Source organism: Lathamus discolor, chromosome 3 (genome assembly GCF_037157495.1).
Source record: "Lathamus discolor isolate bLatDis1 chromosome 3, bLatDis1.hap1, whole genome shotgun sequence".
In the NCBI taxonomy this organism is placed as follows: Eukaryota; Metazoa; Chordata; class Aves; order Psittaciformes; family Psittacidae; genus Lathamus; species Lathamus discolor.
Genome location: NC_088886.1, coordinates 10,512,745 through 10,637,466, shown reverse-complemented (window position 1 = coordinate 10,637,466; position 124,722 = coordinate 10,512,745). Strand labels below are relative to the sequence as shown.

The 124,722-nt window shown below is 45.6% G+C and overlaps 5 protein-coding genes across 15 annotated transcripts; 1 reads left to right on the top strand and 4 right to left on the bottom strand.

Moving 5' to 3' along the window:
- Positions 1 to 15,274: 15,274 nt before the first annotated feature.
- Positions 15,275 to 40,718, bottom strand: MKNK1 (MAPK interacting serine/threonine kinase 1). Of its 6 annotated transcripts, none has more exons than XM_065673418.1 (14): positions 40,631 to 40,718; positions 39,668 to 39,754; positions 32,527 to 32,625; positions 31,754 to 31,851; positions 30,251 to 30,330; positions 28,261 to 28,347; positions 28,013 to 28,086; positions 24,554 to 24,658; positions 21,239 to 21,294; positions 20,568 to 20,663; positions 19,433 to 19,627; positions 18,680 to 18,844; positions 18,003 to 18,046; positions 15,275 to 17,096 (listed from the first exon to the last, which is right to left on the bottom strand). In XM_065673418.1, exons 2-14 carry the CDS (start codon positions 39,723 to 39,725, stop codon positions 16,868 to 16,870), a joined length of 1,386 nt encoding a protein of 461 aa, XP_065529490.1. In that variant the 5' UTR covers positions 39,726 to 39,754; positions 40,631 to 40,718; the 3' UTR covers positions 15,275 to 16,867. The 6 variants fall into 6 exon arrangements, with proteins under 6 accessions (XP_065529490.1, XP_065529494.1, XP_065529493.1 ...); XM_065673422.1 differs by having other exon boundaries at positions 18,003 to 18,043; XM_065673421.1 differs by having other exon boundaries at positions 39,668 to 39,732; positions 40,631 to 40,649.
- Positions 40,719 to 50,058: 9,340 nt separating this feature from the next.
- MOB3C (MOB kinase activator 3C) lies at positions 50,059 to 73,018 on the bottom strand. Its single transcript, XM_065673417.1, has 4 exons — positions 72,756 to 73,018; positions 65,110 to 65,609; positions 55,579 to 55,781; positions 50,059 to 51,634 (listed from the first exon to the last, which is right to left on the bottom strand). Exons 2-4 carry the CDS (start codon positions 65,528 to 65,530, stop codon positions 51,605 to 51,607), a joined length of 654 nt encoding a protein of 217 aa, XP_065529489.1. The 5' UTR covers positions 65,531 to 65,609; positions 72,756 to 73,018; the 3' UTR covers positions 50,059 to 51,604.
- A 4,407-nt stretch (positions 73,019 to 77,425) lies between these two features.
- On the bottom strand, positions 77,426 to 90,366 carry ATPAF1 (ATP synthase mitochondrial F1 complex assembly factor 1). 3 transcript variants are annotated; one of them, XR_010611411.1, is made up of 10 exons: positions 90,152 to 90,366; positions 89,053 to 89,161; positions 88,454 to 88,504; positions 87,674 to 87,736; positions 86,393 to 86,443; positions 84,539 to 84,586; positions 82,461 to 82,556; positions 81,772 to 81,879; positions 80,520 to 80,862; positions 77,426 to 79,576 (listed from the first exon to the last, which is right to left on the bottom strand). XR_010611411.1 is itself a non-coding variant. In XM_065673416.1 (9 exons), exons 1-9 carry the CDS (start codon positions 90,340 to 90,342, stop codon positions 80,662 to 80,664), a joined length of 918 nt encoding a protein of 305 aa, XP_065529488.1. In that variant the 5' UTR covers positions 90,343 to 90,366; the 3' UTR covers positions 79,964 to 80,661. The 3 variants fall into 3 exon arrangements, 1 of the variants encoding a protein (XP_065529488.1); XR_010611412.1 differs by having other exon boundaries at positions 77,426 to 79,573; XM_065673416.1 differs by lacking the exon at positions 77,426 to 79,576 and having other exon boundaries at positions 79,964 to 80,862.
- A 117-nt stretch (positions 90,367 to 90,483) lies between these two features.
- EFCAB14 (EF-hand calcium binding domain 14) lies at positions 90,484 to 110,188 on the bottom strand. 4 transcript variants are annotated; one of them, XM_065673412.1, is made up of 11 exons: positions 109,873 to 110,188; positions 108,881 to 109,029; positions 105,487 to 105,632; positions 103,591 to 103,689; positions 99,400 to 99,510; positions 98,389 to 98,469; positions 97,333 to 97,524; positions 96,591 to 96,677; positions 95,343 to 95,457; positions 94,397 to 94,528; positions 90,484 to 93,501 (listed from the first exon to the last, which is right to left on the bottom strand). In XM_065673412.1, exons 1-11 carry the CDS (start codon positions 110,046 to 110,048, stop codon positions 93,326 to 93,328), a joined length of 1,464 nt encoding a protein of 487 aa, XP_065529484.1. In that variant the 5' UTR covers positions 110,049 to 110,188; the 3' UTR covers positions 90,484 to 93,325. The 4 variants fall into 4 exon arrangements, with proteins under 4 accessions (XP_065529484.1, XP_065529485.1, XP_065529486.1 ...); XM_065673413.1 differs by having other exon boundaries at positions 98,389 to 98,466; XM_065673414.1 differs by having other exon boundaries at positions 96,597 to 96,677; positions 109,873 to 110,187.
- Positions 110,189 to 111,065: 877 nt separating this feature from the next.
- Positions 111,066 to 123,149, top strand: LOC136011519 (cytochrome P450 4B1-like). Its single transcript, XM_065673410.1, has 12 exons — positions 111,066 to 111,510; positions 115,367 to 115,511; positions 116,154 to 116,198; positions 116,714 to 116,841; positions 118,351 to 118,475; positions 118,594 to 118,745; positions 119,259 to 119,365; positions 119,746 to 119,936; positions 120,483 to 120,616; positions 121,246 to 121,310; positions 121,843 to 121,925; positions 122,455 to 123,149. Exons 1-12 carry the CDS (start codon positions 111,331 to 111,333, stop codon positions 122,621 to 122,623), a joined length of 1,524 nt encoding a protein of 507 aa, XP_065529482.1. The 5' UTR covers positions 111,066 to 111,330; the 3' UTR covers positions 122,624 to 123,149.
- The last annotated feature ends 1,573 nt before the right edge of the window (positions 123,150 to 124,722 follow it).

The window sequence follows — 124,722 nt, the reverse complement described above, 5'->3', positions numbered from 1 at the left end:
ACTAGACACAGGAGAGAAATTTTTCACAATGAGAACAATCGGATATTGGAATAATCTCCCCAGGGAAGTGGTGGATTCCCCACCACTGGGCACTTTAGAGATTTGGCTGGACAGCTGGTTGTGACATCTAGTGTAGGTCATCCCAGGCACAGCTACAGGTTGGGCAGAGAAGAGATTCAGAGCGGCCCTGTGGAGAAGGACTTGGGGGTGCTGGTCGATGAGAAAATGAACATGAGCCGGCTTCAGTGTGCGCTCGCAGCCCAGAAAGCCAACCGTATCCTGGGCTGCATCAAAAGGAGCGTGACCAGCAGGTCGAAGGAGGTGATCCTGCCCCTCTACTCTGCTCTTGTGAGACCTCACCTGGAGCATTGTGTGCAGTTCTGGTGTCCTCAACATAAAAAGGACATGGAACTGCTGGAACAGGTCCAGAGAAGGGCCACGAGGATGATCAGGGGACTGGAGCACCTCCCGTATGAAGACAGGCTGAGGAAGTTGGGGCTGTTCAGCCTGGAGAAGAGAAGGCTGCGTGGGGACCTCATAGCAGCCTTCCAGTACCTGAAGGGGGCCTATAGGGATGCTGGGGAGGGACTCTTCATTAGGGACTGTAGTGATAGGACAAGGGGTAACGGGTTAAAACTTAAACAGGGGAAGTTTAGATTGGATATAAGGAAGAAATTCTTTCCTGTTAGGGTGGTGAGACACTGGAATGGGTTGCCCAGGGAGGCTGTGAACACTTCATCCCTGGCAGTGTTCAAGGCCAGGTTGGACAGAGCCTTGGGTGACATGGTTTAGTGTGAGGTGTCCCTGCCCATGGCAGGGGGGTTGGAACAAGATGATCTGAAGTTCCTTTTCAACCCTAATTATTCTATGATTGTATGCTTGCCTAGAAAGGTTGGATCAGATGATCCTTGAGGTCCCTTCTCAACCTGGTACTCTATGATATGATTCTATGCGCAGCCACCTTGTTGAGTGTAACTGAGCTTATTGCCATCCCAGAGGAAAGGACACTGCACAACTTCTATACCTTGCCTTTGAATCATAGAATTAACTAGGTTGGAAAAGATCTTTAAGATCACCAGGTCCAAACTTTACCCCAGGACTGCCAAGGCCACCACTAAACCATATCACTGAGGGCCTCATCTACATGGGTTTTGAACACTTCCAGGATGATGATTCCAACACTGCCCTGGGCAGCCTGTTCCAATGCCTGATCAAATACTTTGGAAAAGTACCTTATCTCATCCTAAACTCCCTGTCAGCTCATTCTCTCTCCCATGAAGGCTTCTTCGGAAGAAGAAACACAGGGACTTCTCAGACATGTCCTAACACAAAAACCCTGATATAATCCCTCACACAGGGAGCTAGTGTGCCAGATATTCCTTAAAGCCAGATGGCAGACATGGGCAGAATTAAAACATTAAACACATCCTCAGGCATTCAGGTACCTGGGTGATGTCCTGATTTTGGCAGGGAGAGAGTTAATTTCCTTCCTAGTAGCTGGTACAGTGCTGGGGTTTGCATTTACCATGAGAACAATGTTGGTAACAGACTGGTGTTTTAGTTGTTGCTAAGCAGTGCTTACACTAACTCAAGGACTTCTCTGCTCTTCACCCCACCAGCGAGCAGACTGTCTTTATCTCAATCCATAGAATCATAGAATCATAGAATAGTCAGGGTTGGACAGGACCTTAAGACCATCCAGTTCCAACCCCCCTGCCATGGGCAGGGACACCTCACACTAAACCATCCCACCCAAGGCTCTGTCCAGTCTGGCCTTGAACACTGCCAGGGATGGAGCACTCACAACCTCCCTGGGCAACCCATTCCAGTGCCTCACCACCCTAACAGTAAAGAATTTCCTCCTTATATCCAATCTAAACTTCCCCTGTTTAAGTTTGAACCCGTTACCCCTTGTCCTGTCACTACAGTCCCTGACGAAGAGTCCCTCCCCAGCATCCCTATAGGCCCCCTTCAGGTACTGGAAGGCTGCTTTGAGGTCTCCACGCAGCCTTCTCTTCTCCAGGCTGAACAGCCCCAACTTTCTCAGCCTGTCTTCATATGGGAGTTTATCACTTTCGCTCTTCTGACCCTCTCCCCATCCCATTGTAGGGAGTGAGTGCGCAGCTGCCTGGGGTTTGGTTGCTGGCTGGGGTTAAACCACAACAGTGGTCACCAGGCAGACACCACCTCAGGTGACTGCCATCACCACAGGCTTCCAAATATGACAAGGCAGATCCTCCCCTACTCTGAACTGGGATAGTTCTCCTGACACGATCTACAGAGCTAGACTGTTTCATGTCAGCTTTGCTTGGTCAAAGGGTTCTTTCACAGGGACTCTTTTTGGGTTGTTTTGTTGTTGTTTCCTTTTACCTGGAGAGCAGGATTTTCCATGAAGGGGTCACAGCCAGAACACCAAACTCTGACACTGCTGCTATCAATGCAAATCCAGAGGAGAGTTTGCAGACTTACAGCTTAAGAAGACAACACACAGCAAAACTCACCACCAACAGGACCCATCCTGAAGTATACTGAACCAAGAACAATTCCAGCTAAAGTTCAGCCTGTCTTCTGAGCCATGAGGCTGTAGGAATGTGGTGTCATGGGTGAATTGGAGAGAAAGGAAACATGGAATAGCACTTGTTCTTTAAGCCTGATAAAGACAATAAACACCTCTGCCATTTGCAGGCTGCACAGCACACCTCCAGTTCATGAAGTCCTTAAGCTGCTGATTGCCAAAGGCTGGGGGTTACAGGCAGGGAAAATATACTAACCCCGTGTCTTCCTTCAGCACTTTCTCCTGGCCACTGATAGAAACAGGATGTAGAGTTAGACAGGATTTAGCCTGACCCATAGCAACCCTTCTAATTCTCAGCAAGAAGGCAAGATGCTCCAATCTCAAATTTAGAGGATGCTGGGGTTATCAACCCTTCCCTTCAGATGTTATCAAACTAGACCCCTACCTTGAGTGCTGGATCTCTCATTAGTGCAGCAGGAGCCAAACCAGGGTTACAGAATAACAAGGTCCCTACAGGTGAAGCTCTGTTTTGAAGCAGTGACTTAATTTGGGCAGATGAGATAGCTGTTTAGTGCGAGATGGATGTTTGTGCCTGGAACAAGAACAAGCAGAGGAAGCAGCTCAGTAAATGATATGGGTTTAGGTATTTTTAGTAATGTAATGCAGCTCTAAAAGGAAAACAAGGAAGAGCAAGCAACAATGAAAATCAGTTCAGCTTCAGTGAAACACAATGGGATCACACTGGTGCATCTAAGTGAGATCCTTGCCATCACCTTTATGGGCAGGCAAGAAAAAATCCATTCCTATGATCCCCTTGTCTGACCCAAACCCAGACCGGGGCTGAGCACACTCCATCCCAATGGATTTTAATTCTTTTATCCCATGACATATCCCTTTTCATCCATCTGCTCCTGGCTGCTGCTGGGACCCCCATCACCTCTAACTGCAAAAACAGCAGCTGCAATTAATAACACACACTCTCAATTGCTCATCTTGGCAGCCATCTGGCTTCATACCACACATAACCCTGCTCTGCAAAGCAAAAGGGTATTTTATCTCCTGCCACCAATAGCTGAAGGATGGGCTAAGAAACGAGCCAGGCTGATGCGAAACAGAAGATAGATTATAAACAAGCAAGAGGCAGAGAGAAGGATGCTCAGTGATACATCCATGCAAACAAAAGGGGAACCACCTTCCAGAAGCAACAATTGCCATTTTGCATTCCCTGAGGACCATCTTGAGCAGTGCTCCATGTGTGATCAGTCATTCATTTTGTCTGTTTTCCGTTGTTTTTCCACTGTCACTTTTGTTCATCTCAATTTCCCTTCTCCAAGGTTTGAGTGCAAACAAACGTTAACAATTCACATCCTTAACTGCTCTGATTTGGAGCAGTTCCCTGGATGTCCATATAGCAAGACTGATTTAATCCAGCCTTGTGTCTTCACAGGACGCTTTCATAACAATTACAGGCCAGATAAATGGGATTTTAACTTCCAGTTAAGGTAGCTTACCTCAGTTCAGAAGCACCAAATTTTACCATTCAGCTCAGTGCTCTGCATTTTGTGTACGTGCTGGCAATATAACAGGGAAGAAATTAGGAAAGACACATCCTGAGATCAGGACAATCTCTGGGAGCCAGGTTCATACAGTACCTAGCACAATAGGGACCATTGCCAGGTTTTTAGAGACACATTTTTAAAGTCAACATTTGAGGTAAGAGTCTCTGCCACATTAAGCATCCCATCCTACATGCACTGCTGAGAACTTGGCCCCAAGACCCGAGATGAGCGTCTTCCCTGTGTTGCAGAAAACATCACACAGTTAAGATAACACTGAACTCAGGTGCAGCATTTGGTGCAATTTTAGTTCAGCTGCATAATTTCACTGGGCAAGGATTCAAGAGGAGAGTTCTGGTGTCGGGCAAGCTGCTGGCTTGTGGGAGGCATCATCTGAGCCACATCAGCTTATGCTCCTGCCTGATGCCGAAGCTATGGTAGTTATTATCCTGCAGAGGAGATGAAGGACCTTGCAATTTCCTTCCAAGCGGAACTCATCAGGCACCCAGCGCTGCTGAACCCTGTTCTGGTAAGCAGAGCCAGGCATCCAGGAAAGAACAAATGCAGGGAGGGCTAAAGGTCTGTCTGAAACATGCCAGTGTGAATCTTGATCTGAACAAACCCAAGCCAATAGGATCTTAATGCTATTTTAGAAGGGATTAAGCAATGTGCAAGAAGATATCACATATATTTATGTTTTTAAATCCCATCTGTGTCACATGGACCATAAAATATTCAGCTTTGGGGAATAAAAACCAACAAGTTGGCAAAGAAAAGAAAATGCTGTCTATATAAACCTTTATTCACATAAACATGGGAAGAAGCAGAGCTGGCAACAGATACACCTACACCCATCCTCTGAATTAGTGCAACTATATCCCTTCCATAAATTAAAGCCCTTTCTCCCATACAGCTTTCCTGCTTGCAGCTACTGAGACAAAATGAGGTTGCAAAGAGATCTCTAATACAATTTCCTTCCATGCACACTTCACTTTCATACTTTGTTTTCCCATGCAGCGCTTGGGTTTCTTTCATTCTCTTTATTTTCCCTTCCCTGCCCACTTAAGTTAAGACAACAACATTTTGTTCTGTATTTCCACGGCTATTCCATGGTGATTTGTTAACGGCGCTGGGTTTGCAGTCAAACGGCTGGAAACATAAAAAGTTGGCAAGCTGCTTCCCTCATTAGGGAACACAGCTCTCGAGCGTTCAAGTGCAAGCCTATTAGCTGAATTATTCAACAGAAGGAAAAAAACCCAACATGACAAATACAATAAAAAGCAGCTACAACAACAGTGGGGAGGGAAGGGAAGCTTATTGACTTCGGTGCCGTTGGAAAAGTTTGCAGCATTCCTCGAAACTCAGTTTGGGATTAAACCCATCTACGGAACTCAGGCAAAGCTGAATGGCTGCAGAGAAGCAGACAGAAGCTGGCATTCCTAATTCAAATACTGGACTGTATTGTTGCTGTCTTGAACTGGTAATGAAGAAGCCCAAGGGAGGCATACTTCCAAACCATAATGCAAGGGATAGGCTTATGTGCAGTTTGTGAGTAACTGGTGGTGTTGGAAATCTTCCATATCCAGCCTCAGGCTTTAAGCACTGAAAGAACTCACCATGAGGATCGAAGTAATAGTTTGTGTATGTGTTCTTATTATGTAATAAATACCATGTAATTCAGAAGAGCTTAACCACCCACAAGAGAGGAGTGTGTTGTCTCGCATGTGCCAATGGCAAGAGGAGCTGACACGTGGCAGCTTGTGCCCTTAAAGCTGAGAACTGGACCAAAAACCCTGATGAGAAAGCCAGCATTGTCTGCCTTCTATCTTCATGTAACCTGGAAAGAGAAAGTGCTTGGTTCAGGCACAAAATTAAGCAGGGTGGTCAAGACCTTGAGGATGCTCATATTGCTGGAGAAGTGCATGCAAGGGGACAAAACCGGGACCTCAGTCTTAAGTCCTGATGAAGGTGAGTGAGAGCTCAGCCTCTTGGAAGAGATTTTATTTACCTAAGAGGTAAAACAGACTTGGTATCTTGGAGACAATGCAAGGTTATGGAACAAAGTCCTCCACTGGACATGCCAGTATGCAGGCTGGACTTCAGAGGAGAGCATGGACAACTGTCCATACTCCAGAAGCATCATGGAGAGGGGAGGAGAAGGGTGTTATTTGAAGGGCTCAGAAACAGGGACTGTGTGATTTAGATATCAACTGGAAATCAAAAGTAGAAGAAATCTGGGCTTGTCAAAGCATTTTGGCTGTACCAAAAATACTCAGAAATAGGGAAGAAAACAGAAGAACACGTACATGAGATCTCCAGTTTTCCTTACAGCTGTATACTTCCTGTGCTAAAGCAAAAGGCAATGAGCTTTATGAAACTTCATAAGCTATAAGGATCTGCTTATTTTAATTGGCATGCGATGTTAAGAAGATAAAACCTGGAGATCTAGGAAGCATGTCCTTTAGCTACTGCAGGGCCTGAAAGATCAGTGCTGCATATGCAGCAGGCAACTACTCATTCTTTCACCCAGAAACACTGGACACATAGACTTTTGTGAAGAGACTGGTTATACATACATCTCATGGAAAAGTCATTTCAGTGATGTTGGCTCTTGACAGGAATTTGCTCAGAAGACAATTTTTGCATCATAGTTGTGCTGACAGGACAATATCTAACAAGTGAGGAGAAAGCAGCAACAATAGAATTCTACTAAATTATCTTTAAGGTCACTTCCAACCCAAACCATTCTGTGATTTTACAAATTCATCAAGCAATTAAACTGTTTTAGTTGATGACCCAGACAGAAAGAGACGTCAGGCAGTGAGATGTGATGATGACACTGAGCCATCACTTGTAAGAGGACCAGAACATCAGATTCACGATGCTGAGGGCCTCAGTAATGTAACAGAGCTGAAATTCAATAGCTGACAGCAATTCCATTAGGGAGCAATTAGAATTTCTGCTGTAAAAGCAAAGACTCAGCCCCATGTCTGTTGTTCCCAGAGGAGAGGAGAGGACTGGGTGTACAGAAGCAAGTTAGTGGCTGCAAATACCAAGACACCAAAGAAATCTTAACATGGCTGATGAGAGATTTCTGGGGAGCAGTGAAGCATCAGTGCTAATGTGTAAGACAGTGACATGCCTTAGTGCACACAGCTGGAACCAGAATGGGTGGCTTTTCCAACCCAAAGGGTTGGACACACATATTTACCTGGACACACAAAGGCTGAGAAGGAATGGGATTAGAAGGAATAATGTTTAGAAAAGTAGAGATTGGAAAATGAGGTCATTGGTAGAGAGATACTGGTAGCTACAGGTGTGTTCAGATGTTTCCTTCAGGTCCTTCTTCAGCCTCCACAATGACCCAAACCTTTCATGGCATCTCTATGTGGCTTTGGAGGTGGGAAAGGCAAGGTGCCCTGACTTCCAGCACAGAAACTGAGCTAGAGGGTTTACATCAATTCCAGCCCAGCAGAGAGCTCCTCGGAAGCAATGAGACACAGGCTGAACAGATGGAGCAATGCTATTTGGAGGAGCTCCAGTGCCAGCTTAGTGTCTTCCCCAGAGACCCCTTAGATTCATCATTCTTTTGGATAACGTGTGGAGGGAAAGCACAGAACCAAAACACTAATAGGATCGCTTTCAGATGATAGCGTTTGGTGTGTGTTTGCAGTGCTACCCTGGTGATAGCTGACAAACCCATAGTGAGAGGGCATGTCCAAGTTGACATCCAATTTCCTAAAAATCTCCCCCCGTTACTCCAGATTTTTTGAATCAAAAGAAAATCAGCCAAAATACAAAACTCTGCCAAATTTCTCCATGAAATCAAGAAGGCAGGGGAGAAACTCTAAGTCTTGAGGCACGTTTGGCTTTGGCATTAGTTAAAGCAGAGGCCTTGCTGCTCCACAGGCAACACTTTTGGCATTAGGAAGTGTGCCGACATGATCTGACAAAAGGTAATTGATGAGAAGCCAGTGTAATTGAACATTCCTGCTCCTGCTTAATTAATCAGACCCGTTCCCCTGTAAATTCATAATCACAGCCTCTGACCGCAGCAGACCTTATTTATATGCCTGAGAGGTTTCCAGTTAGGATGAGACAGGCTCTTCCATGTTTCAAACCTAAGACCTAGGGCTGTACTCAAGCCTTTAGTACAGATACCACTGCTGGCTTTCTGCAATGTAACTCCAAGGGGAAATCAGATGCTCTGCTAGCCTATTTGATGTAAATAGCAGGATGAAGGTTTGCAGAGATGCCCAAGTGGTCCAGACCTACAATGAAAAGAAGTGGGATGGCGAGACCTGAGAGGGCCCCCATGGTGTTTCCTGCAGGAGATGCAGCTTGTTCCAGTTTCAACTAAAACTTGAAGCAAATTGCTGAGAACATGGGGCAGTTTTAGAGACATCCCTTCCTGCATGGTAATGAAGCTGAGAGCAGGTGTAGAGATGAGAAGGTGCTCTGCTTTGATGAAATGCCAAGAAAACGGCTTTGCGGAGCATCACAGCACTATGAGACAGTTTAAGGCAGGACACAAGGTAAGCTGCATCCAGCTGCTGCTGGAAGGACACATGGGGGATAAAGGGGATATTCCCTAGCCAGGAGCGACATGATCCTTTCACAAAACACAGCAAACAGTATGTTCTGGATGGCATCCTCCACTTAGGTTGGAGACCATTGGCAGCCTGCTGCTAACACAGCCTGGAAGTACCCAAATCAGGTTAAGATTACTTCGCAGAGCAGCAAGGACACAACACAGCTTCATGTAAGAGGAAACCAGTCAGTGTGGGACCAGTACTTGCTGGAGTCAGCTGGAAGCTTCATACAAGAGTTCAGTGTTTAGGATGAGTATGGAAGGCATTTGCTCCACACAGATTTTTCATGGCAGGGAAGAGTACAGGGATGTTGTCCAGGAAGCTAGGGACCAGGTTAGGAAAGCTAAGGCCCAGTTAGAATTAAACTTTGCAAGGGATGTTAAGTATAACAGGAAGGGATTCTACAGGTACATAGCGAGTAAAAAACAGACTAGGGACAACACAGGCCCCCTGAGGAAGCTCTCGGGGAACTGGCTACACAGGATTTGGAGAAGGCTGAGGTTCTGAATGACTTCTTTGCCTCGGTCTTCACTGGCAAAGGCTCCGACTGAACCACCCAAGTCTTGGAAGGCAGATGCAGGGACTGTGAGAATGAAGACCTTGGGCCCACTGTAGGAGAGGATCTGGTTTGAGACCATCTTAAAAACCTGACTGTGCACAAGCCCATGGGACCTGATGGAATCCATCCATGGGTCCTGAAGGAGCTGGTGAATGAAGTTCCTAAGCCACTGGCCATCATATTTGAAAAATCGTGGCAGTCAGGTGAAGTTCCCGACGACTGGAAAAAGGGAAATATAACCCCCATTTTCAAGAAGGGGAAAATGGAAGACCCGGGGAATTACTAAGGGGAAATCCTGCCTGACCAATTTGGTGGCCTTCTATGATGGGGCTATAGAACTGATGGACAAGGGTAAAGCAGTTGATGTCATCTACCTGGACTTGTGCAGAGCGTTTGACACTGTCCCACACGACATCCTTCTCTCTAAATTGGAGAGACATCAATTTGATGGATGGACCACTTGGGGGATAAAGAACTGGCTGGATAGGCGCACACAAAGAGTTGTGGTCAATGGCTCAATGTCCGGCTGGAGACCAGTAACGAGTGGTGTCCCTCAGGGATCGGTGTTGGGACCGGTCTTGTTTAACATCTTTGTCACTGACATGGACAGTGGGATTGAGCGCGCCCTCAGCAAGTTTGCCGATGACACCAAGCTGTGTGGTTCGGTTGATGCGCTGGAGGGAAGGGATGACATCCAGAGGGACCTTGACACGCTTGTGAGGTGGGCTGATGCCAACTTTATGAAGTTCAACCATGACAAGTGCAAGGTCCTACACCTGGGTTGGAGCAATCCCAGGCACAGCTACAGACTGGGCAAAGAAGAGATTCAGAGCGGCCCTGCAGAGAAGGACTTGGGGGTGCTGGTCGATGAGAAAATGAACATGAGCCGGCTGCAGTGTGCGCTCGCAGCCCAGAAAGCCAACCGTATCCTGGGCTGCATCAAAAGGAGCGTGACCAGCAGGTCAAAGGAGGTGATCCTGCCCTTCTACTCTGCTCTTGTGAGACCTCACCTGGAGTATTGTGTGCAGTTCTGGTGTCCTCAACATAAAAAGGACATGGAACTGCTGGAACAAGTCCAGAGGAGGCCACGAGGATGATCAGGGGACTGGAGCACCTCCCGTATGAAGACAGGCTGAGGAAGTTGGGGCTGTTCAGCCTGGAGAAGAGAAGGCTGCGTGGAGACCTCATAGCAGCCTTCCAGTACCTGAAGGGGGCCTATAGGGATGCTGGGGAGGGACTCTTCATCAGGGACTGTAGTGATAGGACAAGGGGTAACAGGTTCAAACTTAAACAGGGGAAGTTTAGATTGGATATAAGGAGGAAATTCTTTCCTGTTAGGGTGGTGAGGCACTGGAATGGGTTGCCCAGGGAGGTTGTGAATGCTCCATCCCTGGCAGTGTTCATGGTCGGGTTGGACAGAGCCTTGGGTGACATGGTTTAGTGTGAGGTGTCCCTGCCCATGGCAGGGGGGTTGGAACTGGATGATCTTAAGGCCCTTTCCAGCCCTAACTATTCTCTGATTCTATATATCTGAAAACAGCAGGTCCCCATGGGTCTCACAGACACAAAAGAATACTCATTTGCAACTCAGCAAACAGAATCACTCCTAGATCATCCCAACGGCACTGAGTGCAGCCGTTCCTGCACATCCCTCTCCAGCATCACTTGTCTCAGCCCAATGCAACTTTTCACTTTGATCAGTTCCATCTCTGCTAGAGAAGGCCAACCTGCTTCACCCACCATCACCAGAAGCAACCAGGCTGTTGGTGCCACCAACACAATCCCTAGCAAAGCTTAGTGACAAGCAGGACCATACACACAGGTCTCCAGCAAACAGCTATTCCTTTTCATAACAAAAGGATGTTGCAACTCTTGCATGCCCAAAGCTATCAGGTAGCACCCCCAAAAGCAATTCTGATTTCTAATACAAAACAGCAGGCACAGCAACCACCAAACAATATAGTGTTCTGGTCACACGAGGTGCAATTAAGCCATGTAAAACTTAAGTACAGAGAGACAGGTATGACTTTTATTGCCCCCAGTAACTTCTAAAGCTGGAACAGTTTGTATTGGGATTATTGCTGTAACTCAGCTCTCTAACTGAACAGGACAGAACTTGACCCTTACCCCATTTCCAGCTCACCAAGCTGTGTCTCAGTCTGTGTCTGTTTTCCTCCCACATGTAGCTCCACGAGCTGTTCCTCCATGTGGTTCCACAGAGGCCAGAGCAGTCTGCAGGAGCAGACTAAGCTAAGCAAGTGGATCTAGAGGTGCTGCAAGTGGAACATCTGGATAAAGAGTAGGGTGCAACTGGGAAGTTAAAAGAGGAGCAGGAAATAAATGAAGCAGTTCTGCCTTACCTGTAGGTAGCCTGGAACTGGGTGCAGGCATTACAATGCTCAGGGCAGCTGACCAGAAAAGTCTCTGAAGTCTGGAGAGCAATAATTAAAGGTGATGGAAGACTGGAGGAGATACGATTCACACGCATACACATACATAGTGTTGCCTAATAACTGGTCTTAGGATTTGAATCGGACGTGGTGCCAGCTCAGGTCATGAGCTTTGCTCTGGATCAAACAGAAAGCATCAGACTCCAAGCTCCTCTGCCACACAGAGTTCTTGCTCTTGCCCTGCTTCTCACTTAGCAAAACACTCCAGGAGGTCCCATTCACTTCTCTCTCACTCCAGACTGAATCAGAGCAGAGTTGCTGAATAGGGGCTGCTTGTCACCTTGCCAAACTTTGCTAACCAATCTCAGTGTGAAAGCAGCCGTGACAGGCAGCAACAGACAATCCAGCATCAAATTAACCACCTGGAAGGGACCCAGCAGAACACTGGCACTCTGTCTCATAACCACTGATGAGTCAATTCTCACCACGCTCAGTGTTACAGGTGTTGGACTGGGTGCAGGGTCTAATTCCCTGAACCAGCCCATGCCAGCCAGTCCTCACAAAATCATTTCAGGATGAAGCATTTTAAGGGGTTTTTCCCTTTGGAAGGGGATTTGTGTCTCTGCTGTCTCCCTCCAGACTCAAAACAGGCTCCTTTGCAAACAATGCCAGTGAAATGCCACCATCACTTTTACAACTTCTGTTTGTTTGGTTTGTTTCCAGAGAAGAGCATCTCTGTGCTGGGAGCATTGCAAACGCGCTCATTGAATCTGGCAGGGGTAACCAAACACACGCACCGCATGGGAAACAGAACGAAGGAGGGAAAGAAGGGTACAAGCAAATATTTCTTCCGGATTGTCAGGCCGTTCAGTTACCATGGCAGTCTGTTTCCATGGAAGCCAAATTTGAAGCCTGTTGCTGCCACTGGAGTGGCCCAAAGAAAATGATTAGTTTTGAAAATGAACCAAGCTGCTCTCTGCCTTGAAAGCCAGCCCACCCACAGCCCTCAGAAACACACAACCCAGCAGCATCTTTCCATCCCTGATAAAGGATTCAATAAACACGTGGGGAAGGGAGAGACAGAAAATAGCACACAGTGAAAACGAGGAGCTTTCTTTTAAGCAAATAATGCAGAAACTGCACTGGTAAGCACAAGGCTGAAGGCACTTTGTGAAATACTGCACATAAAGGTCAAAATCCTCAGAGCATCCTGTGCCACCGGCTCCCAAGGGGACAGAAGGGGGGTACTTTGAGATTAGTGCTGTTTGGTTGCCATCTGTTTTAAACTATCCCCCTTTAATCCTTTGGTTTCCTTACCCACCTCCTAAGGAAAGCCTGGGGAGGGGAAGGAGAATTCTAGTCAACATTAAAAGATCAGCTTCAGCTGCTTTGATGCTCAGAGCATATTTTTGAGTTCTTGGAAGTCACTTTTTGCCTTATGCACCTCATTTCCCCACCAGAAAGAGATTTTCTGCATCCCCTTTCATTTTTCAGAAGCCAGGGAACCCACATAAGCTGTCTGGTGTATTTTATCACCAGTAACTGCAAAAGTGTGGCACATACTCAGCCATTTCCAAAGAGGAGATTGTGGGATTCAGTGATGGAGTCACGTTCTACAAACTGCCTGAACTAGAGACCTTGAAGCAACAAGAGCAAACATAGCACTACTTTAAAAGGACAGATCAGAGTCTCTGGATTTAGTGACTTTTCACCTAGAAACAAGTGCCTCTTCCGCACTGACATGAAAAAGCATCAGGAAGGCTACCGAATTAGGCCTTCTGGGGATAAAACACCTGAAGAAAGCTGAACTCTCATTGAAAGATAAAGATCAGAGGGAAAGAGGCATCTGTGATGAGACTGCGAGACTGTCAGCTGTATCTGACTTCACATTTTAAGGCAGAAAAATATCTAAGACCTGTATCACTTAAACACAGCTCTTGTGCCACCATTCCAAGATCTCCTGTGCTCTCTGCTACCTCTCTTGTCCAGAAAGAGAGAAGCAGATGGCTTTAAAGCACAGTTTGAGCAAAAGCATTTGACGCGAGTATGGCAGATTTCCTCCGAATGGTGAGTACAAATAAAGGGTCTGCCACCCAATTTGGGATCCCTGCTCCATTCAGGCTCCAGTGGAAAAGGAACTAAAACCCCACCTTGTTTGTCATGGGTGGGCTGAACTGATTATATCAGGCACAAGCCTCACAGGGCAGTGGAGAATTGCTGCATCCTGCCACAACAAACCCAACCTGTTAGCAAAACAACCTTCCACATCCAAACCCCATTATAAACTCTTAGCCACAAACCCCCAAAGAAACTAAAACATAACTCTCAAGAAGCAGTCACAATTACACTAGACCCGAGAGCAGGACAATTGGCTTAAATCAACACCTTGTCCCTGTTTGGGGAGGTTTTCTCAGTTCCCAGCATTACACAGCTCCAGCATCTACCACTACCTGCTTGCTTGCCTTCCTCTCTGCCAGAGCTTACTGCCTTGCAGAAGGAAAAACATGCCCACATTTTAGCTCTTCATTGAAAAGGCTGAGATCGTGGCTTCAGGTCCTGAACAGATGAGTTTGCAAGTATGCACCAGTGGGGAGCAAGGATGCTCTAACACAGGTCAGATGTGGAGGAAGCTGCTGGCAGCACCCACCAGGCAGCCGAGGTTATTGCCAGAGCCAGACTGGGCCCTGAGCCACAGGGGAAAGCTCATCATAGCCAAACCCAGCTGGGCACTTTCAGTGTTTCACACACCAGTGCTTAACATCCTTTGCACTGCACATCCATCAGCTGAAGCTTTCTCCTCATGCAGAAGGAGGCTGCAAATCAAGGGGTACTTGCACAGCTAGCCTGCAGTTCACCTAGCCAAATGTAACGGCGTGAGTATCCCCAAACTAAGGTTTTCTTTGGACATTTCATGCTCCCTCCAAGCTCCCTTTTGTAAATGGAAGCAAATCATGCACTGGATTCACTTTCCATGCTGTATTTTGGAGAGAGAAAAGGAAGGACTAACTGTGCAGACCAACAGTTCACCCAGGAACACAGGAACAGCAGCAGCTTTGGTCTTTGTTCCACCAACTCACTCTCTGGGGCTACATCTACCACCAGTGAAAGGCAGCAGGGGCAGAGCAAAAGGCAAAGAACTACTTACCAGTGCTGGAATAAACCTACCAGACCCAGCCATTCCTGGGCAAGCAGCACCATTAATATCCCCTTCTCACACCTCCACGCTAATGCTGCTGCTTAGACTTCCGGACTCTGAAAGGCTCCCGGGCTCCATCCAAGAGGTCTGTTTTGCATTGCACCACCACTCCTGGCCAAGCTTCAGGAGTTTTGCTTCTTGCACAAATCAAAGGGGAGAACATGAAATGCAACAGTGCGGGTAAGTTCCTGAACTCACCAGTGCTCAGTTCTCTCTTACAACTGTCAAAAGGATCACAGGATCCCTTCCAGCCCTCTCCATGCAGCCGTATCTTTATTTTACTTCAAGAAAGCTGAGATCACAGGAACCTCCAGAGATTGATAAAGCAATAGAAGAGGGAGGTATGCTTAGCCTTCAGAGACTTAAATTGTACTAAATCCAAATGTCACACAGAGAAGGAAGCAATTCTCTTATTTTACTATGTCACCAAAAATTAAGACCAAAAAAAACCACACAGAACTGCCAATTGTGTTAAATCCATAATTTAAAGCATTTTAATAAAAACAAAGCAAAATGCATTTCATAATCCATCCACTAGCACAATGTATAAAATCTCTGAAATAACAACCTTAATATTAGTCACAAAAACCAACATGTCGTATAAAAATAGCTGTATGCACACTGCTAAAAGATAATGTAAAACTGCTCCGAACAGGCCATGCGAAGACATTCGGCCTTGACCTTTCAATTTCCAAGCACTCATTGGATCTGCTACTTTATTCCTTCTCCTTCTGCTTGGGAGGGTTTTGTGCTGGCATTCAGGGGTCTCCTTCTCTCCCTTTCCCCCTGTACACAATGCCCTTGCAAAGGGTTTCAGAAATGGCTGGCAAGTAAAGGTGCATCATGTTGGGCATCTTAGTGGCCCAATTTTCACAGCTTACGTTTCAGAAAGTGCTCAACACCCATGTCCTTCCCCATGGACACCTCACCTTGGTCACTCAAAGTCTTCAGCTTTTCGGCCAGTACCCTTCCAAATTACTCCTGAGCCCTTGTGCACCATAGCAGTAAAACTGGAAGGAAGACTCTATACACCCAGCCTGAGATCACTGCAGGAGCAGAATGTAACGGCTGCAGCACCATTTTCGTATAGATGTACCCCCGCGTTTGATAATCCTGAATCATTCACACATCAAAACTCACTGAAGCCTTTCCATTCACATTAAGAATTCCAGGTAACACACCCAAAAGGAGCTGGAGAAACATGAGTTTACAGAAAAGAAGATGTAACTGAGGGTAGCACTGATACAGAAAAAAACCAGATACTAAATATAACCCATTATATAAACAATCTGTTATGCTGTGGTTATCTGACTTAACAGTGTAACTGACAGAGAAGGGGACATACTGGACACCAAACCCAATTGCAAAAAGAGATGATACATTTTAGTTAAGAACAAAAAGATGGCAGATAAATAACATTTCCAGCTTTCATCCCACATGCTGACACACAAACTGACAACGGGGTAAAAAAGCAACCCAGTCCTTCCCATCTCTACAAGCCTGAGCGATCCCTGTGCCTTTACCTCATACAGTTTAAGCCCAATGAAGGTAACGGGGACAGAGATCCACCCAGTCATCATCTTCGCTTCCTGAGTCTACAGAAAGAGAGAAGGGCACTGTTGGTTGAGAACAGTCCCTGCTGCTGACAGGAGCAGCAGCACCTTGCAAGACGTGCTGCCAAGGAGAGCAGCCACAGGCAGGGAGAGCCTTGATGCTCTGCTAGGCAAAGCAAGAAAGTAGGTTTCCTTGTTTTCAAGCTCACATTTTAAAGCATGCTCTTCTAAGAGGAAAATAAGGAAAGCTTAGTGATTTATCACCTCAGATAATTCAGCAGCAAACCCATCTTCCCCAGTTTGAAAACATCAGTTAAATTATCTTAATGCACCAAAATCTGACAGGCAAAAAACATTCCCATAAAAAGCTGTCCCCTTAAAGTTACAAGTAACATCACAAGAGCAAGCTTCTAATCAAAGTGTCAGAAGCAGAGAAGCTTTTATCAGCGCTGAAAATCCAAATAAGAACATAGGCTGATCTTGCCAATCCATAGCAAGGAAGAAGTTTAAAAGGCTTTATGGGGAACTGGCTGGAAGTCAGTGTTTTTGGTAGCATGCGTCATTGCTCTGCGCTTGGCCAGGCGGGACTTGGACGGAGGTGAAAGCTTCATGGAGCACACAGCATGGGCAACGCTCTCCTGCTCTGCGCTGAGTTCATTCTCATGCTGAGACAACTGCCGGTTGAGGGCTATGGCCTCAGCAGCAAAAAGTGTCAGGTCTTTTGTGCTACTGTTCCTTTTAAGGGAAAAGGAGAAAGTGGTTAAAGCACACACAGGGTCACTTCAGCTGGTTACCCTCACAGCAGAGCATTTCCATCCAGACAGTTTTATCTCTGCTATCAAAACATCAACACAGCAGCCAAAATGACCAGTTAATATCTGCATCTCTGCACTGTGAGAACAGCAATACATAACAAAAACACACTGGGAATTTGGAAACAGCCACAGTTCTAGTCCTCGTTCTGCCAAGGACTTCCCATGTCTACCCAAGAAGCCACCTGAGATACCACGCTCAATTTCTGCATGTTAAAAAAGGACAGGCATACAGGTCAATACTGTTGCCCATCTTCAGAGACCTGCAATCCCACTGTAATTGCACATCTGGCTTAAGGAAATGCATTTCTGATGGGAAGAACCACCTGGAATCACCAGTGGCAGACATGGAAACAGAAACAGAGATGTGTGACTCAGGCTCTCTGGCATACAGAATCTGCCATCAAATCACTTTAAATGAGGCTTGCCCTGCTCACAGTTACATTGATACAGTGATTACCACCAACTACACAGAAGTCAGATCCAAGTCCTTGCTCACCCATCAGAAAGTAGTCTCTTTGGAAAATGTGTGCCTTCATTGTCCCCCTCCTGGGCAGAAAACTGCCGAAACCATCATTATTTCCTGTCTAAGATTAGCACAGCACCACAGGAATCCTCTGCATTGCCTCTCCCACAAACAAGCAAGATTAGATCATAAAGAAAAATCAGAGGTTTAATATTTCTGATATTCTTAAAATTAGTGTTGCACATTTATGAAGTTCCTTTCTCAAGCAGGGATCTTACCCTCTCATTTGTCACCTCCTATCTCTCCCTATTCTTTCAGTAATGATTCTTGGCCAAGTTTACAGACATATAAAAGAAATATTACCTTTGAAGAACTTGAGGGGTAGGTAATCCCCTTTCAGGAGCCTGCTAGAAGAAGCAGTTAAGAAGAATTAGTTATGGACGAGCAGCTGGAAACCAGCTTTTCCAAGAGAGTGATAAAAACTAGGGGACTCCCCCAAATCTTTACAACTAATGGATATTGCATATAAACTAATTCACTGTGGCTTTACAATTCACATTTCATAATCAGTCTCCCCTCCCAAGAAGATACCACAGTTTGAAGGTATCAGACTAAAGCTTTGGAAGCTCTCTAGAGGTTCTATCCCTTCTTTCCTGAACCAGGAACTAAAGCAAAAGAGAACACTGCTGTTCTTTTAAAAACCATATCTACCAGCAGCCTGCTTTACTGTTTTGAAGAGTGACATCATAATTCGTGTACTGCAGTGCTTGGTATTCACAAAAAAGCCATTTAAAATGCATAAGGCAATAATTAAAAAACAAAACAAAACAGAAACACATTTAAAGGTTGACAGATTCATCTAAATATTTATCACACAGAGCTCCAGAAAGAATAAAGCCACTGTGTATTGTTTAATTAATTAAGAGCACCAAAACACATAATGACTCTATTAAAAGTTCAGAGATGGTGAACAACTTCTTTGTCATTCTGAAAGACAAGCCTTAAAATAAAAAACTACTATATATAAGGGGGATACATACTCCTTGAACCCATGAATGTTGCAAAACTTGAGCAGCACTAAGTCGTTCTTTGGCATCACGAACCAGCAACTTTGAGATGAGATCTTTGGCCTCAGAGGATATATGCGACCAGTCCTTGTCAGGAAATTCATACTTGCCCTCCTGAATGCTCTCAAAAAGCTTGTTCTAGTAAAAGAAAATAGAGTGCAACCAGAAGACTTTTCAGGTGGAATCTTCTAAGTTTTATCCACCTAATGTGGTGAACTGAACCAGCCAGTCTCTTATGGAGTCAATTGAAAGGCAGCTCCAGAGTGTTGGGGCGCATCCTTTGATGGACATGACACACAGTCCGCTGAAAACACCTCCCAACCCCCTTGTAACAGTGCATACAGTGTATTCAGGTTTCAGAAATAATCAGTTCAGGCCCTGCATGGAGACTCTCCTGGGGCTCAATCTTTATATGAGGAATTACTGCAACTGCCATAAACCAGATTGAGAATTACAGAATACAGGAGGATAGCGGGGTGCGGGTGAGGACATGAAGTTCCGAGATCTCACATCAGGAGGAGAAAAAGGCAGCTGCCAAACCTTACTTTAGAAAGGGATATCATCACTCAACTTCTATATTACCACTCTCACTTCTTAGTGGCAGCTTATCTTCCCAAATAACAGGTTGGGTTACAGTCACAACTCTTCCCTGCTGGCATTATGGCAAGTCTTACACCCTAAGTTTATGGGGCACTCCTCACATATACCTAGGGCATGTGCAATCACCTGGCAAACTCTGCAGACTTCTCCTCTGTCCCAGCCACAGTCTGTGCCACAGTTGCCCACAAAAGGGGGGTAACCACTGAGCATGATGTACAGAATCACTCCCAGGCTCCAAAGATCACATCGCTTATCATAGAACGTGGCCTCTTCCATGAAGACTTCAACCACCTCAGGTGCCATGTACTCTGCAGACCCACACTAGGAAACCGAATTCAAGCAAGTTTTCAAAGGGTGGGTCAAATCAAAACAAAACTCATGTTCGTCATTCTCCTCTCTTTATAGCAGGCAGCTTGGTCTAAAAGCAGAATAAGGCATCAGGGACTACTGAAGTTTACTGCTGGCTTTCACTGCAAGTCCCATTTTGTTAAACCAAATTACAACTGCTCCCCGCATCCCTCAAAGGTTAAATGGAATTGCCAAGAGCTTTGAAACATTTTGTGAGCATACAGCACAGGAAAAAATTAACACGTTTCAGGAGTAAGGACTACAGAGACCTTATAGAGACGTAATAGTTCCTACTGTTCTTCAGCAGAATCATAAGCTGATCATTTAATATGAATATAGGGTCATTTATACAGAGTCCAAATACTAATTTATGTATTTCAAGTTTTTAATTCTTACCCAATAGTTATCAGGCTTTTCACAAAGTAAACAAGGGAGGCGGTTTCTGTAACATATTCTCACAAACCTGACAGATTTTTCTTTCACAGTAATAAGAAAAGCATAGCACTGTAGTTTTTCAAACTAATGTTTATTATAAAGCCTGATTACAGAGCTTGCATTCCCCTTAGCTCATAGGTGTCAGCTACAAAACCCAAACATGGAGAAACAAACACAAAACTAAGGTTCAAACTCAGTTAGTAAGCACACAAAAAACCTCCATTAAAGCTTTGATGGACTAAGATGAACAGGATCAAAGTGTTACTTTCTAGCCAAAAGGAAACAACAGGGTGAGCTCCTGTGCTTTTGTATATTTGTTCTATGACTGGGAAACCAAGACAGTATTTTTCACTTTAAAACAAACTATCCACCACTGGATGTAGGTGGCAGTAACCCCTTTGGAAGCTCTCCTCTGGAGACAAGAAAATTTGTTCTATGGTAGAAGAGAAAAAGCATGAAGCCACACTAGGTCTCTTACCGGCGTTGTCAATTCAGGAGTAGTTATTGGAGTACATGCACTGTTCAGCTTCACTCCACTACCAAGATCAAAGTCACATATTTTTACTGGTGATACCTAAAAATCAGGACAAAACAGTAAGAGGTCCAGAAGGCTGGGATTAATGCAGTATACACGAACACAGCACCATGTGGAAAACCCCAGGACAGAGCACAAGTTGTTCTAGCAGCAGGATCAGTGAAACCCAGTCTCTCACAGCTACATTCCACCACCCCTTCGCATTTGCCCCCTCTGCCCCAGTTGCTCCCACACTGCCAGCATCTGACCCTATTCCATGATTCTTTTACTTGGCCAGGCAAGTGCCAGTACGCATCAGGGCAGTTTGGGCACATATAACATGACCAGCTGCCTTGTAAACATTGCTTGTCCCTCTGGGTATTACTGTCTCAGAAGAAATGAGGTGCTAAGTTGTAATTGCCATGCCCCCTCTAAGAACAGTTGGCTTCTTATCGCCTAGCCAGATGCTCACATTTTTGCAGCTCAAATTTAGTCTCAGGCTTCAGTCCTGTTACATTTACTTGAAGTTCACTAATGGGTTCGAAAGTTCTCAAGAGGAGGAGAAGAAACAGAGACTGTTTCTGGAAACCAAGCTAAAAAATACACTTCGGAAGGTTAAGAGAGCAGAGCAGCACCTTTTCTGGAGATTCACACAGGATGTTTTCAGGCTTCAGGTCCCTGTGAGCAATACCTAGATAAGAGTACAAATGTTCATTAAAGAAGATACTCTCTTGTTTCTCATCATTTCTCTTTATCAGAAGAATATTCTAATAGAGAATTCTCTAATAGAGAAACATTCTAGGCCTGAGTTTGCTACGTACACCCCCCATTAATGATACTGCAAATAATTTAATTGCAAAGTGTATTTGTTAAAAGTCACCATGCATCCTGCGGTACTTTTATCATCCTTAAATGTACATGACAGTCAGCCAAGCAAGTAACTGAAATTGCTAACACTGGAACATTCTGGCTTAGCCTAACTTAATTATGTTAATTAAAAGCAGCTTATTAAGATGATTGACCTGTAGGAAAGTTTACTTGTGTACACAGTTAACTCAAAACATTTTTGTGCCTTCTACAATAAGGTCCTTCTTTCCAAATGGATCAGCTGGTGGTTTGCTAAAGTCCTACCAGCACAGACTGTATTTCAGACACTCTCTCCAGTAAAACCCCTGAATTCCCAAGTGAAAATATCACCCTTCAGCAGGGAGGTACGTACTCACTGCTGAAGCAAAGGAAAATTTAAACAGTTTAGTCAGAGATGCAGGAAAAAAGCTAAAGGAGAACAACCAAAGGACTTTTTCATTCATTCAACTGCTATTAGAACAGGCAAATCCATCGGGGAAGCACAAATCTGTGCAATTCACATGCAAAGATGGTTCTGTATTGTCAAAGCAGTTCTTCAAATGCCTAAACACACAATTTCCAGAAGTTCTCCAGCTCTGATCAAACTTGGGAAGGCAGAAAATTGGAAGCAAAGAAATCAAATCAAATGAGCATCTTGGCTGTAATTTAACTGCACTCTAGCCTTGCTTTAAAAAAATTACACTCCAAGCACACTTGATACTACTTCCGAGTATGAAAAAGAAAATACCCCACCAAATCCTAGGTATGAAAGTTCCCAATGTCTTTTCTTCAGCACGCTCCACAAGACATGATTTAAAATACAACATTAAAAGCACAGCATAGCACCAATCTGAAGGAATCAGAGCTTTCATAAAGATGCAGTTCACACTGCTTATGCGTGGAAGATGGCATAATGAATCCATCAAAATGACCTGTGCTGACATTTACAGGAAGGCTGACAAAACTCCCAACAGTTGGCTTGGCTTTCAGTGTGAAACCCAACAGCACTTTTTCGTATTATTGTTTGAATTCAAACGTCCGATTGTGTAACATTTTATTTTGCAGTTGAACACAGCATTAAGAAGACAACTGCCTTTAAACACTCCTCCAGTGGATTATCAGCAAAAAAGCACAGATATCCCAAGTGGGTGTAAGGCAGTAATATCATCCAGCTGAGTTTTAAATTACTCCTGGCAAAAGAATTAGTTGTCCTTATTCAATTTTTTCTTTTAAGCATCTAGCTATAGCAGTTCACTATTAAGCTGCGCAATGAAAATGCTTTAATTTCCTGTTTACTTTAGTGTTCTGTATGCTACTTACTAATTATTTTAATGTCACATGGAAGAACCATAAAGAGAACAATAAAATGGAAGGGGATGTTGTAGCTGATTCTGCAAGCCGTGGCCCCACCGTACCAATTCACAGCAAACAACAAGAAAGCGGATTGCTGCTCTAAAGCCATTTTAATGACTCACTCTGCTCTTGTTTGGGAAAAAGGGAATTAAATCTAAAAGCTGAGAGAGAACTACAGGAAGATATTAACCGAGTTGATGTTAAACTCCCTTGAATAGTGTTCCTAGACTTTTGGCTGTTAAGAAACCTACTACAGCATTACCACAAAAAAAAAAGAATTTCTCTACATATTCAGCTTAAGCTTTCTGCTCCTTATTTGCCTCGTATCTCAAAGTCAAAATCTTCTAAATTCAGGTATTCAAAGAATACATTCTCTGCAGGTTTGAGTTACCACATAGACAGGCTATGAAGATTACAACATAAACTTAACGCAAATTAAGTTTGTTTCCACATTCAAATCAACTTCTTCTAACATGGTCACAACATGTGACAAGATCCATACATCACAGGTTTACCACTTTATTCCCTATGCATTACTATACTTTTTAACAGATTCAACCTATTGAGGTACCAATGCTGTGATTCTGACTTAAGCATATAAGCCAGCCATCCTGTGACATATAAGTAAAGCCTACAATTAAACATGTATTGAACTGGGGCCAGTATTAAGCAACTCAGACATCAAATGCAGATCTGCTGTGATCCACCTGGCTAATCAGAATGCCAAAATAAATTAAGTGAAAAATTAATCATAATAAATAACCAATAAAAATAGCCTCCAATTAAATGGCATTCTATTCAGAGGTAGTCACTCCAAAATTGACTGGAGCTGCTTAATCTATGCAAGACCAGACAATTATGACCCAGGAAAGATTTTGAAGGCATCTATCATGTTTAACATGAATATATACCCTGGGGTGACCATAACACACATAGGAATTTGATTCTAAAAGGCTAGTTGGATAATACTTATGTATGTTAACAGCACAGAATAATCCATCTGAAATAAATTTCCTCAATTCATATCAGAGACAATAAAGATTTCATCAGGATTGCAATTAAATGAACTGAGCCTTTTCCATACATCCCTGCTTAGGTAAGGTGTTGTCTATAATAAATGCAATATATTTCATCAGCCCTGAAAGAATTTTTAAACAAAAGTACTCCTAAGTAGATAAAGCAGCAGGAGAACATCTTAACATAAAAGACCTCTCTATAAACAGAACTGCTTTTAAATCCGAGCAAGTCCAAATGAAATGAGGGCACCTTCAAACAAGGACTATGGTTCACTTGTAGGTCTCTCAACCCAACAGTGGGGGTCTAAATGTGAAGACCAAAATCTACTATAGACAAAGACATCTTGTAACCAACAGAAATTCTGGGTAAATACAGAAAAACATCTCTATAGACCTGAAAGAGGGGGACATTAAAAAGAATATTTAGCTCCCTTTCGAATAACCTTTATATGGTAGCTTAGGTAACAAGAGCAAGCAAACAGGTTCAACCCTAATAATCATTTTCCCTGGTTGCCAGTTTAACTTTTCTTCTTCAAAAGGTTATACCACGTTAACACAGCTGATGACTTAAACTAACACATTATTAAAACAGTACTATAGAGGAAAACAGCATAAGTCATCTGGCATTGCTGTAAATAGAAATGCTAGCCAAGGCTGACTACTTACAAACAAAATGTGCTCCATCACCTAAATGTACAATATCAATTAGTAAAGATAGATACAGCTTTCTCTTACCTTTTGTATGAAGAAAATCCAGAGCAGAGGCAATATCTGTCACCACTTTGCTAGCTTCTCGTTCATTGAAGTGCTTCCGCTTTTGTATATGGGCCAGAATTGAACCTGCCAGAGTAAGAGGTGAAAGGGAAAACCATAGCATAAATGCTGCCTGGGCTGAGAAAAGGCTTTGTCAAGTAGAAGGATAAAAACCACAACAACCACTACTAGTCTGACATAAAGGGAGAACAGATCTCGGCATGAGCTGGACCAGAAGTAATTTAGAGAAGTTATTTGTAACAATCACTCTGTCCTAGTATGTTTATGCGGCAGAAACTGAAATGTCACAATTCCATGTTTTTATATGAAAAGAGCCTCAGAAAATAATGACAAACTAGTACCAAATATCATGAATTCATAACCTCATTTCTCGTTTTTTATAACAGCCTTTCACAGCTGATAACATCTGTAGACCAAACAGGAAAATGACTAAGAGAAAGGTACAGCTTCAGTACTTCAGCATGCTAGGACATCATTTTCAAACACTGTAGCCCTCTAGTTTAAGCACAGCATGAGAGGCAATCACTTTTTACTGTCCCAGCAAGACTGGTCTGTTTTCCACACACTGTAGGCAGTAGAGACTTGCTAATAGTAACAAACATCAGCTAAGGATGTACACAGCACTTCAGCCAAACCCCATGCCACAGGTGACCATGCTCAAACTAGCTCTCCTCATTTTGTGTGATGTGACAATTTAAGCCTTGTCTACATGGATTTTCTCTCAACACCATCAAAATTAAAAGACATCCTACCTTTAAATACACATTAAAATTCCCACTGGCATCAAGGTCAGGTTTGGACACTGACTTAATGCAAAATTTGCTTGGGACATGAAATCTGACAAAAGACCTCTCAAATATAAAGACTAGTAGGTTGCAAGCAGAGCTCCACTGGTATCCCCTTTAACAAAGGATAAAGGGAGGTTCAATTCCTTAAATTTCAACCAAATTCCATCAATCTTCTTAAAATCTTTAACCATTTTTTTTAAAGACATTTTTAATGTAGTCCACAGAGATCCAGGCCCACTAAACGGCTTTACTACAGCCTTCCATTTTCTTACTCAGAGAGGTATATTTATAAAAGCAATCAAGCTGAGAAATTCATGAAGTAGCTGCCATCTGTTATTAGCCTCCAACACAGTAAACATTTATATCTTGGGTGATTTAATTTTTATTCTTCAGCTCTAGATGTGTAAGGAAACCTCTCATTCTCTACTGCGGTAATAACTTCTATTAAACCATCAATGCTGCTGCCACTCCTCCACAGCAAGGATTCAGAAAGGAAACAGTTAAGAGTCAAAAAGAAGAAAGATGGACAAAAGACTCTTCAGATGTGCTTTGGTATGATAAAAGCTTCTTCAGATACACAGAGATATGCTGTGTCAGGCAGATGGAGGATGGCCACTTTGAACCAGGTTATCAGATTCAAATACAGGTTTCCCTTGACAAATAACACTGCCTGGTTTGCTACAAATTTCTTAAGGGCACAGAGTTCAAAGGGTTTTCCTGGTATAGTTGTTCTTTACACCTTTAGAAAATAATAACAGTTCTTGAATGTTACTATATCGCTGTGCAAAAGGCCCCAGGCTTTGCAGGAAACAATACTGAGCCACCTTAAGTACTTATTTCACTCAGCAGGTTTATTTCAGATTGCCCTTCTGAATAAAGCTAAAGTTCCAAACTCAGATAAAAACTATCAGTAACAATGAAAACATATTCTGCAGACTTTATATTCAACCCACAGAGGAATCCCACAAAGAAAAAGAAGAGCAGGGCACTCCTGCAGTTGTTACCATCACTTCAGTATTCATCAGAGAGAAAGCTCATGTAGCACCTCCCAAAATGCATTTCAGAGGGAAAAAAAAGAGAAAAGGATTCTTTTATCATGCAAGTTCAGTATAATAAGCTGGATTTTAATGCTTTCAATTATAAAATGCTGTCAGGCAAGAATATTAAAGGGCTTCTGTATATCACGGTGAACTGAACACAGCTGAAACAGGAGCACAGCTCCTTTAGTTACCCAGCTACAGAAAAGCAAAGCTGAAAATGTAAAGCCCAAGTTATGTCTCAGCATTGTAGGTAACATCGGTCTCTGAGACTGGAGTTATTAAAGTAAGGCTTCCACTGAAGGTTAATGCTCTCATTCTTGCCTGCCAGGCTGCTTACATCTGAATCTGTAGGGCACCAAAAGCTGGTCTGACCCCTAATTCCCATTATCTTTTTCTTCAAACCCACATACCTCACATTTCAAATACTGAAACGTTTCAAAGAAAAAACTAGCCTCAGACCTAGCTGACCACTGTAAAAACGGTAGCTATGAGAGAGAAGAAGGTGTAACATTATTATCCGTCCAGCAGCAGCGCAGGTACCCTGACAACGACAGTCTCACAGTCAAAGAGGAGGGTTAACTAATAGAAGAATGTGGAGATGGGAAAACAGACAAATGTAGATTCATCCTAGTCGAGCCCTGCTATACCTAATTTGTCAGAGAAGTCTGTGCATTAAGAGGAACAGTGTTAGAGGAAACCACAATGAAATGATGCAGTAAATTTAAGGGAAAGTAAACAAAAGCTTTTACTCAACAAAACCATATCCTTCTCTTTTTAAAGAGTTCTGCATCTATACTGAAAGAATTTACATTCCCTGTTCATACTGTTTGCCACTGAAAACCTTCTTGAGCAGTGACAACAGATGATGTTCCATGGAAAAAATATATTCCTTCAGAAACTTGGGGTTTTTCTGAAATGTGTCCACACTTCTAACTCACAGTTTTGCATAGCCATGCAATTAATGGATACTGTAATCCTACTCAATGCAGACAAATGTGGGAAAGTCCACAAAGGGCTTCTGGAATGAGAAGTAGCCTTCTTATTGCTCAGGTGACTGTTAAATGCTGAAGACCAGTGACCACACATGCTGACTTGACTGGCCCTCCAACAGCAAAAAGAAGACGGCTTTACAATTACAGCAACACAAGGCAGATGCAAGATGTTGCTCAAAACAACTCTCCTTGAATTTCAGGAAACAAAGCCAATCGTATACCAAGGGAAAATACTACGAAGTATATAGATGCTGGACTAAGATCATACATAATAACTGACATATTGCATGTCTCCCCTTGTCTGAAGTTACACTGACTAGTAATACTCCAAGGCTTCAAGTTTAGTAGAGCTGACATTTCCATTGCTTAGCTGCAGAAATGGATTGCAAATGCATGACCAGACCCATCAATATTCAAGAATAATCCCATTTCAAGCTTTGTATATTAATTCCTCTACTTCCTTTTTGTCTTAATTGTCAGGTACGTATAACAAGTTCTTCATTTTCTGCTTTAAAACACTGAGACAAACAGGACCAAGATGATTGACCAAGATGATGACAAGATGATTCCATGAACGAAAGCACAGTTACTGCACAGTACCTCCTCGCAGCTTCTCGAAGACAAGGTAGTATCTTGTGTCATCTTCAAAAAACTCTATTAATTCCAAAATGTTCCTTTAAAAGACAAAAGAAACCAAAGGGGAAATGGGAGAAACAGGCACAGACTGTAAACAGAGCAGTAGTTTCAGCATGGGTAATTAGGAAGTGCAAGAAGTAACCAAACTGAAAGTTCAAATTAAACAAGTCGCTTTGGTTGCCTATGGCATTAAAACCACATTTCCAACTCACAATGAAACTGAAGCATGGGAAGCAGGCCAAACACCAAAATCAGGGTTGTGAGAGACTTCTGCTACTTCTCCGTTGACAGGAAAATAACTGGTAATAGGTTGTATTTAATAATTTAGAACATTGCATTTGTGCTGAAGGCAAGAACATAAAAATAATTAAACTGGCACTCTTTTTCTCTCTGGAAATCACAAGGCAAAACACACAAGGCTCAAAAGGAGACAGGCATCTGTCAGCATTATATTAAACCCAGCACTGTAGTTACGATTTGCAGGCTAACTCACTCCTATTTAGCTAGTGTACAGCCTTTGCAGCACAACACAAACACCCCATGCAGCTTTGAGAATGACAAAAGTGTACAACAGATTCTTCTATACTTATGGCACACATAAAATCCAAATTCTGTGTGTAGTCGTAAGAGCTTGAGCTTTTCCATCAGTTACGTAACTGGATGACCATATGCTCTTAACCACAAACAGAACAAAGATATAATAAGCTTCTCTATAGCACAACTCAAGCCCATGAGTATGGTAAACAAGTTTGTTTTTAAATTATCTTTAGGTATTGTACTAAAATTTGTTTAAGGAAGGCTCGATATAAACTGCACAACTGAGTATAGATAACAGCTGCTGTATACATCCCAGATTAACAGAGACATCTAAAGGAGCAGTTTCAGAATTGGCTGAAACTCATCACAGAGGCATCACTGCCACTGGCTGTGCAGCCTTTCCCTCCTCTTCAGGCACAAGTGGCAGATTGAAAGTTGCTTCATCCTGTGGCTATGTGAAGCCAGCACACATCCAAACGAAAGCTAAATTAGCTTTTGGCTGACCTAAGAGTTCCAGTGCAAAAGCAGGAAGGCTGACACAAAGAGGACAAACCACACATTAGGGAAATGAATGGCAAGACTGTTCCTTTCAACAGCAGCTGGTATCAGGTCAGCTTTTACTGATGGTGAAATCACTGGGGAGGGTGTCCAAATGTTAATTCCTCATTTGGCCAAGAGCCATGCATTGCTCAAGTACATTCAGGCTACACTGACCTGGTTGCTACCTGAGTTATGTGACTTTTAATTTATAAATATCTCCCTAAATTTCACAGGTAAGAGAAGTGGAAATTCTTATTTTGAATAGGTCAAGCCTAAATTCCAATTGGTTTTGAGGAGACTACTGCAAAGCAACTAACTAAGGATCACCTGCTACAAGCTCAGGAGTGCTGCATCCCAACTAGAAGGAAGTGCAGCAGGAGGGCCAGACCTCTTTGGGTGGATAAGGAGCTGCTGAAGAAACTTCAAATGAAAAAAGAGGCTTATAAAAAGTGGAAGCAAGGATAGGCGGCCTGGGAAGAGTACAGGGATGTTGTCCAGGAAGCTAGGGACCAGGTTAGGAAAGCTAAGGCCCAGTTAGAATTAAACTTGGCAAGGGATGTTAAGTATAACAGGAAGGGATTCTATAAGTATGTAGCAAATAAAAAACAGACTAGGGACAACACAGGCCCCCTGAGGAAGCTCTCGGGAGAACTGGCTAAGCAGGATTTGGAGAAGGTTGAGGTTCTGAATGACTTCTTTGCCTCGGTCTTCACTGACAAAGGTTCCGACTGCACCACCCAAGTCTTGAAAGGCAGAAGCAGGGACTGTGAGAATGAAGACCTTGGGCCCACTGTAGGAGAGGATCTGGTTTGAGACCATCTTAAAAACCTGACTGTGCACAAGCCCGTGGGACCTGATGAAATCCATCCACGGGTCCTGAAGGAGCTGGCGAATGAAGTTGCTAAGCCACTGGCCATCATATTTGAAAAATCGTGGCAGTCAGGTGAAGTTCCCGACGACTGGAAAAAGGGAAATATAACCCCCAATTTCAAGAAGGGGAAAATGGAAGACCCGGGGAATTACAGACCAGTCAGTCTCACCTAGTCACACATAAGAGGCTTGAAAGCTTGCAAAAATATTCAAGAAACTTCAAACAGAAAAACCTACACAAGACTCTGTACTTACTTGTTCCCCTGACACTGGTACAGCGTTTCTATTTCACGGAAAACCCGACTCCGACTATGCCCCGCATCTTTTTCAATGATCTGTGGAAAGAGTTACAGCTCAGGTTTGAAAATTCACTGCGGAAACTGTGACTGGCTGCGGAAGACGGTAACTGATGTAAGGCCTGAATCTCAGGTATACCCACCAGAGAAAAACACCTTTGTTTAATTTCTTATCTGTCATTTATTTACAGAGTCAGCATAGCTCTGGAGGGCATTTGAAGGACAAGAGAAATGAGGACAGGAAGAGAAGTAAGGAACTAAATCCACATGTTACACAGTCACTGACCAGTTACCAGAAGTTTTTTCTTGCATCACTTTAAATCTGCAGTGTGCAGAAAAGAATATCCGTTTGAGTCCTAACAAAACCAGATTTAAGTTGCATCAGACATTGAACAGCCAAAAATAACATATTTGTCCTGACAGGCATTTAAGTAAGAAGTACCAAATTCACCACAAAATGAGTTTGTTTCATAGTGCAAACTTCATGGAGACCCAATAGGAAGATTTAACATGTTAAAGAAAACATACATTCAATCTCTGTACTGCCATCAGAAGTCACCTTTGTTCACATACTCCTCAGGCTGAAAGAATACAAGGGCTTTCTACAGAGGATGAGACTGAACAATAGCTACGTGACATGAAAGCCCATGATACTACCACAAATGCTACCACCATCTGTGCCCAGTATTGGTTTCTCATCTTTAGAGCCAGAGTTCTGTGGTATAGAAGAGGCAATCATTCACCAATACTACACAAGACTTGGTATCTAATCCTGTCTAATTTATAATATAGTGGCTTATTTGTTCCAACTTCAACAATTCTACAAAGTATATACAAAACTATAGCATCTGCAGGGCTAGGTTCTTAATGGGGCTTAAAATTTGCAGCATGGTTCTGGAAAAGAATCAAGCATAAAGCTTTTCTATTGGTGTTTGTAATTAAATGGGGGACACAAAATAACCACCAATCTGCTGATAGGCCCTAACACTTAATATAGTGGCATTAGTGAAGATTCACCTTTACCAAAAAACAAGAGACAGCTTTACATTAACTAACAGCAATAACTGATGCTCTCTGAATTCAGAGAAGCATTCTCAAATGCTTGCATTATTTGGTAGGCCATGCTAGACAATGTCTCTCTCCCTTCTTTCATAGGGAGAGATAAAACTGGTTGGACTACAGTCAAATCAAGACATGAGAGGAAAACTTGCCCTGAGATCCAGCCATCACATAGTCATTTGCTGTTCGTGAATTCAATCCGTGCTTGATATTACCCGTACACTCTGGAGGCACCATACTTAAGACGACAAAATCTTAATTGTTATAAAGCAGGCTCATTTAAATCATCGAAATGTTCTAAAATGTTTCGCTATTACCCACTCTATTATACGTTTTTCACTGAGATACTAGGAGGAAGAAGATACATTGCCATGAAGTGATGCTGCTTTTATTCTATACTTACTTTTACTGCATATTCTTTCCCAGTTTGGAGGCTGACAGCACCCTGAACTTTGGCATATGCTCCCTCACCAAGCAGCTCTGCAGTCAGCTTGTACAAGTCTGGCAAAGAAATCCAACAGAAAGGACACATTAGCCACAGCATTTCAGTGAGTAACACCAAGACAAGCTATTTATCTGATGAGCATCGCTCATATGACAGCAACTGAAAAAATTGCCTTGGTAATGAAGACAGAAAATAGATTTATGAAGTATTAAAGTAGATGTGCCAGCCTTAATTATGCCTCATTTTTCACTTCCCCCCTTCAAATTCCTGAAAGATTTAAAGGAGACTTCCTTCCAGCATCAAAATTACAAATCCATTCATACAAGAAACATTTTATATCTCAGCAATTGCTAGGACCTCATCCACTTTTCCTGTCTTCATGTAAAACTCAGAACCATTTTTTTCAGGTTGAAAACATATCACTCCTTGATCAGAAAATGCCTACTAAGTATTCAGGTTTGAGGGCTTAAATCTAAAAGACTGCTACCACCTTGATTTGCAATTTACCTTATAATGTTTCTTGCCCACTAAGAAGTTTTATGCTCATCAGCTTTATCACACTGAACTCTTTTATCTACAATGCTTCACAGAATGAAGACCAAAATATAGGGGATAAGAAAAACACAAACATCAACTTATATTTGCCAAAAAGCAATGTTTAGTTAAGAAAACTGAGAACACCAGAGGGAAAGCAGACCATTAAAATTAAAAGCTTAGAAGTTGCCACCAACCTTCAAACTTCCCAGGGACGTGATCTGTGGCTCTGGTTCTTTTTTTCTTTTTCCTTTTCCCATTGTCTGCTATGGGGAGAGGCTGACTGCTGACCATTTCTGTGTGGCAGAACATAAAGGTGCCCTTAACACACAATCAATTATTTACTTTAGGAGAAAACGAACATGCTCTTCTGTGCCTATGTTTTTAAGCTATCCAAAAGATTCTCTGCTTATCTTCATCACAGGCTGCCATATCAGAGGAAACCTAAAAAGACAATTTGGGCTCTAGTTAACAGCTCTGGAAAGGTTTGATAAACAAATGTAAAAATAGCAGGAATAACTACACTGAATCCTCCTCTCATAGCACAGTAAGGCAAAGCATGGGAATAACTTTGTCAACAAGCACCATCAGCTACCCACAACATAACACGTGCTCTGCTGTAAGACAGGATTTACAGCCCTCACAAGGGTGTTATTCTTTGGTTTATTCTAATGGTTTACAAGTAGATGTTTTTTTTCCAAGATAGCTTTAGAAAATTAATTTCCAAGACAGGAGGAAGGTGTGGGGAAGTTTCACATAACTTGAAGAAACAAAGCAACCACAGGAGTGAACAGGTCAAAGGAGCAATCTAGGTCAGTTTATGCTGCCAAAAGGCCAGAAAAAAGTTTCTCACATACACATGATGTGCCTTTCTAAACCACAGATCAGTGGATCACTTATGCTCCAAAACAAGCAGTGGTTACAGCATTTAGATATTTTTTTCCTGCACCACTACCTGCAGATATTACAAGAGCTAAGGCAGAGATAACAATTCACCGATGCAAGATAATAGGGCAGGAAAAGAAAGAACACCCACATATTCTTATGGAAAGCCTGAATAACCTTGCCATACACTTTCTCTGCTAGAGGTTGCTTCATACAGCTAACATAAATCCAAAAAGGCTAAACAATTCCCCCCTATAGTCACATGAGCCCTTCACACCACCAGTCACAGCCTAACAAATTGGCCTTAACAGTTAAAAATCATGGCTCACAGTCTTTTAAGGCAGTAGCAAAGCACTGCTAAGACATTTTACAACCAGGATTTCTAAGAAAATTTGCAATTAAAGGCCCTGTACTACAGATAAAAACCCTAGAAATAGCATCATTATGAACACTGGCCATGAAAGAAGAGCGAGCCCTAAAAACAACGACCAAAAGTATTCTTGCAATCCTCCTCTAACAGAGCGCCCTTGTAAACAGCGGGTTTTCTGCCTTCTGCTCTTTCTGAAGTACTCTTAACACATAGGAAAAGTTCAGAGGCAGAAAATATTACCCAACAGCCTACCAATATATGATATATTTTTCTTTGTTTCATTCTATTTTCCTTGCCAGTGTTTTTCAGTAAAGGCTATTATGACTGTCACTTAGAACTTGTACCTTGTCTAAAAATTTAAGACAAGTGCTATTTTGAAGCCTTCTTTCTTTAACTGAAACACTTAAACATGTTCATTTTAAGCCTCAAGACAATAGTAAATCCTCATTTCCAAGTCTTAAGCAGAATGTGTTAAGAAAGCATCAGGATGGATGACATATGCGAGTTCTTAAATACAGTACGAGATATGAAAGCATACATTTTAACCAACTTTTGAATAGCTTCCTTTAAACTCAAACTGACATACATACAGTTTTGAATTTTAATATAAAGGCTTGCCTTTGACAGCAAGTTCCAGCTCTCCCTGATTTCAATTCAGCCTACATTAGAAGTTATTCAGAACTGGGATCTAAATGAGGCATATGAAGCTGCTCAGAGGTAGAGCTTCTCTGCTTGAAAGTGGTGCTTGATTTCCAGAAAGTGTCAAACAAGTCATTTTAATGACCTGACCTTCTGCAAGTCAACAAGTCATATGTAGACAAGTTCTATTCCATTTCAACCATTACACAGTTTCAGAGCTTGTAATAGACTAAAACTTAGCAAAAAGACAGGAGATGAATCCTGCTTCTTAGTACAGCTGACATATTTCTTCACAACCCTCCCCTGCACTCTGCCACTTGGCTATGATATTTACCATCTGGTGTTTAGTAACTCACTGCATTACTTCAATTCCCTTTAGTCTGACTCAATTCCTAAATTGCAGAGAACTGCTTCCCTGAAACCAGGAAGTTCATTGGTCATGTATACAAAAACCAAGTTACTGAAAAGCTGATGTCTTCAAACTATAGTCTTGACCAAATTTGTTATCAGACAGGCATGAAATGTTTGCTATGTTAGATTCTTATTACCCTTCTGGTCTGCTATTTCACATCATGGTGTAGTTCACTTTTGTCAACATCGCTTTTCCTTTAAAGGTATTACAGCTTCATTCTCGTTATTTGTTTTGTTATACTGAACTTAAGTAACAGCTGGTTTGACAAGAGAATGCCTTTAACCTAGCCAAATGCTTTAGAGGTTTTTCAAGGTTTCAAACAAATGCTTGTTTCTGTGAGCATATACGAAAAAGTTTCTGATGGCACTGAAAGACAGTGTGCCTCAACCATCCCAGCAGTGCTGAGGTGTTTTTACACACTGCAGGACTACCCTTGGTGACAAGTACACTGTGGGCCCGGAGGAAGCTCATCCTGCCAGATAGAAAGCTCAGAGACTGGATGAGCTGCTTTGGAGGGAAATGGCCCACAGACACATCAGGCCCAAGATGAATGTCAAGCTGTTGTCGTGTTAAGGTCATTTTACAACATGACCCAAAGCACTGAACCCCTGCTTCCATGAAACCAACTTTTCCACCCACTTTATAATCTGTCTGGGTGCAGGGAGAGGGGAGTAGAATATTGCTTGGTGTTCAGAGCAGACTAGCCAAAACTTTGATAAAAAGCACTTCTTACATCCCACTTGTCCATAACACTCAGACTGTTCTCCAAGAACTCTTGTCTGACCACAGTCTGATAAAAGCTGAAGAAACAGGGAGCAGTTCAAATTCTGATCTGTCCTCCTCCTTCAGTCAGATTAGGATTATTGCTCACAGGATAATGTAACCCAGCCAAACCCATACTGCAACAAAAAAGAGAGCAAGTTTCTGTCTTTGCTGCAGTTTTGTTGAAGTCCTGTGTTTTATCATCATCATAATTCAGTGTTAAGGCAGTATTTAACATAGGTATTATTCAGAGCCTATCTGGGAAGGTATAGTTACAGCCCTTCCCTTTTGTTATTGTGGCCTCTACAGCTACCTTCAAAAGGATGACAAAAACACTTATCATAAAGAAGACTTGCAAACAATGCCAAGTAAAGAAGAAAAGGAACAATTACCACAAGCTTAACTTCATCCAGATCTTAAAATGACCTTTCATCTTGCTTCCTAACACTTCATAAACAAACACGCCAAAATCCAAACTCACCTCTCATTCTAATCCACTCCCCAGAGGAAGGAAGGGTATATTTAGAAAAGAAGCACATATATATACAAGCACACGTATATTTAGAAAACAAGCACAAGTACAGGAAGCACTTGGAGAACACAGATGCTTTTTCTATTAAGAAGATACCTTGTTTGTGCGTTTGAATTCAATGGAAGAAGGCAGTTTAAGAAGAAAGTATGGACACTCCCACCTCCTTCAAAACTGGGTTCTTGCTTAAGCCACAGCTGAAAAGAAAGCACATTTACATTCAGAAATCACATAAATATTATCACAGACATTTGGGTAGTGCTCAGAGTCTCAAGAGATTGTAAGAACCAGTTACGCAGGGCTTCATGTGAGCACACAGCAAGAGTGCGCCCCTGCATTAAAGACTTAGTAACTCTCAAGTACAAAATGAACACCAGTGTTATTTCCAGCCCTCGCGTCATTTCAATTGAAGAGAAAACCCCCTCCATACAGTCCTGCAAAAACAATGGAGGGATTTACAGTGTTCATTAGCTCTTTATTAGCATGCCACTGGAGAACCATAACTAGTTTAGATACAAAATACAGAATTACTGTTAACAAACAAGACTTATCATACTCCTAACCTATACCAACCCTCTGCCAAGACAGAGCACCACAACTACAGCCATAACAGCATCAAGTTACAGCATATCTTGAAATTGGTCTCAAGGCAGCCAAACAGGCTCCAACACGAGGAGCATAAGAAAGCATTTTTCACAGCTGAAAATATTCTCCTGAGAACAGGTACCACAAGTCCTGAATTCACTCCTAGCAATCAGCAAATGAGGCAGCGATGTTCAGGTAATACCATGTGAAAAAAAGCAAAATCAGGAGCCTCAAAGAGAGCCTTTTGCGGATTCACAGAGGACAGCCACAACCCAGAATTCAATAGACTAAGCAAATCAAAGTTGATGCGCTATCACAGGATGTTTTCAGACCACTGAGGTGGTACCCAAACAGCTGCAATAACAAAACTATTACTGTTCCACAAACGCTGCAAAAGCAAAGGCTTTTTATTCTGAATAAAAGACCACTGAGATCCCTGATAAGGCTTCTGTAATTGAGATTTAAAAACACTGTTTTGACTATCTAAACAACAGGCACACCAGTCAGCACCTTCTGAATAGCATCCAACTTCCCTGCTGATTTATGCTTCTTTTCAAAGCCATTGTTTACTTCTTCAGCTACAGATTCAACAGAATAGTTAGGCATGAGTAAGCCCCTTGATTCCACAAGCATGACATACCTGTGACTCTCTGACTTCAAACATAAAAGTATGTGCTCAAAGCTCAGAAAAAATAAGTTAAGCCACTTTAAAGTTTCAGACATCCAGAGTTTTAGACATAGAAATGAAATGGAAACAGATTTCAGGCTGAGGGTCCTCCCAGCTCAGTTGCTCACATGGTTCTTGGACCCTCCCTTCTCCAGCAACACTTTGATACCTTTACATGTGGCTCATAATGACATAGGACTCACTCAGCAGGTGCCAATTCTGCCAAAATCTACCAGTTACAGGAAGCTCAGAAAAATCAAAGTTATCTTTATGAAGAAACTACATAATGATTAATTGTGCTGGTAGCACTACACATGAAGAAAAACACAACTTGGAGAAGACAGATACCCAGTCCTCTAGAACAGCCCTGTGTCAAATGCAGAGGCAGATTATTTTAATACTTACTCTATATTGCATTAACTAAAAACCTGAATTTCAGACTGTAAGAAGTGAGTATTCTTACAGGTCATTAATCTTTACAGTAGTTTGCCATAATTCACTCTTAGCTGCCAGAGCTACTTTCTTATCCCACCTACATGAAAACTTCTAGTATAATTTAATTAATTAATCTGAATTATCCATGCAGGAAGAGTAACTTAAAAGCCTTCCAACATTTTCCCAATAAGATACAGGAGCATTAATAAAGTGAACACCTCGAGAGTCCACAGGAAGCCCAAACAATCTGATTTCATGAAAGAGCAAGTCTGAGGAAAAATTACCAATTCTGTCTTATCGCTCTAACACCCACAGAGTTTAACAGCTGACACCATCCTTCTCAAATCCTTCAGTCTGCAGAAAAGGTTACATCAACCTTTTTCTTTACCTCTACACTTGTCTTTCTGAGTCTCTCCTGTCATACTTTTAGAAGACCAGAGTCACCTTATAGTCTGTGTACACAAGTCGCACAGTCTTAACTTCTCATGCTCTCAGCTATCCACTTCCTTTGCAAACTAAGCACGGGGGTTCTGAGTCAAACCCTCCAGCAATGGGTGGATCTCACCTTGCAGGACAGCACATAAAGTTATTTCAAACAGATTCCTCCCACCGCAATTTATTTCTTCACCATGATTACTACTGGGGAAGCAGAGAGAAGCTTAATGGAGAGGAGAGCACACAGCATTCCGTTCCCTCTCCTGTTGGGAGAAAATAGTGTATTTTAGCACACACGCTGTAGACATGAGATCTTCTGCTGAGGTCTGCCTGTGTCTGCATAGACACACATGAATTTCTCAAAAAGCATCAGCTATCATGACAGGAAAAGAACTGCTACCATCCTCACTGGAAAGTCGACGGAAAATAAGGCAAGTGTGCTGACCCTCCTATGAGTTAAAAAGCAAGGATAACAAATGAGACTGAAAGTGGCTTAAAAACAGTGTAATCTGTTTAATTTCTTGTTCTAGGACAACATGCCTCTGAGCTACACAGATTAGCGGTCATAATAGGGTGTATTGCATGGGGCTGACAAATAAATGCCAATGGTAAGCCTTGTCAGGAACAGCATGGCATACACACTGGATATAACAGTGAAGACCATCTTCCCTCCTTCCACATACAACAGTACAGCCAAACAAGATAGTGCTCCTGACCACTGACAGACTATTCATATTTAAGAATTTCCAAAGTGCAGTAGGAACTTAGCTGCAAAATTACTTTAAACTCCAGATCACACATATTCTAAAGGAAAAAAGTCTTTACAATAGTACTTTGACTCAACCACTCAAAGCCTCTCTAACCCCTGGAGCTCTTTTAAATTAAGGAGATATAGAAGGCAAGCAAGTTTCGAAGGCCACTTACTAAACAGTAAGTGGCTTACTCTCGCCTATGTTTTATGGCATCAACAACTCTCAGAAGACTGCCTCTGAGTCACCAGTTAGTTCCCTTAACCCCACTCAGCTCCCTTGCTAGTTTTCAAGGCTAAACCAAACACTTCTTAGAAGACAACTTTTAATTTTATACAGATACAAGATAAGCATTTCCTGTTCTTACTCCACACCCCACAAATGATCAGATAATGACACTTGTCACTGGAAAAGAAAAAAGCTACACAGCATACTTCCATATTAGCAAGCAGCCTTGTTTGGAGAGGTTCATCTACCTAAATGTGGTTTTAAGTCTGAAGAAAGATTTTTCTTACTTTTCCCTCCTCTGTGCTTTCAACTCTAGCTGAAATTGAAATTTCAACTCTAGTTTTAATGAACAGTCATTAAAACCCACTGCAGTTTCACAACTGATGTCACATAAAACCTGTATCAGTGTCGTAACATTTGTTACCACAAAGATACTGGAAGGTGAGAGGAAATTCCTCATAGCAGCAAATATCTTCTTTGAAAGCATTAGGGTGAACTGATACCACAACCATACCACGAAATAATAGGACAGAACGGGTTAGGTTGCAAAAGACCACCAATATTATACTCGAGAAACCTTCAAGTGTTCAAGGCACCCAAACCCACCTTCCCTGGAGGGCTGCCAATACCAAAACCAATTACCTTCAGAACTGCAGTGGAAGAAGTTCAGCTCCACAAGCGTATTTTGCCTTGTTTCCATCTAGCACCTGGAAAGCACGAAGACGAGCTCTGTTTTGATAAAAAAAAGCCAAACTGTAGTTCTTCAAGGTTCTCCGAATATATGCCAACCTTTCCAAGCTAATTGTGAGGCGTTAATTTGTATGATAAGGAGGCTTTTATAAGCAGTAAGCTTATAAAATTTCTTTACTTCTAAACAAAGCTGACACTTCACAAACAAGTGCCAGTGGCATCAGTGGAATGGGCTGATTTTTGGCTATCACACATACTACTGAAGCCAGCAGCCGAGCTGTCACCTGCTCTGTACCGCTGCCCTGCGCTTCTCTTCCCTCCAAATGCTCTCCGAAGGTCACCCCGGTCAGGCTGACAGATCCTGCAGAGGTAGCAGGTTAAATCTAGATCGATTTGCAGTGCTCCCAGGGGCTCGCCGGTCTCACTGCTTTATGACAGATGAAATACACAAGAAGAACTAAAAGCCCGCTTGTCATCAGAGCTAGGAACTGGTTCATTCACCTTTGCCCACTCTTCTCCCACCCCAGCAACACTCTCCATAGAAAGCAGCCACCGTAGGAGTTCACAGCCTTGCCACTCTTTATTAAAAGCATAAAGTATGTAATACGGCAGTTTAACCCCTCGGGGAACAAGCAGCTCCAAGCAATAACTCCCACATCCCTCAGAGAGGACCCCGAGCTGCTGGCCGGCGGGCTGAGGCCATTTCACCCCCTTCCCGATGCCCCTGGTCCCCGGCACCGGCAACCCGGGCTGCCACCGCTCCCGGTCAGCGCCTATCCCTCCACATGCCCTGTGGCTCGGACAAGGACACCCAGGGCTCCCCGTCGCACACCTCCCCTCAGCTGGCCCAGGCGGGAGAACAGCGAACTGCCTCTCCCCTCATCACTGCCACACAACCCCTCGCCCCCCCCTCACCTCCATGACGGCCGCCAGCGTCCCCCGACTCCGGGGCGTGAGTCGAGGGCAGCGCGCATGCGCGCAGCACCGCCCCGAGTGAGCCCGCCCTGTGCGCCGCCATCTTGTATTGCTGCCCGTCGTCCGTTTGTAGGGCTGCTGAAGAGCGCCCGAGGAAGACCCGGGGTAACTAATAACATCCAGTCCATGGGGCTCAGGTAACATCTTCACAGAAAAGGCCGTAATGAGTTAAAAAAGCCACTAAGACTTTCACATCTGAAACCTAAAACCCCTTAAAACTAAAAACCTGGAGCATAGGAGGGGTGATAAGGATAACTTTCAAGAGGCCTCTTTACACAGGAAGTTGTGTCTCGCTTTCATAGAATCATAGAATAGTTAGGGTTGGAAAGGACCTCAAGATCATCTAGTTCCAACCCCCCTGCCATGGGCAGGGACACCTCACATTAAACCATCCAACACAAGGCTTCATCCAACCTGGCCTTGGACACTGCCAGGGATGGAGCACTCACAACCTCCCTGGGAACTGATTCCAGTGCCTCACCACCCTCACAGGAAAGAATTTCCTCCTTATATCCAATCTAAACTTCCCCTGTTTAAGTTTTAACCCGTTACCCCTTGTCTGTCACTACAGTCCCTGACTAAGAGTCCCTCCCCAGCATCCCTATAGGCCCCCTTCAGGTACTGGTAGGCTGCTACAAGTTACTGTACTGTAATGCCAGCAGCATAATAAATACTTTGGAAGCTGATATCCTTGCTTGCTTTTTCTACTACCTGTGCTCCCCGCAAGCATTTTGCATGCACCCATGGTTTTTCAGTGTTTTCCCATTAGTCCTCAGCATCAACTCGGTGCTTATGGACCTCAGCAGTTCTCAGGTATCAAGGGGAGATTGGCCTTCAACTTTGGCTTCTGAGCCGTGTGGCTACAGCACAGGGGTTTATGGAATCCTAAATGAATGGTTTGGGTTGAAAAGGACCTTAAGATCACCTAGTTCCAACCCCCTGCCATGGGCAGGGGCACTTCGCACTAGACCATGTCACCCAAGGCCCTGTGCACCTTCAGTCAGGACAGACTAAGTCTAATCTTTTTAATTATTTTTTTTTTAATTAATTACGATTGAATGAGGATTTTGCCAGCTTTATCCCTTTTTAGCCTTTTTAGATTGGTTATATTGCCTGCAAATATATTTGATAGAAAAAACAATCAGGTTTTCTTCTCAGCAGAGACACAAGACGCCTAGTCTGCATGAGAGCTCCAAGAGAAAAAAGGCTGACTAATAGCAGAAATCATGCTTTGGAGTTTGCAGATGAGTCCCTTCTTTCAGTTTTACAACGAGAAGTTCTGATCTATGTCTCAGGTGTTAAAAAGGCTCAGGAATAGACTGTTACCAGTGCTATTTCCCACTGTAAGGCTGAGCAGGGAGGTGGATTCATCTGCAGAGAAGTATCCCCAGCAAGAAATAGGGGGTTATCTGTATCAACTCAGATTGACATTTTATAAAGTTGTTCTCAGTTTGGATGACATTTCAGTTCTCCACTCACTGTAATAGACTGAATGAAAAGATGTAAACTTGGTAAGTTTAGAATTCATATTAGAAAATGAAAAATAAAAGAGTAGATTGAAATTAAGTCCAGCAAGAGCTCCCGTGAGATATACTCCCTACCTCATTTGCGATATAGTATCTTCTCCATAAGGATTTCAAATGTCAATGGAGATACTTTGTTGGGGAGTGAGGGATGTTCATGCCTAGAGACTGCAAGCTTTGCTGCACTGTGTGCCCACAGATACCATGCAGACAATGGGAAACTTTGAAGGAGAACCTGAATATGCCTGGGAAAATCAAAGCAAAATGCAAGTTGTCAAATTAGCAGGACTTTAACAGTCACCATATAGATGTTCTAACTCATTTTATTTTGCATTTGTGAAGATCTGGGAATTGGCACACAGCGTTACCACATTTCAGCTGGGAGATGGTAACTGCCAAATGGCAAAGAGACTGTAGGACTGTGAATGGCAAAGAGATACAGCCGTTCCCACTGTGAAGCACCAGAAACCATCTCCAGGTTGCCATAAAGGAAGAGCAACTTCTTTTAGTTATACTGGCCCACACCTTTCAACTCTGCTGCTGCCACATATATGTCAATAACTTGTTTTATTTTGCCCTCAAAGCTGTTCAATTCCACTAGTGTTGGCTATTGTTAAAATGGCCCAAGAGAAACACCAAATTCAGCTTTAACCCATAAGCATCCCAGCGCTGTATGGTTTCAGTCTGGACATGCAGCTTGGTACCCACAACTCTCAAAGCAGCAAGCTTGACAAACCTAAAGTAAGTTAAGACACAGTGCTACCTGCTCTTGTTGCCTTCTCTGCCAAGGGGCCAGGAAAGTAAACCACAGTTTGAGAGATCTGCCAATTCCTCATGAGGATTAAAGGAAACAGGTCAGAAGCAGATCAGTGCCTGAGGTAGCTGAAGTCTGCAGGTCGCAGGATAGGATGGGGCTGCTGAACATCAATGATATCTTTGTGGTATTTTCTGTCAGGATGAAAGCATGTTTTGTTCTTTCCACCAAGCTGGCGTGGGAGAGCATGTCCTATAAACAGCAGAAGCGCTGAAGCCTGGTTTCCTGGGGGTGCACTCGTGTGTGCATGGTGGTGCAGTGCTCTGAAGATTTCTCCACTCCCAGTAGGCTCTTTCCCACACGCATCTCTGGTGGCCCATCCAAGTTGAGGATGCTCCCATTTCCCTCTCCCCTCAAGGAGAGCATTACTAGTCTTTGCTTTCCATTAGCTGCCTGCCTATTTCCACAGTACATCAAAACCTTTTATCCTTGAAGGGTTCAGGACTTAAGTCTGAACATCTTCCAATGTAGACCTCTGCTTGAACAGGAGTAAAGGATAGTTTGCAAGAGTAGCTCAAATCCATGCAAGCACATTTGGACATCTAGGACTGGATCAGTTCAGGGAAGATTATCTCAAACTTCTGTAGCATGTTTTCAAGTTGAATTCATCATAGTTTTTCATTCCCATCCTTTGCTTATTATTACACCTTTCTCCAGTGGGTTAAAGGGCTCTTACACCACTCAGCATCCTCTGCCTGTGAAAGCAGGCATCCATTTTTAAAGTAAATGCTATATATCTGGATCCTTGTTTTTCTGTCCTTCTGTTACTTGCAAGATAATCCAGCTGGACAAGACATTTAACCAGAGGGCAAATCTTAAGTTTCAGTCTAGCCTGTTATAAAGCAGGAGTGAAAAAAAAAAAAAAAATACCATTTTGATTTTCATTTTGTTGTTTTTCCATAGAATATGCATGGTATTTCTAGGAAATGGTTATGCTAATATTTCAGGGCTAAGTCCCATGAAAAATGAAGAAGAAAGCACCTCCTCAAACACTATAATTGGGTTATTAAACACAGTAAAATGTGCAGTTCTTCCACATGACTTTTCCTTTCAGTTTTTAATAGCTTTTTAGGTACATGTCTGCATTTCATCCATGCAGCACACAACAGAGAAGATAAGGAGCCATCTATGCTGGCTGTTAGGCAAATAAGAAGTAATTACCAAAGCTAGTTTTGATTTAGCAGTGTTACAATTGGATCACGGTATTTTTGCCCATCATTTAACTACTAAAATGATCGCAAGACTTGACTAGAATTATTTCTCATCTGCCCACAGCCAGGCACCTAAATCTATATTTAAGCACCTGCAATCTAGCCTAGGCTGATTTTCAGGACATAAAGCATGTACTGTTCCCTCTGCTGTTCAAGGAATTTGTTTCAGGCTCAGTTTCTCCGAAAATTATACTTATTTAGGTCATTAAACCCAGAGGGAGGTTTATGCGATCACATTTGCCAAGACCATGCTCCTGGTCATTCTTTTGTTGTGAATGTCTCTTCTCTACCCCCACCTCTTCCCCCAAAAAACAAGCAAAAAAAAGGAAAGAGAAAATACTGATTCTTACAGGAAGCCTTATGATTCATGTGGGTAGCGTTGTCTCTCTCTACCCCTAGAGACCATGTTTCAGTGTTCCATCTGGCAAAGCTGTTCACAGCAGGGGACATGGAAAACTTCTCAAAATGGACATTAAAAGTGCCTGTATGGATGTGAATGTCAGGCTGAAACCTGCTTTTCCTGTAGCCAGACCCACGAGGAGTACTCACACCTTCATGGAGTTCCACCCCACTGGGACAGAGATCCTGAACTGAGTGTATGATGGAAAGCCCAGGTAACATGGGACCTGGAAGTTGTGCAGTGTGTTGGAGATCAACAAACCAAACCTGCTGGAACCAAGCAGAAGAATGCTTCTGCCCACTGTACAAGCTGATCATTAGAGGCTGTTACTGCATCCCCCTGAACTATCCCATTTATCTCTAACAGCTATTCAGCAGCAGCAGTGATTTCTGACAGTCCAGATTGCTTTTCATCCTTGGCAGTTCCTCGCTTTTCAGCTGGATTCAGCAGAACCCGTTAGAATACCGTTAGAATCATCATATTTGGGTTGGAAGGGACTTTAAAGCTCATACACTTCCAATCCCCCTGCCATGGGCAGGGACACCTTCCACTAGACAAGGTTGCTCCAAACCCTGTCCAACCTGGCCTTGAACACTGCCAGGGATGGAGCAGCCAAAGCTTCTCTGGGCAGCCTGTGCCAGCACCTCACCACCCTCAGATTACAAATCCTTCTAGTCCATTTTCTATAGTGTCCTGCTTAAGAGAGCAAGTGGAAATGCAGACTGTGTGCTATCCCAAATGCTAGGCCCCGGGCGCTGCAATTAGGCACTGGAGACACATGGGCTGTGTCCAAATAGTCTAACTGCAGTGTTACACCTTCATACTGATTGTTTAGGTGGAGCCTATATCAGCACTGTCAATGCAAAATTAACAAGAAGGATGAGATCTGGTGATGTTACGTGAAGTTACACGTGGTGTTTTAATGATATATTCTTATTAAAATGAACAGGGCTAAGCTGTCTCATGCCCTTGGGTTCCTCGGGATATTACCCAGATGGGTAATATCCTCGCTGGCCAAAGTTCTGGATGCTGCAGTTTTACCCTATGATACTGTCCATGCTACATCTATGAGCACAGTCTAGAGATTTAGAAAGTATTTGCACATGGATTAAACAAAAGCCTTGGTGCCAGGGATATGTGGAACTCTCAGAAAATCCATTTGGAAGCAAGGGTTGATACCCTTATCCCACCCAACTGACTTCCTCAGACATGAGAGGTGCTGCTGTACAAGGGTGTAGCACCAAAGAGGGAGGCTCTTGGAGTTTTCTGTTACATGCTTGTGCAGAAGGGGCTTTTTTTTTAATCCTCCTATTTCTGTGGGCTGCTTACAAGACAGTGTAATATAAGAATGTCTGTGAGTTTTAATGGATTTAGAAGTCATAGCACAAAAGGGTGTCTTGGGGAGGAAATTGCTGTAACAGCTAGGAACAGAAGTGGGAAGATGATTTTCTTCCTGAGTGGTGACATTTTCATTTTGCTGCAGCCCTGTTTTGCTTAGGTATTTATTTTTGCACCAGAGAGCAGTAATATCAAGCAGATTGCAAAGTCAAGCAGGAAGGACTTAGACTGTCCTGTGTTTCCAGCACAGAGAAGACATTAGCCAAGTTCCTAACAAGGCCAGTTGTGGGTCACAGAAGCAATCCAGGAACTGAAAAATCCAAGTCCTCAGAAATGAGCAGTCACCAAAACAGCAGAACATTTTGCCACCACATCAGAAATCAAAGCTTTCCATAGCTTTACCTCCACCTATATGCAGCTCCCAAAACCAGCACATCCACCTTGTGTACTCAGCTCTTATTCCCCCACAGTACACATAAGTGTGGAGAATCCTTGCACTACTGGAGAACTGTGTCCTGGGTTCAGCAGTAGCAGAATTGGACAAGCTTTGTGGTTGGGTTTAAACCACGGCAAACTGCAAGATGAGTAAGACCCAAAGGAGGTAGATCATGAGTGCAGGGCTGGTCATGGCCTCCAGCCCAGGATGCCTACAGCAAGTTGCCCTGAGACTGTCAGCTCTTACCTATGCTCACCTGACAGCCACATGAACGGATGGCAAAATGCTTACCTTACTCCATCATTAGAGCATAGCCCAGAGCAACTTGTAACTCACCCAGTGGATATGAAATATTAAATGACAAAGGAGACATCTGTTCCGGTATGGCAACTCCTAGGTAGTACACCTTCATTAAAGTTAATAAAATAGCTGCTGGAGGATTTACTCAAATGGTGGTGAGGTTTATCCTTCTAACAGAGGCTGAAGTCATACAAGAACCCTGAAAATATGGATCCTCTTTATACTCCTCATGATTACTGTTCCCAGCAGGAGGATGTTAAATGCATAGCACCACTTGCTGAGTACAGAGCAAACCTGTGCCCAAGCAGACAGCACCTGGACCCAACTGTTCTGCAAGAGGAGCCCTACAATCCAGGGTTCCTGCAAAGTCCCAGATTTCCTTCAAGATTTCCACCAAAACACATGATTTGGGAGAACAAGTGCCAGATATTTTTAAGAAGCAGCAGTCATGGAGCTGCTGAACTCATGATGCAGTGGGTGTCATCTGAACACTGCTTTCCCAGTTATCCTCCTTGCTGCTGAGGAACCTGGCCCCAGCAGTGAGCCAGCTTGGAAGGAGGGAAGTTTCGGTGAGCTCAGACACTGGAAGAGACCAGAGACCCTGGGGCAGTCAAAGTGTGGCCAGCACTGAGTGACTACAACAGGTAGTGAGTCCTGCCCAAAAGATTTCAGGAGCAGATGCCATCACCCAGTATCCCAAACCATCAAAGTAAGGTACCTCACTGGAGCTGAATGGATGGTGTTTCACTGATGCTGTAAAGAAATTTGCAGGCAGATCATGCTGTTGTTTCTCCCACAGCCACCTCTCCAGAAAAGAGACTCTCATGTGAGACTTCATTTGCCTTTGCTGGGTTCTACATTGATACAGACACGCAGTAGTCCGACACTCACTGCTGGCATTTCAGCTCTGACTCAGGGTCTTTTTTCAGCAGGGAGCTGAATGCCACACTCTTGCTTCATGGTTTTCTTTGACTCTTATGAGTTCTCTGAAGTCCTTGGCTGAACCCAAGCCCTCCCCCATCCCTGTGGCACTGGGATAGGAGCCATTATGCTCCACAAAGCCTTTTTTTAACCCATTCAAGGCTATTCCTAAATTCTCCAACATCTGCAGACAGTGCATAGCGCAGCATTGCTCCTGTGCCAGCCTGTCTCTGACCTGTGACGGGTGCCACAACCTTTTGTTTGGTCCCAAAGGACATGGTGGCTCCAGAGAAGGGAAGTAAAATCCTGCAGTAGCACATCTGCCCTACATCAGGAGAAAACAGGGATTTTGCAAAGAGAAAAATGAGCCCCAGGCACCTCACAGCCAGATGAGCAGATGAGTCATTTGGGGAGCTGGAGCTAACAAGAGCTACTTGCATATTTAATGCATCCCAGATTCCTGCCTGCTTTCAAATTGCTCAGGGATGTTTGCGGAAGCTCTGGGGATGTTGGAGCCTCATAGGCACACTTCAGCATCCTGAAGGGAGGAGATGTTTGACTTAGATACTTATATCAGCACTTTTTGCTTCATAAACTTCTCTGCTGTGCTCAGGCATTAAACTCTCCAGGCTGGGAGGCACTCAGATGGATGAGGACCAGGGGAATAGCTCTGTGTCTTAGAGAAAGACAGAAAGACCTTTCTGGCAGTGAATCTCCATGTCTCCCCTTCCAGTACTGCTTCCAGAGTTATTAAAGATGCAGTTGTCACAGCACAATCATGAGCTGTTTCCTTGGGTAAACCAGATTAAAAAGGGAAAAAGGAAAAAAGACCTTTGAAATTCTGTTTTTAATTGCTGCTTGAGCTGAGCCTGTGGGATGATCTTTCAGAAATACAGCTTTCTGTTCTGCAGGAATCTATAGAATCATCATAGAATCATACATATAGAAGCTTCATGGTGTGGAGGAGGTAAACAGGAAACATTCCCGAAGCAGGAGGGCTGAAATCCTCAGGCATGGGTTTAAAAAATAATCAAAGTACACTTCCCTGTTGTAATGCAGTTACCTGGTGGAACTCCTTGCTGCAGGACAATGTGGTGGACAAAATAAAAGCAGGCTACTATGCATAGGTATTATTTACACCAAGTCTTGTTTATCCGAGGATGGTTACCCCTTCCTCTCTGGGTATCTGTCCCCTGGCTGTACCACACTCTTGGATTTATTTATTTTTTTTTCTATTGCCTGATTTGAACCTTCTAAGCCACAGATTGTGACTGTGTCCTGGGTTCAGCAGCAGCAGTCATTTTTCTCCTTCTTAGTAGCTGGTGCAGCACTGTGTTTTTGACTTACAGCCTGAGAACAGAGCTGAGAACATCGATGTTTTTAGTTGCTGCTCAGTAATATTTACTCTGACCAAGGACTTTCTGAGCCTCATGCTCTGCCAGGGAGGAGGGGAAGCCGTGAGGAAGCAGAGACAGGACACCTGACCCAAACTGACCAAAGAGGTATTCCATACCACAGCACATCATGCCCGGTACATAAACTGAGGGCAGTTACCCAGAAGGGTTAGACCACTGCTCGTGTCGGGCTGGGTATTGGTCGGTGGGTGGTGAGCGGTTGTATTCTCTTCCCTTGTTATTACCCTTACCATTATTGTTACTGGTGGCAGCAGTAGTGATTTGTGTTATACCTTAGTTCCTGGGCTGTTCTTATCTCAACCTGTGGGAGTTATGTTCTTTCGATTCTCCTCCCCACCCCTCCAGGAGCTGGGGAGAGGAAGGGTGGGGAGTGAGCGAGCGGCTGCGTGACTGACTGGGCTTAAACCACAACAGACTGTTAGTCACTGTCTTCCACAGTTGAGAAGAGGTTGGCTCTGTCATCTTTGTACCTCACCCTGAAGTAGCTGTCAGGTGCTGTCAGTTCATCCCTTAGACCCCACTGTCGAGACAGCCTCTCCATAACTCCCAACCTCACCAGCTCCCAGAGGGTTCTGTGCATTGAGTCCAACGATGCCTCACTTCTTGGCATGGCAGAAGGTTCCCGATAGAGCTGTTGTCATCTGCCTCTGCACCACACCACAATTGCGCTTCCACTTCTGAGTTATGTGAAGAGGCTGGAACACGGATCCCAGGATCCAAGAACCACACACCTTTGCAGAAAGTATTGAGTAAAGCTCACCACCATGTATCGCTGGAAAAATACCTTCAAGTTGGGATGCTGGTGAAAAGTCTGCAAGGGGAGGATGCAGAGCAGCAACATCAGCCTATGCCAAGCCACTTCCTGAGATGTAATTTCAGGTCTCAACATAGCACTGAGATCCATCAGTGCTGCAACTGTCTGTGTAAATCCACTCTTCGAGTTATCCTGGGTGCTTTTTCAGGATGTATGTCTTACTACAGATGAATCAGGGAAGAGCGACGCACACCAAGACTATTAACTTTTCTTTAATTAGGAACAGAACAAAAATATCTAGGCTTTTACCAATTATTTTACATAGAAAATACTTGAATGATGTGTGAGGTGTTTTTGTGTCCATTTTGCTCTCTTTTATTTCCATGTAAAAATATATATCTGGTACATAAGCTTAAAAAAAAAAATAGATTTTCACAACAAAGAAGTGCTTTGAGCACTAAAAATTCACTTATGCACCTTAATGTTAGCCTAAATATTTACATTTTCCAGCCACATCCCTCCCCCCATCCCAAAAATGGGCAAACCCCAGATTATAAATATCAGCTGTGTCTGGTATACAAAACTTTCCCAGAAGGGCAGGAAATACAAACATAATGCCGTGGCTCAGACAGTTTGATTTTAACTCCCTAAAACAAAAAAGGCTTCAGCTCTTGTGAAAAGACAAATGGGACAACCTTAGTTATCAGGAGTTGCAAGCAGAAGGGAAGGAAATTTTGAGATGTGATACCATTCAGAGGAGTAATGGCGCAGACCAGGTAGCAACAGTGTGCTTTCAAAAGGTCGGAAAGGTTTAAGAAGGACTCCTTGCTTTTTTGGAAGAACAGGGTAGATTAGATATCTCAAAGTCCTTCTTCACCTGATTTACTATACTGTAGAGTTGGAAAATGGAAAAATATCCATTTCTGCAGCCAGCGTCTGCTGCTCTTGAGTCAAAACAACATGTCAGGAAATGCTGACGTCTTGAAAATCAGGTTTTCTGGCAACAGCTTCTTCCACTTTCTGAGTCTTTCTCAGGTAGACTGTGCTGATCACGCTGGAAAGTTGGCCTAGTTCACCTCCTCTGTCATGGGGCCACCTTGCCACTGGTCCAGGCAGTGTTGGATGCATCTTAGAACATCATGAAGTCCCTCTGCCAAACATGAAAAATCCCTTGCAGGGAAAAATGGTCCTTTTGGTAAAGCATGAATTAGGGCAGAATGAGAGACATTCATAGCTTGTGGTTAAAAATGGTACATCACCAACTAACCACATGAAGGCAGCTTGGATCCAATGTCACCAACTTTGTTATCCAAGATAACATCTTGGATGTTACCACAAACCCACTGCATGTGGAAAGGTAAGAGGCATTACTCAGTAGCCAAGTTCATACCTGCTCACAGGGCAGGAATCACTGATGAAGCATCTGGAGATCAGTGTAGATGAGGACAAAACAAGAGGAAGGGTAGCTGAGGGGATGTTAGCAAACACGGAATTGAGTCGTAGAAACCAGAATGTGCAAACATCAACCAGACTTGCCTTGTTCTCCAGTAAGTCAGTGGCTTTCTCAGGCAGAAGCCATACAACAGAGACTGGGATCTATAACAAAAAATCCCAAAACTACTGTTCAGAGATGCTTGGCAAGCTCAGGCTTTGGCCATCGCCCAAAGAGGCTCTTCTGCAGCGTTCATAGTTCATTGAGTTGAAATGCCCAGAGCAAGTCCTCAGGAAGAGGTCTTCCACCACAGGGTGTCTTGTCCGATCAGACTCCAAATGAGCCAGCTGAGTTCACCTGCCAAAATGCTTCAGTGGCAAATTCGTTCTGTCATTTCTTTCTGCATTGAAGGGGGAGAGAGAAGAAAGACACAGTAAGTGCAAAAGACAGGTTTTGGTAGAGTGACACGTCAGTTTGGTAGGTGTCCAAAAACAACCCAAGGAAGTGACTGTGGGAGTCTCAGAGAGTGTTTCTCTATTTCCCATGCCAGCCCTCATGGGAAATGCTCTGCCTCAGCAGCTCCTTCCTGGCATCCTCCTCTGTTCCTGTGGCACAAGGCTTTTTTGGCAGCCTAGCTTTGAGAACGGTCCAATGAAAGAGCTGAGATGTTGAAAGATGCAGGTCCTGCTCCTGACTCAGCTATGGAGCAGCCAAACAGGGCTGTGCTGCTCTTGGAGCCTCTGTCTGCAGCTGCTGAGGGAGACAAGATGTGGAGCTGCTCCCAGCTGTTGCTCCAGAAGGTAACAAGAGCTCACCCAAAGACCTGTGGTTTTAGTGAGGCATCCCACAGTCACACTGCAACGCAAATGAGTGCTACTAAGAGGGCCAAAGGAAACCTCCTGCAAGACTGAGCTGTGTTTAGGCTGACAGACTGTTTTCTTTAGCCAGGGTGGCATCATGCCAGCTGCATTAGGAAGGTACTCAGCTTTCAGGTGGTGGAAGATGGTATTTGTCCTTGCCTGAAGCTTGCAGATCATCTACTACAGTGAGGGAATTCTGTGATTCTCTCTGGCTCATCAGGTTCATGGCTTGTGAATCTGTGTTTGCACACCAACCCCCTCACATACCCTAAAGGTCTGCACATGAAAATGTACTCCCAAAACAGACCTGAAGTAGGACTGGTCTGCAGAGAGGAAGGTTGCAACTGAAAAAAGGAGAACCAAGAAAGTAGGATGACCCGGGAGTAACTCTGTAAAAGTCCCTTTAGTGATATAACCAAGGGGCACAAAAGCTGCAATTTCAGCTCTTTAGTGGTGAGAGATTTGTTTTTAAAATCCATCAGGGGAGAGTGGCAAAGAGGGGGCTTCTCTGTAGGAGTAACAGTCAAAATCACTCAAGCAGCAGAACCCTACCAGCAAATCAAAAGCCAATGCTCTGCCACAAAACTACGCTGGAAATGTTTGCAGACATCTCAGAAGGAGAAAGAAAAAGGGGTGAGAAGACTGAACATCCTCTTGCAACAGCATCCAGCCTACCCCACTAGCACAGCACCACACACCAAAGCAGCCTTGAACTGGGCGGATTGAAGCAATCGGTGGGCTGACAAACCACCCACGAGCTCCTTAAGCTGTCCCCAAATGTCTAAAACATTCATCAGACTGAAAATCCCCACAGCTCTGCCTTAGGATATAATCAGCTGGACCTCTGCCAGTGCTGCCGCCCAGCACCATGACCTGTTCTTGTCAAGGCAACAAGTGCACGGCTTCTCTCTGCCCCCGTATTTCTTGATCTGCTAAGAGAGTGAATCACTGCCTTGTGCTGGTTCTGCCTGTACAAAGGATCTCTTTCATTCTTGGCTCCCAGGACTTGCTGCTAAGAAATCATGTCTCAGAGAAGCTTGACAAAAGGGAAACTTAGGCAGCAGAGGGTGATTCTGCCAGAGGCAGGTTTAGAAACTGAGAACTCCTTCATCCCACAATCCCTGTAATTTTTCAAAGCTGTTTGAGCCTAACAGGACATCCTTTGGCTGGGGAGGTGCTGTTGTTTTCTTTCTTACTCCTCAATCTGAAAAGCTCCAACCATAACACAGCACTCACACCTGCTGTCCTGCTCCAGATATGCTCTGTGCATGTGCATAGTGGCCTTCCATAATCACGTGCAGGGAACAAGCACGTCTGCAGGCAGGAGTCTCTTCTGTCATGGGATTCATGAGGACTAACTCTGGCCATCTAAATGCAAGGTTAGGACAGTTTTCTGGGCTCACGAGGCAGTCAAGAGAGACAGAACCTCTCAAGGACACTTTATCTCATCCCTACTGAGAGATTATTGCCTTTCCACAGACCTCGAGAACTTGCAAAAAAAAAACCTTGCAGTCTTAACCTAAAATGTAGGCAGATGGAATGCACTGTCTGTCCTTGCTTAAGAATCAGACCAGCTCATGAATCCTTCAGGACTTAAAACCACATTTTTTAGTGTTTTAGCAGGGCAACAGCTATAATGCAGCCACAGGAAAGAGGACTGAGATCAAGTGTAGAGTGTTGAAGAAGCTGGATGTTACTATTTGTGCATCTTCACAACTACTGCTGAAGCCAAGCCAGAGCAGCATGAACCCCCACACCAGGCTCCCAGGGGCTCAAGAAACTTCCCATTATTACTTCTCTACCTGCAGCGGAGAGAAATGCTGTTGGACGCTTTTGGATCAATCTTAACCCTTGCAGACTTCGGGAGTGATACAGTGTCAAGCTGCAGTCTCCCTGGGATTGGCCTGAAGGACCATTTTCAGGTTTTGAAAGTTGTTCATGAGCTGCAGCAACCTGTCCTCTCTCCTCAGCTCAGCATTGCACCCTGGACACAGCCATCGTCTGGTTGCAGGACACTCATACACACCTACAGCAAGTCATTGCCTGAGGGAAGGAGGTCTGCCATGCTGTTGGGTCCGCTTGCAGCTTGGAAGCCAGGCAATGAGACGCAGCTAGACCACAGGTAAATGTGTCTCATTTCCTTATAGTTTAAGCCTGGTTGCATCACACATGAAAATCTGTTCATGTTAGATTCATCCAGACCCATAAATCATCTCATGTTGCATGTGAGTCACTGGCATTGAAAGCCTGTTTAGCTATGTCAGCCTCTGCTTTGGCTATTAGGTGCTAATTATTGGCATTAGCAAGCATCAGTCAAAGGCGATGACACCATTATGGGCTGTATATCAATGCTAAAGAAGTTTGTCGTGAGGAGTGGTGGTGAGAGAGACTAACTGGACAGAGTGAGCCTGAGCTGCCATTTTCTGGAGCTGAGGGCCACTGTGGTAATACAGGTCACAATCAAACTCTAGGAAATCATTCATGTAGGTGCTGTTGTCATTCAAGTCTACCCTGATTAGATCATCATCTATCCATCCCCCTAAATCATGACGGGAGCAGACAGGCAGCAAATTGAAACAAATGAAAGCAGAAGAGTAAAGCTCTGGAGCTCTTCTCAAGTCTTTCTCTCTCTGGGATTATATCCCTTTGGTCTTCCCTGGCTCTCTACTGCTGGATATGACCTTTTCTGCAACCCAGCCCTATCACAGCATGCTAAGTACTGGGTTCCCTATTAATTCTTCTCCTCCCCACTGCAACATGTCCTCCCTAGGTCATGGTGTTTAACTTTGCCTGTGACACACTTGCTTCTCTTACAAAACTATGTTTTGTTTTCTAGTTCCCAAGCTGTCTGGCCTCTGCTTCCCACCAGTCCTGCTGTTTTCAAGGACTCTCACTCTCTGCCTGGCTAATTGCTTCCCAAAGGAGGCTGCAGAGAAACTGGAACTCCAGCGAGGCACCTCCACTGAGGCATCCATAGCAGTTTTCTGGAGGTGTATGTCCTACTGGGGCTTGCCTTCCTGCAGCCTTATTGTAATTCATAATAGGATCTCAAGCAAGGGCCTTAGTCTGCTAACAGGAAAACTCAGCACTCTAGAGAGGAGACCTGAGCTCAAATCTGACCCCTGAAAGCCATGGCTGGGAACACTTCGATGTGCAAACTCCACTAGAGTTACTGAGACAGTATAGAGGGACACTATGTTATGGTTGTCCTGAGGACAATGAAGAGCAATGCATAATGGCAGCAGAAGCAGAGTTTAAGGAGGGTTTTCAAAGTGTAAAAGGTTGCTGAGAAGTTCTGTCTAAGAGCACTAAGTCTGATGGTTACAGGACAGAAAACATGGGTGTGCTTCTGAATCAAGGTGAATGAAAAGAGTCCAGAGAGGGTGACTGCATTGCTCAGAGTGCAGCCCCCAACTAAATACCAGTCCTGCATTCAGGCCATGCCACTCATGCTCTCCACCTCCCCATCCCTGGGCATCCTTACCAAAGGCTCCAGCTCCCGGTGGTCAACAAGGCTAAACTCCCTGATGAAGTAGTAAAAGTGCTTGTAGCAGGTGTTGACATGAGCCTCAGCACCCATGTTGATGATGCTGTCAAAGTGGTGGATGTAGACATGGACAAAGACACGGAAGAGTCGGGTGAGGATCTTAGTGCAGACTTGCTGGAACTGCTTGGGGAAGGGAACACCTGCAAAGCAGAAGCAAGTTGGAAGCCATTTGACCATTAAACTAGAACATAAACCAGCTAGTGTTTAAACGTCACTGTCATGCTTAACAGGCAGTCATGGGTGATGAGGTAGGATCAAGAGCTAAACTGGACAATATGTGATCTAGCTCTCCCCACATACTTCCTTATTGCCCAACCAGCAATTTCACACAGGCATGGTCTGAGGATTTGTGGAGTTTCCCTCGGAGAGAGAATTTCTCATCTAGTGGAGAGAGAAATCTCTTGTCATCCAGAGCAGTCTGGCAGAGGATCGTGCCCTCTCTCCCTGCTTTTCCTTACAAGCCTGTGCAGGCACAGCATAAGGCAAAGTGTATTTATCCAGGTCCATGAACAAAACTAGACCTCCTCCCAGCAAAAAAGGTACCTTCCTGGTCCTCTGAATCAAAAGCATGGTTCATACTGTTTTCCACACACCCTCAAACATCACTTCTGATGCATCGCTAGAAACAGGTGGGGTTTCTACTCTTTTCTTGATCCTTGTTTCAAACACGTCTCATTAAACCAGGAAGAAAACTGCCTTAATGATGCTTAGGTTGTGATTTCATTGCACCTGTATGACGCTCCCCCCGAGAGGTCCTCCCGAGCTGAACAAGAACAGGACCCACTGCAAGTAGCTCTGTGCTTTTAGCCTAGTCCCACACAAAGCCACGATTTACTCTGCATTTCCATCCTTGCTTAAGTGAACTGTTACCACAGTGAAAACCTCAGAGGTGTGATACAGCCAGTGTCAGCAAGCTTGGGGTAAATCTCTACAGGAAACATTGACTTTGAAACACCAAATATCTATTTTGCAGGAGGAGGAAAATGAAACAACTGGAATTTGTTTTCCGGAAGCTTCTTCCTCCCCCCTGAGCAATTCAATGCAAATTTGCAAAGAACAGAATAAACACCTCCCTTCCCACGGCTGTACCAGCCTCCTCCCTTAGCTTCTTATTAATGCAGCACATAACCTCTTAAAAATCTCTCCCAAGTAGTCTGTGCTCAGGCACGGCCAGCTCACCAGCTCACCAGCTCACCCATCTGCACTTTGGAAAGCACCAGCAAGTCTCTTAGTTAAAGAAAGAATTAAAAATGGTAATTTTATCTTTGAATCTTTCTCATCAGCCTCACAAGGCAATTAAACCATTGTTCTCAAAGGCTCCTGGCAGTTTCGTTTCCCATGCCCCTCTCCCCCAGGGGTGGGAATTGCCAAGGAGCTGTTCTTCCAACATCATGCATGGAGCCTGTGTTTCCAATGGCCAGGGTTTGGCAGGTGCTGCGTTCAGTATTGCAGCACTCGTGACAGAAAATCATCTTTCTTTGATCTAAAACAGGCTCATCCTAGCCCAGTCTTGCCTTGCTTTGTGCACAGCATGAATGTAGTCAGCAATGGGGGATGTCCCAGACACCACTTGGAGGAGGACACATAGCTCAGTGTCACACATATGGGGAGGTGGTTTTGAGGCTGATTCATGGCTGCTGCTCTGCACAACCATGAGCACGCTGCAGCCTCAGGGCTGTTACCACAGCAGGGACCTCGGCATGACCCATTTCACTGACAGCTCTAGCACATCCCATTAGGACTTTCTGGGGAAGGTTCTCTTCTGGCAAAGTACAACCAGGCTCTCCCCATGCCAGCACCTTAGGGTTGGTAGTGATCATCTGCTTCTGCCCTGTGCCCTTGGCTGCAGAGCTCTCCTTGTGTGCCAGTCTGATAAGGGCAGGGATCAGAGAGAGGTCTCCGAGTTTCCCTGCAGTCTGGAGGGACACTGTGCTTTATCAACAGCTTCATTTGAGCTTTTTGCACCGAGAATTTGCTGAGCAAAACCGTAATCACCTACCTGGGGGCTCAGAGATGCTGTTAGGGCATCCCCTGCAGACCTGCTTTGAAGAACCAGTCAAGAAACATTGTTTTTAATAAAGACAAATTCATCATGGCAAGTAGTTTCTAATGGATGCATATTGCCAGGCGCCGGCTGGGGAATACACACTGTTCTGAACAGCCTGTCTTGCGGGACCAGAGGTGAGCAGTCACTGCACGGAGCTCAGCAAGGTGCCAGCAGGCAGACAGCAACGCATTTGTTGTCTCCAGTTTGTCACCCATCCTACTTGCCTACTTGTCAAAGCAGGCAGTAAGGGTGAAATCAGACCTGCCCAGCCATTGCGAGTTTATCGCCAGACTGGGAAGAGTGATAGTGAAGGAAAGCAGCAAACCTCAACCCAGTCCTGAGCTGAGAAAGAAATAAGGTCAGACATGAACAACAGACCAAAGGAGCTCAGATTCCCAGGGCTGATAGCATCTATAGTCCAGATACTGCTGTCAGATGAGTGACCTCCAGAGCTGGCAGATGGTGACAAGTGGCTTTTCATCACTTTTGTCCTGAGGATAGCCAGGAAGCATCTTGTCCTATAAATCAGTTACCAGCAAGTCTTCAGGGACATGCTGGTATCCAAGAGGGGGGACACTCCTCCCACATCCTGGGTTCTCCAAAACCAGCTCTTGTATCAGGGAACAGGGGTGTAGCATAAATCATAGCTCATAGAATAGTTTGGGTTGGAAGGGACATTTAAAGGTCATCTTCTAGCCTACCCCACCCCAGTGCTTTCACATGAACCCAGCTCCTGGGAGGTGAAATTGGGCTGCTCTTCTTTGTGTCCATCACAAGGTGTCAGTGTGTGGCCATCCCCTCCAGATGTGGCCAGCCTGTAGTGGTGGCTGACTTTCGCTAATGGGCACTAATGCCTCTAATGGACAAGTCACCTCTCACCCTACCATGTCATGACACCACCACCCACCGTGGTCCCTTGGATCCAGGGATTACAGCTCCAGCTTTGGCTCTTTCTGCCCACATCACCCCTTTCACTCACACGACTGCCTAGAAAGGCATGAGCAGCCCCAGCAGCACAGGGCACAACCCTGGACCATTGAGTCCTGCTGCCTCTCCCCATGCTGGAGCCACATCTGTGCCTCCTTTGCCAGGACCCTCAACATAGGCTACAGATGCTTGCCTGGACCCTGCATCTGGCACAGGGGCCTGCGCCAGTTGATCAAAGCACTTCCCATGGGAAGGAAGCAGGGTGGATATGTGATAAGCAGGTTGCCTCCGCCAGCAGCAGTCATGTCTTGCTGCTGATCTCTAGTGGCTTGGAAAGAAACCCACAGCAGCCGCAGCAGGCACTGGCCACGCTGGCAAGGAGATGGAGACATTCCCCATCCCCTCACCCAGAACCAAAAGGAAAGGGCTCTCCAGCAGAGCCTGCATCTGACCAACCCAGGCAGAGCAGCAGAAAGATGTGGCATAAATAGCCTTGCCCTGGGTCACGGCTGCTGGCTCAGCGGATGTCCAGCAGACAATGCATGTGACATCCTCCTCCAGCACGCGAGGGGACACAGCAAGAGCAGGCTGTGCCTCCTCCCTGCAGCCACATCCCAGCAAAGGGCAAGCCCTGGAAAAGGAATCTCAGCACCATCCTGTTCTTGCAGGTGTTGAGCTTTAAGCCAGTCAGTTCACATCAGAGTCATCCTGGCTGGTAAGAGGGGTCACCATGCATTCCCCAAGCACAGAGGGTGACAGGCTGCTCCCCAAATGACTCCCACCTCCCAGTCGGGCTGGGCTAGGCAGATCAGTGTTACAACTAATGGGGCAGAGAGACCCCAGGAGTGGCCAATATGCTGATAAGCAGCACTTGGGAATGGAGCAGTGTTGGCCCTTGTTTGGGGAACTTCCTCCATCTCGGAGGTGGTGCATGGTGGCACAAACCAGCAGGAGTGGCAACTTGGAGAAACAAAGGAATGAGGCTGATAGGACTGACACTGCGTGGCTGAGATGATCTGTTAACAGGAGTATGGCAGGCCAGGGTAAAGTTAGGATGGAGCCCAGCCGGGTGATGCTGCTTGGGTTTGCTTCACCCTAAACCTAACCCTACACACATAACAGGGACCCAGCAATGCCATCCTGCTGATGCTGGTCCCAGCTGCCCCAAGGGACAGCAGAAAATCACAAAACCAACAAGGACTGATTTAAAGGCACTGAATTTAACTTTACATTTAATTCACTGTGCTCACCATCCAGCAGCCTTGCTGCTTTCGCAGCAGCAGACCCACAATCTGGCAGGCAGTAGCCCCCCTCTGACTCTCCTTGCATGATGAGTGATGAGGAGGGGACTACAGGGTGCAATATGAACTTCATCAGATACAGAGAAAAGATTTATACACAAGGTCAGCTCTTCTCCTCCCACTATTCAGGCATGCACTACCCAGACGCTACACACAGACCAGGCAGCTGGTGGCTTGGAACATCGCTTATCCCAGTGTGGAAACACAGCCCAGTCCCAGGAGGAGTGGAGCAGAGCAGCAATCCCCTGCAGCAGAAAAGGGAGAACCTTACCCCTGCTCTAAGCCAGGGCAAAGCTGTAAGTACAGCAGGTACAATTTCACTGCGGCGCAGCCAAGGCACTGGTGAGCAGTGTGACTCACAGCCCTGAAATGAATTAGCACCTTCAGTTTATCTTGGATGTTTTGCTTGAAAACCCCAATATGTGATTCAATGCTCTGAAAAAAACCTGCTTTCCCCACTCTCTGCTGTTTGCTTCAAAACATAAAGAAACCATGTGGGACCACGTGTAAAAGGAAATGAAAATGAGAGCTAACAAAGTGCCTGCGCTTACGGTACAGGACTGCAAATGGCTCTTGGATCAATCCAGCCCCCTCTCCTGTCCCTAACCCTTATGCTCCAGCCAATGTAATATTTTCAGGATGAATCAGTACTGGGAAGCTGGTTTGCTTCTTGGCAATTGTATTTTTTCCTCTGCAAGAGCAGTACTTCAATGAACTATGTAATCAATTATTGCTGTTGTTATCATTTCTCAATTCCATTTTGGCCACCGTGGTGTTGGTGATTAATTTTTGCCTAAAAATAAGTCTTTAAAGCCCCATTTAAAACTAATGGCACCATGGCAGCTGCAACTGGGTGTGAAAGAAGCTGGAAGAAAATAGGCAGGGAAAATAAGAACACAAAGCATGTAAAAAATAGCCAGCTGAGAGGAGGGCAATAATTAGCTGAATCCTGAACGTTTTCCTCCTGTTGTTATGGGGAGAAAGTATCGGATAATTTCACACCAAGTTCTCTCTGCATTTCATAATTGTTTTGGGACGATGCTTGAATGGCAGAGCTTGAGTTTTGAAAAGCTTTCTAAGAACTGTTCCAAACCCTCCTGTGACTGACGCTCCATAGAGCTGCAGGCACATTTGGCAGAGAGCACGGGGTGTTTCCGGCGCTGGGTCTGGTCCAAGCCCTGCATCTGCACTGATTTAATAACGCCACAATGGTGCTGATGGAAGACGCCTGTGTGCAACCAGCAACCTGGTGCTGGGCTAACAATGCAGACACAGCGGGCTGCCATGGGCCCTGCAAACCCCATCCAGAAAACTCTGTGCAGCTTCCTGAAACCAGGCACCATAGGGCAGAATGATTACTGGAAAGAGTTGATATTTTCCACATGGTGATTTATTCATGTGGCCACTCACTGAAGAAATTTACTGATATAGTTTTACCAGCTGGCAAAAATACACCTGTAGAATCATTTATTCTTCTCCCTGAATGGGAACAATGCTTACTCTCCATTTAAATGTGTTTTTCAGGACAGCTATGTTGGTTGAAAGAGTGGAAACAGAGCACTAGCATATGCAAACTGATACGGGTCGTCTGGGAAAGCTGCTGCTGCTGCAGATTTATAGCAAGCAGGTTGGCATAGCTCACCCCATGCAGGGATTTGTCTCATCTTGACTGGCAGACAAACAGGTTTCTGCTCCAGAGGAAGGATTATGCAGCAAAGCCTTTAAGTGCAACCGAGCCCTGCAGGTGGATGGGGAAGACACAGCATCTCCCCCCAGCTGTTGCTGTGGTACACAACAGTGGCCCCATTAAATCACCATAAGGATTTTCTGCTGATGGAGGCAGCTATCCAAGGGCTGTGGTCCTGATGGTTACCTCTGCCAGGTCACAAGCTGTCTGCTGGCGTCAGGCTCCCTTGCTGGAGCTCCCTTGCTCCCTTGCTGGAGCCGGGACAATGACCAGTGCAGTGGTGCAACTATAGCATCTCACTGGAGATGCTCGCTGGAGTTGTGCCCGGTGATGCCAAAGGACCCTGTGAGCCCACAAGCCACTGAACCATCTCTGCTTATTTCTAGCTAAGCTTCTCACCCCAGGGTGAAGGATTTCCCCTCTCTGATCCATGAGATACCTCTCCTTTAACCATCAGGACAGCCATGAGCAAGCCCCACTGGGTCATGTGCTGCTTCAGGCTTTGTAGCTGTTGGATAGAGAAGGATGCTGTGGTTAGCCTCAGGCAACATTAGCAACTTTGGGGAACACTTACTTAAAGGAAAAATACAAAAGAGATGTCTGTTTTGTCTGCAGTCAGGTGGCCTTAGCCAGGAAAATGGGAAATCTTGGTGCTGGGACAGTTTTATTGCATATGGCAAAGAGGGGCTAGGAGGGATAGCTGAGATGCACACAGCTCATGGAACACCCGCTGAGACAGTGGTCAGCTGTGTCAGTGGACCTCAGTAGTACAAGTAGGAGTGGAACAAACCTTCACGCTAAACCCCATCTCTGCTGCTAATACTGAAAAGCCTCACCCTGCCTCCGAAGCATGACATTTAGAATTTCCCTCCATCACTGCATCAGACTCAGATCCCCTCCTGGGGAGGGCCTCTTCCTCAGGGACTGTAGTGACAGGACAAGGGGTAACGGGTTAAAACTTAAACAGGGGAAGTTTAGATTGGATCTAAGGAGGAAATTCTTTCCTGTTAGAGTGGTGAGGCACTGGAATGGGTTGCCCAAGGAGGTTGTGAGTGCTCCATCCCTGGCAGTGTTCAAGGCCAGGTTGGACAAAGCCTTGGGTGGGATGGTTTAGTGTGAGGTGTCCCTGCCCATGGCAGGGGGGTTGGAACTGGATGATCTTGAGGTCCTTTCCAACCCTGACTATTCTGTGATTCTGTGATTCTATAAACTGCTCACATCCCCCTGTGTCCTCTAGGTGCCTTATTCCTTTGGTCCTGGGTCTCTTCCAGAGGGGCTGGCTCTTTAGGAGGAAGGCTGAGCATCTCTGTTTGCTCGTCCCTGAGCGCATCGTCCCTCCCCTCTGCGTGTAACCCCAGCCTCCCCCGTCATCCGGTGCAGTGACAAGGAGCAGCCCATCAGGAACATCACATCAGGATGTGACATTTCCCTTGGGCCAAACACCTCCATTTTCTGAAATGCCAGAGCTACCAAGCAATTACCCAGCACACAAGGCAGGCCAGTGAAAGACAGTTAATGGGGGACACACTGATGACAAAGTGCCACCAGCTCCTTCCTCCCCCTGCTTCCCACAACAGCCTTTCGTGCATTTTAAAGTGTGATCTCAGCCTAAGTTCCCTTTCACATGTGGGAGGCCACAGCAACCAAGCTGTGCCTGCAAGGGGGCTGAAGTCACTCGGGGACACAAAGGTCCCTGCGACAAAGGGGTTTGGAAGAGGGGCCCTGGGAATGGCTTTGGAAGAGAGGAAAATGGGTTTTCCCCATGACTGCCTGCAGCCAGCCCAGACCTCACCCAGAGTTGCACCCATACCAAAGTGAAAGGAGAAGTGGAAATGAGAGGCACCAGCTGTTCCTCCCCATGCCGGGATGTGGTACACCTCGGAGGCAAAAGTGACAGAAATGGGGTGAAAACCAGCAGGGCCACAACTGTACTTTGCTTTTGCTCCTCAGAGGGAGACATGAGAGAGCGGAGGGTGCTGTAGACTCCCTGTAGCCCTGACTCCCCAGGGCAGCTTTCAAGCAGCATCAAATCCCAAATCCCACATGAAAGGCATGAAATTGGACCAGGACACTTTAATTTCTGTCTGGAGGGAAAACTGGGTAAATCCACATCTGTGCCCCTGCTTTTAATGGTGTGCAGAGCTTCTCCTTGGGAAGAAGCAGACCTAGCTTGTATCCTGTGGCTGCTGTTTTACCCCTTGGTAGCAGCCAGAATCAATGGGGATTTTGTTGAGACTGCCAGCATGGAGTATCCTGCACCAGCGCTATCAGCCAGCCACACTTCCAGCCTCCTCTATACATTGGGGTATGTGGAACTCACTGAGCACATGAGGGAAGGATGCCACCATGGCACAGCAAATGCCCCCAGTGAATCCTAGGGGCTGACTCCCCCGTGTGCCCCAAAGACAGCCTGTCTGTCTGTCCTCCAGCACGAAGATCTGGCAGTGCACTTGCCTTGCCTTCCCCTTTTGCCTGCAGAGAGCCAAGGGCTAGAGATTATCCCACAAAGGATGCACAACTGGCTGCTACAGCATAGACGAATAGGGCTACAACAGCTAGTGGCTGCGAGTAATCCCACACAGACCATTTTCTTCAATGTTTCCCAGCATGTTAATGAATATCCTGAGCCTCAACTGCGCCGATTTCATATGGCTCTGTCAACTGTACTGCTTGAGAAAACAAACAAGCTCAAGCAACTTTGCAAAGCTATATCTTTCCTCCTGAAGCTCCTTAAATATTCCTTTACATTCAAGTACCTTTGCATTTCATCTGAAAAGCAACCACACCAAGGCACACCTGAGGCTCCAGCAGCCCCACCAGCCTACGCATCAGCTCCAGCCCTTGAACTCGTCTCCCCAAAGGACAAGAAAGCAGCTAAGTAGCAGGGCTAACATCAGCTCTGGCAGCTGCCAAGCACTGCAGGTCAGCAGCAGAGAGGTTAGTTTCAAGCTGAGTTGCCTTTGGCAGCTGCTGCAAGCTCCTAAGGACAAACTTTTTGAAGGGGTGCATCGTATACCCTGGGGGTTGGCAGCTGGAAAGGCCAGATTCCAGGGACAGGAATCTCTGCTCAGACAATGCCTCAGCTAAGCAGTAAGAATGTGATGTATAATCGGGGCTGAGATGAATTAGCAGAGATGGAAAGGAGCTGAGAAGTGAAACAACAAGGCGGGATGAGGATTGGGCCTTGGGACCACCTTTAGCCAGCCCTCTGGTTCAGCTCCTTGAGGAAGTGCAAGGAAGCTGATGATCTACCTGCCCTTATTTCTCACAAACACAGAATACTCGGAAAAAAAGCACAGAAAAGGAGAACATTGTTTTCTACATCCTCTATGAGCAAGACAAGGACTCCCAAGCTCAACCTGGGACAGACACTGAGGAACACCTGGAACAGGAAAGGCCATGATCCTTGGGATCACAAAGTCAGCAATACCAACCCTGAGGTGCATCAGCAGAACCTGCCCCAGTCACAACCCCAGCCTTCTCATGAAGAACCAGAGCATGCTCACCTATCCTGGTGGGGAAGATGTCCTCGTTGTTAATGAGCATCTCAATCCAGTCCATCAGCATACACATGTACTGCGGAGCCGACAGCTTGGTTGGCTTCTTATACTTGCTATCGTCCTGCCACCTGTACTCATACTTGAGCCCACCAGACATGATGGGGCAGCTCCTTTCCGTGCAGTACTCCGACATGGTGCCGTAGATGAGATTGATGCGGTTGAAGAAGTCCACCACGTGCACCGCGATCCAGTCATTGATGCTCTCACCAGGAGGCAGCTGCACCACTGATTTCAGGTCCAGCCCAGACTTGAGGGAGGCCTGGGCTTTCTTGTACAGCTCAAAGCGCTGGGTGCCTGGCTCAAACTTCTTTCGGGGTCGAAATGTTTTGTCTTTGTTGAAGACTTGCTTGAGACACAATGCCATCATGGGTAAGGGTGGCCAGGGTGAGGGCAGAGGCTCGGAGCAGCGCCAAACCCAAAGCTGGGGTCTTCAGGGATGGAGGTCTCTGTGGGGAGAAAGAGACAAATTTTAGTCACATATGGAGCCAACATGGGCATGCTCACAGGGATGAGCTTGCACCAGGATGCTGGCTGGCACTGCTGCTCTGGCAGCACATAGGGATGGAGATTTGGGGTAAGCTCCTGGCCCCTCCACATCAGGGTGACTTGAAGCAGCTGATGCCACCTCACACAGCAGCCCCTGGCACTGGTGAGGGTGAGCACTGACACGTGTATCCTGTGCAAGGCTCAATGGCAGGCAGAGCCCTTCCTCACTTCTGCGCTCACTGGGACCTCACCAGGCTCCAGCCAGGCTCTTACCTTTTATCAACAACTGCTGCAATAAAGCAAGAGCCATGACATCAACAGAGTTCACCAGCCTGAGAAGTCCCAACCTGGTGGCCTTTTCCTCTTCCAGCCAAGGGAAGCATCTCTTTCCCTGGGATTTCTCAGGACAAATAACCCCTATCCCACTACTGTGGATGGTGAGCGATGCTCTGGGAACTGCACTGTGAGCGCAGCTGGCTGCTGGTTCACACAGCCCCAGCCCAACATCAATGGGAAGAGGGGGGATTATTTTTGTTGTTCTGCCCCGTGTGTTTGTCCAACAGAACAAAACACGCATCCGAAGAAGGGAAACAGCAGCACAACAACACAACGTGCCAGGATGCGGCCGGCCCTCGGCGTGCACACAATGAACACAACAGTTGGAGTGGCTGATGCTCCTCTGGGTGACTCGGCCTGGAAGTCACAGCTCAGCAAAGTGCTGAGCTCACCCCTTCCTGCCCGAGTTAGGAGTTAGTTCCCTTTATTCCTTTTCCTCACTGAAGCTCCAGTGGAAATCCCATCCGCCGCAGACTGAAAGGTGCGTTTTGTTACCTGCACTCATCACCTGGAGTGGTAACGTGAGATCAGGGCCTCTTTCTGCCAAATGCCTTGGTGAGGCTTAGAGAAGAGAAAGTCCTTCAACAGCATCCCCCCAACAGGAGGAGATGGAGAAAGAGTTAAAAAAAAGGAAGGAAAATTCACGGAAAGGGGAAGTGACTTACCCAAAGTCACAAGCAGGAGGGAATGGTGCCCCAGCAAAACTTGGATGCACATTCCTCATTAAAAAGACAGCTTGTAGGCAAAACCTTGCTGTATAAACCCTGTATTCTAAACTTAGCCCTGAGCCACAGGCAGATTCTGTGTTGCCCATCGAGACCAGCTGAATATTTTGTAAGAGAAACCCTGTGCTCCCCTCAAAACCCGCACATGGGGCATCACTGGAGGCGAAAGGACCCACTGATCGTCCCAAACACTCGCAGGATCTGCCCGATGGGGATTTCTATACCACAGTCAGCACATGGCTGTGAGGGAAAAACCTTTGTGTGGTTGGAAACCCCAGCACGAGTGCCATTGGTGCTCTAACCATGGCCTTTGCTACAGGCTGGAGTGTTGCTTTGCCACCGTTAGGTAGCTCACAGCATTGTGGTACCAAACCCTGCCATGCTCTGCTGTACCCAGGTACAACCCGACCTGAAACCATATGGTTTTAGGTGCTTTATGCCCTATGGAGAGGGTCACAGCCATCATGCAATGTTATGCAGTATGACTTTCATAGTGGGGTATCTGTAAACCTTCCCCAGCTCATGTGGCTGGGTGGGATTTTAATGGGTTCTCACTTTAGTGACAGGACAAGAGGGAATGTCTTTAAGCTGAAAGAGGGGAGATTTAGATTAGACATTAGGAAAGAAACTCTTCCCTGTGAGGGTGCTGAGGCGCTGGCACAGGTCACCCAGAGGAGCTGTGGCTGCCCCATCCCTGGCAGTGCTCAAGGCCAGGTTGGACACAGGGGCTTGGAGCAAGCTGCTCTAGTGGAAGGTGTCCCTGCCCGTGGCAGGGGGTTGGAAATGGGTGAGGTTTAAGGTCCCTTCCAACCCAATCCACTCTATGATTCTGTGATTTATTGCTGAAGGGCAGTGACTGGGGAATGTTTCTTGGATGCTTTTTCCTCCCCTGCCCCAAGCAGGCTCCAACCATATCAAAGGACTTATTCCCCACTTCAGAAAAAGAGCATGAGCTCTTCAAAATGCCAGCCAATGGAGAGAGCAAACAACAGCCTGAGGAAGCACAATGTAGGCCAGGGTACTCTGGGCACAGCGAGGCTGTAAAGAAAAGCCCTTATCTGTGGCTTCCCACCCGGCTGTCACAGGATATTCAAGGCATATCCTGTTGATAGCACCTCTAAAAAAAGCCTCCTGTGGAGTTTGCTAATGCCTAACCCTTTCTGAAGTATGTACACATACATCCATATACATACATCTATAACTGCTGCAGTGGGGCTCCTAATCTAATAGCAAAGGAAGTGCTGGGATACTGTTCAGGATGAGACATCCAGCAGGGTCTGCCCTTATGGAGGAATATGTGATGGGGCTGAGCAGTGCCCAGGCCTGCAGTCAGCATGGGAGGGAGGGAGCCAGCAGCACCTCTGGTGCTTTCGCCCCTCTCAAAGCACTTATCACTAGCTGGCTTTGCAGAAGCCAGAACATGGAGCTGTGCCTGCCCTGCTGTTGTCCATACCCTCACACATGGGCTATTTTTTCTCTCCTGTCACCAGGCAGCAGCAGAGGGCTCTGGTTGAAACATACAAGCCATTAAAATAAGCAAAAAAACCCAACTGGTCCTCTAACAAGAAGTCAGGATTTCCCCATCTGACACTTGGCAGCTTCCCAGGATGGGGATGATGCAGTACCCACTAATCAGTCCTCATCCTGCAGCTCCCTCATCCCAGTCCCCAGCCAGTCCATGACCTCACCAACAAAGCTGAGCATCCCCTTTACCCAACACCCAAGTAAAGCCCAGGGGCTGCCACCCTGCAGGGCTGGACAGGCATCACACAGGACCACACCAAGCCTGTATTCTCAGTCTCTTTGCTGGACAGATATAGGATGAACAACTTAGAATCACAGAATCAATTAGGTTGGAAAAGACCTTTAAGATCATCAAGTCCAACCATTACCCCAGGATCGCCAAGTCATTCACTGCTCTGGGAGCTATTGCTGTTTGCAGGCTTTTCCATGCAGAGACTGGGTTATTGCAGGGTAATGAGAATCCAGCCTGGTAGAGGATATCCCACCACGTGTGTCACTTGCAAGGGGCCATGAGCAGTGAAATCAGTTCTCTATGAATACAGTGTGGGGGTCCCTTGTTCTGTGTCTCACATTACAAGTCCTCTGCAAATATTGAGCCACTCACTGGGAAATAAACTCTACATCTCATCTCCTGAAGCCAGACCCATAACTCACCCCACAACTGCACTTCTGCATCATCCACAACCGGATCTTTGTGTTTCTCTGCAAGCTGCTCTCACTCACCGGGCAGGTGGGAATGTGCTTCGTGCCTCAGTACCATCCCAATGAAACACCAGTTAAAAACATAAATAAAGCAACAAACCTGCTAAACATCTGCCCAGTGTTTTCATCACATACTTCTGATAGAGACTGCCAGGAATGTGGGAGAGAAACCTATCGCTGCCCAAGTGCTCGGAGCAGACCTGTACCTGGGATGCCAGCAGGACACCACAGCCTTTCTGCTCCCCAGGCAGCAGCACACATCAGAGTAGCAAGAGCGGTTTTGCTTTCAGGATCCTCGCCAGCATCGCTGCCAAATCACCAAGTCATCAAAAGGCCGTGGCAGTTTCACTGGAGAAAATGTTCTCCAGAAATTAAATTTAACACAAAGCCAGAAACACATCCTGGGATTTACGACCCGGAGAAGCAGAGAGGCACCGGGCCAAAGAACAGATTTGTTCTCTACCTCGCTCCAAAGCTATCACTGCCCAGAGATGGATGTGTAGGAAGGATGTGAGCAGCACAGGGAGGAGCTGCACAGAGGCCAGGATCAGGGCTTGAAATACCAGCTATGGACTTTGCAGCTGAGGCGCTGGGATGGGACGTACCAGCTTGGTGCAACAGGCACTGCAAAGTGACCGATGCCTCAGTTTCCCCTTGTACAGGGACCCAGCGCCTGCCCCTGCTTTCTGGGAAGAAAAGCAAAGTCCTTTGGGAATGGACCCAAATGCATCTAAAACCTAACTGCAGGAAAAGGGCATCAGCATCGAATGCAAGACCAGATCTTCCTGGTGTCCACCTTCATGCGTCTGACTCAGCCAGTGCTCTTCCATCCCTGGCCAAATATTTGGGGCAGATCCACATAAAAAGCCAGAAATGGGAGCTCTCCCAAGGTTTAGCTGTGGTGTGGAGTTCATCTGAGTCTGATGTCCAGGGCTGTTGTGTTCCCAGAAATCAGACTTTGGTCACTGAAGCTTGGGGTGGGACAGGAGACCCGCCCAAGCCAAATCCAAATTGTCCAAGTCCAAATCACTTCTCGCACTGCCTGTCTTGGGAAATCTGAAGGTGAGCTGCCATTCAACAAGCTTAGGCAGCAGCTTCCTACAACATGACCGTACACATCCCCCTGGCAGGGCCTGGGCCGGCGCCGCTGCGGCCGCCTGCAGGTCTGTGCCTTCGGTTCCCACGTGTGGAATCAAAGCTGCTCCTGGAGGAGCCTTGGCAAAGGCTGCAAACCCCTCCACCGCGCCGCAGTTCCCATCCGGGGTGGTGCCGGCACCCCGGGGGCTCGCACGTCCCTTTCTGAAGCATCTGCAACCCCCCAAACCAAACCTCATCCCGTTCCTGGGAGCGGACGGGGGGAAGCAGGCGGCTGTGGAGCTGGAGACTTTTCCTGCTGTCACCCCATGTCCCTGCTAAGGACAACAGGAGGGTGGAAAGAGGCTGCTGCTTCTCATGGGACAGCCATGCTACAGCCTGTTCAGTGCTCACCCCAATCCATGCTCCCAAAACAGCCTCGGCTTTTCAGAAGGCTGGTTACAAACCCAGCTGAGTGGCCCCAAAACCCTACCCACAGCTCTGAAGGCTGCTGGCTTCAGTCCTGCCCCTGTTTGTACCAGCAGCAGCAGAAGCAAAACTCAGTTGGGTTCAGCAAGAACCAAATGAGAGCAGGGTTAAGGTCTGCAAAGGCACAGCAGAGCTGCTGCCAGGGTTGTAGCAGGCAGAGACATGTGAAACACTGATTTCGGGGTTGCTGGTGGGTCCAGAGACGAAAGGAAATGAACTGGATGGGGGAGAATGTAAGTTCAGGGTCGAACTAAGCTGCTAGTTTCAGATTTGAAACTTGTTTGGGTTTTTTACTTAAGCTTTTTGTTTCTTCTTCTTTTTTTTACCTTTTGGAAACCACAGAGGAACACGGCAAGGCAAAGGCTTTGTTGTAAACTAAAAACAACTCCCAAAGTTCGGTTTGGAAGCTGGCAAAACAAAAGGGGAAAGCAGGCAGAGTGGAAGGAGGGGGGGCTTCCTCCCCCCCACTCCCAACACAAGGTCACCAAAGACAGCCTCTGGTTTTGACCCCAAATAAGCTGTAGTCAGAAAGCCTGCAGGAAGGATCAGACACACCGCTGGTATCCAGGGTGATGGGCACCAGGCGGTCCTGTGCTTCCTGCTTCAGTTTCCCCAGTTTCAAGACCGCTCTCCCTCCCTGGGCTGCCTCTATATTAAGGGCTGCAAAAGGAAAGGCTTTAGGGGTGCAGGTGCCCCTGGGAGCATTAATGGTCATGGAGAGTAAGGACGGAGGAAGGCTTTGACACCAGCAGCTCTTGCAGCTCCAGTGCCAAGTGCATCCTCTCTGGATCCAGACGGAGACAGTTACACACTCACACAAGCATCTGACTGGAAACCACAGGCAGCCTCTTTAGCAGCAACCTCCAGCCCTCACTGCCAGTGCACAACAGCCTGGGAGCACAACAAGGGGTCCAATGCCACAGGCAATCCATAGGGAGACTCCAGCTCCTGCTGCTTTGGGAGGAGGCTGCAGCGGAAGAGTGCAGGTACATGCAGCTCCAGGCACCATAAAGTAAATTGTAGGTTAACTACTACCACCTCTGCGCATCCGCCCCACGTTTCCCCAGGGGGATCTTGCCTTTGGTCACCCAGATGTCTACTTCTGCTTCCCTGCTTTAGGGGATTCCCTTCTCCCCACCACAAGCAGCATGGAAGTCCTGTGCTGCCCCATCTCCAGCAGGGCAGGCATCAGCTCAGCCACCATGTGCCAGAGCCTTGACACAAGCAGCCAGCCTCCAGTTGGACAGTGGGACCAGAAACCCACCGGCTTTTCACTGCTCTAGGAAGAGCTGCTGTCTGCCTGCTGACTCCAAACTCCTGCCTCTGAGCTTCCCTTCAAGCCCTAGAGAAGCCCTGTTGCAGAGTTTGGTGTTCAACCTGTCCTAGAGCATCTTTCCAACTACGGCTGGGTTAGCATCCCAAAGACCAAGGCAGCTTCTCCTAAGCAGCCCTTGAACTGCAGCCATCCCAGCCTCAATCTAGGCAGGGGTTGTGGGTGCATGGTGCTCCCAGGGAAGGGAGCGTATCCCCTCTTTTCCAACCATGTCTGGTTTAAATCATCTAAGGCAGGGGGAGCTGCAGAACGAGGATGCTGGGGAGCACAGTCTTGGGGTGCTGGCCCCCCTCCCTCAGTGCTTCCTGCTGGAGCCAAGCCCCAGCTAGGCTGTCCGTGAGAAACGGGGTTATTGGCTGCTGATCCCAAATATAACCCAAACGATGGAAAATTCCAGGAAACGAGCCAAGACAAGATGCCGGGAGGGGGATCAAGGCCCTGCACGTAGGCTGGGGGAGCTGCAGGGAATCTCTGGCCTGCCAAACCCTCCTTGTGCAAACCCTCCCTGGTACCAGGGAGACCCATGAGAGGTGAGAGCATCCTCAGAGGCAGCCCTGGAGCACCAGTCTTCAGAGCAGCAGGACTCAGTCCCCCATAGCCGCCAGTGGGAAGCTGTGATGGTGCTTGGAAATCCCCAGTTCCTGCAGAACGGACCCAGCATGGCTTCCAGGAGCAGGGCTGCACACACTTGGCTCATCCCCTGCTCTGTCCTGCTCCATACCCTGCCTCCCTGCCACACCAATAGCCCAGCAGCAGCTCCCGGTGGACCACAGCCTGGCCCAAAGGCACTGAAAAAGCCTTTCCTGAGTCACCCAAGATGCCTCCAAGCAGAAAGGCAAAGCCCCATCTCTCCAGGATAGAGGCAGCATGTCCAGGTCGTTCTGGGGGTGATACCCGGTAAGGACAGGGGCTTTGGGGGGTACCTCATTCCTGGGGGTTGCGATCTCGCTGCTGCCACCAGTGACTTGTTGGGAGCCCCGTGAAGAGGTGTCCAATGGGCCCCGCAGAGCCCGACTGCTCCGGTTCAGTCCCAAGGGTGCTTACTCCGCAGTCAGCGCCGCAATCCCCGCCACGGGAAGCCCCAGGCCTGCGAGCTGCGGGAGGGAGGCGAGCGGAGATAAAGCAGCTGCCGAAAACCCATCTCCAGCGCTCGCCCTCACCCAGTTTCCCCACCCACAACTTTCCGCCCTCCCTCTGACACCAGCAAAGCCGCTGCCGGGACCGTCCCAGCCGGGGAGCGTCTGTCTGTGCTGCCTCCCCCTGCCCGAACCCCTTCCCCTGCCCACCACTGGCTACCCCTGCCCTGCTGCCAAGGGCTCCCGGGCCCTCCCGCACCCCCAGAACAGGCTCTCTCGGTATTTACACACTGACACGCCAGAGGAAGGGGAAGAGCCTTCTGCAGGCATCCATGAAGGAGTGCTCCTTCCCAGGCTAACCCCAAGTGGGTTTTGCCCAGCCCATGCTTAAAAGCACCCCAGGAGCGTCCTCAGGGGTGCAGCACTGACTCTTCCCACCCCCAGGACTCACCTCATCCCCGCACGACTGGCTTCCAGCCCCAAATCCTTCCGCTGCGCTTTCTGCTCTGACTGAGGAAAAAAGGAGGAAAAGTAAGAAGAAACAAGTCCTGGGCAGGTTTCCCGATGGGAATGCTGGCGGTTTGGGGATGGCAGCAGCAGCGAGAGCCACAGGCTCTGGTATTCACTGGGGTCTCGTTAACAAAACCCCGGGGCCGAGGGCTTTTCTATGGCCAGTGATGTCACATCCTGACCCCACTGCCGGCAGCTCCGGTTGTCCCTGGAAAACCTGCTGGGAAGCGGCCCCACGATCACCCGCTCCCAAGCACCATTCCTGGGTGCTGAGGTCCTTTTTGGCACACGGTCCCACACCGCTGGCTAACTCTGTGCTTTCACAGGACAGCAGCACAATGGGGGAAAGGAGGGGAAACCCTGCAGTATTCCCCCCCCCCCCCCCCATCTTTTCCCTCTCCCTTCATCCTTCCCCCCCTCCACACTCACACCAGAATCAGGCAGAGGTTTCAGTGCCAGGCCAAGCTGGACACCATCCGACACAGAAAAGCCAGGGAGAAGGGAAAGAACACACCAGGCCAGCTTCCTCTGCTCGGAGCAGCCTTACTTTCAGTCGGTCTTGGAGGTGGGGTAAGTTCTGATGTGTGCTGCGGTATTTAAACACTCCTCAGTGGAAGCAAGCCTGCGCCAGCACGCTCAGTGCTGAGAGCAGCAGCCAGCCCGGGTGGGATGGCTCTGCTCTGGGGTCAGGATGTGCCGCTGATGGTGCACCCCACAGGCAATGCTTTGGGGTGGGAGGCAGCAGCATGGCCCTGGTGCTCCCTCTGCCCTTCCTGGCACAGTGCTGTGTCTTTCCCAGGGGAGCAGCCACGGCAAGATGAGATGTTAGCACTGCTGGAAACGTCTGCAAACTGTTTGGCACCAGGTCAGTTCTAGTGAATGAAGCGTTTCCAGGCTTTGCTTCGACGTGTGTTGAACTCGGGTTGAGCCAAGCATGGCAGGTGATGGGGTGAGCTGGGACCACAGTGCAGGCGAGGGGGGAAGGACCAGTACAGGTTGGGGTTTGACCTGCTGGAAAGTAGTGAAGGGGAAAGGGACCTGGGGGTCCTGGTGGATAGGAGGATGACCATGAGCCAGCAATGTGCTCTTGTGGCCAAGAAGGCAAATGGCATCTTAGGGTGCATTAGAAAGGGAGTGGTTAGTAGGTCAAGAGAGGTTCTCCTCCCCCTCTACTCAGCCTTGGTGAGGCCGCATCTGGAATATTGCGTCCAGTTCTGGGCCCCTCTGTTCAAGAAGGACAGGGAATTGCTTGAAGGAGTCCAGCGCAGAGCCACAAAGATGATTAAGGGAGTGGAACATCTCCCTTATGAGGAGAGGCTGAGGGAGCTGGGTCTCTTTAGCTTGCAAAAGAGGAGACTGAGGGGTGACCTCATCAATGTTTACAAATATGTGAAGGGTAGGTGTCAGGATGATGGAGCTAGGCTTTTTTCAGTGATATCCAGTGATAGGACAAGGGGCAATGGGTGTAAACTGGAGCATAGGAGGTTCCACGTTAACATCAGGAAGAACTTCTTTACTGTAAGAGTGACAGAGCACTGGAACAGGTTGCCCAGGGGGGTTGTGGAGTCTCCTACACTGGAGATATTCAAGGCCCGCCTGGACAAGTTCCTGTGTGATGTACTGTAGGTTACCCTGCTCTTGCAGGGGGGTTGGACTAGATGATCTTTTTAGGTCCCTTCCAACCCTTGGGATTCTGTGATTCTGTGATTCTGTGACCAGCAGGAGTGTGAGAAAGGAAACCACAGACCCAGCAGGCTGAGGCGGAAGGAGGATCCGGCTGCTGGGCACAGTTGTGTGAAGCAGGAAGGTTTAGGATGAGGGGTCCCTTCCCTGATCCCTGCAGGAATCGGGGATCTTGATGCTGCTGCAGCGGTGGATTCACCTTCTGACTCCATCCAGTGGGATGCACCTCTGCAGGACCTGGACTTCTTCCTCCTGTAATGAGGCTTCTCAGCTATAGGTGATGCCAGGGCTTGCCCCTGAGGCACAGCATTCAGAGACAGCCTAAAACTAAAGTTATGGCCCCAGTGATGGCAAACAGCTTCCGTTATCCAGCAGCCTCCCCAGGCAGCCAGCCACGAGGGAGCTCAGCCCAAGCCCTACAAGGCATCTGCTCTCCTTTCCTGCCAGCATTGTGCTGTCCAGGTGCAATAGAATCCCTTTGTCACCCACAGCAGCATCTTACTAGGAGCAAAGACATCAAAGGGCCCATAGCATCAGGCAGCAGCCACTAGCAGATTGCTTTGGGCTGGAGCCAGAGGGAATCAGGTCTCGAACACCCCAGCAGCACCTTGCTGCTCTGCCTGTACCCATTTGGGATGTGGCTGAAGTTGATGGGAGGACACACTGTGAACTGGATTCACCCATGCTTGGCACCCATTGCAACAGGAGGTGGCTGGGATGTCTCACACCTACAGAAAAGGTAGAACCTGGAAGCAAGCTCAGCTCCTGGGGATGGAGGGAAGCACAAGCTGTCAAATTCATCTGTCTGGCTGCTTCCCCTCACAGTCGTCAGCTAACACGACACAACAGGCTCAGCTCTGTGCGTACATCCCCCGCAGGACCCACAGGCTGGTTTAAGGACACAGAGCCTTTTCCCCATCAACCTTGCCCCGCTCCTGAGCGAATCTTGTGGTCATCGTAAGTCTCAGGTTGAAGCAACACCACTGAAATGAGGATCTGGCTCAAGCAGCCCAGCAGACTCCTCCTGGCCTCTGGTAAACCAGCTCTGTGCCTGGCTCCAGCATGTTCAGGTCACAGCAGCAGCTCCACGAAGTCTCTTTCAGCACATGGGGGAGTTTCCCAATGCTGGATGCTCCCCGGTTGCATATCACAGCCGCCCTGCGTCCCGCCAAGGTCCTCCATCCCAAGGACAGTGTCCGTGCTTCTCCACGAGGGATGTGGAGGAAGAGCCGCAGACCTTGTGAGCGGGAGGTGGAGGTCTGCGGAGCAGATGTAACTCCTGACAGCTAACGGCAAGCCAGGAGGAAACTTTCAACTGAAATCCAAGCAAAAAAACAAATGGGCACAAATCCAAAATTTCGAGGGCTTGGCCGGATAGCAAAGATCCCGAAGGGAGCTCATGGCCAGGATTTACATCCAGGCGAGACGGAGCCAAAATACTTAAAGGCGAGATGGGGTCCTCCCATCCTCAGCAGTCTGGAGCCAAAGGAGAGGGGCCAAGAAAACAGCACAAGGGCTGAAGTTGTATGAGCTGCAGCCCTGCAAGTCCACAGGGGTGAGCAGCACCTCCTGTATAGGGAATTAACACCTTGCATGAGGTTTTGGAAACTCCACAGAGCAGAGAACTCACCAGGATGGAGGGTCCCAGCTACAGGGAGGGAGGGCAGGACTCACCTGGGAGAGAGGAAAAGGTCTGAGGGGCAGGAGGGATGTGCTATTGTGAAGAGGGCATTTGCCTACCCTGGAGGAAGGAAGAGGGGGGGGTTGACCCCACTCCTGAAGGCAGGTGCATGGCTGAATTTATCAGCAGGAAGGAAGCAAGGAAGGAAACAAGCCCGGAGCGCTGGATGGCTCCATCGGACTTCACGGGTGGTCATGGAAAGAGGCCCAACACAGTGATACAGCTCCACACAGCTCGGCGCAACACAGCTGCGTGAGGGGAGGGCACAGTGAGCCCCCTGCAAGCCCCCCACCAGCACCAGACCCGGCTCTCCCACACTACATGATGCCCTGCACCCCATCAGCCAGGGAGATGCTTGTTCCCAGGCTGGGTTGAAGGCTCTGCATGCCTGTGCAGACCACAAGACGCAGCAAAGGGAGCAGTGGGTTTGCACTGATTATTCCCAGAGAGACCAAGGACGTGCCCATTAAAGTTTACCTCGGTTATGCAGCATCAGGAACAGTCAGTTCCCACTCCCTGCTCCACCGAGTCCTGCACAAGCTCAGCAACAGGGAGTGAGAACTTCCTCAGCCGCGGATCAGAGGGCACTGGAGTCTTGCCATTTGCTAAGGCACAGGGAAAAATGCAGGCACTGGAGTCAGCATTTTAAGCGAGGGTAGGAACACCATCCTTCAGTCTGCACTTCCTTGATCGCTGTGACAGCTGCCTTTCACAATCCAGGGTGTCTCCCTAGGGAGCAGGATGGGCACTGGGTTTCCTGCTGACAGAGGGGGATATCTCCTGGGGGTGACAGGAGCTTGAGATGCTGGTAACAAGGAGTCTGGCACTAAAGCTTGCTCCACTGCTCCTAGCAGGAGCTGCTGCTACATCCCTGGCCTTGGGGTCTTCCTCCAGCCGGAGGCAGACCACGGACAGCACTGAGGGAAGGTGGTGGCTCCTACAGCACTCGGATTAGCTGCAGAGTCCTTGCTGCAGGGGCCTTGAGCCTACATGGGGCAATGGGGAGACTTGGGCTTCTCCTCCATGAACATGCCCACTTGAGGACTATTTAAGACAGACACAAGTAGCTCAGGAAGAACCAGGTCCAGAAGCGGAAATCAGCAAAGCTACCTGGAAGCCTATAGCAGGATGTTTGCCTTCCCCAAGGCAGCTCATCCAGGATCTAGGACAGCGGGCTGAGGAACTGTTGGTCTAACTTAGTGCATCTCACCACGTTGTCAACCATATAGGTGCAGCCAAGGCATCTAAATGGGGTTTTAGCACAAAACTCACCGGAGCTCACAAAGCTGAGCAGACAGCCTCATGCAAGCTGTTTGGGAGCTCGGAATAAGGAGACAAATCTTCCCTCTAGTGGCTGTTCAGCACAAGTCTCTCAGTTACCTTCTCTCCGCATGCCATGACTAGCAGCATTTTCACCAGCCTTTAGGCTCAACGCAGAGCCCAAAGCACATCACATCTTACAAATCCTGCGTTGAGATTTTAGTGGCTTAAAACTGGTGTAGCTGCAAATTTACACAAAGCAACAGATGGACCCAGGGTTCCGTGTCCACACTGTGGCTTGAAGGTACCCATCCTCATGGGCAGCTCATGCTGAGGCTACATCAGGCAGCCAGGACAAGTGCCTTCTGGGCACTGCAGCAGGCACACAGCCATAGCACACCATGGCCTATTTCTGCAGCACGGATGGTTTGTGGTGCTGGTTCTTCAGCTGACTTACTCCCCCTTACAGCAAGCATTCAGTGGGACACAGGATTATGACTATAGTTTCAGCCCCATCACCACCACAGCAGCAGTCAGCACAGATCCGAGGGTGCTGGTCAAATCCTAACTGTGGCACAAGCATAATACCTGCCAGGAGGACATGTAGCTTTGAGTTTCCTAAGCCCTCAGCTATCTCCCTGCCACTGCACACACATTCAAGTCTGGCAAGCTCTTTGCTCCTCAGTGAGACACAGTACAGCACCAGAGCATTGACACCACGTCAGTCATTTCTGTGCCACACGGTCTCACCTTGGCACAAGGAGGAAACATGTTACAGTGTGCACTTCAAGGCATGTGAATTCACCTGCAGAAGAAAGCCCTTGCTCCCTTCATCAGCCCATTCCACTTCTGCTAGGGACAGAAAATGCAGCCTCTTGCAAAATGGCTGCAGGCAATATGATCAACTTTTGCCTTTCCACTTCGGGACTTACTTAAAAACCATTCCAATGCATGCATTGCAGGAAAACACATATATGAGTCAGTGCTAAAACAGTTCCCAATACTAAAACCTTACTGTCTACCTTTAGTACCTGGCTAAATGATGTTCGTGTCCAATGAATGGGCTGAGACAGCACGGAGCAACAGTATTAACAGTATTAACAGCAACAGGGTCCTACAATTCCACTGCCAACCAGATTGTCAGAGCCCCTTCTAACTAATCAAACCTCCCTATCAGGTCATGGTTAAGGGCAGCACAGAAAATCTGATACCAGTCCTACCCCCAAAACTGTCTTCCCAGACCCAGAGACAAGCTGTGTACCCTTCTTGCCTCCATTTCTCCTGCACAGGAGGGAATGCCTACCAGCTTCAGCAGACTGATGGGAAGGCACAACACGGCCTGGACATAATGGATAATTAACACTAAGGGCAAGTTAATGGCGGGGATTTGATGTGGACATGGGAAATATTTTAGTGTTGCTCCTGTCCGTCCTCTGTTGGCTGCCTGCGCAGTGGTGGTGTGCTGGTAATCCAGGCGCAGGTTGCATGTCACACTGCTCAGTACGCCCTTGCCCAGCTGCACTGGCTGCCCCTGCTGGGAATGAAAACAAGAGAAGCTCAAGCATGAATGTTTTGGGATCCGTTTCTTGAAGGCAGGTTTGAAAAGTCAAACCTGCTGCAGTCTGTAAAGCCAGAACCTTACCAACAACTCTGCCATGTTACAGTAGCTATGCACATTCATTTTATGCACACCAATACATCTTTTCCGTGAGCTGTCACTTAGCATTTGAGAAGCTGGTGAGTGGCTCACTCTCTGCTACTATGCCAGTCCATCTTGCTTTTAATATGGATAGTGCCTTTCCTGAAATGGACACAAGTGCTGGTTTCTGTCCCTTCAAATACCACTGGCTGACTAGATGCCAGTCTGCGAAAAGTTAATTCTATCAAACAGGCCATCATTCCTCCACACTATTAAAAAATATAGGGTTTAATAGTTTTTATTCTTTGAATAGAAGAATAAAACCATGTACATCATATCCTGCACCTCAAGAAAAACATCTCTAAGATAGAAACGCAGCAACAGGATGAAATGAATGTATCAAATAAGCACAAAATTCCTAGAACAAATCTAGTCACTCTATTTTTCAATCCTGAAAAAAACACAGGCCACAGTACACATCTGTGTAAGGAACCTCACAAAGTAACAAAGAGGCATTTGTTTTAGGTCATCAGCCCTACTCTCTTTCCTTGATGGACAAGCCTGTATAAATTCCACACAGATTAAAAAGCACTGGACCATACAATTATAATGGCAGAGGGCATTTAAAATGCATTTACTGAGCAGAAACATTGGTTGTTGGTTCTCTCCTGATGTCAGTGCACTCCATTACAGGGCTTCTGTTCTGTCACTTCAGATTGCAAAAATACAGCACGCAGCAGTAAGTCAGAGGATGGGAAAATGGCTTGTTCCTTGTTATGATGAAGTTATAGGGCTCTATTTTGGCAATTATGGTTGTTCATATGGCCCAAGTCCTCACCTTGCATGAGTGCCAGACAGGCTTGACACTCCCAGGATGTCTCCAAATCCTTTCTGTATCCAAACCAAATCTGTAAACCAAAAGACACAGCACCACCCCATGGAGGAAACCCTCACTGCTGCTGGCTCACTTCACCTGCAGGTCAGCTCTGTGACCTGTCAGAAACCTGACCAGGTCTCAGTTCTCTTCCAAGCCCGCTTTGCTCAAGCTCCGCTATAACTGACATATATTTAAATTCACTAGATCTGTGGTTGAAGGTCTCCACTAGTTCATAGGTCTCGGAACGATCCGTTGCATAGAAAAGCTGCACCTGATTCGCCAAGCACTGTGCTTCATGCACCACCTGCGAGTTAAAACAAAGAGTGTGTGTTACCATCAGGGCTTGTGTTTGAGTATCCTCTTTGAAAAGACTCTTCAGCAGCCGCAGTCCTACTCATTGAGTGACTCAATGCCAAGCCACCTTAATTTAGCAAATCTCTTAAACCACCTCCCTCTTGTTCCTGACCTACTTACACGCTTTAGCACCGTGCATTTAAACTACCTTCCTGCTGAGCACACACCTCAGAGGTCAAATACATCTTTCATGATCCCTGCAAGCTCTAAGACACTGGAGATGCACCAAAGTCTCATCTTTCCCTTCTTATGGTTGACCTATTTGCAAAAATTGATTGTTTACTCAAGAGACACAACAGGGCAAATGCATCACCAATGAGTTCTCTGCACACTCCTCTGCACACTGCTTCAGAACTGGTGTAAGTAGGTCAGTCAGAGACGGGATGCTTTAGTTATCTTGTTCCACCAGTGCAATCCCTGGTACAACTAGTCCTAGTGCTGTACTACTGCAGACATCCAAATAACAGCACACCCACACATAGATAAAAGAGCAAAGGTGCATGGAAACAAGAAGCAGCACTGGAGGTCTCCTGATCTGACAAGCAGTATTCGAAACACATCTTTAAACTGTTGGCAGGTAGCAACACATTTCACTTCAATTTGCTTTTATTAATAAGAAAAAACCAAAAGTAACAAACAAAACAAAAGAATGCATGAGCTGAAATCACCAGAGAGACAAAGACCTATGATTCCCTTCTAGCTTTCCCTAGTACTAAGTAGATTAGGTTAAAGGAATCTTGTAAGACCATTCTTTGGGAAAGGGTCTTTCAAAGACTTCATTTTAATTTGGCTTTAATTCAAACCTGTACGAGGAGTTGCAGCGTAAAATGAAGGAAGCCAATGAGCAGATTTCTCTTACCAAGAACTTGGAGTCCATTTCTGCTGTCATTAGAACTATCCCTTTTTCCTTCTGTAGATCAGGAAAATGGTACAGAACCAACTGGCTAGGGGCAGTTTCACCTTGGGTCTGAAGGAGATAAAGAAACCCATCAGCATCCCATGAAGAACTTCAGCTCTACTGTAGATCTGGAGGCTTTATTACAAAACTTTTGAGTATTAACTGCTATGGAGGCAGTCATTTTTCAGGGCTTAAGCGTCAATTCTAATTAAAACTTCATTATTCCTGGCATTTACAGAAAACAAGGGATTTGCAGAGTTAGGCTGGGTTTTCTTCATGACTAAAGACCATTTTGCATTTAAAAGAACCCACAATTTCCAGGATGACATTTCATCTTATAGCATCGACTGGTAATGTAAATAGCTTGCACAAACAGTTCTGAAGAGTTTGGCTTGTGCTTCTATTTTGAGACTATGTGACTTCTACCTCATCCTCCTTTTAGAGAGACACTTGATACCCATAAACTTACTAATTTACCCTTAATTAAGTTACCCATAATTAATGTCAGTTTTTCCTTGATAATTCTTCTCAAGTTAAGCTAGACAACCTGTTCATTAAACTATTTAGTAAATATTAGATATTGTAATATGCTGATAGTATGTATTGCTGGATCCTAAGCCATTTTTGGACTTTATATTTCAACCACTCACCTGAATGTTTATTAGAGAAGTGAAGTGCAATTCTGTTCCTGACCACTGCCCCACAAAGAACTCGTAGCCTTCTTTTCTTGGCAAAGCATATAGAAACTGTAGAGAAAGGATTAAAAAATTAGTAAAACCAATTCAAACAAAGCCTTTCATAGAACAAAAGGGTGCCCGTGTCATACTGGCCTCCAGCATAAATGCTTTGGAAAGAGAATCATAACAGATAAAAGGGTTTCTTTGCCGCACCAGCAATGATAGGGCAGCAGGAACCAGACAATAAACCAGCATTACCTTATCAGTATTATTTCATTAGCAAATATGTTGGCACATATTCTTATCAGTGTTCTATGAGACAGGGAAAGGAAAGGACAGGATAGTAGAGAACATTCAGACTCTGACCTTTCTGTTCACTTCTAGGAAATCAACAGAGAAATGGTAAAATATGACATAAAGAGCATTCAGAGTATTTAATCCTGTAATTTCACCAACTGTTTCAGAACACCTAGCAAGCATTTTCTCTTTAGAGATTTACAATCTATTAAGCTCCATAGGTTAGAGACTTGATCATTTTCCCACACCAAGGGGAAGGACAACATGGGAGGAGAAAAACATACAGGATACCTGACTAAATGCCAATGTACTGTACATAAATGTACTTAAAGCTATAAATAGCTTCCCAAGCTCCAAGTAGCTCGGGAAGCCAGATATGGCTGATCTTGCTCTTGGCAAGTGGAACATACAGGACCAATCCACCTCTCCAGTAAACTCTCCCATTCAGATCTGCAAAAGCACTCCTCCTAATGCAGTGAAGTCTAGGTACTTTGTTTCCATAAGGGAATGAAGCATTTAATTTCTGTGTCAGCACAGCAAAATTTGCACAAAGGCCATGATTCAGTGCACAAGTTACTGTAAAAACTTACTTTCAACCAAAACCAATGCTAATCCAGCAGCACAAACAAAAGATATCCTTCAGCTTGTTAGTTCTGCTCTTTTGTTGCTTAACTTCTTCAAAGCAACAACATGCTCATTCACACAGGAATCTTCTAATTGAAGCTTACAATATATCCACCAACCCACATGAGAAACAGTGAACCCAAATCTTGGGAATCCACTCATTTCTGAAATAAACCTATTATGCATTCTCAGTATTTTATGCTTTGCCATGCTGGCATACACCTAAGACACAACCCACAGAGTATTTTACGAACCTTAATAAAGGGTTCGGCTACACCTAATTCCCACTTTCCTTCCGTCGCAGCTGTTGAATTACAATGCTGTGCAGCAGAGCTTTTTTGACAACTCACATTCCCTTAGAGACACATCACTGACACAGCAAAGTGCCTGCCCAGGATGGTTTCCATGCAAATGACTCTTACTAGCTTACCAGTATTTACCTACCACAGATCACCAGCATGGTGAAGAAAGCATGGCTACGCACATTTACGATGACAAAAAAGCAAGCTAACAGATGACAAGGTTCAGCTCTTATTTGGACAGAACCCCAACATGTTGATTTCTTGTCTTCTTCTCTTTCAGATACTCCTGCCTATTATCTCCACTGCCAGAAAAGAAACATATAGAGGAGCAGCTCACAGCAGCCATTAAGACAAGAGAACTCCCTTCCCCCCCGACACACACAATGTGATGCCAGGGTGACTCACAGCTACAGCCAACAACAGTTCCTCTGGGTTAAAGCAAGCATGCTTTGAGCAATAAGGAAAGATAAGTGGGAATATCAGTGAAGCTGGCCTAAAAAACCTGGCTCTTCATAGCACTGCATGAAAGAGACTTAACCAGTGGCTTGTAGCTAAATCCATTCCCTGGGAGATTCTGTGCTTGTTTTCTGAACTCTACATCTCTCATATCTAGATATCTGATAGCTAGATCAAACTGTTTAATACACATAAACAGCCATTGCTTTTATCTGAACACTAAGATGAGTGTATGAACACTTGGACTTTACTAACTGAGCTGATACAATGAGTCTGAATAGAGGAGGGTCAAAGGTTTACGAATTAAGCTTTAGAGAGGAGAAATGCATTACAGCTCTACATCCACGCGCTGTGAGTATCTTCCATACGTACCGATGGACATTTCTGGGCTCTCTCCCATATTAAATCAAACTTCTCTGCCTTTGGAGAAGGAGAAAGAGAAAGTCAATTATTCAGAATCATCTCATTAGCCTTTACAGGGTACAACTTCCATCTACAGAAGGTCTCACTGTGGGAGCAGCTAACAATGAGTGCATGGAAAACTGTAGTTAGTTCTTAGTTACCTAAATATCATTGGTATCCCGTTTTAACAATGCTGTCTCCAAGATGCAGCAGCAAATTCCTTTCTGGATCCAAAGCTTTATTCCTTGGAGGTGGGGGGCCCACACTTAAGACTTACATTACATCCTCTTTGAGTAATAGCTCCACCGCATTTTGTGGTGTCAACGGCTGAGCAGGGCGACATATCCCTGGCCTCAAATTGTGCATTTTACATCACAGTCATCTGGTCTTCAGTATTAAAATGCAGCCTAGATATTTACTCAAGTAACATACTTATTACTTAGGTTTATATTAAAGCCACAAATATATTTGGTCATCCCTGATGAAACCTGGTACTCTCATTCACATGTTCTCTACATGTCCCCAAACCTTTTGTCTGCACTTTTCTTCCCAGCACAGCACATTAATAGTCTGAGGTGTTCAGGAAAGAAAACACATGACATCCATCAACATGAAATTCCCCCATGTGTGCTTTTGAGCACTCAAGAACTAGGCAAGGCCTTTCTTCCAGCCAACAAAAAGCTTCTGGCAAAAGACATAGAGGGTTTCCAGCACACACACCCCCCCCCCCCCCAAGATGACACCATGAACGACCTCCTAATGTGCCTAGGACCTGGTCTGCATTAAAGCTTTAAAAAGCTTCCAAAGCTCCTCTAAAGCAGTGCACCAAAGAACAGTGCCAACCCCACTAATGAAAGATCTACGCCATCTTAACTGGAGTCCTTGGCTTTGGCCGTCTGCTACAGTAAATGTGCGATTCAGACTGTTTTCACAAGATCCACATGTTGGGAAAACTGAAACACAAAGCCACTCGACTTCAAATCCCACGTTGCCATATCCAGGGCATACAACACTTCGTACATTTAGGATACAGCCTCCCACCGACTTCAGTTGCAGCTCAAAGGGCCAAATACAATTGCAAATCAGACCCCAGATCTAAATGAGGTTTCAAGAACTCAAGGAACACACAGTTCGTGCCCAGATGTGAAAAGACAGATTTAAGAGATCACAATCACATAGAGACTTTGAAGCAAAGAATGGAAAGAAATCCCCAAAGTGAAAAAACCCTCCTTCAGCCTAATGCAGATTAACAACAATTAACATCTGGGAAAGTTACCAGGAATAAGAAGTAAGATCTTATCACAGGAAGCACCATGCAATCTCAATGAAAGACAGCACTGCCAATAATTTTAAATGTATGAAGGTAAGTCGTAAGTGATTAGCCACATGCAAATCATTAGCCAAGTGCTCTAGTACTGCCCTATTCAACTGGAGTTTGCTGTTCAGGCTGCAGGGAAGAGAGAAAAGAAATAAGCAACACTGAGAAAAAATTATGTGAAAATACAAATACTACCTTAATAGATACCAGGGCCCTGCAAAGAGTATTGGATACTTGTAATAAAATGTGCCTGGAAATTCAAGCCAGATGTGCAGAAAAAGGCACTGGCTTTACTGAGACTGATGTAAGTGAGGAAAAAAAGGGGTACAAAAAAGAGCCTTTAGCCTTTATGTGGGGCAGTAAGACCACTGAATCTGGAAAGAAAGTTTGTTCTTGTAACCTCATTTTTCTTCAATGATTGCTTTTAAAAGAAACAGAATCACAGTTAGAAAAGAAAGCTTTGCATACTGGCCTTTCAAATGCATAGCTACAGGGGAACTACTTACAGGAATAACAGCATAAACTGTGTCTTTTGCAGAAAAATACTGATTCCAAATCTGTAGGAAACAAAGGAGATGGTGTACAGTTATAATAATATTAAATTAAAATATTACAGTTAAAAGCAGTAATACTAAACGCTTTAAAAGAAATTTCATTTGTCAACTAACCTTTGTAAGCACTTCAAGAAGTCATTTTTCAAACCTGACTTTCCCGCTAACATGAGACACTTCTAAGTGTAACATTTAAGAGAAGACAAGTCTTTGCATAACGCTTCCCTGTGTTCACAACCTTTTTCTTCATCACAGCAGGATAGCACTACCTACATAAAAGCTCAGAGTTCTTAACAAACGGACAAGCACAGGTAAAAGCCCAGAGTTCAGGACTTTTTCAGTTGCTCTTCCCCAGTCCTACAGAATTAATGAGAATTGTCAGTAAAATGTTTAATCAACGAAACAGAGGAACTCAAAAGGAACTCATGAGTTATCAAACCGCTCCCTGCTGTAACTGGTTGCACACCATCCCTGCAGAGCACGTAACTACTTCTATAATGTTCTCAAGCTATCAAGAAAGCAGCTAGGTTTCTGCTCTCCAAGTTGTGCCAGAAGGCTCCTTCACATGTGCTGCTTTCCTTCAAATGATCGTGCCTACATAGTTTCTTGGCAGACGGACTAATAAGGAAAAAAAGTACTAGATCCAAGTCAAGCTACACCAGAAATGTGCAACAGATGTGACTTACAACTAGATAAAAGGCAGTACAGTGCAAAGCCAAGCAGATAACAGGAAGAATAACTCAATTCACACTGTTTTTCAAAGAAACAGACCCATCAGCCTCCTTCTTATCCTAACCAACTTCAGTACATAGGCTCCTAAATGATACAATGCAAAGAAAGGTAAAAGGTGGCAAAAGCTTTGATTTTATTTCTGTAGAATAGATGTAGTATAATCCATACAAACTACTGCTAAGTTTTCCCTTTACTGGGCTTCAAACCTGGCCAGAGCTTGCTAACACCAATTAACTGCTACACACTAAATGGCAACAATAAGAATTGCAGTGGAGTCAGTTTCTGGGAAATCAAGTCCAGATGTACCAGGGTACATCCTAGGTGGACTTACCTATATGGAAAAAACTTTATTTTCTACTATTAATATGCATGTCAATGTGCTTTTAATGAATATTCATTTATAGACTGAAAAATAAAACATGGCTAAGTACAATTCCATTCTCGTATGCAGATTACTATTATGCACGTATGTGGTGCGAACTTTAGTCCATTTAAATCCATCACCTGTTTTATCTCCTCCGCTGACTTTTCTTTCACCATTTCAACATTCAGAATTGAATCAAGTGTCTGTAAGAGAAAGCATAAGGAATCCAGCATGACGGCAGTTCTCTGATCCAAGCGAGAATCCAGAATGAATGGATGCAATTAGAGAACATACTCAAGCTAGAATACCTTCATTCAGTTTACAGTGTGATTTAGTCGTCTTAATTGCCAAAGAAACCAGTGAATTATAAACAGCAGCACACTGAGAAGTGGAATCACACACTGAGTCAAAATAGAAGACATTCTTTCAGGACACAGAATACACTTTGCTCCAGCTGTGTAGATCTCTACTGAAGCTACAAGAGGAGCTGCAGCCTTTCACCTTCAGCCATCTCAGACACATTTACACAGTAAGTTTGCCAAAACACAAGAAATGTGAAAGAGAGTAAAACCAGTCTCTTGTCCCTCTGGTGGCTGATCTTTGGAAATCTATTTACACGTTGTACAGGCAGCTTAACCCTTGCTATTTATTGCTGTGAGCATTCAGTACAGATTCTCTCAGGATCAGGAACTTCCAGTGTGTCAGAGAGAAACGACAGGATACTAAAACCACAGAGTGGCAGGAGTTTTAAGATCAAACACAATCCAAACAGCGAATTAAAATTTTATAATCAACTGCAGCATAAGGAAGACCAGTTTTATGTCAAGAAGCTCTTGGCTGAAGCACCGATGGTAGCAATACATCTACATCCTTAATTTCCCAGCATGTCCTCTCCTAACATGAAGGTTTGTTTCCCTTACCTTGTCTTTTGTGAATCCACTCTTAGATGTCTTTGAGCCCAAGCCTTTTGCCTAGAAGAAAACATTCTTTAGTTTTCATAGCTGATGCTTTAAGACCATTTATTTGCCTTCCTGCCATGCATAACATGCCTGATGACAAAAATCTCCTGAGTAGGAGCTCAAGTTTAAAATACTTGGAGATCACTGCAGTGCGTTTTAAATAAAATGATTAATTAGAAGAAAGATGAGTAACCTAATGAATTATTAATTTAAAGGCCAGAAAGGATTAATTTAAAGCAAACTATTACGTACTTTGGATCCAATATTACTGAACAGTTTTCTTACATTCCCTAAAAAATGATATATGTAAGATCATGTCCCTCCATTTGGCTAAACTAATCTGGAACTAATTAAGCAACTTAAACAAGGCTTCAAGCACAGAAATTAGTCTAAATACCAGAAAAATTAAACACTGGAGTAGAAAACAATACTTTTAGCCATCAGAGAGTGACATTCTGGGGCTCCTGACTAATGGGAACACTTTATGTTCACAGCATTATGCTAATCCTATATATATTATAGCTTTAATACATGTGAATTACAAAGAAAGTTGGCCTTACCTTTTCCTCCATGCGTCTGATAAATTCTCCCTGACTGGAGTATCCCAAGGGCTGCTTTTTCACTTCAGTTCTTTTTTCCATACGGGATTCAAACACATCTGGACTGGATCTGAATTGGAAAAGAGACTGTTAAAAGTACTGGGTGATGAACATCATTTGGCTTTCTAAAATGTTTCCTGTGGCAGTGATTTATGTTGTAAATGTTGTAACTTGCATTTTTAATTTCTTGTTACTAAAACTCTCTTAGCAACTGGCCACAGAATCCCAGACTGGTTTGGGTTGGAAGGGACCTCAAAGCACTCAGTTCCAACACCTGCCATGGGCAGGGACACCTTCCACTAGGGTGCTCCAAGCCCCGTCCAACCTGGCCTTGAACACTGCCAGGGATGGGGCAGCCACAGCTTCTCTGGGCACCCTGTGCCAGCGCCTCAGCACTCTCACAGTGTATTTTTTTCCCCAGTATCTCATCTGAATCTCCCTTCTGTCGGGTTAAAGCCATTCCCTTTTGTCCTGTCCCTACAGGCCATTGTAAAAGGCCCCTCTCCAGATTTCTCCTAGAACCTCTTTAGGGACTGGAAGCTGCTCTAAGGTATCCCTGTAGCCTTCTCTTCAGGCTGAACCAGCCCAGCTCTCTCAGCCTGGCTCCATAACAGAGGTGCTCCAGCCCTCACAGCATCTTTGTGGCCTCCTCTGGACTCACTCAAGCAGGTCCACGTCCCTCTTGTGTTGCAGGCCCCAGAGTTGAACACCACGCTGAGAGATAACTCTCACCACGCTGGTGACAACTACATACAATCCCAGACTGGTTTGGCTTGGAAGAGACCCTAAAGCTCATCCAGTTCCAACCCCCTGCCATGGGCAGGAACACCTTCCACTAGGGCAGGTTGCTCAAAGCCTCACCCTATTTCAAAGCAGCATTTGGCCTAACTAGTTAATTTTCTCATTAGGACACAAAACTAAAAATTACTTCCTTCCTTCCCAAAATCCCAGCTCCCCCCGCACCCCCATTCCCAGAAATTAACCCTTCCGCCTCGGCCTCCCTGCTGCCCTTCCTTCCCCTCAGGCCCATCCGCAGCCATGCCCGCAGGCCTCCCCGCACCTCCGCAGCTCCTGGATCTTATGTCGGTACTTCCCGTAGAAAGGGTTCTCCTCCAGCGCCGCCTCCCCGTGCCCCGGCCCCAGGTCGGTTAAGCCCCGGCTTGGTGGGACCAGCAGCCCCAGAGGGCGAAGAGCAGCTCGGCTCCTCAAGGCCGCCGTCAGCCCATAGCCCTGCAGCAGCGGGCCCGCCATGACGGCCGGCCCCCTCAGCGCCCCGCCCCGCCCCCTCAGCGCCCAGCCCCGCCCCCTCAGCGCCCCGCCCCGCCCCCTCAGCGCCCCGCCCCGCCCCCTCAGCGCCCCGCCCCGCCCGCAGGGAAGAGGCCGGAGCCGCGCTCTGAAAAGGAGCCTTTATTTCGGGACACTGAAGCGGCGTTACTCGATACAAAGCCAGCGCAGAAGCGAGATGCACGACCAGCACGGTGCGGCTTCGCTGCATGTAAAGGTCAGTAACTGAACTGAAAGTACACAGTGGGTGCAGTGTAGGGTGGTCCCTACACGGGAGTCATCCAAACAAACACAAATACAGCCTGGAAATGAAGCTAAGAATCACAGCGTAACAGCAAGGTAACAGCAAGTCTCAGCAGCGCATCGCTCCGTCCCGCTACAGCCCGGTCTTGTCTCTCTCATCATTTCGTATCTTTTCATTTCAGGTATCACTTATTTCTCTAGGGCTCACCATCCGAAGTAGCACGCAGCCTCCTCAGGTCAAGCTTCCGACCACCTCATTGGAAAGCCATGCTCCGCAGGCATGAGGTGCAGCAGGGAGCAGATCCGGACAAGTGTATTTACTACACCCATGGCTTTTATGCCCTCTACCATCTGCAGCATGAATAAAACACAGGAGGAAGCCTGCCAACATGCAGCATCGGGGCTCTGGAAAGCATGTAGGATGGAGACCGGTAGCACAGCAGAAAGCTTGCTGGCTGGGGACCAGAGCTCCCAGCCTGCAGCACACCATGACTGGTTGTTACCCTAGGCCAAACAAGCAACCACTATACTTGGGGATGATGTTGAACTGATAGCATAATTCCATCCTACAACAGCAGCAACTATAGCAACTAGCAGTCAACTGTGCTCTTGACATGCAAGTTAAGCAGCACCACTGGACAGCTGTGCCCCACTGCTAATGACTGACCAGCTTCACTCCTTGGCCACAGGCTGAGGACACGTGTGGCTGGAGCACCACACGCTGTCTCTAGCTGACAGTTTCACTGCTGCTGTTGAAGAGCCTTCTAAAAGTAAAGCAGACTGCAACAAAACAAAACACCAGGAGATTCACACAGCGCTACAATAATCCCTTAAATTTTAAGGTAAGTTAAATTCCATACAAATCAAACTTCCAAAAATATTTTGCAAACTCTGGCATATGGCTATGATACAGTATGTACAAATAAAATACCAGAATGGTTACATTTTATTGCTAGGGGTTTTTTTTATTTGGTTAAGGAATTATACAGTAGTGTATAAAAGGGTATGGGAAGCAGCAAGAAGCAAGTATCGGCTTCTTGTCCTCTCAAAAAGCCAAGGTTGGTTGGTTTTGTTTCGTTTTTAAATACTGTGTTTGCAAACATCACATCAAAAGCATTTCTGTATTGGGTCACGTCTGCATTACCCAAACAGGACAGAAGAGCAACAGTGAAAGAAGCCTAGGCAACAGGTAACAGGGTTCTGTTTTATACATTCCTTCACTGATTCATACTTCCAGAATACACTTATTCATTAAACATCCAGTCTAAAGTTTTGTAAAAGTCAACAGTTACAAACTAACTTCCACATAAACTGATGTCTTAGCGAGGTGGGTAACTTCAGGTCACTAATCATGTGAGAAACTCCCAACATCAGTGCTACTTGTGAGCAAAATCATCCAACTTGGCCATGATCTCACCTGCAAGAGAATCCCTTCTGCAGAAGTCATTTTCTATGTTCCAGAAGGTTCACTAGTATAAACAAACCCTGCAGTTCCTCTATTGTAAGGAAACCTCACAAAGATGTGTCGGGAGAAAACACCGATGCCACTGCATACTCCTATCCTGCATTTTACACCCTTTTGTTGGCGAAAGCACAAAAGGTAAAGGTACAAAGTGATCACGTTCGTGTCAGTCAGCAAACAGCCCACAAGTCTACCCTTGGGCCTTCCCCACCTGCTCACACTCCTAGTGACCAGAAGCTTTACTCAGGACACTTCACCATAGTGACCCAAACAACACTGCATGGAAGAAACCAGCAGCATCAGCAACCACGTTCCAAAGATCTCCAGTAACCAGTTAGCAAGACCATCGGCACGCTGCTGGATCACACCTGAGGCATGAACTATCCAGGTGCTACACAGCAGGCTGCACTGCAGACTTTTACTTCTTAAGCATCTGTTAAAGTTATTCGATACTTTTTTAAAAAATAGAACAGATAAGCTCATCTCACAAAATGTAATCTGGATGCAGTACAGCAAAGCGAAAAGAATGCTGAAGTGAAAACCCAAGCACTTGGTAATTTGCTCCTGTAGGCTCATGATACAAAAACACTTTCAACTCTTCCCTCTAAAAATAAACCCTGCTAGAGATGGGCATGATTTACCATTCCTGCTTTCCTCTGACTGAGTTTAAACTCATTCATGGATACACTTGGTCAAAATTAGAAATTCATCTGAAGCTCTTAACCACCACTTTTAGGCTCAGTCTCATTATAAACAGCTTGCTACCAACACAGCCCCTGACACAAACTTCCCCTTAAATATGCATAATTTACTCTATCTCAAATATTTACAAGCAGAAGCAGCCCATCTTTACAAGACAGCTTTCCTTCTGCTCTACATAAAGTGCAGCTCTCTAATTTAAGGCAAATTTCAGTGAACTATAAAACCATAGTTTTATTTTAGTATGTACACATTTTGAATTAAAAACAAGAACTCCCTTGAAAAGGAAAGAATGAGAGGAAAATGTTTCCAAGTTTGGGAATTTTCTGGATTTTAACAGAGTCCCAATATTATGTCCTATTGACATATAAATTTGTATGTTTTTTTCCTCAATAAATGCAAATGAAAAAAGAGGTGCAACGTGTACAGTAACTTAGCTCCAAAGATCAGTAAAACACTGGGAAAGTGCAGATGTAGTTTTTCACGTCCCGTAGTTTCCTTTAGCTACAGTAGCATCCATCAGTATCACATTTCTAAATACGTATCTTAGACACCTAATGCTAATCTCAGTTCTTGTAGTGAGTATTTCTCATCTCCATCTGTGTCAAATTGCTTAAAGCTCTGTGACTCTTGAGCTGTTGAGCCAAGCAGCTTTTGAAGATCTTTATGTGACAGTTTTCCATCAGCATCTTGGGTTGCTTTTTCAAAGAAATTCTGAAGATCTGCAAAGAGAGCAAGGATTGAAAAGTAGCTCCTTTAAGTACAGAGGAATATCCTTTAAGCTGCTCTTCCAGTTTTACTGCACTGTTTCTTTACTACCTAGTAATGAAATAAAGCACCCCCAGGTATGGAGCTTGCCATCTGCGTTGTCACAAGCTGCCAATAACAGTTTAGGAGAAAAAAGCACAAACATTTCTGGATTAAATTATACTAAATCTATAAAAAAGTAATCCCTGTTTCTGGCCATGACTAATAGCCCATTCTACAACCACTAACTGCAGACAGATACAGTTATCCTCCACAAAAGCAAGCTTCAAATGACTGTTGCTATACCAACAGCACAGATGATATAAAGGGAAAACTGTCTACTTATTTTCTGATTCAAAACATTGCCCTTTCAGTAGCTGAAGAACCTGAATAGCAAGATCCAGAAACCATTTATTTGCCCAGGCAGTGTTCTCTTAAAAAAAAAACCCACCAAAACATAACACATATCTACTTAATTTTCCTTCAGCACCCTAATTCTGCCCTTGACTTCATTCCCAGTCTCTGAGGCACTTGGAATAACACTTCGTCACTCAATACAATTATAATCCACTTTTAATGCCCATTCTTGATTAAATCCCAGATCATTCTCTCCTACATACTATTATTTTCCTTTTAGGTTTGGTTTTGTTTGGTTTTCATTACTTTTTAAAGACCCTATTCTCAAGGTTTTAAAATTGACCTCATTTCTCCCCAAATGCCCAGATACACTACCATCATTCCAGTTATAACCTCCTGAACATTAACACTAATACCCAGATACACTACCATCATTCCAGTTACACTTATAACCTCATGAACATTAACATGAAATATACAGAAAAAGGAAAGGTCAGCCTAGAAAGGACATACCTTCAATGCTGGAAATTCCTGGTAAGGACAGATGTCTCAGCTGTCCATTACCCTCTGTGTTGTCATCAGCTGACCTTGAAGCCAGCCTTGAAAGGTCTGTGGGCTTTGCTGTAGTACTCAGACTACTTTCAACTGTTACAAAACAATTCCTGTTAGTCTTAACACAGAACTACAGTTAGCAGAAACAACAAAAAGTACAATAAAGCTATTTTGTCATAGATGCTGTATAGGATAAGGATGCTGCAAAATCATTTCAGAATACAGCAGTGCTGTCCCCTTTTAGTAACTGGAAGAACAGAAGGAAGCAAGTTTTTGACAGTTACACAGCCTTACTCTTATGCTGTACTGATACGTATTTGTAAACCCCATGCAAAGAATGACTTGGAAGTGCTTTCTACTCCCCAGCCTGAAGTGCTGAACAAGCTTTATTAAGCAAATTACATCTGCCCACCTGGGTTGCCTTCCCCTTGTCAGTGCAGGCATCCATCTTCCCCAACAGCAAGGTCTAAACTTCCCAAGTTAGCAAATCAACAAGCACAGTTCTAGTGTAATGAAGTTTTAAAAACTCTTATCTTCAGCACTACCTGAATATATACAGCAAAAGTGCAGAACTGAGACAAGTCAGCAGAGACTCAGACCTTTCCTCTAATGTTACACTTAGATTTTGAAGAAGCAGAAATAGATGTTACTGGGTATAAATTTCTACAGGTTAATCACTACATGCCTTCAAATACAAGCTCCTGATGCTATACACATAGAAGGTTACCTTCAAGCTTTAGCAGTCATAGTTTTCTGGTTTAGAGCCACCATTTTCCTACCACTTTAACTCAAATAATCTACACCAAAGCCTTAAGGAACAGTTTAAATTACCCACCCTCATTAGTTACTCTTTGAATCACACAGGGAATCTTCAGATTTATGGATTACTATTATATGACATTCTTACCATTCTTTGATGTCTCGATGAGTTTGTCATTATTTTCTGACTTGCTTGTGAGAGCACTGATCATCTGAAGCGTCTCTCTTAGTTTTGATACCTGAGAGTCTCTAGTTTCCATTTCCTGTATATATAGAAAAGCACCTCTTCAGTAGATAGAGAAGATCAGGAAAAGAAGTAATTTAAAATACGTTAAGTCTTTTGAGTGATTTGGAGCTCTCCAGACTAAATCAAGCTGAAGATAATCGGCAGTATTTAATAATATGCATGGAAAGATGTAAGGAATAAATTCACACAGTCTGTAAGAAAAACAACAGAATCAGCACCTCAACCTGAAAAGCAAGTAACTCTTTTGCAGACACCAATTTCAAAAGAATCTGACATTTAATTTCCATATTTCTTATTTAAATGAGCAAGAAAAATTATAACAAACCAGTTAAACATACTTGGAGTGAATATTTATACATTAACGGAATTGTTTCTAATGTCTGTCTGCAATACTGACTACCTTAGTGCAGGAATCACTGTATTTGTCACACCAAAACCATCATATTTTTTAACCTAGAGCTCCTTTGCTCTTTTTATGAGTAGGTTCCTGATGACAGGTTGAGTTTACATCAATCCAAGCCTAGAGCTGACAGTGTAACTGGTTCAACTCACCTACCTTCTTCCCAGACAATGGCAACTAAACTCAGCAGCACCACCTCTTTTTCCCCACAGTTTGGCCAGTTAGTCTCAAACTTACTCACAGTCATCAGAGCATTACTGAGAGGTGTCTTTCATCAGTTCCTAGACTCCATTAGTGCAAAGTTCCTCTAAGTCAAGCCAAGAAAGTTTTTAAACCTGGATAGATGCCATAAGCCCATATGTGGCATGAACCCACAGCAGTTGGGCTAGCTTTGATGAAAGCACGGGTACTCAAACAAACTGAATGCCAGAGTCTCCTGTTCCAATGGACCACCATCTGAACCTTCCAAGATTCTTTCAGCTGCACGGAAGGATATTACAGCAGCTCTGCTATGTTATCACATATGTAGTCAGAATGGCAAGACTTTGAACTACTACAACATTTCTTCCATCCTAATTGACATCCTGTCCCCAAAATGGGGTGGATAAGCTCTTCTACTCTGGACTTTTAAAAGAAGCTTGATCAGATTGGCCTGCTTGCAGATCTTTCCACAGTTAAGTTTAATTTAAAACATGATTATAAAGACAATGACATGCTCTACTAGTCCAGTGGAATTTGTGTTTCCTTACTTTTACCTTCAGTTCTTTATTTGAATGAGTTTCATTATCTATTTGATCTTCATTTTCCACATTTGGAGAGGTAGTTGCATCATTCCCCTACAGGAGAAATGGAGGAGAGCCGAGTTAATTCATGTGTTCATTATTTACTACAAATAGTTTCTTTCCTTCAAATTTAGCAGGCAAGAAGCAGGAAGAAACAGAACAAATACACACCAGAATAAACATGAAGGTTATGTAATTTAACACAGCATGTTCCTTATTGCTAAACATACAGAACACATTCTTAGAGACTGGCCCCACTATGGCATACAGAAAGCACTGAATGCCACAAATGAACATATTTAGTATTAATTTTTGGAGGGTTTTAGCATTTAAGCACCACTGGACAACCCAGAGGTCCACCTAGCTCTTCATTGGTCTTAACAGCCCCATGCCAGAATGCCTTCCTAAAACATAGAGGTTTGTGAATCCCATTCATTAAGCAGTCACTCAAGTCTTAAATGTCACAGTGTTTTGGACATTTTTCTATAGATCCTGCAGGGAAGAAATAACTCCTTCAGGGATACTCTTAAAACTAATTATCTGTTCAGAAATAAGGAACAAATTCCAGCCTTTTCAAATAAAGTCATAAGTGCCTCAAACTCCATTCTGATGTTTTCTTTAGCTAGGTTTGAAAAAGCTGTATCTGTAGTGCATAGAAAGTATTGAAACTACCAGCCTGAGTATATATCCTCAGTCATCAAATACTTACCACACTGGTAGACAAGTTTTCTCTTTTGTCCAGATTATTCCCAGAAAGGGTAGAGTTTTCTAACAGCATAACCCTCTGGCTGAGGTTACCAATGGCTGAATCCACATTTAGAAGCTTGATGTCATTCAACTTTTGGTACGCCACTACAGTGTTATTTAGCTCTCCCAAGGCTGCATGCAGTGACTGGCTTTCCTGAAATATAAAACCAGCACACGTCAATTTACTCAACCTCTGTAGCACCTTGCTATTAACAGTATGGTGACTGACCCAGTTTAACTGGGCAGACTTTACACTGGCTCTCCACCGACACCACTGAAAAATTCCAATTGGAAGCTTCCAGAAAGTTATTCCAGCTTTCAAAGTTTGAAAACAGAGATTCTTCCTTAGGGCTAACCTCTTTGTTGCTAATGTAATCGCTTCAGCTGTGCCAGCAAACACAGAAAGCCTATTCATCTTGTTTTCCAGGGCAAGTTTAGTAACCACACCAACTGTTTTTCCCAAGGAAGAATGTACTAGGCATATTTCTACACAAGGTTTGTTTTTGAGGAAGATATCGACTGTTTTAAATGTGAATAAATGCAGTCCTTCCATTCCAACCCCTTCAGCTAAACACCCACACATTACCTTTTCTTTTGATTGTTGCTGAATGTTGCCTTCCGCACCTCATATCACATTGAGGGTGACTCAACACAGGCCACTCCCAAATTTCCTCAGGTTAGCAAATACCTGCTATAAAATCTATTCCATAAAAAAGCCTTTAATTCATTTCCATTTACGTGAGCAAAGTACACCTATAATTTGTTGGATATTCATCGTTTTACTCCTCACCCAGTTACACCACAAAAAAAGTACTCTCAGACTAGGGTACTTTCCTGTTTGCACATACACAGGAACAACTACAGCTAAATGACCTTGTACTTTCTTTTGAAGGATATTATCTGTAGTGTCTTGATAAAACACCACTTTTAATATGCTATAGTACTGCAAAACCCACCCAAAAAGTTACATATCAGTGATACTTGTACCGATATTCCTTATGCAAGGGGGTGAAAATACCTTTCTGCAGTTTTCTGTCTGATTTTTCTCAGTCCTTGGCACAACAGTGGAGGGAAGTGAAGGTATCTGTTTTAATTCCTTCTAAGAAAAGAAGCAGAAAATTATGTTGGAATTATGTGGGGGTTGGAACTGGATGATCTTAAGGTCCTTTTCAACCCTAACTATTCTATGATTCTATGTAACCAAATGCTTGTAAAAAAACATACTAAGCTATTAATAACTGGCTGGGTGTAGCTAAGGATATTTTCTTGCAATTATAGGCACTCATGGCTATTGTGCATGCAGTATTTTAAATAGGCTAATAGAGTTTTCACTTTCAAGTACAGAAGGTCCAAATTTATTTTAATTAAACCCTCCTAATGAGCTCTTCTCCATTTAGTGAAGTTTTATGATACACATTTCACTGCTACCATACACACTGCCACATCTGCAATGTTTCTGTAACACCCATTGACTGCATTAAGTTTTATAATGAGCCTAATTTAGATTTTATCTGCAAGTATTCATAATAAAGTAAAGCTGTATTGCAGTTTAGCTGGAAAACTTTAATTACTGGCTCAGTTTATTAATCCCAAGCGAGACGTTGGTATAAATAGAGTGAGTCGATTCTGGTAAAGACAGGCAGTAATTTCATCCTTATTTCAACCAACAAACTCTATCTCAACACTTCCACTATCCATAATCCTAAAACAGTGAAGACAGTTACTATAAGCAGTATCCTGCCCCACACAGAAGCAGACTCCCAAGGCTCCACATCTATTTAGTACAAAGCAAAAATATGCAGGATAAGAAGTGCTGTAGGGACCAACAATTCTGGCTCCAGAGAAATACAAACTTGGCCCCATATAGGACACACCACACAGGGATTAGATCAGTTTACTATGTACCAACCCACTGAAACTTCAAAAGTATCTTGAAAGGTATCAGGCAGAGCTCCAGACCATTCTTAAACTTGCTTCATATTAAGCAGGTAACTAGTAAAACACATGTTAAATCAACACGTTTTCTTACCACGTCATTCTGAAGGATTTCTATGGATTTCTTGTATTCTTCAATAGCTGTCTGTATATTTTCAACATCATGCGAAACACTGGTAAGTGTGCTGCCTATGTTAGCTACAGTCTGGAATAAAGAAGATGACAAAAACCTCAGCCTTCCTCAAACTGCACTGTCCCAGAGTTTCAACTGCTGAACACAATGTTTTGTTAGTTAAGCTCCAGGCAGACTGCCACAAAAACACACAAGGGCATTTGAAATATCCAGAGCTTTTTCTGCAGCAAACCTGCAAATTCTACCCAGCGCCTCTCCAGGCCAGTAAACAAAGACACACGCTACACCATGAAAGCTTAAGCTACAGCCAAAATTATGGGTTTGCTACTCCCACTCCCCAAACACTATTAATGAGCTGGCATCAATAGGAAAAATAATCTTGATACGTAGACATCTTACCTCCTCTTTACATGGAGTGTCCATATTGAATACTAGGATGTTGATACCATTAATTTATCCTGTCTCAATTATCTTTCAGAGGCACCCATCAGACACATACACCACAAAATTTGTCTGCCAAAGGCTGCAGGTTAAATTGCCTTTTTTAAAATGAAAGAATGGCTCTGAAGCATCAGAAAAGCCCCCATGAATTCTGCAGGTACCATCAGTGTGCTCCCACAGCTACTTTTGCTTCTGACTACTCCCATCTCACCCTGCCCTTGCCTTCACCCATGTGAACTCCTCCAGCCCCCAGCTATCACTTTAGAAAGTAACTACGCTGTAAAGCTGCACCAGTGTTTTAGCAGCTGATAGCACAGCACCTACCAGAGTCAGATCAGCTAGGACATCCACAAACATCAGTGGAAACTACAGTAAGAGGACAGAGCATACCCCTATGTTTCTCATTCCATTCTTAATGCTTTCTTCAATCATTAAAACAACACATCTAAACCCCTTTTTCCTATGACCCTGTAAATGTTCTTAAGGCACTGAAGTGACACTCTAGCTAACCAAACTATATTCAAACAATATCCACACAGATCTTCCAGCTTTTCATTTTGCAAGTCTGAACACAGATTCAGCAAGCAATCTCTGCCCTGGAAGACCTCAGGATGCCTTCAGCACCTTTCATTAGTCTGAACAAAAGCCTTTGCCCAAGAGGAACTCTCTCAGTAAACCTTCAGGACTCTTATCACCAGCAGGCAGCTTCTCATTTTCAGGAACAGCACCTACAGGGAAAAAGGCTTCAGAAAGCCAAAAGCCTATTCTAAGAATAGCAGCCTTTTCAGAGAATCATAGAATCATATAGATTGAAAATGACCTTTAAGATCGAGTCCAACCATTCATTAACTTATAACAGCCAAGTTCAACATTAAACCATGTCCCCAAGCACTACATCTACACGTCCTTTAAACACCTCCAGGGATGCTGCCTCAACCATCTTCCTGTGCAGCCTGTTCCAATGCTTGACAACCCATTGGGTAAAGATATTTTTCCTCATATTCAATGTAAACCTCCCTTGGCACAACTTGAGGCCATTTTTTCCTCATCCTGTCACTTATTACTTGGTAGAAGACACTAACCTGAACCTCAATACAACTTCCTTTCAGGTATTGTAGAGACCAATAAGGTCTCCCCTGAGCTTCATTTGCTCCAGGCTGAATAACTTCAGTTCTTTCAGCTGCTTCTCATAACACTTGTTCTACAGACCCTTCACCAGCTTCATTGCCATTTGCTGGACCCTCTCCAGCACCTCAATGGCTTTCTTGTAGTGAGGGGCCCAGGACTGAACACAGGATTCACAGTGTGACCTCACCAGTGCCCAGTACAGGGGGATGATCACTGCCCTGGCCCTGCTGGCCACACTATGTCTGATACAGGCCAGGATGCTGCTGGCTTTCTTGGCTGCCTGGGCACAAGCTGGCTCATGTTCAGATCTATTCATGAGCACCCCCACGTCCCTTTCCATCAGGCAGCTTTCCAGCCACTCTTCAAGCCTGCAGCATTGTATGGGGTTGTAGTGTCCCAGGTGCTGGTCCTGGCAGTGAGCCATGTAGAATCTCATACCACTGGCCAGAGCCCATCAATCCAGCCTGTCCAGATCCCTCTGCAGAGCCTTCCTACCCTCCACCAGATCCAACACTCCCTCCCAGCTTAGTGTCATCTGGAAACTTACTGAGGGTGCACTCAATCCTCTCATCCAGATCATTGATAAAGATATTAAACAGAGCTGGCCCCAATCCTGAGTTCTGGAGAACATCCCTTGTGACTGTCTTCCAACTGGATCTAACTCCATTCATCACCACCCTTTGGGCTCAGCCATCCAGGCAGTTTTTTACCCAAAGGCTACACCAGTCCAAGCCATAAGCAGACAGTTTCTCCAGGAGAATGCTGTGAGAAGCATTGTTAAAGGCTTTACTGAAGTTTAGGTAGACAACATCCACAGCCTTTCCCTCATCCACCGAGTGGGTCACCTTGCCATAGAAGGAGACCAGGTTAGCCAAGCACGACCTGTCTTTCACAAACCCATGTTGACTGGGCCTGATCACCTGGCTATCCTGTATGTGCTGCACGATGGCACTCAAGGTGATCTGCTTTATAACCTTCCACAGCACTGAGGTCAGACTGACAGGCCTGTAGTTCCTCAGATCCTCCTTTTGTCCCTTCCTGTAGATGGGCATCACATTCGTTAATCTCCAGTCAACTGGCACTTCCCTGGTTAGCCAGGACTGCTGACACACAGTTTCTTCGAAGAAAGGCAGGTAATTCTGAAGACAGCTGGATGCAACAGACAGCTGAACAGGAGTTTTTCACCAGGCTATCAAAAGCCAGGCTACCACCTACACTTATCAAAGTTCTATGTGACAGGAGGTAGTACAGCATGCACACAGATGGCATCAAGAGAGCAGTGGCAACAGATGCCACATCTAACACCTTAGACTCAACAGTGAGACTGGAAAGAGCTCAAAAGTTCTCAGGATATTTGATTTTCACGAAGTGTGACCAAGGATGGACTTACTCCAACATGAAAAAGCCTTGCTGTTCAGCAGATTGATAGAAGCTGAAACCTGCTGGCCCAGACACTTTGTCCTGACAGTACTGAAGGCAGCAAGATGACAAAAAGATCTTTATACACTCTTTGTATATATAAATACATACACACACATAAAGTAGGTGCAGATTTCAGACTAGGTACTGCCTTAAGGCTTACTTCTGATGTGACACTGAAAATACAACATATTCATTACAGCAAATTAGAAGATTAGACAATAGCTTTGTACTTGTCCTGTAAAAAGAGATCCCAGCAGCCTGATCAGCCAAACCACACTAATTGCTTTACATATAACTAGCTTGTTGATTATACATTAATGTTGTAGGAAATGAGAAGTGGAAACCCATAAAAGCCACAAAGACTAGACTGTGATTATCTATTAGCCCAATATAAATGTTTATTGCTAAATGCCCATAACTGCTATGGAAGAGGTGGGGAAGTTTCAACAAACCATTCTTTGTACCAAAATAAAAAGGACAGTTCTTTGGTAAAGAATGCTAAAACACAGGTAAGACACTGTACTAACAGAAGTCACTTCAGAAGTAAGCTTGTGTCACCCAGTAAGGCCCATCTTTCAAGGGGTTGCCAGAAAACCATCCCAGTACAACTCATGTTCTGCTCTTCACATACTGAACACCTAGAAAGCTCCCACGTTACGGTTCCAGGCTCACTGCTCCCAAGTCAGACTCCTACCCACCTCAAGACTGTAAATGCAGAACCAGATACACAATTATGTATTGCTCAAGATGAGAAAGTTCTCCAAAAAGCAATCCATTTTCTTTTCCAATTAAAACCACCTATTTGCAAGCAGAGCTGTACAATTTCAGACAGACTTTTTGCAAGTGTGTTAATGTTAAAACTAGCAACCTGAAGGAAAGCAACAGTAACGATCAGCTCCAAAGTAAAAAAGTGACAACATAATATAAAAAAAATGCATCTCCAGAAAGGGACAAACATGGCCTTCAACTTTTTTACCTGCCCTATGTTACTGTAGGACCATATGCTACAAGTCTAATTCAAAAACAAGAGAAGCAAATATTCCTCTCAGACAATTCAAGTAACTCCTGTTGGCCACTGCTGTCCCCAAGAGCACAGCTGCAGCTCAGCATTCAGCAGCACAGAACACCACATTTAGCAATAGCCGCATTTATAGTACTTGCCTTCTGAAGTTTCTCTACTGTGAGAGGAAGAGAAATCAGATCAGAAGCAGACTTTATGTTGTTTTTGAGATGATTTACTGTTGAGGTCAATAGTGATATCTAAAACCAAAGGGGAATATTTAGAATTAGTCAACATAATCCTGATTCTGACCTTCCCCAATACTAATGACTTAATTTGTAACATTAAAGCATAAAGCAAGACAGAATTATACATGTACACACACAAAAAGCACCCGTCTCTAGGTCAGAAGTCCTGCTTAAACCACGACACTAGGCCATGCCTGAAAGCCATAGAAGCCCCTTCTTTTCAAAAAGGCAGCCTCTGCCCATTTTACGTTCATTCCTTCAGAGAGAGGGTGTTGCCCAAGAAAGGTATAAAGAATTGTGCAAGACGCCCTTACGTGGAGGAAACAGTCATCCACTCATCCTATTCAGCAGCCAAACCTGCCTGGCAAAACCCAGCAAAGCACGCAACTTCTCTAACTGAGTAACAAAGAAGTTGCACATATTACCCACACCTTCTGATACAGAAGTGCAACAGCAACAATCTAGGTACAGTGGGTTAGCGAAATTTCTGTCAACTGTTTGACCCAGACAGCAAGTTATTCAATGAGTCTTCAAGATTACTTATTCACTCCAACTGAGAAGTTGTCAAATCAACTAAAACCAGCTACCTGCTAGTCATTCATGGCTAACACTATCACTTTAAGATCAATCTGTAGCCATCAGTAGTCAAAATCTCAAAATTTCTTCTCACATTTGACAGCACAAAACCAACTTTCTTCTGGTTAAAAGAGAAAAAAAGTTGTTTCACAAGCTGAGGAAATGAGCAAGATCCTAATGTTACATTAGGTCTATGTTGATCAGTTTGAGTGCAGTCTCTCTGGTTCCACAGCTGTGAATATTGGCTGAAATAATTCCCTGCAGCACATCCCAACAATTCATGGGAAAAAATTAAATAGTTTTATTCCCAGAAGAGCTGGCTCAAACTATAAACAGACCCTGTAAGAACTTGAGGGCCTGCAAGAACCATGTGCAAGTATCTTTAACATCCAGATGCAGATGATGGTGTTTTAAAAGTCCAGTGAAGCACCTAAGTATCTGTAGATAATGCATACTGCCAGATGCCAAAGAAAACTTGTCAAATCTATTTACGTGCCTCATTTAGCACTTAACCACTGCATGGGGCTGAAGAAAAACCAACCTGAAGAGGCACCTCAATACTCTTAAAATTAAACGCAAAGCACCACTGGGAGAGGACACTTCTTGATACCGCTGTGAGCAGCTCTGAACTTTTACCCTCTGTGGCAAGCATTTCAATAAGAACCTTGCTGGATGCTTTGTTTGAATCATGAGTTAATAGAGCAGCTGAGGAAACAGCCTTCTGTTAAGTGGCTTAGATTTAGCTGCATAAACAGAGCTAAGATTTACACCAGCTCGGATGCTGAGTGCGTATGAGCAGTTTTTATATTCACAAGGCACCAGTGCTTCATTTGGAGCAACGTGAACTTGCACTGATTTGGGTAACTGTTTTCCACACTTATGAAACATTTGCAGATGCTCTCTGAAATGTCAAATCTCTCATCATAAACACCAGACTTCTTTGGCAGGAAAATGAAGAACTGCCCAGTCTCAGGTTCTTTTAAGTTCTGCCTGAAGTCTATCCACCAGTTGCACAATTTCTCCTCTTTGTGATCAGCCTCCAGTCCAGATGGATGCTCAAACTTTGTTTGTTTGTTTAATAAAGAGGCTTATGCTCCACTTTAGAAGTTCAGCATATGGTCACAGAAGGCCTTAGATAAAAACTCAGCACTGCACTTGCAATGAATTTCTGTGGAACTAAGCTTCAATGGACCATTTTATTATTTTTCAAAACCAAGCACTGATACCTCTCACCTGTTTATTGATCTCTGTGATATTTATCCAAACTTTATTTAGCCCCAGTTCTCCAGTCTCGATTTGTTCGAGTTGCTTTTGCTTCTGCACCAAATCTTCATTCAGTTTAGGAATTTCTTGGAATGATGTCTTTTGATTAGATTCCACTAAAAAATAAAATACAAAAAATCCCCAAAGAATAATGAAATTAAAAAGTCCAGGTAAACAATGTTGAAAGGCAGAAAACAAATGACAAGCAGCAACATCTATAGCAGTAAAAGAAGGCAATAACAGTTCCTACATATGGGTTTATTGCCAATTCAGAATTAAGTGTTAGTTCAGAATTACAGCTGTTTTAAGAGTACTCATGTCTGCTGAGAAAACCCAGAGAGACTGTACTAAATGTAACACTTTGCAATAGTACTGTCATTCTGGCAAGCCTCAGTAGGTCTTTATTTAATGCAGCTATTTTGCATTACTTTCAGAGGAACATGAAAAGGTAATGGGACTGTAAGAACCGCCAACACTACCCGGGCAAAGGAAGCACGCGAAATGAACCTCTGTGCCCTTCTCAAGCCTCCAAAGAGACTGATGATGAAATTAATTCCAAGGAGATTATCGTGATTACAGTTGTTCTGTGTAACAAGAAGACAACTGAACATATAACCTTGCACACTAACATCTGTTGGTAAACAAATCAGCAAACAGGGTCCTTGGAAATAAAGTCAGTTATTACAGCAATTAACACTACACGGAAGGGGGAAACATGCAGCTCAAACCAATTCAAATGAGCCTCAGAAATGCAGCTCTTCCAGGTCGGCAGTGACTAAGCTATTTAGCTGCAAGCACTATTAGGTAACCCTAAATCCCTAGGTTTGGCAAACAAATAAGCAAAGGTTTTGAGATGGAGATGACAGAGTTCGTCAAAATCTCTACCTCCACCCTTTACTGTAGCACAGAATGCTCCACAACAAACCACCACTACTGAGAACATGCTGCCAAGAGCAGTGGGATGTACAGGGTATGTAGCTGGCAGCACCCAGAACAGATTTCCATGCATGACCCATCTGATCAAAAAGAGGAAGCCTTCAGGAGGGCTTCATGCCATGGTGCCCAAATAAACACAACTGGAAAGACATACACCTTCAAAAACCCCCTTCACTTTTCTGGAAGCAAGTCCTCACAGTCATTTCTAGGGACAGAGTAATCTGCTCGGATCATCCAGATCCAAACAACACTTTCAGTTACACACAACCTTGAAAGGTTTACTTTAGTTAAAACAGACTGAGAACTAATTGAGGGTTCAACACAAGCACTTCACACCAAATCTGACCTTTCAGAGGCTCCTGTAGACAAAACTATTTTCTGTTTTGCCCCTCTTACCGTGTACAGTGAGACTCCACTGAAGACTTTTACAGTGATAGAATGCATTACTGTTTGTAGCACAAGTACTAAGAAGAGAAACACCACAATGTCTTCCCTCTATCCCAAACATACTAGATACAAAAATGTCTTATCCTTAAAAAACACCCATAACACACTCGGTCTGTTCAAAGGATGGCAGAACACTAAAATATGACCACAGGAATCTGCTCTTGTGGGGAAAAAGTCTGGATGAAGATTCAGAGGAAAAGGTTCTTTTTCCAAACTTGCTGTACGGACAGACAGATCCCATGCCTTTGTTCCTCCATCCATCCACACATTCTACCAAAGCACAATGTTACCTTTTAGAACCAGGTTATTCTTGCTATCTTTTTTTGTTGTTGTTGTTGTTGTTTTTAATGCTGTGCCATATTCTGAGCCTCCCATCCAGCTTCTAGGTATGCTATTACAGTGGCATGGGCATCTGAAACCGTTCTACCACTAGATGAAATACTAGATGCATGGCTTTTCAATCAGAGCTACTAAGGAGAAAAAAAAGCACATCTGTAATTGCCAGACAGGAAGCTCGGAGAGAACAACTGCTTTAACAAAGGGGTCTATGTAGAACAGGAATGATGAAACTTAACTACACCAAAGCCAACAAATGTTGTCATTGTACAAAACTTCTACTTAAAGCAGACCAGTCCAAGAAGAGCAGCAGTCAGCTTACCCAGGACACAGCAACAGCTACTGCAGGGCTGTTTGGTGCACTCACAGCCACCAAGGAGGGCCTGTATCTAAAGGTGTCCTCCATAACAGGTGGACACCAGCTACAGCTAACTTTCAGAGTTCAGTATCAGTTAATATAAAAGCACATCTATCAGGAGCACTTTATCTCACTGCCAGCCAGCCGGTTCCACCTTGGCAGGCAACTCCCCACCTCACAGCAGTTACACACCTGAACAGGAAGCCCCAGACACCAATAGCAATGAATTTCTATATGCATTTCCTCAATGCCTCTTTCACCACAAGCAAATCAAGTCCTCTGCTTAACTCCCGCCCTTGCAGCCTCCTAATTTAACTGATGTCATCAGCCTTATTTTTAAGGTCATCTTCATGTCATGAACACAAAAATTCAAAGATGAAGACCAAAGCTGTGGGACAAAACCCATGGTCAACAGAGGTGCTCCTCATGCAAAACGTAACTCTTCAGCTTTCCTGAAGCAGCTAGAGACTACCCGAATGCCTAAACTTCACTTTCTTTTGCCCTATTTGCACAGCTCCTTAGCTTCTCTTTGCCTTTTTCAATGCATATGATTTTAAACACTACTAGAACAATGCACCAAAACATACACCGCGTCCAGATATGAGGTATATAGAATGTATGTTACATGCAAGTCTCAGTGCTACAGAAGTTAATATTGAAATCTTACATGGACAGGAAAAACCTGAGAGCTGCAAGCAAAATGCTTCACATTAACTCCATACTTCTAGGTATTAAACATGATGTAAGTCCACACCACATGCAATACATGAAAGCTGAACAAGAACAGGCTTCAAGCAAGATGAACATTCAAAGGAAACAAAGAAAAAACGTAATACCAAAGCAACATGAAAACTGCATAACATCACAGCAAGTATTAGAGATGTTAACAGGAACTCAAGACAAGAACATTGTTTTACACTGTTTTAAGGGATGCATCAAAACCCCTTAGACTGCTGTTCCAGGGCTGATCAGAACTTCTCTTTTTAAAGAGGGGCTTTCTTTGGAAGACAGTACTTCCAAGACCAAAGCCAGGAATTTTAGAAATGCACATACAAACAACTACAGGCCCACAGGCTCCTGCTCCTCAAAAGACACAGAGCAGACAAGAATATATAATATTTGCCTTAGATTCACCCAACCACCAGTATTTTTGGCTCAGAGAACTCCTCAATTCAAGGTCTGTTTACATCCTCAGTACTTTCAGGCTTTGAATAAGCAGGTAAGCAACTAAAGCTCTCCCTCTTGCCCAAAGCAGATGTGAAACAGCGTAGTTACATCTATACTTACTAGTCCGAAACTTCTCTTTTATTGCATCCAGATCCTCCTTGAGGGCCACCTGCATCCAGACTAAGCCAACACACGCTACCACACAAGCGGCGAGAATGACAAACGAACATAATGGGTAACAGAACTTGCAGCATCGTAGATAGTCTCCCCTGGATAAAACACAAATAACAGGCTGTGAATATTCAACAACAACTAGAAAAGCTTGATTTTAAATGCTGCTCTATCGAAGCAAGGTACAGTGCTAGAACAGCAGACGTTTTGGCTGACAAGAACTAAAAGCTTTTCCAAGAATAAGTAAGGCTCTACAGCAGATTGGGGCTATTGCTGTCTGTTCAGTTCATCCTCAGGAGGCACATCTAGCATATTTAAGAGCAGCTGTCAAGTTTCCCACACTAAGATTTCCTGCTCTGCTCACATAAGCTTATGTTAGGAACATCTGCTTGATAGCTTGGAAAGCAGGCTTTGAAAAAGGGTATTACCATAATGTTACAGCAAGTACTTCTAGATTATCCTAAACTGTGAAAGCCAAAGTTTCTCTGCAACATGCCTGCTTTCAGTTATTCTTAAAAGCCCATTAATAACAACTGAGAAGTTTATTTACTGACAAAGCTCATCACGCCCATGAGAAACCAACACGGTGGCAGCTCGAGCATACAGGACTGTGCCATGAACACACAATAGCTGTGCTCAACACTTCAACCAACTGCCCCTGAGCTGCCCTAAGGTCTTCAGCTGCGGCGAGCATTAAACATTAAAGACAAGAACTAGAAAGCCAAAAGGACACTTCAGATCTACTTCGACCCCTCACTAGACGACCTGTTGGGCCACACACACTCAGCGTAGCTCTAAGTCTCTCCCGGCAGCCCCCAGCTCCCCACCACCCTCCCCAGCCACGGAGCGCACCCCAGAGACCGGCGCTGAGGGCCGGAGCCCAAAGCGGGCAGGCGCAGGTCGGGCCGGCCCGGGTCCCGGCGGCAGCCCCGGGGACTCACTTGCCGCAGCGGCCCCGCGCCCCGGCGAACTCGTCCTCCTCGGAGCTGGACTCGGAGTCGGAGGCGGGCGGCTCCGTGCGCAGCAGCCGGTGGCCAGAGCCCTTCTTAGCGGGCTTCTTCCTACGGCCGTCGGCGGCCAGGCCGATGAGGGCGTTCAGCTCCTTCCGCTTCTTCATCCTCTTGTGAGGCGGCGGCACGGTCGGCGGCTGGCTCCCGCCTCCCTCTTCCTCCGCCGCCGTCGCGGCGGCCGCCGCCAGCGCGGCCCGGCTCGCCAGCCTGCGGCCCGGCCGCGGCTACAGGCGCTCCGCGGGGCCGCGGCCGCTGCTCCCCCGCCGGCCCCGCAGCGGCACGCCTGGCCCCACCGCCCGCCCCATGGCTGCTCCCGGCCCGCCGAGCCCGCCCCCTCCACCTGCCAGCAAACCGCGTTCCCATTGGGCAGCGCGGGGCCGCCCCACTCGAGGCTTAAAGGGCCAGGCGTGCCCTTCAGGGGGGTCGGGAGCTGTGAGGAAGGGTTGCAGGTTCGAGTCCCGACTCTGGCAGGTGGGGCGCGCTGGGAACGGGGCGGCGTGAAGCGGCCGAGCGGAGGGGCACTGCCCGGCTTGGTGCCTCCCTCCACGGTTACCTTCTCTCCCCTCGCCCGCGGGCTCAGCGGGGGCCCTTGCTCCCAGAGATAGCGGCGGTAGGGGAGCGGTGTTGCCTGGCAGCTGCCCTCCTTCTGCCTGCCGCAGCGCTTTCGCGTTGCCCAGCCCCTCGGCTTGACACAACACGGCAACCCCAGCCCGGTGCAGCATCCACCGCTGCCGCTGTGGCAGACACGCTGCCCCGACTGTTCTTAAGATGCGACTTAAAACGTTAGCTCGCTCAGGGTGCGGTGGGGGAAGCTGTCAGCCGGGATGGGAATGGGTGGAAATGAGGATGAAACCTTGGGAGGCAGGAGTATGTGATGAAAACCTTGTGGGGGGGGGGAGGAAGTTCACGGTATGGCTGCTTTCTCCTGAGAGCCTAAAGGCTTGTCTGCACTAAAAGCCTAAAGAACCACATGTAAACCAGCAATATTCCCAAGTGATGCTCCCCACGCCCCTCGGGATGGTACTTCCACACCCTCACTCAGCCATATTCTTTAGTTTTCCTTCCCTGAGAGCCCCGGTCGCGCTCCGTCTTTGCGGTCTTCCTCGGTCTGCAGTGCGGGGCTCCAGCTCTTCCGCTGCCTCCCCAACCCGCATCCTTGCGGTCCCCGGCGGCGGGGAAGAAGGGCGGGCGGGAGCTCTGAGCCCGTTCTGCGGGCAAACCGGGATGCTGCCCTTCCTCCCAACAAGCGTTGCCGTGATTTGGCAGCAGCTCGGGCTCTGAACCTGCCTCTCCGCCCTGCATTGGATAAATACGGCCGCCGCGCCCGGGGCGGGGGTGATACCGGTGTCCGCCTGTTTCCGCCGCCCGGGGGCTGCCGTGGCCGAGAGGATGAAGCTGCCGTGGCTGGGGGTGGATGTCTCCCGGGTGGTGCACCTCGCCGCCGTGTTCTGCCTGACCTGCGTGCTGCTGAAAGCCATCCAGCTGTACCGCCGGCGGCGGGAGCTGCTCAGAGCGCTGGCCGACTTCCCCGGACACCCGACACACTGGCTCCTGGGTCACGTCCAGGAGGTAGGGAGAGAGCCGGGTCTGCGCTGCCGGGAGGGGTAATGCCGGTGGGGATGATGCTGCTGGGACTTGTCCCTGCCGTCCAGGAGAATTGCTTCTCTTAGCCTCCGGGTAAGGGAAAGACGGGCGTCCTCCCTCTCAACCATACACACTGCTCTCCCTGCTCGTAATGCCTGGAGAGCGGCACATGCAGGCTGCTGCAAAATGCACGGTGGAAAGAGGTGGTAGCTGGCTTGCAAGTAAAGAAAGATCATGTAATGTGGAGTGCGCAAGGTCATCGCAGGGTGTAACCCCGGCATTAGTGCCAAAGCTGCTCTGTCCTGGCTCTGCCATCACCTCTTTGCTCCTGTGACAGCCAGGACATGGCTGCTACAATGGGACACTGGTCCCAGCGTCCAGAGGCACCTTCTCTCCCTTGCCAGCTTGCAACGTCTTATGGCCAGGTGAGCCAGGTGCCCATGACTGAGCATTGATCATTTTCAGTCATGTTTATGCCATAAAACACATCCCAAGTATAGCATCTGGCACAGGGTCCACAGATCTTTGTAAGGTTGCATCAAAGCCGTGACTAGCTAAGCCCATGTACATAAGCAAGCCTTGTTCTGGGCATTCGTGGTGTGGGTGACTATTCTCTGAGGTATGTGGTTGCCCACACAAATCAGCGTGTCTGCCTTGGCAAACTGATTTCCACAACTCATCAGCTACTTCACAAGGAGTAACTGAGCTGCCTGATGCAAAAGGCCTTTTCATACATGCTAAAGGCTCCTTAAAATCACCCTGGGCTCTGATACTGCCCTGCCCTGGCCAAATCTGTGGCACCTTAAATCACTGGCACCCTGAGAAGTAGCTGGGAAACCTGGAGGAGAACTCTTAGGGCTCGCCCCAGTTTTGCTGCGCTGGACGGGACAGGCAGTCTTTTGGCAAAGTAAGCACAAAGATGAGCCAGTTCAGGGCTTTGTTGAGCTGCCAGTTAGACTTTAAAACTGCAATTAAATAAACTATGTTCTACCGTATGTCAGTTGTGACTGTTTATCCTGGAATGGGGTTTAACCACTTGTGCTAACCCCTCGCTCCCATCATGGCTGGGTTGTTCACGGCTTCACTTTTACCTCAGATGGTATTTTTTGAAGAACTCCTGTTTTGCAAGTTTAATTAATTGCTGATTAACTGCTGCTGAATTCCTCAGAGGCAAACAGTTCATCGAGCCAGTGAGGAAACTGGCAGTGCGCTGGGTACATGCTGAATACAAGGTTTACACACACCTCAGAGGGAGGACCTGAAAGCTGTATTGAGAGCACTGACATTTCCTATTCTGTTGATGTAAAGTGACCCATTGCCAGTTTCATTCAGGTCTGTTTAATACCTCAGATATTATTTGTCATGCTTTGAATGGGTCTCCCAGGAATACGTCACTGTTTTAAAGCATTCTTGGGTACTAGTCTCTGCATATCCAAATCACTTGATAGAAATGACATTAAAATATCAGGAGGGGTTGTGTAGGTTGTGTCTCACTGTAGCAGCATGACTTAGTTAAAACCCAGAGTGCCAGCCCTGAGTTAGCCAAACAGACTTCCCATGGCCACAGCTGCTGAGAAGCAAAGGAGAGCAGGATGCAGGGGGACTGTCAGTCCCTCAGCAGTCCTTTTCCTGCATCTGCCCTATGAAGGCAGCAGGAGGAGGGGAGCCAGCCTGGTTCTGACAGAGCACAGCACAGCTTCATGCTCAGGTTTCTGCTCATGTGCTTTCTGTTTCATTTGCTATCAGTGTGTAGCCATTAAAAGCATCTTTAAGTGCCTCTTCCCAGACGCTTTTAGTGTTGGATCCATTTCAAAAGCTGCATTTCAGTGTGAGATGAGGCTATTACCTTTCTTCCTTAGACACAAGTGGTGGTTATACTTTTCTTCGCAAGACTCCAAGGGAGGAAGAAGTAGAAGTGATGGTCTTTCATGCACAACCTGGTAACTGGAGCCGTGGTTAAGCAGGAGCTTTCCACTCCTGTTCCTCTACAGCCCATAGGACTTTACACCCTCTGCACCGGGTGTGCTTGGCAAAACAGGTAGAGGTTATTCCCCTTGGGGGGTAACCTCTGCTCTCAGACAAACTTGTATGACCCTCTTCCAGTGCAAGGGTGGTTCGTGGTAGCACAAACCAAAGCCAGCACTCCAAAGCCAAGGTTGCATGCAAAGGCTTCCAGCATTAGGACTTCTGTCAGCAAGGCTTGCTCAGCATCTCCTAATTACTTCCATTTATGCCTTCTGTGATTTCTTGACAGGAGGAAGCACAAGCAGCCTTACCAAAGGGATTTTTACACATTCAAGTATTACTGAGCTAAAGGCACTGTGCCAAGACCCATTTCTGCTGGCATTGCTGAAGGGGTGGGTGGTGAGGAAGGCTGCCACCGTTTACCCCAATACCTGATCCCTGCAACCAGAACAATTGATAGTTCTCTTTAATAAGTCCAAAATCTTGAACTTGGGCAAGAGAATTTGAACAACTTTCTATCGTAAGTGATAGCTGGATGTAATTTGTCATTCTGCTGAATGTGGGAGAAACACAGGACATGCTGCAGGATATGACCCTCTGGCTCACAGGGAAGGAGGCTCAGCTTGAGCAAGGAGCCTGGATGTACCCCCACACAGCCCATGCAGATGCCTTGTGGCTCCTAAGCATCCTCTCTGATACAAGCCTAGCATAGGTGATTATTTGAATACAAACCATCTCCCAGGTTGAGAAACACTCATCAAACTAAAAGCTGAGCTGATATAACTCAGCACCAAAGCAACTGAGCAAATATTCACTTGACTCAGTCAATACAGTGACTGTGGCTGATTTCTGCACCAGTATGCAGATGTAATAAAGCTTCAAGCTTCATGTCAGAGCAGCAGCACCTATGTCAGCCCTAGCTCACCAAAATCCTTCCCCCTGTGTATTGTGACAGAATAGTTTCTGTTGAGAGAAAAGAGAATTCTTACATGGTTTTGTCTCCGTGATCTCTTTTTTCTGCCTCTGACTATGTATGTTTCCACTGATCTTTCCACTTGTTCTTTGGCTGTTTCCTGTTTAATATGTAACACCACTGTCTATAAAAGCAATAAAATGGTGATGACTTTTGAAGAGTCAACATGTGAGTGCTGCTGATATGAACACTGGTGCCCATGTTACTCTTCAGATTGCAGCTTCCAGGGACTGGAGATGAACCTTTTTGAGAGCACCAGCTCTTCATTCTCTATTAAATTCTATTCATGGAAATCAATGAAATCTTAATTTAACATTATCCTCCTACACTCCATTGGCGACTTTGGACTTACTCTGTTGATTTTTACCTGGACACTGGCCTTCTCCACCTAAATGGCTGGAGGAAGCTGTGGCCCAGGTTTCCTTGTCAGGAGGCATCATTGCACCGGGGCAAACACGGCAGCAATGCTGTTGGCTGCTGTGGAAGTGCTGCTGTATTTTCTCATGACTGCAGGGTGCTAATTGCTCAGCCATGTGCAAGTGAGAACATATCCACATGCTGCAAACCGCAGATGCTGTCTTGGGCAAACCTGAGTCTTCTTTGGGGTGGCCATGTCAAAAAGAGCTGATAAAGTATATGCACTGATAGGCACCACCACTGTCCCTAAGCATGCTCTCCATGGTTAGGGTCAAGTAATAAGGATAAGGAAGAATTATTTTATATGAGGGTTAAAAGTAACACGCATCTCTACTTCTTATCCTCTGCAAACCCAGAGGGACAACCTCTTGCTCGCCATTACCTGGTTTTGTGGTGCAGAAAGACCTTGAGCTTTTTAAGGCAGTGTACTGGGAGACTGTTTCTCTGACTCTATGTATTTTTCTCTTTTTACTTCTCCACAATTAGTTTCTCAAGGAGGAAGAGGTGCTGGACAAGGTAGAGACCTGGGCACAGAAGTACCTACACGCTCACCCTGTCTGGTTCGGGAGTTTCTCGGCATTCCTGGTTATCACTGATCCTGACTATGCCAAGGCTTTGCTGTCCAGAGGAGGTGAGAAGATGATGCCTTTGGCTGTGAAGCTGGTTTCCCATGCCAGCCTAAACATTCACAGCAAGGCAGGGTGTCACAGAGAGGCTGTCTTGCAGAAATCATCTAAAGGCAGGGAGAGATACCCCTCCTTTATGCCATGCCCTGGAGCTTCAGGCACAGGGCTGAAGGGCAGACCAGGGCCCCTCCAAATCAATGGCAAATCAAACTTCCTCAAGTGCTCCTTGAAATGTTCTTTTCTTGGTGCTTGAACCCAGCAAAGAGAAGAGAGCTGGGAGCTGTTTTCTCAGCTTACAGCCCCGGTTCCTGTTGCAGAGAAGTATCTTTAGTGCATCGAGAAAGGTGCTGAATGGTGCTGTCTGGGAGGATTAATCATTTATCCCACAGCACAGACTTTGGACTACCAATATTAATGGGTTTTTTTCCAGTCTGGGCATCTGCTTTTAATCTGTGTTTCTCACAGATGGGCCAGACAGTGTTGTCTTGTTGTGAAATACTGATGAATTCTGCAGGGATGCCACCCATTCTGCTTCCTACCCAACCAAAAGTGAGACCCACAGGGAGCTTTCAGATACAACCAAATGGGTTGATGCTACTGCAACATTTACAACTTTATTTTGTCTTTCTTGATGATTTTTTTTACAGATCCCAAGGATAACATCAGCTATAAATACCTTGTCCCATGGATCGGTATGTATTCCCAGGGCTTTGTCTACCAGGGATGATCTGAAGATAATCAAGAACATGCTATAAATAAACAGCATTGTGCTTATTCCTTGATGTGGTTTCAGCTAAAAGCTTCCTGAAATTGTTTTATTTGTTGAAAAAGGTGCTACATAATGTTGGGGAGGGTTGTGATTTGAGGAAAGAAAGCTCAGACATTAAGTCATACTTACAAAAGAGAACCACTTATGTGTCCTCAGATAGCAGAGGGTGGTGATGGAAGAAGCTCAGATTCAGTGGAGGACTGGTGGAAAATGCATTTGCTGATCTGAAGTTCTCAGCTCCAGCAATGTTATTGTTTCCTTTTGGAGGTAGCTCTATGTCATGTCTGGGAACCCCAGAACTGATGGCAACAGTTGGAAATACTCTCTTGTAGCAGCCTAGATCTAATCATGCTCTGTGCAGGCAGAGGCTGTACCCATAGGCAGGTGAAAGCACCCTGTCTGCGCCCAGCAAAACATGCCTTGCCTGTGTTTCCCCAGGGAACGGGTTGCTGATCTTACATGGGCCAAAATGGCACCAACATCGAAGACTCCTGACTCCGGGCTTTCATTATGACATCTTGAAACCATACGTGGCCCTGATGGCAGAGTCTACTAATGTGATGCTGGTAGGACTCATATGGTGCTCCTCTCTCTGCCCTGTTTTCTTTTCATTGATCCTGGGGGATTAGTAGGCAAATGCTGGAGCAGTTTTCTTGCTGTACCATTACTCACAACCTGGTAATTGTAGGGGCAGGCTGTGTCCCGGTGGTTGATCTTTCTGAGTGACCACAAATCCCTGCCCCTGAGTTGGAAGGAATGAGCAGATTGAGCCTCCCTACAGAGACTGTGTCTGTGGTATTGCTTTGGGCTCTGTGGCTAAGATTTGAGGACGTTATTGCCATCCCCAAACTGTGCATAATCTCAATCCCAACTGCAACTTCTTTTAAGGTGTTTTTTTAAATGAAGAACTGAAATAAATAAAGGTTCATAACAAATCTCCAAAAATAATACAAAGTTTGGGGCAGAGCTATACTGTGACCTAAGGTTGAAGAGTATTATTTGCTGTTAAGATATCCATGACTGAATAGTAGTCCTTGCCTTGCCTAGTACACAATGAGACCACACTATTCTTCCATCCATCAGTGCTGGGTACAATGGAAACCAGTACGAATTACAGGTGAAAGGCGCCAGGCTTAGTGCATGTGGACCAGGAGGAGTCTGGGTGCTGGATCTATTCCTTCTCCTTTGCCTCCCTCCATCCAGCCTCCCCGGCAGCTCCACATGGATCCTGGCTGTCCTCCCTACCACTGGTCCAGGGAGCAGGGGGCTGGAGAGCCAGAACACCTTTTGCAATGAATACAAGTGCCTGGCAGTTTGTAATTCCTAGCAGACCATGAAAAGGAGCTACTGTTGGAACACAAGCCACCAGGTGGCAATCGTGGTATGTGCTAAGGACATAAGTCTGTCCGGAGAGAGCACAGGTGTGACTGTGTTCCTCCATCTCCGCGCTTTCTCAGCTTTTAAGTCCCCTGGTTCCTTACATCAATGAAAGGACAGAGGATTCAACATCATTTCATGTCTGCCAGGCAAGAGAGACACTATTATAGTTTCTTTAGGGATCCCCTATGGGAAGAGTTGAGCAAGAGCCTCTATATTATATGCTGGGAAAAGTGGCAGAGAGATCGTGGGATGGAGGAAAAACCTTGGTCAGAAGTCTGTCTCTTAGGCACCAAAGTCACATATACTTGAAGACAGACTTGGTGAAGCCCAGTGCCGATAGATGCTGCTCTTGTGCAGGAAACACACTCTACCCTAAGAAAGACATTGGTAACACGCTTCATCACCCAGCAATGTGCCTGTCCTGGGCTTCTCCAGGGTGCTCTTGCCCTAGGGTAGGGTGAACCAGGGCTCACCACTGCCAGGATTCCAGAATAGCAGCTGCCTGAGGCAACTCCTGTATTAACCATCCTGCTGTTGGCTTCCCTTCTGCAGGATTTTGATGGCAACTAAGAGATTTTCTATTTTCCTCTTCTCTGGGATGTATCCCTAGCTGAGCACTCGTGTAACTAGCGAGTGACTGCAGATCATGCAGAGCTGTCCCTTGCATTCTCATTTCTCTCTCCTTTGTGCCCTAGGATAAATGGGAACAACTGATCACAGATGGAAAACCGGTGGAGCTCTTTGAGCACGTCAGCTTGATGACCCTCGACAGCATCATGAAATGTGCCTTCAGTTGTCACAGCAACTGCCAGACCAACAAGTAGGTGCTGGCTGCCCCAGACCCTGACAGACACTTTTGCAGCTCAGGAGGACAACGGGAAAATCACTTGTCATGATGCTTCCAAATGTACAAACTTCCACCATTCCTTTCCCTCCAGGAAAAACACCTACATCCAGGCTGTGTACGACATGTGCCACATGGTACACCAGCGTCTCCGCATCTTCCCCTACCACAATGATATCATTTACTGGCTCAGCCCCCATGGATTTCAGTTCAGGAAGTACTGCCAGCTTGCTCATGACCACACAGGTACTCCCTACCTTCGTCCTCTCCTAAAGCTTTAGAACTGAGTGATGGCTGACCAGGGGCAGTCAAGTTACCTCCATGCCCACGCAGTGATTCTGCTCAGAGTTGGGATCCAAGCAGAGCATCAGCTTGCAGCAGTGATCTGATATAGGCATAAAGCCGGGGGTCTTACAGCTTCTGGGTTATTAAACTGGACTAATGGAGGAATTCTCACCTGGGAATGCTACTGTTAAATGACCAGAGATCATAGAATCATAGAATAGTTAGGGTTGGAAAGGACCTCAAGATCATCTAGTTCCAACCCCCCTGCCATGGGCAGGGACACCTCACACTAAACCATCCCACACAAGGCTTCATCCAACCTGGCCTTGAACACCGCCAGGGATGGAGCACTCACAACCTCCCTGGGCAACCCATTCCAGTGTCTCAGTGAGACAAGGGACGGTCACTGCCTGCACCACCAACTCAGGTGCCCATCTCCTGTCCCTGCTGAACCTTTAACTCTTTCTTCCTCAGACAAGGTGATCCGTGAGCGAAAGGAGTCCCTTAAAGATGAGCAGGAATTTGAAAAGATCCAGAAGAAGAGACATTTGGACTTCTTGGACATTCTGCTGTGTGCCAAAGTGAGTGGTGAGGAGTGGGTGTGCAGCAGGGTGCAGAAGCTGGTCGGTCTCTGCAGGGATGTCACAAACCACCTGGCTTAATATGGGGGGGATAAAGAGCCTTTTAAGTGAAGGAAAAGGGGCTCTGAATTCAGTCTAAACAGAGACTGATTTTGTTTAGATGTATCTCAGGGTCCTCACCACTTCCTTCGCAATAGCTGAAAGAATATTAATTTTTATATATAATAGGGATATTAATTTTTATATATATATATGGGCCACTATAATATAAATGCCATTATATTATCTGTATTATCTGTTCTCTATTATCACGTTATGTATTATGTATTGTATATATTACTTTTGTATATGAGTCACTGAAAGCGTCTCTGATCTGTTAGGATGAGAACGGAGCTGGGCTGTCTGATGAAGACCTGCGTGCTGAGGTGGACACATTCATGTTTGAGGGCCATGATACCACAGCCAGTGGCATCTCCTGGCTCTTGTACTGCCTGGCGTCACACCCCGAGCACCAGGCACGGTGTCGGGAGGAGATCCAGGGGATCCTGGGGGAGCGGGAGATGCTTCAGTGGTAAGGTTGCACCTCCGCTGGTAACTTCTCCCCCATCGCTGCCATTTCTAAGGGAGCGGTGTATTTGAGGCTCGAAAGCTGGGGTGCTAAAAGCTACTGCATGTACAGGGACTTCATGGGACAGAGCAGATAGTGCATCCTTCAGCTAAATCAGCCTCCCTGCCCTTCAGGGTTTGTATACCAGGGCAGACACAAGAAAAACCACCCTAGACCAGGCGGGACATGCTAGAATCTGTGCCAAGACCTGGACTGCTTGCGTTGACCTTTGCTCTCTCCTATTTTCTCACCACAGGACATTGTAGTAGCAACTTTTCACCTTTCGCTATAGCTTTTCACTTGTCCTTGTTCAGAGGTTGTTAAGGTTGTTCAGAGGTGGTGTGGAGTCCCTGGCTTGCAGCAGCTTGTGGCTGGATGTTGTGGATCCCTCTGTACTCCCCATCCATTGCAAGAGGGTCTCCCTGTGGGGCTGATGGCTACAGGGCAAGGGGCCTCCTGGTGCAGGGCAGCAGAGGGTGCGTGGGGCTCAGCCTACCTCTGTCCTGGCAGGGAGGACCTGGGCAAGATGACTTACAGCACCATGTGCATCAAGGAGAGCCTTCGCCTTTATCCACCAGTGCCTGGTGTGTCCCGGCAGCTCAGCAAACCCATCACCTTCCCCGATGGTCGCACCTTGCCAGAAGGTCTGTAAATCCCATTCCTGCTTCACAGAACGGTGCTCTTGGACATCAGCTGTGTCCTTGCTGCCTGCTGCAGAGCAAAGGTGACAGCCCTGTCTCTGTGACCTGCTCCTCACTGCCCAGATGTTCACATAGGGCTGTGCAGATGTTGGCATCTCATTGACAGACTGGGCTGTACAGCAGCATCCCTGTGGCATCTTTCCTGCCATTATCACTATAAGGCAGCTGTGCATATGCCAAGAGCCCCTTCTCTTTCTGACCAAGCACAAGATCATAGCTTACTCATTTTGGTGAGGGTGGGACAGAGACTGATTGCATCCCAGCTTGTGGTGTGGGAGTTGTCTTGTGCTGCTCTTTTCCTGCTCTGATCTGGCATACAAGTGGGCAGTTCTGGTGGGGGGATGATGTGCCTACAGTCCCAGTGCCTTCCTCATTTCCACTGCTTGGCTACTTACAACTAAATAAATGGAAAATGTTTAGTTTTCCCTGAAGCCAGTGACAAAACCCTCATAGGTTTCCAGCTGACAGATAAGACCACAATGATTTAGACAGACCATTGTGTGAGCACGCTGCAACCTTCCCTTTAGTTTCTTTGTCACTGAGCCCTTTTCTCCTCCTCGATTGCTTTACAGGCAGCATCGCCGCAATAAGCATTTATCTCATACACAGAAACCCTGCAGTCTGGAAAGACCCTTCGGTGAGTGTTCTTTTCCCTTTCTAATAACTTTTCCTTTTTATGCTGTGCCTCTTCTGATGTCCCCTTCACCTGTTAGCAGGAGAGCAGAGCTCCCCTTGCTCCCAGACATCTTTGCCCACAGGAATCATGCTGAGAAGTGACTGTCTTGTGTTAGTCTCAACCAACTGCAGCACAGGCTGGTCAAACAGCAGCATTAGGGATGGGTGCTGCCCAAACAGTACAACAAAGTGCTCCGAAGAGCTTGTTGTAGTAATAAGCAAAAAGATGGGTTTTTGCTCAGCCTAAAGGTGGAGGATCGAATCCTGGCTCCCTGTTTTCACCATATCTATATCTGGTTTATATTAGCAACACCATTGCCAGGCTCAGTGGAAAGCAAGGAAGTCTGGTGTATGAGCTTCAGTCCGTCTCAAAATGAATCCTCTCTCCAATGGGGTTGTTCAGAAATGATGGGGCATCATGTGTCTGAAGATTCCAGTCAGTGCTTTGTTCCTTAAATAATCACTTTTTCTTGCTGCATATTCCTCATTTCCAGGTGTTTGACCCGTTGCGGTTTTCCCCGGAGAACGTCTCTGGCAGGCACTCTCATGCCTTTCTGCCTTTTTCTGCTGGAATGAGGTAAAGTGTATTGAATGCTGAAGGAGTAGTGGGGAGAGAAAGCATGCATCCCTGGAGACTGCTCAGCCTGAGATGTCTGTGCCGCTGCTATAACTGCTATGGGGAAGCACTCAGAATGCTCTCAGAGCCCACCGCCTGAAGTCCGGGCCCTGCAGCGTTGAACAGTTCACAAGCACATAACAAGTGTTTGTGCCATAGAAGGGTTCTGATACCAGCAGACAAAATGGGAAAGCAACATTGCCAGGCCCCTCATGGGGACAGGGAGCCAGGTCCCAAAGCTGTGGAGCACCCTGCTGGCATCATGCAGGGAGCCTGCAGCATCCTGGGCTTACCTGCTCTCCTCTCCTTGACGCAGAGACCCTATCCCACCTCCCTGCCCTTTGGTTCTCTCAAAGAGCTCAGCCCATGTCCTTGCTTTTGCTCCCCAAAACACTGTCTGGAGCCCCCAGAGCTGCAGAGGGGAAGGGCTGTGTTCTGGTGTGAGAGAGCTGGGGTCTAGGAATGGCTGAGTTGCTCTGTTTTACCTCAGGAACTGCATCGGGCAGCAGTTTGCCATGAACGAGATGAAGGTGGTGCTGGCCCTGACCCTGCTCCGCTTTCAGCTCTCGCCTGATCCTGCCAAGCCTCCCTACAAGATACCTCAGATCACTCTTCGCTCCAAGAATGGGATTCACCTGTATCTAAAGAAAATCTGCTGATGCTGGAAAACATCCTGTCTCTGATGGAGGGAGGGACAATGTTTCTCTGGGGCAAAAGGTGCAGGGCAGGATTTGGGGATGAAGACTTCTGATTTCTGTGCCTCTTCTACCAGCTGAAAACCCTTTTCAGCCTGGGCCCAGCTAGCCTGGGTGGCCTTGCACAGACCCATTGCCATGGGCTCTGTGAGCATCGATCTCAGTGCAGCCATGCATGGCTGTCCCCTTGCCCTGCTGTAAGGGAAGGTCCAACCAGCTTCCTCCTTACCAAATCCTGCCTTTGCACTCATGTCCTGGCTGAACCCATAGCTGTTCCCAGCCCTGCACCACTGTCAGCACCTTCCTCAGTGCCTAGGGGTCAGCCCTCCTCTCCTGCAGCAGGGACAGCCTGTGGCAGACCTCTGTCTCTCTTTTCACACTCAATCTGTTTTGTTTGAAAACACTGGTGCCAGTTTGGGCTCAGAAATTCTGCCTAAACTGCAAAATACTCTGTAATTTTTGTGTTAATAAACGAATAATTACTCCTGTAGCAGCAGCTGCCTCCGTTTTCGTTGTTGACGTTGTTGACTTCATCACAAACAGCTTAAAACCCCTTTAGATACTGGAAATTGAGAGGAAACCCATAAGGGGCAAGAGACAATCCTGGGGGTGTCTGGCCAGGCCCCTGCCTGTGGGTCTCCAGCTGCACCCAACACAGCATCTCTTTCTATGGGCAACCCCTTAGCAGGGGTCTGATGTGTAATCTTCATTTGAAGCTGGGAGGAAGGAATTCTGCCAGATCATTTTATGCACCACATTGTCTGGCAAAAGAGCACATGAGCAAAACAAGCGTCAGGGCAGATTCCAGTGCAACCCAATTATCATTTTCTGGGCTCAAAAGCAGAAGAGGTTCTAAATGCTTTTTCTCTTCTCAGACTTCTCATTCCTCTGAAAAACAGGAATGTTTGGAGGTAAAGTCTCCCAGGAAAAAAATCTATTTTCTTTAAGGAAAAATCAGAAACCCATTGAACCCCATGTTACAACCTGAATGATGCTGCTGCTCCCTTCTTCTGGAATGAATTCCACTAAAAGAACAAATCTGAACTTATAATGAGAAAGACATATCTTGAAAATGCATTTAAGCCTCTGTGTAAAGGCAATCCTTGTCAAATGGCAGCTCTGTCATTGGCAGCACACAGTTTTAGCTGCTGCTGATCAGGAATGAATGAGGACTCTAGAAAGTGAAATGAAAATAAGATTTCTCAGTAAATGCGCTTTTCCATGTGCTTTTTCATCTCTATTCCCTGCCCTTCAGCAGTGCTGGCTTTCCGCCTATGCCAGTCTGAATCCCAGTTCAACTTATTTTTGCTTCTGAGTTAATCCAATTTATTTTGGCCTGAGCCAGCTCCTCTCCAAGAAGCAGGAACGTCAGCGCGATGGTAGGGGATGCTCACGCCAGCTGCCTGTCCCCTTTTCAGACACGAGGTGCAGCTCTCGAGTTGCAATCAGAGCTATCCCTGCAGTGGAGAGAGATGGAGCATGCTTATTAAAATGTAAAATGTCATGAACCTATGGGATGCCTCAAGCCCTTTGGAGGGTGCTATCAGGATACAGCATTATCCTGATAAATAGAAGAAATGCTGCAGTGAATGCGATGCAAGCCCACGAGCACAAGCACAAAGCACAAGAGGCAGGCACAGCCCTCAATGAAATGAAGAGGGGAAATGAGTGATAGACACCAATCTCTCCAAAACGTATTTAGAAGATACAGAGGCAGACAAAGATAATACCAATCACTAATATCCTGCCATTGTAATTAAAGCAAGCATCATACTTGGATACATAAATACAAATACTTGAATATTTTTCACTTGCGTCTCCATTCACTAGGTGAAATGAGACAGTGTCCTTCAACCCCGCCTGGGGATCTAAGTATAAAGGCAACCGCATTTCCTCCATAATGTACCTTGCCTACATATTCTGAAGTGTAAAATGAGAAAATTTCTAATCAAAATAGCTGAGTCATTACAACCAAACACATCTCTATGTTGGTTTCAATTCTCTTTTCAAGATAAAATTGGGAAAAATAAAATGCTATCTATAAAGGAGTGGATGAAACTTGA

Coding starts and splice junctions, on each gene's coding strand:
- MKNK1 (XM_065673418.1), bottom strand. CDS start 39,725: ATGGAAACAAGGCAAAATACGCTTGTGGAGCTGAACTTCTTCCACTGC. Junction 28,348..30,250: donor TACCAGTGTCAGGGGAACAA/GTAAGTACAGAG, acceptor ACCTATTACCAG/TTATTTTCCTGTCAACGGAG. Junction 24,659..28,012: donor CTTCGAGAAGCTGCGAGGAG/GTACTGTGCAGT, acceptor TTACTCTGGCAG/GTTCAATTCTGGCCCATATA.
- MOB3C (XM_065673417.1), bottom strand. CDS start 65,530: ATGATGGCATTGTGTCTCAAGCAAGTCTTCAACAAAGACAAAACATTT. Junction 55,782..65,109: donor CATCTTCCCCACCAGGATAG/GTGAGCATGCTC, acceptor TCTGCTTTGCAG/GTGTTCCCTTCCCCAAGCAG. Junction 51,635..55,578: donor ACCGGGAGCTGGAGCCTTTG/GTAAGGATGCCC, acceptor CCTTCAATGCAG/AAAGAAATGACAGAACGAAT.
- ATPAF1 (XM_065673416.1), bottom strand. CDS start 90,342: ATGGCGGGCCCGCTGCTGCAGGGCTATGGGCTGACGGCGGCCTTGAGG. Junction 88,505..89,052: donor TCAGACGCATGGAGGAAAAG/GTAAGGCCAACT, acceptor GTTTTCTTCTAG/GCAAAAGGCTTGGGCTCAAA. Junction 80,863..81,771: donor AAATGGACTCCAAGTTCTTG/GTAAGAGAAATC, acceptor TTTAACTCGCAG/GTGGTGCATGAAGCACAGTG.
- EFCAB14 (XM_065673412.1), bottom strand. CDS start 110,048: ATGAAGAAGCGGAAGGAGCTGAACGCCCTCATCGGCCTGGCCGCCGAC. Junction 109,030..109,872: donor GCGCGGGGCCGCTGCGGCAA/GTGAGTCCCCGG, acceptor TGTTTTATCCAG/GGGAGACTATCTACGATGCT. Junction 105,633..108,880: donor AAAAGAGAAGTTTCGGACTA/GTAAGTATAGAT, acceptor TTTATTTTTTAG/TGGAATCTAATCAAAAGACA.
- LOC136011519 (XM_065673410.1), top strand. CDS start 111,331: ATGAAGCTGCCGTGGCTGGGGGTGGATGTCTCCCGGGTGGTGCACCTC. Junction 111,511..115,366: donor TCCTGGGTCACGTCCAGGAG/GTAGGGAGAGAG, acceptor CTCCACAATTAG/TTTCTCAAGGAGGAAGAGGT. Junction 118,746..119,258: donor GCTTGCTCATGACCACACAG/GTACTCCCTACC, acceptor TTTCTTCCTCAG/ACAAGGTGATCCGTGAGCGA.